This window comes from Aedes albopictus, chromosome 1, assembly GCF_035046485.1.
Source record: "Aedes albopictus strain Foshan chromosome 1, AalbF5, whole genome shotgun sequence".
Classification (NCBI taxonomy): Eukaryota; Metazoa; Arthropoda; class Insecta; order Diptera; family Culicidae; genus Aedes; species Aedes albopictus.
Window position 1 is genome coordinate 31,832,357 of NC_085136.1, and position 144,179 is coordinate 31,976,535.

General features: G+C 41.1%; 3 protein-coding genes and 1 long non-coding RNA gene across 13 annotated transcripts; 2 read left to right on the forward strand and 2 right to left on the reverse strand.

The window, feature by feature from the left end:
- Window positions 1-761: 761 nt before the first annotated feature.
- LOC109428473 (46 kDa FK506-binding nuclear protein) lies at window positions 762-29,950 on the forward strand. Of its 2 annotated transcripts, none has more exons than XM_062844316.1 (3): window positions 762-989; window positions 1,148-1,500; window positions 28,612-29,950. In XM_062844316.1, the coding sequence occupies exons 1-3, from the start codon at window positions 980-982 to the stop codon at window positions 29,407-29,409; spliced, it is 1,161 nt and encodes a 386-aa protein (XP_062700300.1). In that variant the 5' UTR covers window positions 762-979; the 3' UTR covers window positions 29,410-29,950. The 2 variants fall into 2 exon arrangements, with proteins under 2 accessions (XP_062700300.1, XP_062700301.1); XM_062844317.1 differs by having other exon boundaries at window positions 763-989; window positions 28,615-29,950.
- Window positions 29,951-37,977: 8,027 nt separating this feature from the next.
- On the forward strand, window positions 37,978-78,581 carry LOC109428474 (uncharacterized). Of its 6 annotated transcripts, XM_019704245.3 has the most exons (4): window positions 61,060-61,078; window positions 61,142-61,608; window positions 76,913-77,202; window positions 77,294-78,581. In XM_019704245.3, exons 3-4 carry the CDS (start codon window positions 76,989-76,991, stop codon window positions 77,713-77,715), a joined length of 636 nt encoding a protein of 211 aa, XP_019559790.3. In that variant the 5' UTR covers window positions 61,060-61,078; window positions 61,142-61,608; window positions 76,913-76,988; the 3' UTR covers window positions 77,716-78,581. The 6 variants fall into 6 exon arrangements, 5 of the variants coding, with proteins under 5 accessions (XP_062700303.1, XP_019559790.3, XP_062700302.1 ...); XM_062844319.1 differs by lacking the exon at window positions 61,142-61,608 and having other exon boundaries at window positions 61,014-61,110; XM_062844318.1 differs by having other exon boundaries at window positions 61,062-61,641.
- LOC134284867 (uncharacterized) lies at window positions 60,363-60,868 on the reverse strand. Its single transcript, XR_009995983.1, has 2 exons — window positions 60,741-60,868; window positions 60,363-60,645 (listed from the first exon to the last, which is right to left on the reverse strand). It is a non-coding gene; the product is annotated as an uncharacterized LOC134284867 (long non-coding RNA).
- Window positions 78,582-92,593: 14,012 nt separating the features above from the next.
- On the reverse strand, window positions 92,594-97,151 carry LOC109428475 (probable Dol-P-Man:Man(7)GlcNAc(2)-PP-Dol alpha-1,6-mannosyltransferase). Of its 4 annotated transcripts, none has more exons than XM_062844322.1 (8): window positions 97,116-97,151; window positions 96,770-96,873; window positions 96,526-96,700; window positions 96,328-96,460; window positions 95,545-96,244; window positions 95,344-95,484; window positions 95,180-95,284; window positions 92,594-93,814 (listed from the first exon to the last, which is right to left on the reverse strand). In XM_062844322.1, exons 3-8 carry the CDS (start codon window positions 96,649-96,651, stop codon window positions 92,719-92,721), a joined length of 2,301 nt encoding a protein of 766 aa, XP_062700306.1. In that variant the 5' UTR covers window positions 96,652-96,700; window positions 96,770-96,873; window positions 97,116-97,151; the 3' UTR covers window positions 92,594-92,718. The 4 variants fall into 4 exon arrangements, with proteins under 4 accessions (XP_062700306.1, XP_062700305.1, XP_062700307.1 ...); XM_062844321.1 differs by having other exon boundaries at window positions 97,041-97,122; XM_062844323.1 differs by lacking the exon at window positions 97,116-97,151 and adding an exon at window positions 97,046-97,094.
- Between the last annotated feature and the right edge of the window lie 47,028 nt (window positions 97,152-144,179).

Sequence of the window (144,179 nt, forward strand, 5' to 3'; positions counted from 1 at the left end):
AATTCTGAGTAACTCTTTTCACCAATGATCGACGAAATTTGTTGAAAAACACCCCTAAAACTGCAAGAAAGGCTAGATATCGGGCAATATTGTTTTGATTTTGCGATGAATCAGACAACACCCAAGCAAAAACGGGAGCAATCCGGAGGAATTCAGAGCAACTCTGTGAAGGAAAATGTACTCTCCAGCACAGTGTCTTGCCCCAAGCTCTTTACTCAGATCTCTGTGAAGTTTCACAGAGATTTGCTCCACGGCTTCACATTGATTTAGTAAAGAGCATTTACTCAACTTTATTCATACGGCCTAATACATTCTTATGTGGACGGAACTTCCTATTGTAAATCAATGGTTCCAACAGAAAATTCAATGGTTCATTTTTTTTCCGGGAATATACTCGGTAATATTATTATTATTAAAACGTGTCAAATAGTCCATTTTACGAGCCGATTTTATGAATGAATTTTGACAGGAGGTAGCGTCCAATAACCCGTGAAAACCAATATCATCATCAACATTGTTGTCACTTCATAAAATTTCTCATTAGCGGGGCTAGACGGTAAAATAGACAAGGAAAAACTTTTTTTCCGTGTTGCACAATTTTGGCGCGCATTCGGCCAAACTTAACGAAACAAAAAAAGTGTTTTCAAAAATTTTGGGGTCACTCACCAGCACTCACGTCCTTTGAGCAACCGTCAGTTTTGCCGCTTTCACGCACACACACTCACCGCACAGTTTTCGTCTTTCTTTTTCGAATTCGTTCGGCTGCTGCGGACTGGAAAACCTTCAAACAAAACGTAAAGTGTGGTCGCCGAGTCAAGATCGAAGAGGAAAAAACCCGCACGCAATTTTCGGATCGGAAGAAAACGCGTTTTTTAGTCGGCAAAACCAAAGTGACACAGCTTCCGGCACAAGTTTCGGTTCCTATTAAGTTTCGTTGTTTGTTTTTTGAATAGTTTATCAACCCGCGGAAAAAGTCAAAATGTTCTGGGGTAAGTTATCCGAGCACACGGGGAGCGAGCGTGTGAGAACGTGTTTGACGACATGAAAATGTGGTCGCCTCCCGGCTGCGGCGCGTCTCGCAAACAAGATGGCTATTACCATCGGACGGGAAAGTGCTAATGTGCTGGAATTTTCATTCTTCCCGCAGGACTCGTGTTGAAAGCGAACAAGAAGTACTCGCAGACGGTGCAGAAGGCGTTCCACCTGAGCCAGGCGGCGCTCGATCTGTCCAAGTGCGGAGATGGCGACGTACAGGTTATGTTAACCTCGGAAGACAGCACCTATCTGCTGTGTACGCTCGGCAAGAAAACGCCACAGGTCGCTCTGGATCTGAACTTCGACGAGGGTGACCAGATCAGCCTGAGCACCAAGGGCGAGGGGGTGGTCCACCTGACCGGCTATCTGGTCCCGAGCGAGGAGGACTTCTTCGGTGGCGACGACGACGAAGAGCTGGAAGAAGAGGAAGAGGTCGAAGATTCCCCGCAGAAGGGAAAGGGCAAGGTGAGTGTTGTTGGAGGGAGGGGAAAGTGAATAACAGGGCTGATACCGAATTGCTTTCTGTGAGGAATCCAAACGAAAAAAATACTTATATGGTAAAAAATATAATTTGGACATGTATGTAATTTGGACATGCACGGCGATGTTTGTCTTGTTCCAGAAAGCTAATAAAAGTAGATACTTCTCAATATCGATTATTGGATCAAACAGACCCTATTCTGATAACATACGTTGAAAATACGCTGAACAATTAAGAATTTACTTCAAAATTATCAAAAATGTAAATTATTTCACTAAAACCACTCTAATGCACAGGTATACACGACGACATACACTTCACAGTCACATACAATATTCACCTCAAAATCGTTGAATTAATAATTGTAAGAATTTTAAATAATAATAATAGTATTTTTCATTGAAAACGGTAGCCTGTTAGTATACATAACTTTTGATCAGGTCAAGGAAGCGCTATTGCAAGGAAGCCTTATTGCAATGAAAAATGTTCAATAAAGCAGCATTAGGCAGCCAATCTCTTAACATTCATCTTGAACGCTTAAAATAGGTGGTGTCCAAAATGCATTACAATTACATTACATTTTCTACTGTAAATATATTTTGGTCATCTGACGAACTACATGGGGATGCTGTGCGATTGCATACTAGGAGGCGTACACTGAACGGCGGCTTGCGGTGAAAATTACTATTCTGAGGGTCAATTTAAATGCACAACGCCACTAAATTTGTGCAGACTGAATTTCGTTTCAATTCAACAGAATTATGTTTTCAATTTTACCATGGACTCGATTTTCAATTAAAAAAAGCTTTTGTTGGCAACCGGATTCGAACCAAGAACCTTGACATCACCAGGCTCGTACGCTACCACTCGGCTATCGAACCGGTTGATGTGAGAAGAAACAAAACGCACACAAGAAGCGTTGGTGGGTCGATGATCATGTTTTGCCATGGTAAATTTAAAAACATGTTTATGCTTGTCATTACTGCAAGCCGCCTTTCAGTGTAGTCTGTGGGTCTGACGATATTTACTCGATTTTAACCCTTATGTGGCCGACATGGTACCCGGGTACCTAGCACCCATTTAAAATACACGGTGTAGAAAAAAGCAAAAAATTTGTCGGGCACATAACGGTTAACAAAAACTATAATAATTATCAAAATAGATTCCTGTTAAGCGGAGAAATTTGATTATTTGCAAGAAACTATTTGTTAATTCATGCTACTTCCATGATTTAGCAGTATTCATGGCTAAACATTGAGATAATTGCCCTTTCCAAATTATATATACCTGAGGGTGTCCAAAACATATAGGGGAATTGGGGGTAATATGAACACCCTAAGCGTTTGTGATCGTTTCCAATAGAATAATGACAAAATCTTTATTTTTCACCCCGTTATATCGTAGATGGCAATATATTCAAAGAGTTCTAGAAGAAAATATTATTTAAAAATACAGTTTTCTCACATTATTTTCGATTACAAAACATGCAAGAAAACAGAGTCATGAAAAATAGTGTGGGTAAAATGAACATTCGATGGGGGTAAAATGAACATGTCTTCAAAATCAAGTTTGAATGTACAATTGCGATATATTCAAGTGTAGGCCAAAAAATTTAATACAAACTTAATATGCTACACTTTTAAAACTTTTGATATATAATTCGGAATGTGCTGGAATAATTATTTGTAAAAAATGTACTAAAACAAGCGATTTTTCGGATAAAAATCTTATTTTATGAGCGCAAAATACTTTTTTCCTAACTTTTTGCTCTAGTTGTGTCAAAATATGTGCTATAGATTTCAATATACCGAGTTTGCACAAAATTTTATAAAAATGGGTAAAGTTTGAAACAGCTGTTCATTTTACCCCCAAGTCGTTCTGGTTTTAAAGTTGTTCTAAAAAATGTTTTGAAAGCGTAACCTTATTTTTTTTAACTGAATATTATCTTTTGGAAGTACATTATTGGAATATGGGTTCACATATGTCATAATTTGCGAAAAATATACGAATTGACCTTAATTCAGATAAGCTCAATTTTACATCAGAGCATATTTTTTGTGTGGTTTTTGATATTTTCGTCATAATCAAGTGGTTTATTCAATTTTTAAGTTCAAAATCAGCAGAAGTATAAAGTTTTAAGTTATCGCACAGAATCCAATCGTTAAAACATGCAGAAATACGCTAATTGCTGTAAAACAACACCCTGTTCATTTTACCCCCCCTGTTCATTTTACCCACAATTCCCCTATTCGGTGTCCAAAATGCAATTCTAACAAGCGATTGGAAATTGTGATTTTCTCAGCTTAAAATACAGGGGATACTCAAAATAACTGGGACAAGTAAAATTTTCACTTTTCAAAAAATGTTCAACTCGCTGTAACTTTTCGAAAAGGGCATCAAATATGCTCAAATTTTTACTGTAAGTTCATCAACTAGTTGTGTATCAGTGGTCAAAATTTGGAAAAGATCGAGCCATTCTACACGAAGTTATAAAAGTTCTAGAAAAAGGTATAATTATCCAATAGCCAACTTTGAGCTGTTATATCTCCGGATTCAATGAACCGAATGCAATGAAATTTTGATCATTAACAGGGTTGTTACGAGCAGCGCGGAAAAAAATCCGCGCCAAATCCGCGCGAACACAATTTGAATCCGCGCCAAATCCGTGCGATTGTGAAAATGAATTCGCGCCAAATCCGCGAGAGTGTGAAAGTAAAGTTTTATTTTTCTACATTACTTATATGCACTTTTAACTGAAATATACTATTTGAGTGCTGGATGGGAACTAAACGGTTGATACGTAAATTAACTCATTTCATCTTAAATATTATAAACTTTTTGCAATTTGCAGACGTTTGTCAGAACTTTATTTTATGTTTTAATTCAGCAATATTTCTTCAAAAAATTTTAGCAAAATCGCTGCAGCAGTTTACAGAGCGTTCTTGGAAAAATCTGTCTGAGCCCGTCATCCAGAAAAATATATTTAAAGACTCGTTGAGAAATTTCAAGGAAAGAAAACATTGAAAAATTAAAATAAAAACTAGCAAAAAATGTATGGAGGTATCCTTAAAAAACCCTTGAACGCTTGAACTAACATGAATTAGACGGGAGGAGTTGCTGAATCTTTTAAATACAGTATTAGATGCAAACTTTTTCGAAATGCTTAAAATAATGAACATGAATTCCATCTACGAGGGCCAACGTCGACTCCACAACATCGCTGGTAACATTGGAGAAGTCCTACGGGACGATCCGGATACCATCAAAACACTGTTCAAGTTTCTCCACGATTGTAACCTGTATGAATTAATTTAACAGCTCTCTCATTCGTTCATTAATTTAGTGTGTTGAACTAACATTAAGTTAAAAAACACAATAATAAAGAATAAAAAAAAAAAAAATGAACATGAATTAGTGGGTATTATGAAAGTAATTCGTAGAAATCAAATTTGAGAAATTTTTAGAAACTGAGAATCTAAGAAAGAAACTGAAAGACAATGTTGCAATTTTATAAAGATTTTCTTGCTAATTTAAAATTCCTTCAGGATTTTTTCTAGGATTTCTCGTTATTTATCCATGCATTCCTTCAAAGATTCTCCAGGGGTTTTCTTCTAAGTTTTCACCTTAAAATTCACACAGGGATTTATATGCATTTTTATAAATTTGCTTCATGATGCCTCGACAGATTTTCCCAAAATGAACTAACGATTTCTACTAGAAATGCCTCTAGAACAATGTGGTGGACCACTCTGAAAATTCCAACGTTAAATCTATTTTTTCGGGAACTCTTCTAGTGGCTTCTGATGGATGGATTACTCCAGCCATGGATTCCCAATAAATATTTGGAATGAAATTCCTAGAAAGAAATGTCTTTGTTTTTTATTTATTTATTTTTGAAAAACTTGTATTTAAAAGATAAATCGTACCACATCCCATGCACGTAACAACAGCGCATTTGTCCCGCTTGTTATGCACTACAGCCAGTGAGGAGAACGACTTTGTAGTTTGGGGCCTGAATACGTTGTCGTTACGCGTATTGATCATATCCGTCATGGAAATCTTGGAGCAAATCCATCTGGGACTTAGTGACGCACCTCCCTGCGACGTAAGAATTTGCGCCACAATGTCCGGGGCACTATGACGCATGATGACCAGGGGCCTACATCGTCGAAACCAAAACATGACGCTGAAAGCGAGCGCCCATCAGCATCGGACGGACGCCGACGACGGGAACATTCAAAACAACATGCATGCGCTTCGCTTCATCCGCCCTTCTTGTCACTTTCTTCGACGCAACGACGGGTGGCGGCTCATTTTCACACCGACTGGGATTCAATTGAAATTTTCAAATTGTCTAAAATGTATGTTGGCTTACCTAATATTTTTATGGGTAATAAACTATTTCAGTAAAATATGCATAGCATACATTAACATTACACAGATTTGACGGTTGTTACACTCATTAATTGAGTTATAACAGAGAAATTCATTCGATGTCGAACGAGCGTGCGTAAGCTTGTGAGTGCGAAACAAAGTGGCATCTGCGACGACGCGGCAGCGTCGGTTCATCGGTGACGATGACAGTCGGGCTGAGCGACTGTTCGGGAAGTTATGACGCATATATGATTTTGGACGTTATGTCACAAAAAATATGCGCCATAAGGTCCCGGACATTATGGCCTCGGATGTTACATCGCGGCGCCACATTTTTATGGGTCTAGTACGTTTGACATAAGGCCGTTTGGCATAAGGACGTTTGGCATAAAGAACACTTGGCATAAAGGACACTTGGCATAAAGAACATTTGGCATAAAGTACGTTTGGCATAAAATGATTTCAGTAAAAAGTGAACTGCATACTTAACGTAAAAGAAGTATACAAAAGAAGGATAATACATTATAATCAGTGCCTTGGATTATCGCAAAATAATCATGAACAATGAAAACGAATTTGTTCCAGTGTAAGCTAATGTTTATTTTTTCGATGTTCACGATACCCACTTCATTGACTACATTAGTGCAGCTGTTTCTCATACTCACAGCATTGGCGGATGAACTTTATTTATTATACGCATGAACACGATTTGAAATGGGAGTCAAAAATACAGCTGTCACAGCTGTTTTGAATTTCAAGGCTGGTTCGCATGAAATTCATTGGTGATTTGATTTTCTTCAGCAAACGTGACTATTTTCACCATAGCAGAAACAGCTTGCCGCGACGGAGCCTCCGGGACTTCCGCGGCAAAATAGTGACCTCACAATCCAGAGCGCAGTGCGAAATGTAGGGAACACAGCAGTGTATGGAATGCATAATGTTAAATATGAGAAAACATAAGAAAAATGACTGTTTACAGTAAGGTAGTATGCATAATCCTATTTATGTCCAGGGAGAAAAGTCGATTTTTTTTAAATTTTGGACTGCATTGAATATGATTATGGGTATTAACTATAATGCATATATGATCGGTCAATCGAATTAGTGGATAAGGCTTTGGTTCGCCAATCCGGAGGCGGGTTAGATTCCCGTACCGCTCAGGAACTTTTCTCAACTTTGAGTACACCTGAAGGATTTCAGTGACTTCTGCGCAATCAAAACCTGCGCTGCAGAGACTTTTCTGTGACATGTGTGTTTCTTGGAAGAATCCTTGCAGGACTTTTTGTAATCCCTGAGTAAACTCCTGACGATACTGCTGGGGGAATCCCTGGAAAGTTTTAAGCGACATTTCTGGACAAATACCAACACAAAATTCGGGCGTAGATTCCTGGTGAAATTCCTAAAGGATTCCTAGGATAAGTCCACAAACAATCGTTGGAGGAAACCCTTGAGGTATTCCGGAGGGAATTTTTGACAACATTTTGGTCGAATCCATGAAGGAATCTAAACGAACACTTTAAAACATCTCTGGAAAAACTCCCAGAGGAATCTTTGGAGATGCCAGTGCCGCGACTGATCAATTATCCAACTACCGAATATTTGAATCAACCGTTGAAAAGGTCGTCGATGGGAAGCGAGTAGAGTGTGACGTCTGTTTCTCTGTGGAAAAGTTGAAATATTTTAAGAGCGTTTCGACACAAAAATATTTCAAGAATTTGGGGAAAAAATATCGATTTATCCGATGCAATTGTAAAACTGTCTATGAAATGCGATCATAATACAAAAATGCCATAACGCGACCCTATTTCAACTGAGCTGCAAAATGAAAAGATGTTGGTATCCCACGTTTGTAAGTTTACGAGTTACATAGTTGTTTTTTCTTGGCTCGATAGTATGCGGCGCACCTGGAAATGATTCACGGCGCATAGTTTGGGAAGTAATGGCTTGGGGTCTCCCGTTGGCCTAGTGGTTAAGGCTATGGATCGCCAATCCAGAGACGGCGGGTTCGATTCCCGTTCCGGTCGGGAAAATTTCTCGACTCCCTGGGCATAGTGTATCATTGTACTTGCCTCACAATATACAAATTTATGCAATGGCAGGCATAGAAAGTCCTTCAATTAATAACTGTGGAAGTGCTCAAAGAACACTAAGTTGAAGCGAGGCAGGTCAAGTCCCAGTGGGGACGTAGAGCCACAAAGAAGAAGAAGGCTTTAGGTATTCGTCCGATTCAGCGATTTCTTCCAGAGTCCTTTAGGAATTATTCCTAAAATTATCTGTGCTAGAGACATTCTTAGGTGCATCCCTGGAAAAGATAATGAAAGGCTTTCTGAAATTTCTGAATAAATTTTTGAAGATACCCCGAGAGCATCTCTGAAGAATTCACTACAGAAATGTCTTGAGCAATCCCTGGAAGGATTCCTGGAAAAATTCCTGGAGCAATTTTCGGAGGAATTCCTAGGGGAATTTCTGATTTATATTTGGAGGAATTCCTGGCGTAATCCCTGGAGAAATTCCTGGTTGAATTTCTAGAGGAATTCTGGGAGAAATCCCTGTAACAGTTTCTGAAGAAATCTCTTGAGGATTCCCTGAAGCATTTTCTGGAGAAATCTCTGGAGGAAATCCTGGAGCAATATCTGGAGAAATCCCTCGATAAATTCCTGAAATAATCTCTGGATGAATTATTCCTGGAGAAATTCTTGGAGGTATCCCTGAAGCAATTCCTGGAGAAATCTCTGGAGTAAATCGTGAAGGAATACCTGTAGGAAACGATTCCCTGAAGGTAGTCCTTAGAGATTTTTTGTCCCTAGATAAATTGCTGAAGAAATCTGTTTGGAAATTCCTAGAAAAAAATCTGAAGGAATCCTTTAAAGAATTTTAAAGAATTCCTAAATTCCTCTGGAAGAATTGGTGTTTCTACAGTATTATTGGGAAGAAATCATGTATTATTAAAGGTACCTTTATTTTTTTGAAATTGTTGACCAAATCAACAAGTCTTTTGAAATTTTAACCCTTTCTTAGCCGCACTACTGCACAGAGAACAGACGTCCAAGCTCATATCGTGCAGTTGTGTAAAGCATTGCAACGGTTGTTTTGAAATAACTGGGAATGTGGCCATTACGCGGCGCTGTCAAATTTCGAATCGGGGTACAAATTTGCCGTTGTTTTACCTTTTGGCGCTAGTGTCACCAAGTATGCACCCTAGTATAGTTGCACCAAGAGAATGTGTTGGTTTCATTTGGAAAACATTAATTGAATTCTTGTTCAACTTGTTTGTTATTGAAAATAATGAAACTAATTATCAATGGGTTGCTCAAATTTTGTTGCTGGAGTAGTGGAATAATCATAAAAATCATGTTATTTAAGCAAATACAGCTCAGAATCTGAGTAGGAAAATTTAAAGGTGCGCTAGTGAAATATTTCTTAAGAAAGCACCATCATGGTGTCGAAACAAGTTTTTGAGTGGGAAAGTCACCGTCGATGTCGCTACTGAGCTTGTTTTTTTCTTTACACAAGATTTGCAAGCAATTTTGTTCGAGCATGTTCGTCTGTTTTTGAACCCTCTAAGTACAGGGGATAGACAAAATGATCGGGACAGGCAAAATTTTCACTTTTCAAAAAATGTTCAACTAGATGAAACTTTTCGAAAAGTGCATCAAATATTCTCAAATTTTTACTGTAAGTTCACCAACTAGTTGTGTATCAGTGGTCAAAATTTAGAAAAGATCGGGATATTCTTAATGATGTTATAAAGATTCTTGAAAAAGGTATAATTATCCGATAGCCAGCTTTGAGCTGGAATATCTCCGGATTCAATGAACCGAGTGCAATGAAATTTTGACCATTTATGACTCATATAATAAGCTATGAAAAACCTTTGACTTAACTTAAAATTCTTAACACGGAAGAAAATTATAACGATTAAAAAGGTAATGGGATGCATATTAAAAATAAACCAGTTTACTGAAAACTAGCAAAATAAATGAAAGCGCTATAACTTTTTCTATTGTTAAAAAATTTAAGTTAAGTCAAACGTTTTTTAGACTTCATTATAAGAGTCATAAATGGTCAAAATTTCATTGCCATCGGTTCATTGAATCTGGAGATATAACAGCTCAAAGTTGGCTATCGGACAATTATACCTTTTTCAAGAATCTTTATAACTTCGTGGAGAATAGTCCGATATTTTTCAAATTTGGACCACTTATAAACAACTTGTTTAAGAACTTACAGTGAAAATTTGAGAATATTTGATGCACTTTTCGAAAAATTACAGCTAGTTGAACATTTTTTGAAGAGTGAAAATTTTGCCTGTTCCGATCATTTTGTCTATTCCCTGTAGAATACCCTCTTCGAATGAATGTAATCAGTTTTATACCTCTTATTTTTGCCCTATTTTGCTTATCCTTTGACAGATACGCGTATTTCGACTACCACTTGTAATCTTCTTCAGTGTAAGTTAACCACTCCTGGAAAAATTAACAATATTTTGTTGTTGAGGCTACTACGCTTTCAGTCAAATCTACTACAATTCATTGTAACTTCAATATTATTTTAGTTAACTTCACAGGTTTTGATGTTTGAATCATAGTTACGGTTATTAATTTTACTATGGAATCGGTCTTGTACCGACTTTTCGAACCCTCTAAACAGAATACCCTCTCAGGAATCTGGAATCGGTAGTTTCCACAACAAAATTTAGTTCAGTGTAGTACAATATTTAATGTGTAAGATCAGCTTGAGAACATGAAAAATTAGTACTAATTACCAAAGTTATAAAACTTTCTGTAAAACGTGTTTCTTCGAACAGGTTTGCCGTGACTATGATTACAGTCTAACGGCTCAATTGAAAGCACAAATCCAACAGAAAACCGTTACTAGAGGACCTTGTGATATCCTTGAACGATCAGAATATTTAAAAAATGTTTTAGGTTTTCAAATGGGGATGATTTAAAAAAAATATTTTTCATTCAAAAAAAAAAATGAGTAAACAAATCATAACCCCTGCCCTTCAGTTCAGAGAGGGTTTGGGCAGCGTTCTGCCAACTCGGTCGAGGCAGGATTCTTGGGAGAACAAGTAAGGGGTCGTTGAAAGATTATGTAACAGTATTTATTGTATTTTGTGTGAAAAATTCTAAGCTTTCCCATACAAGTTACGTAATATTTGAAAAACCTCATCAACACTGATATTCTAAAGAGCTGGAATGATGGGTTGAGCTTGTAGTGATCCCTTGAAGATGGGATGCAAATCATTAACTCGCGATCGCGCATCTTTGGTACTTCAGGAAAGCAGTACACTACATAAACGAATGGATTTTAAAACACATCCGATACATTACAAAAATTTAATGATTTGCTATCCATGTCCGTGGAACCATTCTGAATAGCCACTTAGGAAATACACTGGATTTTATTTCTTTTTATTTATGACTATTCTCATTATTATTATAACTTTTGCCTTTCGCGAAACGCCCTCCCCCTGGATATTCGATCTTGACGCGATGGGAGGGCCTAACCCATTAGCACTTTAGCGCCAGTTCTTTCACCACCGCTTGGACTTTGAGCTAGATATATCTAGTTTACGAGTTGAGCGCAAGTGAAGGAATCGCCGTAAGTGCTAATGGGAACCAAAGGAGTATCCGTCGTGCATTTATCACAAGTCAAAAACAAATTATAATTCAGCTTGCATAGACCTAATCTTTGCATTCTTTGAATTTTCTCAAATTTAACAATAATTGTTAAATTTAACGTAACGCAAGAGTGGGTAGAGGAGGTCTCTGCGTTACACTCATCATTCGTTACTTGAATTCGTTAGTACACAGGACAGGGGACGCTAGGATAAGTTGACTTACAGCCTTACAGATTAGATTCATTACAATTAGAAGATTATGGACTGATTAGGTAAAGATAAAACTGTTGATTATAGGAGTTTGTATTTGTATTTCTTATTTTTATGGGTTTTGTGAATTTATAAAAGTTGACAAATAATCATTATCATTTTCATTTTTGACAAAAATCAGTTGACTGAACTTTTTTGTTTTTATATCTTAGACGGTATTATTTCACTGATAAAAAAAAGCAGCAATTTAGCTAGGACTTAGGACGGTTGACATTGTAAAGGGTTACGATGGATATAATATTACTTTGGACTGAGATGATCACAGATATGCAGAAGACGACTAGCGAAATTAGAAACACAATTTGTTACATTATTGACTATATTTTGACAAATAGGGTTTGACAAATTTCTTTACAATATCGAATGGAAGCTCAAAAAGTGTTATCTAACACTAATATGAGAGTTATTTGGAGATGATGCTGGTGCTGTCAATGACTAACATCGGTTATTGACACTATTGGTAATCAGCTTGAAATAATTTTCAGAATGTATTATAAAATAACTGAGGATATTATCTGATTATTGTTTGGGGAAGCTGTCAGAAAAACTAGTTGCCCATATCGGCTAAAAACGCTAGTTCTGGTAGCTGTCTTCGAATGATTTTCAGAAATATCAAATCTTTAAAAATTAGCTACGACACATTTTTTTTTTCTTTTCGCTCTTTGTATATTTCTTAAGAATAGTACTCTGAAGGCGTTAACATAGACATAGACACCCTTTTTTATCTCTGAATGTTGTCCAGTGACCTCGGAGATTTTCGATTATTGAAATATTGTTCAATTATCAAATCATCTTTGGAGCTTCCATTCGATCAAAACACTAGTGCGATGGGAAAAGTTAAAAACAGTATTTTAAAAAACTACTACGACCTAATGCTAATAACTACACACTTTGCTCAAGTTGACGACATCGTCTAGTCCATCGTGAGTATTAGTCCTAGTAGGGGGAAAGTTGGGAAAGGGTCCAGGCTTTGCTATCAGCTGTCCTGCAGCTCCACCTGGTCACTCTTCAAAAAAAAAAAAAAAAAAAAAAAAATGAGTAAACAAATCATAACACTGATATGATTTTTTTTGAAAAATGTTGATCGTTCAATAATAAGACACATGAATAGTGAAAACTAAAAAAAATATAGTTTTTGTAAAAAAAAAAAAACATAATTGCGAGATAATAGCGTTTAAAGTTTCAAGTTTGCACTGTGTGCCCGTAAGGAAGCGAGACGCTAAACGCTATATCTTTGCTTGTACTGCTTGGATCTATATGAAAATTTGATACAGCATTATTAAAAAACCATATTTCAGGATAAATAAATAAAAACAAAATCAATTTTGTGCTCGACCTCAACAAATATATGTAACCCCTTAAACATTATAATTTAGATATTTCCTTGGGTTTCTAGAAAAAAATATGTAACTGAAAATTTTTCACGATTTTCTTTTAAAAATTGAACCAGAACGACGATGGTTAATTTTGAAAATGTGTTGGTGCGCCGCGACATTTTTGAAAAAAAAAAACAGCAAAAGGCGCCGCGACAGCTAAAAGTTTGAGAGCCTCTGCCTTAAGCCATTTCTGGATGGATCCCTGGATAAATTCCTGGAGATATCCCCAAAGGAATTCTGGGAGGAATCCTTTGAATTTTTTTTTGCAGAGATCCTTCGATGAATTCTTGGAAGAACTCCTGGAATCTCTGGAGAAATTCCAGGAATCTGAGAAATCTCTTGAGGAATTCTTGAATGAATCCCAGATGGAATTTGTGACGATAACCCAGGAGGAACCTTTGAAGAAATCGCAGAAGGAATTCTTAGAGGAATTCTGAAAGAATCCTAAGAAGAGTCCGCGGGAGAACTCCTGAAGGAATGCACGTCTGCAGTAGTTTCTTGACGGAATATTGGAGGAATCCTTGGATGGACTCCTTAAGGATTTGTTTTGTACAAAATTTCAAGGAATATCTGGATAAATGTTTGAATAATCTATGATATAAATTTCTGAAAGAATTTCTGGAAGAAAGTCCTGCAAAAATACTTCGATTAATTCCAGATGGGTCTGCAGTTAGCCTAGTGGTTAAGGCAATGGATAGCCAATCCGGAGACGGCGGGTTCGATTCCCGTTCCGGTCGTGAAATTTTTCTCGAATCCTTGGGCATAGTGTATCATTGTGCTTGCCTCACAATATACAAATTCATGCAATGGCAGGCAAAGAAAGCCCTCCAATTAAGAATTGTGGAAGTGCTCAAAGAAAACTAAGTTGGAGAGAGGCAGGCCAAGTTCCAGTGGGAACGTAGAGCCATACAGAAGAGGAAGAATTGCAGATGGAACTATTGTAGCAATCTCTAGCCGAATTCTTGTGGGAATATATGGAGAAATCCTTGAAGAAATCTCTAAAAGAATACTTGCAGAGATACCTTAAACGATCTCTGGTGAAATACCTTTTGATGTCCCTTGAGAAATTTCTGAAGGTGTCCCTGGAGGAGTTCATAAATAAATCTCCGTTTTTTTTTTTTAGCTAATACATTCTATACCAGCATATGATTCTAGGAAGTCCTTCCTAGAAACCCTACCGGAATTGGTTCCATGAATAAAAATCACAAAATTTAGCCATTAAACCTTGCATTAAACCATTGTTATTTGGTAAAATTCTATAACAAGATTAAAGTGGTGCTCTTAGAGAAGTACTCAGTGTAATTTCTTGTGGTTTTCGAGTCAAAAAAACGGCACGCCCCTCCCCCTTTGGCTACGTCCATAGCACCCCATAGACTACCTTTATGTCATTGGAAGATAAATTAAAATAAGAATCAATTGAAACGCAGTGCAGCACTGGTTCAGATAAGACATGATAGGGCCCATATAGCCGAGGCGGTAAACGCACGGGTATTCAGCATGACCATGCTGAGGGTGACGGGTTCGATTCCCGGTCGGTCCAGGATCTTTTCGTAAAGGAAATTTCCTTGACTTCCTGGGGCATAGAGTATCTTCGTGCCTGCCACACGATATACACATGCAAAATGGTCATTGGCAGAGGAAGCTCTCAGTTAATAACTGTGGAAGTGCTCATAGAACACTAGGATGAGAAGCAGGCTTTGTCCCAGTGAGGACGTTACGCCAAGAAGAGGAGAGAGGAGATGATCAAAGTCCTTAACCTTCCGTAACTCGCGCGGTTGGCCACTACCGTTAGCACCACGCTAATGCTAAGTACGAAGGTTAACCAAAGGACAACGTGGTGAAGCGTTGATCCGGAGTCCGGAAAAGGCAATGTGGTATCAAGGACCTCAACAAGGAGCAACTTGCTGGCAACGTTCGGACTTCGGAGAAGGCACAAGAAATCAAAGCCTTGAACGGAGTTCAAATTCTGCGCAATCTTCCGAAAAACTTCCTGCTCCAGTGAAGGGGGGGGGGGGGGGGGGGCGGTGGGCTAACATACCCCCATTCTCCCCATAAAACAACGTTTCTCTAAAAATTTCTGTTTAAACTTTTCATTCCAATCTTCCGGGCTAAAGCACTGTTTTCAATCCGGGAAAGGATATCCATTACAAATGTTATTTAGATTCCTACTTCTGACTGCAGGGTTGATTCTTCACTTGTGACTCCGTATCAATGATTCCAGCGCTGGTTAGTGTTCATAAACCACCATAATGCTATGTAAAATACCAAAGTGTAAGTAGATGCACCCCATTAATAATTTTCCTAAATATCAAATAAATGCTAAGGAGAGCTAAGATCGACTGTCTTATTAACAGCACGCATCCATCCCTGTCGGATCTTCCGGTGTAGTGGAAATTATTCTAATCGTTTGAACAGTCGTACCTACGATTGATGCACCGAAACGTATCGGAATTCCACACAAACATTAACCAATCATTTCGCCAACTAAAACGAATCAAAATAATGAATTATGTACCCGATTTTATTGGTCACGTACCTGACGATTAGTTAGATCACCTCCAACATCCCAACATCCGTCCGTTCCGGCCAATTTATGGGTCGATTCGGTGGGGGAGGGAAAAACGAATGGGGTGCATCACCACGAATTTCCACTGATTTTAGAGCGGAATTTGGTAACTGGTGGTACATACCTTTTTAGAGTTATGGTGGATTTTACACGCCAGCCGCCAGCGCTGTTGTCATTGATGTTGGCCACTCTGCGAAAGCTGAACTATTTTAGTTTCCGGGAGAAGTAAAATCTAATAAACATCCATTGGCGTGAAGATTGCCGCCGCTCAAACCACACTCAAATGCTGCGATGGATGATCTTCACGGAACGAGAATGAAGTTCAATGTTTACATTATCGAAACTCATAATGAACATGACTTTGAGCTCAAAGATGAACATTGACATGGGTTGAAAATCAAAAGGGCACCTTCTCAAATTCATTGGTTGTCGTGTGCTGTCAGTTTTAGCTTCTTCAGCAATGCATGGTTTATCACTGTTGAGTAGGCCGAAAATCGTAATATTTGATCTTAATGAAAATGAATATTAACAAGACTGATTATAATGCACTAACTTTTATGGATATAATATGCAGACAAGGATGATTTGCTGGAAAAAAACATTACCGGAATCTAAATTGCTGTGAAGAACAGCCTATATACAAAAGAAGGAACATTCCCCATCCGAAAAAAAATCAAATTCATGAAAGCAAAAGGTTATTTCGAAAATAAGAGATCCAATATAATGCACCAACAACAAGTTTGCCTTTTTTTTCTCCAAAGGGAAAATATATTTCACATATTTTTCTCCAAAGGGAACATTCCACATTTTTTCTCCAAAGGGAAAATATATTTCACATATTCTTTACGCCAAACGTCCTTTATGCCAAACGTCCCTTATGCCAAATGTCCTTTATGCCAAACGTCCTTTATGACAAATGTCCTTTATGCCAAACGTCCTTATGCCAAATGTCCTTATGCCAAACGGCCTTATGCCAAACGTACCAGACCCCATTTTTATATGGGACCAAATTGTCTTTAAAATGACTTTCTTCGATATTTTGTTTGGAAAAATAGGAAAATAATCGAAAATATCAAAAAACCCAAGATGAAATATTTTAAACCGCACAGGTTCTGAAACTAGAGGTCCAAAGCTACGATCCTGGAATAACATTTCTAGCGTAACATTTGAAAAGGGCCTATCTGCAAAACGTAAACATTGAGAAAATCGCATGAGAAGAAGAAGATTACCTTCCAGATTAGTTAATCCTATTTGAAAACCAAAGACTTTTTAGGTGTTTTATTCCATCTATTGACCCGTATGGAAATCTGTTTCATGGCTCTGTGCATTATTTGCATCATACTGTAGCAAAAATCCTATAAATGATGAATTTTGAACATGGACGGCAGATAGGCCCTTTTACAATCTCAAAATCTGTCAGCCCCTAGCAGTTAGGGCCTTTTATCATCAGCAGTTTCAGTTAGGCCCTCTTATTTTTTTTCCTTATTTTTAGCTAATTTTAGTTATCCTGGATTATTATTATCGATAATTAAAGAAAAGTTAAACTGCCCCCACTCGCATAACTGTCCCATTTGACTTATCATCACTTTTGAGTTAACGTTATGAATAGTCATCATTTTTGATGTACTTCCAGAAACAACAATAAAAATTACGAATTTTTATGTTAATGTGTGAAAAAAATACCAAGTTATGAGCGTCCCATACAAAAAGTACCCGCATAACAGTCCCATCATAGATTTTTGTGTTACGTAACGCAAAATTGAACAACTTTGTAGTGATTGTAATATTCATGTGCAAAGCAATCTGTAAAAGTTTCGAAATGATCGAAACATTTTTCAAATTTTGGTGATTTTTCAAAGTTTTATAAGAAAACAAGTTTTTAAACTTCAAATGCCGTTTTCTCAATTCCTACTTTTTGCAAATGGGACTGTTATGCGAGTGGGAGCTACTCAAAATTATTGGAAAATATGAAAAATAATCAAAATTTGCATAAGGGCCTATCTGATTTGAAAGATAATTTTCAGTTAGGCCCTTTTGACTGCAGTTGGGCCCTAAAAGATTATTCAATTTCAGAAAGGCCCTTTTAAAATTTATTGCTGTGTCCGTTCAAGATGCAAACGGTGCCCAAATGCGTTCCAAACGCGGTAACACAGTGTTACCAAAGGAAACTTAGCAACCAAAGTCAATACCACCGCCAACCTAGGATTCAAAAGCTCCCACTCACTTCGGGTTAGGGGTAGGCGGGGCATAATGAGCAGCTTAAGCATTTTGACACCAAATCCAGTAAATTAAGTGCAAACAATGTGTAATTTTAACGTTCTATCCTCATTTGAATCTTAACTGACGAAAGCTAATCGTTGAAATTCCGAATAAAGCTATAAATGTTGTAAAATTTTATGTTTTTAAAAACGTATAAAATCGCGAGTTGCGTTTTGAGGGTGGGGCATAATGAGCACCCTAGGTGGGGCAGGATGATCAATACCAGTTTTGCACACAATCAAATGCTAATTGACTATTCTTGCTAATGATAAAGCATACCGTCAACAATCAATGAGAATTTGAAGGGATTACGGGATTTAATTTCCCGCATAAACGATAACCATAAGATGTGCTTAACCACCCATTCGGGATACAGTTCGAACAATATGCGGTATTGTTGAACTGTCTACATTACGGTCCGTGTATGGTGCTGGTTTATTAGGGTTGTAGGGAACTGTGGGGTTTCAAGGAGTCTTCTATTGAGGAATTTTTAAACGGTGATAATATACAGATACTGAAATTTTCAGGCTAATAAATTGAAAGTTACAGACAAAACCTTACTAGGGTATCGCGCCACTTGGGCGGTGATTCTATATTCGTCTGTTTTCCACTATAACTCAGTCAATTTTGAACCAATCGACTTGAAATGTTGTACACGGGTAGATACTATACCTATCTCACCACATTCCAAAAGTTGTGCCAATTGGTTCAAATTTGACTGAGTTATAGTGGAAAACAGACGAATATAGAATCACCGCCCAAGTAGCGCGATTCCCTATATGCATAAAAAAAGAGAAAACCACAATTAAAATTCGTTTGTTGAAGATGTTTACCATTTTCATTATTTTTTCACCAGTTGCTCATTTTGCCCCACCCTACTACCAACTCTTTGAAGCATATTTTTTCAACAAAATAATTATACAAATAGTTGAAAAGTGTTACAAATACATTTCATTGGCGTATGGAATATCAAGAAAATCGATAAATACCCAGTAAGATGTGATTTCGATTCCCAAAACCTTATTTTAGGTCACCTGATTCTTATAATATTAATTGATTACAGGGCTGATAGCAAGTCACTTTTTAGTGACTTAGTCACTTTTTTTGGGTCGGTCACTAAAAAGTCTCTTTTTTTCAAGGTCAGGTCACTAAAATCACTATTTTCACCTAAAAAGTCACTTTTTTCAACTTTTTTGGGAAATTGATAAAATACGGATTGAAAAATATTCAAAAATGGTAAACCATCAAATGATGCCACATTAAACAAGTCAAATTTTCCCTACACAAACCGTTCCATGCAAAAAAAAAATCGCTTCGCAACTACTATTATGTCTTTCTTTAGAATCCATGGGAGACATTGAAAGAAAATTGGCAACTACTTGCTCCTATCCTGCAATTTCAATCAAGTTGTCGCTTTTCTCGGTAGATCATTGCAGAATCTAAATCTGGTACTAGATTTCTTAGGGAAGCGTGTTTTTACGAATTGGAATCTATTTTGTAAACTGGAACAGCCATCTTCATATACAGATAAACGCCCAAAAGTAAGCAATGCCCTTGTAATTTCATAGTGTTGAAATTGTTGTGTTAAAATTGTGTATTTAAATGTTTATAACACCTCAAATAATGAGAGCGAACCATGCACGGCCTTGAGTAATCTTTAAAGACCATTACAGCGCTTTGCGGACCTCTAAATTCCTTCGCGGACATTATTACATTACGGACATTACGGACCTTCACAGACCTGCACAAGCACTGATTGTTTTGCGGACTGGACACAAAGGCTTATAGGGTAAATCGGGGTAGTTTGGCCACCCTAAGCAAAAGTCGTTTTAACATGCAGAAAACAACGATAAATCTCTCGTTCAGCGTATGATCATAATGATTCTGATAATACACGCAAGATGCATGAAAATATCAAAGTAAAATCGCGTTTATATGCCAAAAAAAGATTTTTGAAAAAAATATGATTTTTGCGTCGATTTTAAACCGTTGGGGTAATTTGAGCACCCTATTTTCAATGAAGATTTTTTTTTCGCCTAGTGTAACACAAACTTAATATGCACCTATAGACATTGAATTGTAGCGTGTCAACTTGATATATACAGAAAATAAACTTATTCTAAAGCTATCTAATGTATTTAAACAACAGGAGTCTTGTGTGGTGTTTTTATTGAGCCCTCTTCGGGGTAATTTGGCCAACGTTTTTCAATTTTATTTTTCTAATTTACTGTGGGCCTAAACTAATTCGCCCTAACGTTTCAATTACTTCCATATCAGACCAGCAGTAGAGCTGTAAGGTCGGTTTGTTAAAAATATTAGATTTTAGGTGGTTTTTATGAGGTGCTCAAATTGCCCCATTGGCCAAATTACCCCGACTACCCCTATTCCATGAAGATATTGTAAGATCTGTACCATGTAAACAGTTCAATATAATACTCCATTTACTTGTTAGAAGGGTCATTGGTCTGGGGCGTATAGAAGAGTCATTCGGATCTACAACTGCACCTACATTTCATGGAGTTTTGGGACGATCCAGATCATATGTAGAACTAAAAGTAGTAAAACTGTTATTGATATCTTCAAAACATATGCCTTAAAAAACAACATCAATGGAATCCAATCACTGTACGTATGTATAGAAACAACTTTTATATATATTGGAGGAATGAGTTCCAAAAAGTTTGGAGAGTTTTATAAACTAACGCAAACATATTTTGTATGGGGCCGCCCCATGGTGCGTCGGTGAGAGTGCAGGCCTAATATCATGTCGCTATTTAGTGGCTTGGTCATTATTTGAAGTCCCCAAATTAAATTAACAACTTCTCCCAGAATGCCTGTAACTACATATTATGAAAATCTAACCAGAAACTATGAGACAATTCAAATAAATTAGTAAATATGGGACATTTTGAAGAAATTAAGAGTTCTATTACATTTTCATAGGCTATTCAAAAAAAACCGTTGTTTTCTTCTTGTAATTCTTTTGAAAATTTCCAAGGGGGTACGTAGAGAAACATTTCAAGTATTTCATCAAAATTACTTAATTACTTTCTGTTATTCATTTTTTTTATTTTGGGAGAATTTTTGCAAAAATATTCAAGAAATCATATTTGAAAAATTCTTATTCAAATTCATTTGCACATTTTTAAGCATTTGTCTATCTAAGTTTCCATCAAGGTGAAATTCATGACAGAAAACATCCAACAAGTTCTCCAAGATTTTCTTAATTTATTTATATTTTCTTGACAGAATTTTCATGCCATGCTCATCTAGTTCTGCACAATATATTCTATAAAATTGTAGATACATGCAGCTTTGTACAATTTTAGGAATGGAAGATGAAAGTTTTTCTTGAACATTTTCATTATGCGGTACTCCAGGGATTTCTGAATCAAATTTGTTTCTACAATGTTTCCTCACTGCATATTTTTGTGCCAAAAGTCACTATTTAGCCACTTTTTTGCTATCTGAAAGTCACTATTTCAAAGATTTTGGTCACCAAAATAACTATTTTGACCATCAGTTGTTGCTACCAGCCCTGTGATTAATTTTTCAAGGTAAACAGATTTTTTGACTAATGTTTTGTCATCAACTCATTGGATTTCAGATAATTAGGCTACAATCAAGCAATTTGTTTTGTTAATTTGAAGATTTACAGTAAAAATACAAGGTGCTCATTATGCCCCGCCTACCCCTACTTGTTAGAAAATCTTACCGCATTTGGTGCTACCGCATTTGATATTTGCATTTCGAATGCACACAGCAATATTTAAAATATGGGTAAAATAGCTCTTTTCGTATTGATTAAGGTGTTCTGGGATAGCTTAGGTAGATATTGCTAGGAATGAGCATGAGATGACCGTACAATTCGTAGTTGCTACTCCGTTACTGATTAGAACAGTCAACATTGTACAGGGAACCAAATGGATGGGGCCTGGGTGTAGCTTTCCATCCTCAATGTGCAATTTTGAAGGTTCAACACTTTATATTGTCAGTACCGGCGCCGGCCACGTCCTTACGGTCATCGGGGAAGGGAAGGAATGTTGGTGTGACATCCGTTGCTACTAGAGACCGTGTGTACCTCCGCATCCCCACGGTTGTCACAGGAAGGAAGTTTGTTAGTGGGAAGGGAAGGGATAGAAAGTTGCATAGATCTGGATTCACATTGGTAAGTGGTGTGAGCTATGCAACCCTTTATATGATTTAGTCTTCCGCCAGCCGGCTGTCGGAAGAATACAATAATTTTATTGTATGTTTGTGTATTAAATTTAATTATATACCGGGTATGAATAATTTTTAAACCACGCTTATGTCGGATCAACTCGTAATAACACACGTTTTAAGCTTATCGTTTCTCAGTCAGAAAATAAACTATATGCAATTCCGTTTAGTGTTACTGCCAATGCTGAAAAACCGAAACCCGCGCCGTAGCTTTACGAGAAAACTGGACAACTAAACAACTAGAATCGTTGCTTTTGAGTTTCACCTATGTTCTTGTATTACTTTTTTTCGCGTTCCCGTGTTAATAAGATTGCGGATAATAAAACCGTTGTACATATTTATTATCCGCGAATGTTCGCAACGCGTAATATAAGTTGAAGGTGTGATGATCGTAAATGTTCGAAAAAGAAATCGAAATTATGGAACTCGGCACGAATAAATCGACGCGGTAAACGTGGTCTACTTGTCACTGTATCGTACGGTAATCTTGACCTTTCTAAAGAAAGAGATACTTCGCCGTTTTGATCGCTGATTGCCTGCTTGTAAATCTGAAATAGAAAAAAGTATTAAATTGTGATACGTTCTCCACTGTTATATTTTTGTAAATTGTTATTTATTTATAGGTTAAATTTACCTCCATCCCTCTGAAACGAACGGTATATTAGCAGTGAAAAATAAATAGAATAAAAAATAAATAAATAAATAGTGCAAAAAAGTACACCAAATCTTGATCCTGGAATGTTCCTGCATTTAAATAAACCAGGCTGGAAAAAAGCAAGATCAAAACTTGAAATGGTAGATCTTACACCGTAACGCACCATTCCAAGGTGATCTACCCACGTTACGGGTTAAGGTAGATATTGCTAGGAATAGTGAAAAATCGGGTTTGTTTACATTTTGCTGATAGGCCCTTTTCGAATGTTACGCTAGATTTGAGGTACCGTCAAGGCGCCAGTCACCGTGTGCCTTCGAATATGGCGAAAACACATAAAGTTATTCTAGGACGACCCTGAATGTCCCAAAGGTTTATAATAAACTCGTAGGCTTCAGATTGCTCCAGTAACTGCTGTTGATAATGCAACGTTACTCAGTATAACATATATGGCTACTGTTACGAGTGTAGACCTGAAGTTCTGAACTCCAGGATAGTTTGACTGACCTGGAATATCTCTGTAGTGTCTATAAATGATTCTGTAGATGTCGAGAGCTTCACGGACCCCCAGTAGGTTATGCAATGCTATTATTTGTGGCGAAAATACGTAAAATTATTCTTGTAGATTTGAAGGACTTCACTAGGAAACTTTGGAATACCTAGAGCATCCCAGAATATAAAACACCTTTTGATATTCTTTACGAAGGCTTAATGAATACATATAAACGTAACCCACATCCAAGTTCAGCTTTTAGAACAAGTGGTATGTCAATTATTTCGTTTTTCCAAATTTCATGGTGTTCAGGATGTTCTAGGCTATCAATGAATTCTCAAATACAAATATTTCCATTTTCCCTAGAGGATTCCAACAGGGCTGTTACAGATGGCGCGGATTTTGCGTTTTTCGCGGTTTTTGCGTTTCGCGCGGATTTCGCGCGTTTTTTGCTGATCTCGGCGCGATTTTTGCGGAAATGGTTTTCAAATTCACTTACATTCAATATTTAGACATGCACTGAAAAACAAAAAAACCCAAATTTGCGTATTTTTAAAAGCTCACTTTTGAGTTCTTTTTTGCATCCTCTTTCATTCGCTCTCTTTGTTGTTGTCAAAGAGTGAATAGCAAAACAACCCAACGGGAAGCCAAAATTAAGTAAGTGACATAGAACCGAAAGTTGAGTAAATTTAACTGACGGTTGAGTAAAAAAAACTTCTACTTTAGGTACCGTCAGTGTACCAGTAGCCGCTCATGACCCAATAGCCGCTCACTGTTGCAAAAATCAAGTTTTCACGCATAAATACCCCCTTTTCGTCGCTGATATTCTTGGACAATATAAATTAAATAAGAGCAAAGCCATTTTATGCAATATTTACCAAATAACATAAATTTTAAAAACAAAACAGTATAATTTTTTGAGCGGCTATTGGACCCAAAAAAACTGTAGGAAATTTTATGTGTTCCAATAACCGCTCACACAAAAAAATACGTTAAAATTGTAAAAACTGTCGATTTTAGTACACAGTGTATTCAATCACTATTATACACTCCCGCTGAACAGGAAAAAAATTGTAAAAACATAAGAGTTGCAAAAATAATTCACTTTTCCGCAAAAGTCTATTTAAAAGATGGCATACATTTGTCCGTGAGCGGAATTAGGACCACTTTGGTCTCAAACAAATTGTGATAAAATCATACTTTTATGAAAAGTTCTACATAAGTCTTGTTTTGTATCTGATTGTACTTAGATTAAACTAACTTAAAATGCAAAAAGATTACAAATTGACTTACCAGTCATTTAACAGATGATGTTTTTCTGCAAAACTGGCCTTAGATGAGCGGAATCTGGTACCCTGATGGTACTTTGGTCGAATACGCCTAAATGCAAACTACCCACCTCAACATCAACTCCATCAACTCAAAATTAGCTTCCCGCACGCAACCTCGAAGTTGGGTGGATTGAACTCACTTTTGGGTACTTTTGTTTCTCCGTGTGGAGCTCAACACGACTAGAAAAAATAAATTTGCATATTGGAATTATGAATGTTGTGATTGAGTAAAAATAATGTTAATAGTCCCTAGCTTGGAGTGCTAGATTAGTTGCACTGCACTAAACGCTCAATTTGTGAAAACAGAGAAGTTCCTCTTATTCCTGATTTTTTTAGTCAACCTCTTAGTCATTTTAAAATTAAAATTTTGAATAGTTTTTTTTATGGAACTTACATAATAATGTCTGAGGTTCGAAAAAAATACTGAATCATGGTAAGACTTCTTAAAAAAAATGTTTTTGTGGAATTGGCAAAAACGTCCCCAGAAATTTTTAAATAAGTATTTAGTTGAATTTTGTAGTTGAATGTTTTAGAATCTCGTAAAGAAAATCATTGGTCTTGTAGACTGTGTGTGTCGTGAGAAATTAATATGATTGGTTCTCTGACACAGTAGTCTTGGAATTTGAAAAAAGTACAAGTAAGACGTCCTCAAGAATTTTATGATTGCTTTCTTAGAGAATTCCATGAAAAACGCTTCTGGATAGAATATAAATCATAAGAAATTTCTAGCATTTTTCTAACATCCAGGATTTTCTTGGTTCATTGTGGATGAGTTTCATAATATCGAAATTGGCGAAATTCCTGAATCAGTTAATACTTGTAGAACTTCTGTCGAATCGATTTAGTTTTGATAAAAACGTTAGAATTATCCTAAAAATACATAAACTTCTGTTGATATGGTAAAATTTATCTTTGATTTCCAATCGGAGTACTCGTTGAGAGGGGGGTTGCGAACACAGTTAATAGAGGGTTTCTTGGTAGAATTTTTGGAGGATTTTTTTTGCAGACAATTTGAAAACTTGAAGCTTTTGCAATGCTACATTTGCTGACATTTTTACTGAATTTCCAAATTTGTGGTGGGGCCAGAAAATCTTAAAATAAATTTCTAATAAATTAATACTTTTCTACATACCTTCTGCTCAGGTGGGGCTGGCTCACCGACACTTCCGGTCCGCTTTAGTGCTTTATGCATCATTGTGGCCAGGTGTTGCTCTAGTTTTTCCAACTGTATTGTAAAGCATGAGCGGTGATCCTTGGCATTCTTGTGTGAATTAGGGTCGAAATGTTGATCGATCACCGATTATTGCTGGCAGATGCAGTGAAAAGTTTGTCTTAATACGTATCAATCGTCTCTGACAAACGAGAAAAACTGACCTCACTGATTACCTGTCTCTGAGCCAAATTTGGTATAGAGTCTTCAGTCTCCGATTATTCACTTCATGTTTGATGGAGGCTTTTAATCCAATGGGTTAAATAGCCGCTATCCGAATGAAGAGAGTAATGTTCCGCGTAATATATCACAAATCGAAAGAGGTACGGTACATTACGTGGAGCGGATATACTGAATTGGGTACCAGACCAAGTCCCTGCTGGGTGGCGCTAAATAGGTGAGCCATAGACAATAGAATCGTCAATGTCGTAGGGCATAGTATGTAACTATTGTCGAAACAACACTATTTTTGGTCATTGTCCAACCAAAATCGTAAGCGGCGTCCACTTACACTAAGCGCATAACTATGTTAGGGTCAAGATTAGGATGAAATCATTGGTAAAATATAATAACACTTTTTAGTTTGTGTAGTTAGTTGAACTAGTGTTAACTTTTTATTGGGACATTTTCTGTAGGTTTATTCTGGATTACAATGCATTAGCTGCCCTTTAACTGAATTATTTTATAACAGTAAACAACATTATTCCTTCTTGATAAAAGATGTATGGACATAGAATTGCCAAACTATACATCTGATCAGATATTTTTCCGGTATCACATTTGGGGCAGAGAGTTGAACACTTACGGATAATAGTTTTTCAATGTCAGACAAACATCACATAAACACAGCTACCAATGTACCAAACCTTCTCTACTGTCTTCTCATTTTGCCGCTTCCTATCCTCAATTGAACTTATCTGACACTAGTTAGGACTGTCTGTGGGAGATCCGGGTTTCTAATTCTGTGTAGGACTTGTTAAAATGGGATGCCTGATATGTACTGCGGGCTGGAAGTACTGAGCAATCACAATTACTGTCGTACTAATCATATTAAATGCTTTTCTACTTACATCCCGAACGTCGCCAACCGGCAAAGAGGATATGACGAAAAAACGCGAGATGGCCCTAACAAAAACTAGAAAGGAGATGAAAATTGTCACCGATGCAACGATATGGAAACAAAATAGATGAGAAATTATCGACCAAATCATAATCTATGAACATATCGCTAATGTTCTTTATCATTCTTCCTTTTTCTCGTTTCAGCAACAAAATCGAAACCTCTCTACTATCTCTTCATTTTCTGCCTCTTCCCATCCTATTCCCACATCTTCCTATATCCTCTACCCCATCTATTTAATGTATCTGACACTTGTTGGGACTGGTAACGCCAGCGCCCGCCTGTGGAAGATCCCGGTGTGCTAATTCGGTGTAGGACATGTTAACGGGGGAGGCTTAGTAGGTCCACATCTGCCTACAAGCAGATGGGCTGACAGTTGTCGGCCTGGGTGTGGACTGAGCAATTACAATTACAATTACAATTACTTTTCTACATACCTTCTGCTCAAAGTTTTTTTTTATTAAATGTTTCCTATTTAATAAATATCTCCCTTGGGAATAAAATGTATTGATGATTTACTTAATGTATACATTACGCTAGCACAAATCACTCCATTTGTATCTTCACAAAATAAGTTTCTGTAGAGAATTATCCATGAGTTTTCCAAAAAAACATGAAAATTTTATTGCAGTTTTCTCGAACGATCTTTTGTGACTTACTGCAAATTTTGTTTCAGGATTTGTACCATAATGTTATAATCAAAAGAATTGAAAAGAATGCTCCTTTTTTCGGAACTGTTTATTGGAACAGGAAATCTTATTCCCGTAAAATAGTAGTCACCTTGATTGACAAGCAACCAAAGAACTATTGATTTAAAACTGTTTATTACAATTTAAAAAACAAACTAGCCTGTTTGCAACATTATTAAATTTTTGATTGGTGTAGAAGTTGTATTTAAAAATCAGTTTTAACATTAGATATCTTCATCTGCAGTGCAACAAAAGTCATGAATAGTTGAAAAATTCTGGCTTTTTATGAGTTTGAGTCATCAAATCCATATGTTTTTGTACTGACGCGGATTTGATGCCCTCGGCGCGGATTTAAAATGGCTTGGCGCGGATTTTGCGGTTTCCAAATCGATACTTTTGTAACAGCCCTGAATTTGCAACAACTTTGCCGAAGACAGTATGCTGTTTTACCGAATGAGTGAATTCTTACAACCGTTTCTATGTTGGGGTCCTATATGACCCCTCCGGCTCCAAAGGGTTAAGACCCTACTTTATTCAGTTTGCAGACCAGTGTTTTGTTGCGATCCTGGAATTCTTGGCGCATCGTCATCGGGGAAGCCTTCGAAATCGCTCGAATAATCGTCCTCTGAAATGGTTGTCTGGTTAGTTTTCAAACCAGGAATACCAGCACTTTGTATGGAAAAATCTTTGAACTTGCCTGGCAGTACGTGCTCCGTCCACTACGCCTCAATATCTTTGACCGAGGTGGTTCAGAAGTTTGTCGTGAAGGGACCACAAGGTCAGTCAATGTTGCTGTAGAAGATGTATCGCTCTCATCAGTTGATGTGTAATCTATCATGTATATCAGTCCTGATTATTGTCCACGCCAGTTTTGAGTGACCCCAATTCTAACCGTAACTTTCCATCAGCAGGAACGCATCGCCAAGAAGGTCGCCCAGAAGGTAAACGCCAAGGAAGTCCAGCTGGAAGAGGATGCCGAAGAGGACGAACTAGACGAAACGTTCGAGCTGCCCAAGGGTGGTGCTAGCAAGAAGAAGGCCGCTGGTGCTGAGGATGAAGAGGAAGATTCCGACGATGACGACGACGAAGATGATGACGAAGACGACGAGGATGAGGACGAGGACATGGAAGATAGCAAACTCGATGGGGAAGCGGACAGTGACGACGACGATGAAGATGATGACGACGAGGACGACGATGAAGATGACGATGACGAGGAGGACGAATCCGAAGACGAACAACCGAAAGCCAAGGTTGCCAAAGTGGAAAAGAAGCCCTCCAAACAGAATGGCGTCGAAAATGGAAAAGCTTCCCCGAAGGAACTGCAAAAAGAAGGTCAAAAGCAGCAACAACAGCAGGAAGCCAAGACACGAACCCTGCAGGGTGGATTGGTCGTGGAAGACCTCAAAGTCGGAGGTGGTCCCGAGGCCAAGCCCGGCAAGAAGATCGCCGTCTACTACGAGGGTCGCCTGAAGAAGAACAACAAGGTCTTCGACTCGACCAACAAGGGACCCGGCTTCAAGTTCGCCCTAGGCCGTGGCGAAGTCATCAAGGGATGGGATCTGGGAGTGTCCGGAATGAAGGTCGGCGGCAAGCGGCGGCTGACGGTCCCACACCAGCTGGCCTACGGTACCCGAGGAAGCCCCCCAGTCATCCCCCCTAACAGCACCCTGGTCTTCGACGTGGAGCTGAAAAACGTCTTCTAAAAAAGAGCATTTAGAGCTAGCCTCATCCTAAATAATTAGCAACTAATTAAACAATGATAAGGTACAACTACTAATAACCACAACACAAAAAACACGATCAGTTCCGTTAAAAACTGACCGTCGATCGTATAATCTTAGCTCTTAAAAACAAGATTAAATGGTACGAACTGTAAACTAGGACATAGCAAAGCAACGAAGCATTCAACTAATAATAGGAACACACTACCACAGTAAGACAACGGTGTTATTCTGTACAGATGATCCACGCCTAGGTACTTGGGATACAGTTTTTTCCCCCATGCCCAATCACACACACACACACACACACACACACACACACATAAGCAAAGTTTGTTCAACGTCGTTCTGATCCATCTCAGGTTATTGCTTCTTTTTGTTGTAAAAAGGTTGCATTAACGTGTGTGTTTCCGTTTGCCAATCCTCTTCTTCGTTTTGGAGTGTTTTGATTGAAAAAAATGACTATCAAACGAGGAAAACATGCTGAAGAAAGTGAGTCAATAAAATTTGTGTAAAAAAGTAATTTCAATTATAGTTTTCGACTTTTAGTTGTGAGAGAAAAGCACTCTGTAGGGTAAATCGCCGATTGCTGCACACTCTATGATTTTCTTGTGCAACAATTTACGAGTTTGTACTGTACTGTCATAGTAGTTTGCTCCGCTACCTTAATCGCTGGTGTCCATGTTCTCCGTGACGTTCAGGTCAGGTGCTCATCGAAGTGCTTCTTCCATCTTTAATCATTTCACGTCTGTCCATCTAGAAGATCCCTGAAGGGCACCTCCTATAAGGCACTAGCTCAGGAGGTAGTGAGCGAAAAATTGCAGGTAAGAGCCCCAACGGCGTAGGCGACCCCAATGTAAAATCATGGACCGACGCAGAGGAGCTCGCAGCCGCACTCAAGCAGTAGTGCGAGGTAGATGTACCAAGTTCATCGATGCGTCTGCGGAAGGGCCGGCAGGCACGCAGATCGCCACGATCAAGCTCCCAGTAGAAGAAGAGCGAAACGAACGGCAGGTGGTGTTCGCCGCTGCAAAAGCCGCGCTCAAGACCGAGATAAGAGCAAGCAAAAAGGCCTGCTTTGGGGGTCTCTGTCAGATGATGATGATGATGATGATGATGATGGTTTCCATTCATTGTAGCACGGTACTAAGCCCGATAGCAGTGGGCTGTCCATCCAATGTGATTTGACCAAGCAAAACATTATAATTATACAACCAAGATCATACAATTATATATAGTGCAAGCACTTCACATTGGAGGATGCCCCAATGAATGTGAAAAAGAAGAAGCTGTCATTCTCCACATAAAAGTTATAAGGGAGCATCCATTAAGTACGTCACGCTAAAATTGGGAATTTTCGACCCCCCCTCCCCCCTTCGTACGGGTTTTTTCCTATACTTAATGTATTGCTTGTCACACTTTAGCAAACCCCCCCCTCCCCCCTAGGACCGTGACGTACTTAATGGATGACCCCTAATAAGAAGTTGGCATCTCCACTCTTCCCAACCATTATGTTTCGACTGACAGCTCTTATTTCCCTCCACTCCCAAAAAAATAGTTGTTTTATACCAAATGTTTTAAAATACCTTGAATTAAAATACAAAAATATAAAAAATGTTTATTAAGAAAATAATTGTATTTTCCCTATACAAAGTTTTACCCATACTTTCTGGGACACCCTATATTTCTGCTGTGAACAACTCTTATTCAAAAGGATTTAGAGCAACCCGGAACCCGAAAGAAACAATTTGGTTTGAACTCGAAAACTTCAAAACGCTCTCTTGTTCCACTCTAACATTTGCTCTACATCTCACCCTTGTTAAGACAATATTTCAGAACTTTGGCTACTTTCATACATAGGTATTTGGGATGTGAATTTGAATGGATATTAATGGACATTTTCCTGGTAAAAACGCAAATGGCAAGGAGATGGTCTATAGGGAACAAAAAACTTGTCTGATTTGCCTGACTACCAATTAGAAAATAAGGGTTTGTAGTCCGCTGTTATAAGATACAATAAAAAAGAACTCTCTCACCAAGTTTTCAGTAGTAAACTCCGTCCAATATCTTGGAAGAATGGGCTGCTAGTAAACCTCCATAGGTTCGTCAGTTCTCCTCAGTTCGCAGTCAGTTCACCTATGACACTTGTGACGAGCTTTTGAAACAGGCTACCAAATCCAAATAATCTTCAAGAAAACGTTCTTGCTCCCGAGGTACCACTTCACCTTCCTCCAAGCCTTCCTCTTCGTATTTTGTATTATTTTCAATTAATTTAAGAACTTCAGGAATTCACGGGGATTCAAGAAAAAATATTCAAGTTAAAAATGACAGGACTAGCGCAGCTTGAGAAAAATACGTCCGCTGGATGCAAAGCTTGCTTCGATCCCCTCTTGAACTCAGGGCATGGTTCTACACCAAAAATGATCATCAGCTTAACGAGCTCAAAAGTGCTGTAAACTAGTGTTACATATTGGAGATACAAGCTTTACATTATTTGTGCTCTTGAATATAACCTGTTTGTTGATTAAATGCGTCTTTGTTATTTTATTACAACCATGACCGGTTGAAGAATTCGTGTACTTGGGCTCACTGGTGACCGACGACAACGACACCAGCAGAGAAATACTGCTTTGGGGGTCTCTGTCAGAGTGCCAATACGAACCCGTGGGGTGACGCCTACAGGATCGTTATGGCCAAGACGAGAGGTGTGATGGCTCCTACAGAGCAATCTCCAGAGATGTTGGAGGGGATCATTGGAGGACGTTTTCCGCGTCATGATCCTAGTCCTTGGCCTCCTTTCGTAGGACAGCCGGGGACTGGGGCTGTCGATGAGGAAAGGGTCACCGATGTGGAACTTGCGGAGATAGCTAAGTCCCTTAGCGTAGGTAAGGCCCCAGGTCCGAACGGAGTTCCGAACCTGGCCCTAAAAGTAGCTATTGCAGAGGCTCCCGAGATGTTCAGGTCTGCTATGCAGAAATGCCTGGACGAGGGAGTTTTCCCAGAAGCTTGGAAGAGGCAGAGCCTGGTACTATTGCCAAAGGCGGGGAAACCACCCGGAGACCCGTCGGCATATAGACCAATATGCTTGATTGACACGGCGGGGAAGGTGCTCGAAAAGATCATCCTCAATAGAATGTTGAGGTTCACCGAGGGCGAAAATAGTCTTTCGAGCAACCAGTACGGCTTCCGGAAGGGGAGGTCCACCGTAGACGCTATCTTGTCGGTTACAAAAACCGCCGAGAAAGCACTCCAGCCTGAGAGATGGGCGATTCGCTACTGTGCAGTAGTGACCCTTAATGTAAGGAATGCATTTAATAGCGCCAGCTGGTCTGCTATTGCCAATGCGCTCTTGCGTTTGGGGATACCCGGGTACCTGTACAAGATTCTCGCAAGTTACTTTCAGAATCGAGTACTAGTTTACGACACAGAGGTGGGTCGGAAGTGCTCAGGAGTCCCGCAAGGTTCCATTCTGGGTCCGGTGTTATGGAATGTCATGTACGACGAGGTGTTGAGGTTTTAGAGTACCCAGTGGGAGTGGAGATTGTCGGATTTGCCGACGACATTACGCTCGAAGTCTACTGTGAAACGATCGAGGAGGTGCAGTTGACTACTGACCACTCGATCACGGTTGTGGAGGCGTGGATGCGGTCCAGGAAACTGGAGCTGGCTCATCACAAGACAGAGGTGACGGTTGTTAACAACATGAAGTCGGAGCAGCAGACGGAGATCAGTGTAGGAGAGTGCACTATCCTGTCAAAGCGCTCCGTCAAACACTTGGGCGTGATGATCGACGATAAGCTTACCTTCGGTAGCCACGTCGATTATGCCCGTAAAAGAGCCTCCACAGCTATTGCGGCACTGTCCCAGATGATGTCCAATAGCTCTGCGGTGTACGTCAGTAAGCTCAAAGTTCTGGCTAGTGTTGCTACGTCCATACTTAGGTATGGCGGCCCGGCGTGGGGCACCGCGCTAAGTACTGAATGCTACCGACGGAAGCTGGAAAGTACTTACAGGTTTATGTGCCAGAGGGTTGCGAGCGCGTACCGTACCGTGTCACACGACGCTCTCTGTGTCATTACTGGTATGGTGCCTATCGGCATTCTTATTTATCAGTGAGGACATGGAGTGCTTCGAAATGCGCGGCACAAGAGGCATACGCAGGACTGCCAGGATGGTCTCTATGGTCAAATGGCAGCGCGCGTGGGACAGTTCCACCAAAGGAAGGTGGACCCATAGGTTGATACCGAGGGTAGATAGTTGGATCAATAGGCGCCATGGGGAAGTTACATTCCACCTGACACAGGTCCTTACAGGTCATGGTTGCTTCCGACAGTATCTACACCGTTTCGGGCATGCGGATTCTCCCGAATGCCCAGTGTGCAATGGTTTAGAGGAAACAGCGGAACACGTTTTGTTCGTGTGCCCGCGTTTTCGCACAATGCGTGACCGCATGCTTGTCACATGCGGAGAGGACACAACACCGGACAACTTGGTCCAGAGGATGTGTAGGGATGAGTTCGGCTGGGACCCCGTTTCAACGGCTATTACCCATATCGTCTGGGAGCTACAGAGGAGGTGGCGCGTGGACTCGGAGAATGGCTAGTCCAGATGCAGTACAAGAGGTGGTCCAGGGGCTCGAAATCGGCTTCGTAGGTCATACCGGTGCCCTGCGGTCGAGATCGACCCTTACAGTGATTAAGTGGCCGCGGAGAGGAAGTCCCGGTAGCGGTGCTGTCGTGGCGTTTGATCCGAGCCCGCGGTTGGAAAGGAGTCCCCAGCAAGGGTCGGGGTAGGTGAGACCCTGCTGTCTGCAACCTTCGGGTGCATCTGATAGGGCCTGAAGGGTAGTGATACCCTTCCTTACGGGTCAGATCGGGTTGCACGTGGGCATCAGTTCTTGATGTCTGCCAAGCAGTTGGGCGCGGGCGGGGTTGACCCTGCCCGCCTTCCAAGGACAAAGGGAGTGGCGAGGACCACTCGGGAAACTGGCTAAGCGCCAGCATGTTACCGTGATGGACTCTCCAGAGCGAGTCATCGATGTTCGTTGCTGCTAGGCTACGCAGCTAACCTTGAGAGTGCGATGTGCACTAGCCCCTCTCTGAAGCAATACCTTCTTGGTGGTTCCGGAGAGACGAAGGGTTTGGCGACCATAGGAATGTGTTTTAGTGGGTCAAGGAGAAAAAAAATAACCAAAAAATTGTAATTATATATAAGGTTTAAAATTTGAATAAAAAGATGAGTTGTAGTTTTAACTATGAAAAAGTGAGTCGGCTTCTATGTCGGATGACAATTCCCGGTGACCGCCCGGTCAACGCGTGCACAGGGATCGATTGTTGAAGGATAAGGGGAAGGAGAGTGAGGATTTACGCTGAAGGGCGAGGAACTCATCCATTGACTGTGGGGACACTGTGCTCATGAAGAATCTTCTGCCCGGGAATAAGCTTCAAACAACATTTGGTCCGAAGGAGTTCAAAGTTATTGATCGTTGCGGACCACGAGTAACCATTGAGGATCCTGAAAATGGAAGGTCATATGACCGTAATGTTGCACATCTCAAGAGAGTCCCTGATGCTGCACACTCATCAACGGTGGAGCCACCAGTGACCCTGTCTCAAGAGGATGATGGACTACGAGCAGAGCTTCAAGTTGCAGATGGTGAAACGTCCGAGGAAGATTTCTACGGCTTCGACGATAGCGGAGCGGCCGACGGAGAGTTGCCACGTCAATCACCGGCCAGAGAGAAGCGGTCAACGAGGTTACCTTTTAAATTTAAGGATTATAAACTTTAAGCTTTTATTTTGTTGAAAGGGGAGATGTGGTGCCCAAGTACGGCACTGGTGAGTTACATCATAACGAGTACGGGGAGTACGGGCCTGGGGACGGCTGTCATTATCTGGATGTAGGAAAGTGAGGAGAATAATAAAAAAGGTTACGTTGTTGAAATACTGGAAAACAGACTGTAATATGATATTCTGATTTGGGAAATACCACTAGGAGAAGACTAGGGAATACCACAGATTTAAAAAATGGTTACCATAATGAGAGATGATGTACTGAACAACGAAACAAGGGTGGTTAAATTTGAGCTACGCGTCTTCTTCTTATAGTCTTGTAAAGTTGTCCGTTTTATAAATTGAACAGTCCTTAGATCAAGACGAATGATTGCCGTCCATTCCTCGTCCGGATGTAGAGATACACATCGGCTGATGACTGCGCAAATCCAGCTTGCTTGAAAACCATCGATCGTTTTGTTCCAGACCCGTGTCGCTTGTTTGAGTGCCGCTTGTTTGAGTCCTTAAGGCGACACACACCGGCGGGATAGCCGGCCTCGTTCCCAGGAGACTGCTTCATGAAGACCTCTTCGTTTAACTTACCATGTACAAGTAGGCAGTCCATGGACATCATGTGGACATCAAACATGCTTGACGAGTATCGTGAGGTCGCCATTCACCGTTCGTTTCATACGATTTATGTTCAAATTCCTCTCAGCCGCCACCGTTCACAGCGAACGTAAGATGACCTGCCTGGAAACCGGGCCGCTGATGCCACACGTGTTCCCCACGTTGTGATGATCCTTCGCAGCCATCGTCACTTCTTTCGTCGTTCTCACCTTGTAGAGTCCACCGACTTAGACCGTGACCGCTGCTAGTTGGCAATCGCCGAGAATCCAGTACCCCACTTCAACGAACGTCACTGTGGCGCCTCTCTCAACGAGCTTGGGTACATAGAGGAGGTTGCTCAAGTAACCAAAAGTTCCGCTTCCCATGACAAAATGCACTTTCAAGTACCACGAAGTTCAGATAAAGTTCCGAAAGAAACTTTATGGCTACTTAAGAGGCCAACGATGAGCCTTCCTGAAACTTCGTACACAAGTTCCGCTTGAAAGCTGCTTAAGATGCTACCCAGAACTTTATCGGAACTTTCAAGTTCATAGAAGTTTAGATCAGTAGCATTGTGTTTCAACGAAGATTAAATGTTGTTTTTTTTACAGAAAACAACTGCTTAAGCATTAATGAATTGATGATAAATTGGAATTTTTCAAATCTATGAATAATAATCTTAAACAAAAAAAAAGAAAAATGCTGCTCACCGGATTCGAACCAATAGCCGCTGCATGAGAGCCCTACGCTCTACCACAGTTCTATAATTATGATTGAGTGAACAGCGGGTGAAGTCTGACTTGAATCCATTTTTAGTCGGCAGGTAGTTTTGTACACTTGTACAGCAGTGAAGTAAGCTTGACTTTGTCAAGTGTCAAAATTACTTAAAAATGAAGCTTCCCACGACTTTGAACGACTATTTCTATGCCAAGTTTCCGAAAAAAGTGCTCGAAAAAAAGTTATTGCAAATTGGCCAAATTTTTCGCAATCAACGAAAAAAAAATAGTTGTAAATCAATAGGATTTTAATTGTTTATCAATAGTTCCACTATTGAAACAAGTAGTTGAGAGTTGGGTTTACCTAATGAGATTACAATCATATTCTAAAAACTATTGCATCATATTCATCTGATTCCGTTTGTCTCGAGTTCGTCGAAAATCGATGGTGCTCTAGAGCAACCATGGGAAGTAGAGGGTTAAAAGGCTTATGAGCAACCTCGAACAAGCTGCTTAGCTTATAAAGTGCCCTCTTATTTAAAATTTTGGTTACTTGGGTGATTTCCAAGCTTGGCACGTATACCACAGAGAACAGACGTTTAAGCTCGAATAAAAATACGTCGAAATCGTGTGTAAAGAATTTAAGTGTACCTCAACGCCACCAACGGAGACTGCCCCACATAAAAAGTTGATTTGACTCCACGATGGCAGTGTTCATCGTTAAAATGCACTAGCCCACAAAGCGACATGAGCGCCAAACGGCCAAAAACGGCGAGCACTGGAAACAAATATGACAACACAACAATGTAAAAGATGGGACGCTAGCGCCGCGCAACGGGAGCATAACCACATACTCCGATATAACCGTTACAAAGCTTTACACAAGGTAGAAAGCGAAGATAGACGTCTATTCTCTGTGCGTATACCACGTTGCCTTGGGTAACGGTAATTGTTTTTCCTTTGTCATGGTAACACAACAACCGCCCTCGACTCTATCCACCTTCGCAATTTTTCCATCTACCAGGCTGACAGATTTTACGGGGCTTTCGTTGAGATCCTCGAGAAATCCTCGCTTACCGCACATGTGCCGGGATGCCCCAACTCCACAATCCACTCACCTGAATTCGCTTGTCCTCCCGCCTTCAGGGCGAACGTAACCACATCTTCACTGCGTGCAGTCTTTGCTTTCGGCGAACGACCTTTCTCCGATTCCGTCTCCTTGGCGTACAACTTACACTCCTTCTGTTTGTGGCCAATTTTCTTGCAAAAAGGGCTCACAATTATCTTCTTCTTCCTCGAAAAATCCACACCGAGTACATAGTTGGAATTCACGATAGACACTTTGTTTCCTTCCATGGCGCTTCTGAAATTTTCCACGCTTCGTTTGCTTCGTGCCCACAACCCTTTGGGTATTCGGAGGTATAGAGAAGTTCGACTGTACTGATTGACGGTTTACTACATACTATTTTATTTCATGCTAATGACAAATTCATATAACTTCATAGATTGCTACGATTCGTAATATCTAACACTATGATTGACAGCGAGTAGCGTCAAAAGCGCCGCCTTCTTGTGACCATTCAAAAATAATGTATTGGGGTATTAGTATTAAATCTATGGTATTAGGGTCGCGAATCGCAAGTTTCATATAGATTGTTGCTATAACCGAGCTATAACCGTCACAGTTTTACAAGCCCTTGCCGTGGAAACTCAGGTTGTGAGTCGAAAAATTGAATTATACTTCATAATGCTACCGAAATGAGTTGTATTATGAACCATAAAGCAACTGTTTGCTATAAGTAGTGCGAAAAAGTAGGCCGTTGTGATACTGAAGTGGCAAGTGTATAATTAGTTTTATAGTGCTGAATTGCGAAAAAAATCTTCACTGTGGTTACCTCTAACAACACAACCCTGCTGCGTAAATACTGAAGCCTTGATATTGTATTTTCGTGTGGTTGTCGAAAGAATATCTGCCAAAGTTCGTAAGTTGAAATCGCATTTATCAAGAACAGGTTATAAGACGCAAACTGCCACGTGTAGCATAGTTGTCCCTTGTTGATAGGGATTCTCATAGATTCTCATTGGCAAAGGTAAGTCGGAATATCTGAAATGACTGACTGTTTTCCACCTGATGTGACGAGAATTAGCGCCTATGACGAAGTAATTTTTTACCCTAGTTAAATTGTTACTGTATTCTAGTCCTGTCACGGTCGCCATGTCATGTTTTGAAAATTTTTAGAAAAATCAAATATGGATTCAGTTTTGCGCTTTCTTGCCAAAAAAATATGTTTTTTTTTGGAGTAGTTTGACTTACTAGTAAAAATACCAATCCTTGAGTGTCCTTTGTTTGAGATAGTTGGCTTAGATTGTGAATAATCCAAGTTCTGGTGTGGATAGTAGTCACGAAATCTTCTCTGCCTTTCTATTTGGATTAAAATAAATAAACGAAAGCCAATTTTCTTGCAAGTGCTACCACGTGCTGCCCACAAGTATGCATCGCAGTTCATCGAGTCGATTGACAATGGCCCTAATCCTACGGGTGGTCTAATCCATCATCCAAGGCCACATAATGACACTCAAACAATCCCTTTGGCCAATCTTTTGAAGTTTAATGCGCGAAATTCCCCACCGCACTTCATCGCTGGCGGAAACCAGTCTTGGTCCGTGCCGTACCGTGCGCCGTAACCAACCGCTAATCCACTGGAAGTGCATTATCGTTCCGTTCGGCTGCTAGCTGTTCTGCGCGCAATAATTTTGCGAGCTTTTATACAGCTCATTTGCGAATACACTTTTGCTTGCTGTCCGTTTGCGTGCCGTACCGATGAAAACACCCATGACTAATTCGATTTCGTAACACAAAATCTACCAATGACATAAGTCGCGGGAAAAGAAGACAAGGTGAACAAAGTAGGCCTGCTGGAATGGTTAGCTCCCCATGGTTGGTGGCGATCCGCCGTGTGATCCTAGTTGGCGGTGGCGGCGGTCGGCGGCGTCATTCAGTAATCAGGTAAACAACCGCCTATTTTTGTTCATGCAACCACCTCTGACCGAACGGCCACACCGTCAGGGAGAGGGACTTAAGGCTACTTACGTGCTTACGTATGTACTATGGTACACCTTAGCTGGAGGAAGGTCTCTATTATGAATGACATTTCCCGTACACCCCCTTGGAAACCAAGCGTCGCAAGTGGAAAGTGGTTCTGCGCGAGCGCACTGCCTCCGTTGGGGTTGAGTAGTTATTCACTTTCACTGACCGATCCCGGTTCAGTCTGGCAGCGCCTGCCGAACGAAGTGGTCAACGGAAAAGTGAGAGGATTCCCCCGGAAAAGAAAGTATGGAAAACGAAGACAGTACCAATCAACCGCTGTACGCCCGGGATGCTGAAGCCGCCGGAGATGTGTACGAGAAGAAGAAGGGAACTCCCAAGTGCGTACGAGTGCTCGTAGTGTGTATCTATCTGTTCACGGTATCGTTTGCGGCGTTACTGCTGTCCGCGTACTACATCTTCTTCTGGAAGCCCACGATGGACGGTAACGGCCAGGACAGTCCCGAGCGGTTAACGGCTTGCGATAACAACGGTTAACGGCCGTTGGCGACCCATCATCATTGCCGCTAGTTCTAAGTGTTTCAGTAGATTTAAGGTGAGTTCGCAATGCAGAACAACGACGGTAGCAGCAGGCCATGCGTTCCCATGGAGGCGCATGGTGTGTTATTCTAGAATAGTTTCTTTGTGATTTACCTAATTTGATGCCTTCTTGTTATCGACGTCGATTGCAAAAACCTTGAGAAGGGATTGTTCATTCATTAGAGTTTGTTTTTTGTTCTGTTTTTCTGTGACAAGCGAAATTACGCCACTGACTGTGGTTGACAATAATCCTATTAAGTGGTGGAATTATTTCCCGCGTACGTTGCCCGTTGACTTCGGTCGCTATTGATGTCTAGTCCTAGAAGTTATCAGTCGATGGGAAAAGTGGCGTTCCCTCGGGGGAGTTATACAACAACGGCACTACATGTACCTATCCAATATTAATTTATAGGTATTGGATCCGCCACGGCGCATGATGCGATGGGAAATTGTGCATCATTTTCATACGGTCTGGTCAGCTGATTGGAGTTGATTGACGCTCGGGGCTTGCAATTTAGGCATCACGGTATGTCATGAAATTTTTAAACATATGATTTGTTTTGCGATCATAGTGTGTCATGGGCGTTTTTGCATACATCCTGATGTATGAATAGAAAGAATGCTTTCTTTATCTAGAATGTTTGATTTTCTATGGAGAGTTTCTATTTTTTTCTGGGTACCAATAGAAAATGGGCCGTCGGATCACATTGAAGCTCACTACAGAAATGTCTCTCCAAAATTTCCTTTATATTGCTTTTACGCTACCACCCTAATTAATCTAATCCAAACTTTTTTATTCAATAACATCGTGCTGTAAAGGATCTGAGTTAAATTATCGGTTGGCGAAGTATCATTTTGTCAGGAAGAATTCACAGCATTTTCCTGCCCTTTGTAGCATATGTATTTTCTCATAATTGATTCAAGGCTCCTTACGCTATCGAATAATACAAATCAAACCAGTATGCAGTATTCTCGTAGGAACTCCGTAAATACTACCAGAATCCAATATCAGGAAAAAATCTAGGAGAAATTCATAAAAGAATGCAGTAGGAATCCCAGCAGCAATCTGGGAAGAAATCTCTGGAGCAATCTATAAAAGAATCCTGCAATAATTCTTGAAAACATCTTAAGAGGAGTTTCTGAGAGCATCCTGGAGAAATCCCGGAAGGAATCCCAGAAGAATCCATAAAAAATCTTGAAAGAATTCCTGGAGAAATTATTTAAAAAAATCTCAGAAGAATTCCTTGAAAGAATCTCGGGACAAATCCATCAAGGTTCCAAAGCGAAATCTCTACAGGAAATATGTGAATAACAATCCGGGAGCTTCTTGACAGCTGCCGAACAACGTCAGCGTACCTAAAAATTTTGGTCCGGGTGGTACTGTCAGATTCAAAGCGGCAAGCGCTACTTTTGAAAAGGATGGAAACCGACAATAACAAACCGAACAAAATATATTAAAACATTCAACAGAAACCTTTATTTGTTGTTTCCGCTTTTTTGTGGTAGATAAATGTAAATTAAGTGCGGCATGATGAATTTGTTTACTATAAGCGAAAATTATATCTATAAAACAAGTAAAGGCAAAATAGTCGGCTTTCATAATATTAATAAGAAACTCATGTTTTCTTCTAGTGCGGTTATTAAGCACCAGCAAGTAATAAATTAGGTTACTTATGCTAACATTTTACAGCTACATGTCTGGTGGCCAAGCCAAAATAGAAGTTAAAAATAATCATTTGCAGATGTTATTTTTTTTCGCGTTTGATCTTCGGTTTGGTCTAGCATGCGCAGTCACCAATTAATATGGAAGACCATTTAAACATGTGCTTTTATTACATTTCTTACAACAACAAAAAGAAAAATCAAAATAATTTCAATTAAATGAACATTAGTTTTTGCGCTTCTGTTGAATACGTCCTTTTGATACGAAACGCTAGCCTCTTGTTGGCTTCCACTCACCACGAAACAAAAATGTGTTTTCGCATGGACAAAAATTGTTGCGTCAGTGAAGGATGGACCCGTTGTTTACGAACAGTAGCGACATCTGCGATTTGCAAGTAGGTACGCGAAACTGAGCTCATCTGTCAAGTAACGGGGGGGTTGGTGAATAATGAATGATGCAATCGTGGAAGAAATCTCTGATAGAATACCTAAATGAACATTGAAGGTATTCCTTAATACCTGAAACTATACCGGAACGAATCCCAGAAGAAATCAATGAAGGAATCCCTGGAAGAATCCTTGGAAGAATCACTTAAAAAAACACCGAGAGGTCTCAATGAAGGAATCTTTGAAAAAACTTCAGAATGAAATTGCGGTAGGAAACCATGAAAGAATCCCAGCAGAATTCACTGGAAGTATCCCTAAAAACTGAGTGTTTGCAAAAAGCATCTCAAAAGGAGTCCTTTACAATATCTTAGAGAAATTCTTGAAAGAATCCCGGGAGAGATTTCTGAAAGAATCCTGAAGAACCACTGAAAGAATGTCAGGAAAATCCGTGGCGGAACCTTTGCAGGAATCTCGGGAGGAATCCCAGACGGGCTTGGTGGTCTAGTGGCTACCGCTTCTGTTTCATATGCAGAATTTCTTGGGTCCAATCCCTGGTCCGACCCCTTACTTTGCATCTTTCTACTATAGTAGAAATAGCTATCTTTCTCTCTCTCTCTCCTTTCTACATACCCAAGTTCATATACATCGCTAGAACAGAAGGCCGTTTCCCTTTCTTCCAACTTTCACAGCACAGTGTTGATCTATCATACAACGCCTATAAGTTATGCAACCAAGCAAACTGTGCCGCTTCTCCTGTAGAGTAACCTACGCATAATCTATCACCTAATTATATCCCCTATCCATCGATCGCATCACCGACCAAACGTAACTCCCAGATCTGACATCCTACCCTACTAACAAAATACCCCATCCGTGCTGGTTGTGGGACGCAGAGTACTTTCGGTCTCCAGTAGCAACAACAATTCCCTCTCAATTGGCTGTAAGGACTTGGCCAGTGCCGATGTTGATCCAAAATGTTCAAGTTGCACTTTGAGAATAAGTGGAGTGTCCCAGCCATTATTCAGTTGGACGTCAGTGTAATTAACACCAGTCAGATCATTCACGGAGAAGTAACCATTGACATGTACCTACAGTCAGTTTAAGCTAAGCTAAGCTAAGAGGAATTTCGGAAGCGACCCCTGAAAGGATCCCTGATGTAATATTTGAAAGAATCTGAGAGGAATTTCGAAGAAATACTGGGATCAATTCCTAAAAGAAAGCCGGTGAAGATCAATGAAGGAATCACGGAAGAAATTTTGGAAGGATTCCCTGAAAAGATTCAGGATGAATCCCAAAATGGAATCCCAAGGTAAATTTTTGGAGAAATATCTGAAAGTATGCCAGAAGAAATCCCGCGAAAAATCAATAAAGAAAATGAAATCTGAACAAGAATCAGGAATTCCAGAACAAATCTTTGAAAGAATGCCTGAATGAATTTCGGGAGGGATTTCTATAGGAAACCTTGGAAATCAATGAAGAAATCCCGGAGATAATCAATTGGGAATGTCTGGGAGAAAACTCTGGAATAATCCGTAGAAAAAGTCCGGAAAAAATCCTTCAGCAATTCCGAGACGAATCAGTTAAGGAATCCCTGAGAGAATGTCGAAGAATTCCTTTAAGGAATCCCTAATGAAAACCAGAGTTGGATTGGATCAATCAATGAATCCCAGAAAAAATCCCGGGGGAAATCGATAAAGAAATTCAGGGAGGAAAAAGAAAAAAAATCTAACGAAATCCTGGATGAAATCAATGAATGAATGAAAGAAATCTCTGAAAATATCTAGGAGGAATTCCTAAATAAGTATCGGCTGGAATACCTAAAAAAATACGGAAGAGTCCTGGGAGAACCAATGGAGGAAGTTTCTCAGGAATTTCTGAAGGATCACATAACACATGATGAATCCTGGAGCAATCTCTGATTCAGTCTCGAGAATAATCTGTAATAATCTTAAAGGAATCTTTGATAATGCCAGAAAATATCACCGACGGAATACCACAACAAATCCCGCTAAAAATGCTGAAAAAAAAAATCAGAAAAAAATCTGGGAGAAATCAATGATAAAATGCCTGGATGAGCACTTCCAGCTCAACGCACAAATTCGCATAGACGAGACCTTTTTCAATAAAAATTTAGTTTTGCTTTTGTATGAGCTCATATTTGTTTTGCAATATTCTTTACCTAACTTTTGACAAAGGCGTATAAAAAAAAAACATGTAATAAACGCATGTAAACATGTAAACTAGCGCCTTCTGTTGCCGATATTGCACAACGCAGTGTTTCGTGAAACATTTCCACCAGGGGCGATGGATTTTCACGAAAACTGTTCAAGGTGTTACGTCTGTTCGTCTGTGGTGGATCTACAGGGGATAGACAAAATGATCGGGACAGGCAAAATTGTCAATTTTCAAAAAATGTCCAATTAGCTGTAACTTTTCGAAAAGTGCATCAAATATTCTCAAATTTTACTGTAAGTTGATCAACTAGTTGTATATCAGTGGACAAAATTTGGAAAAGATCGGACTGTTCTGCACGAAGTTCAGAAAAAGGTAGAATTATCCGATAGCTAACTTTGAGCTGTTATATCTCCGGATTCAATAAACCGAATGCAATGAATTTTTGTCCATTTATGACTTACATAATGAGCTCTGAAAAACGATTGATCCAACTTGAAATTATTAACAAGAGAAAAAGTTATAGCGATTTCATTATTTTCTGATTTTTTTGGTAAATTGGTCTATTTTTAATACGCATTACTTTTTCAATGAACTGCCGCCTAAGCTGTTATTTTCTTTCAAAACATATCTGCATTCAAAACAATCAGAGGGAACTTAAATGAACTATTATTAGCATCTTGAGTTTTGTGGAAATTTAAGAAAATTTGGTATTTTATTAGAAAAAAATAATCTAATCGTTATAATTTTCTTCCGTGTTAAGAATTTTAAATTATGTCAAAAGTTTTTCACAGCTCATTATATAAGTCATAAACGGTCAAAATTTCATTGAATTCGGTTCATTAAATCCGGAGATATAACAGCTCAAAGCTAGCTATCGGATAAATATACCTTTTTTAGAATTTTTATAACTTTGTGCAGAATAGTTCGATCTTTTCCAAATTTTGTCCACTGATACAAAAATAGTTGATCAACTTACAGTGAAAATTTGAGAATATTTGATGCACTTTTCGAAAAGTTACAGCTATTCGAAATTTTTTTGAGAGATACATATAAAGATGGCGTATAAAGATGGCGTCTTCAACAAAACCGTTGAAAAGTGTAAGAGCCATGTATCGAAAAGATGTTCAGTTACAAATTACCGCATCCAGCAGAATTGGGGTTTTAAATTTAGAAAAATTCAATGATTTTATAATTTTATACAAAAGAGCACTTTTTTTTGAGCCACTATGATTTTTTCAGATTTTTAGAACTTTGTTTTGTTACCTAAAATCAATTTCAAAGAGATTTTTTCAAATCACCTTTCGACAGCTGGGCAACTGTTTGACTGCTCTGCCCAGTACAAAATCCGACGAGGGGTGATTCATCAAATCGCTCCCATATAAACTTCAAATCGATTTTTAAATAGGTTCCCGGGCACCAAAATTCATTAAAATTTGGGTTTCGGCTCAGTTTGGCATGCAGATTCAGAATATGGAATTATCTCAACACCGCTAAAGAAGCCAATTGGAACGCAGTAGGCTACGCGCGCGGGTGGCTGCATGGTCCACTGCACGAATTTATTCTGGCCTGCTTACTCTCACAGAAAATTTGACGTTTGAGAGGTGTCGACACCGCTCAAACGTCAAATTTCGTGTGAGAGTAAGCAGGCCAGAATAAATTCGTGCAGTAATCCATTGTCTGCTTGCTGTCACGTTTTTTCTCGGTTCTTCGCGATTTTCAATTCGGACGGCTTAATCGGCTGGTGGTGCTGGCCTTTCAGCAAATATAGAAATGATTTTTTTGGAAATTATTGTGCTTGTGATTGTTTTACGCGCAATTGTAATTAGAAGTTAATTGGAAAACATGAAGTGGAATAAATAAGTACGAGCAAGTTCTAGTGTTCGACGCAGAGCATGGTTCGCCATCGGTTTCGTTCCGCTGTTGATACATAATTTGCATAATTTGATTAACGTGTTGGACTACCAGTTAGGTTTTTCGTGAAATTTTGAAATCTGGATGGATTAATTGTGAGAAAAAGTGTGAAATTTTACCGAGAAAATTCCAATAATTAATGCAGATGGGTAATTCTCGCTGAGACCGGCCCACTATTTACACCTTGTCTTCAAAAATGTTTAAGGTGCCGATTTTCTGAAAGCCCTCGCCTAAAAAGTAAGAAAAATGCATTTGGTTACTCAAATTGATGGACCCCCCGTTAGTTAGAGCCACAACAATTTTTGCAGACCCCTCGATTTTGGTCAAATGGTGGCCGACCCAACTTTTTATTATTGTAAATAATAGCTCTATCTTTCCTCTTTTCAACAACAATTCGTTTTGAGGTGGTTGTTGGAGAAACTTTCGAGTTATAACGGTTTATGTGAGCCACCATTTGACCAAAATCGAGGGGTCTGCAACAATTGTTGTGACTCTAACTAACGGGGGGTCCATCAATTTGAGTAACCAAATACATTTTTCTTACTTTTCAGGCGAGGGCTTTCAGAAAATCGGGACCTTAAACATTTTTGAAGACAAGGTGTAAATAGTGGGCCGGTCTCAGCGAGAATTACCCAGATATACTGAGTTACAGAGCGTTAATGATTAATCATAAATTGAATCATGATTAATGATTAATGATTATGATTAATCAAAATCATTAATCATAATCACAAAAAAATCTCATTTAATCATTAATCATTAATCTTAATCACACTGTTTTTGCAATCTAATCATTAATCAGTAATCATAATCATAAGAAGAAATATTAATCAATCATTAATCATTCATCACCAAAAATGATTCATCATATAAAATTTATGATCCAATTTAAATTGATTCAAATGCTGTTCTAAGTAATATAATTTATGATTCTTTTTTCAAAAATCTAGCGGACAGAGTTACCTTTTACTTTTGAAACTTCAAAAACACGTTTAACAATAAATATATTTTAATCATTTCCAGTTTTTTGTGATTGATTAATCATGATTAATCATGATTTTTAATCAATGAGCCATTTTTAATCATTAATCTAATCAATAATCACAGATAAAACCAAATTTAATCATTAATCATCATCTTTAATCATCCTAAAAAGCAAATTAATCATTAATCATAATCAATAATCACCAAAATTGGAATTTTAATCATCAATGATTAATCATGATTAAAATTTTTGTTAATCATGAACGTTCTCAAGTGTTACGCTGTTGAAAATGTGTGTCCACCTTGTGGCAGTGCGGATGAATTTGCTTGCCTTTTGTCATTCAAACTGTGCCACAGGACACGAGATACGCGAAATGCGATTCAGATGAAAAATTAGATTAAGGCTCAAGCATCCGTCTTCAAGTTATAATACGAATCAAACCACCAGTTATCAAGATTCAGCTACTGGGCGACACTGAAGCAGGGAAATCGCTTCTCAAGTGGATCTAACGATGGACCATTCAAATTTGGTTAGAATGTTTCATGCTTCTTCTTTTACTTGTTCTTTTTGTTAATACCCTTATTGCATATATATTGAAAATTCGCCATTTTCAACATCCGCTCATCTATTGGAAGTTGCTTCAGTTCTGGGCTCTTTCTAAGTTTATGACTGGACTTAATAAAATGCTTGCAAGGACTTGGCCAGGTGTGTGGAGTTGAGTGGGTCTATGACATTGTAGATAGTAGCGAAATCAGCAATGTCAATGGATATATTCAACTTTGCAACTCCATCCAAGATTTGTGCAAGTATTCATGCTATGCTATGCTATGCTAGTTACAAATTACCGCATCCAGCAATGATGTGAATTGTATCATAGATATCTTGATCTAAATATACAATACTTCCCGTATTTACCTATGAACATATCAACATGAATATCTATTTTGCAATTTATCTCGATAATTCGTCATTTTTATTGATTTTTCCCGTGTTCCCATTAAGGAATTTTCCTAAGATTCATTCAGGAATTCTGTTAAAGATTTATCTCGGGACACCTTCCGGCATTCTCTGGGGTATTCATCACGATTGATTTAGGATTCTTTTAGGGATTTTCCTGGATTTATCTGGGATAAATTTCTCTTCATAAATTTCTCCCGGGCTTTCTCCGGTGTTCCTTCCAGGATTCTTTCTCGGATTATTCCCGGGGTTACATCAGAAATTCCCCCAGGATTCCAAGGTTTTAAATATGCCGAAATTCTTTTAGGAATTTCTAACCGGATTTCCATCAGGGATTCCTTCCATTGATTGTCCACAGTTTTCCTTTAGAGATTTCTTCCGATATTCAGGAATATCTTCAAGTTTTGCTTTCGACATTCGTTTAGGAATTTCTTTCAGGATTTATTTCTGAATTTCTCCTGGGATTCCTTTCGGGATTCTTTTCGGGGTTCCTACATTAATTCCTCTTGGAATTCCTGTAGGATAGGGTTTCATCTCCAGGGATTCCTCCAGGATTATTTAGAACGTCTATTCTGGGATTCTTTCAGAGATTCCTCAAGGATATTGAATGGAACTCCTTCTGAGATTCATATAGGGATTTTTTTAGGATTACAATTGGGATTCCTTCGGATTTTTTCCTAAGTTTTTTCCTCGAGATTTTTCAGGAATTTCTCCCATGCATCTTTCATGGATATTTTAAGGGATTTCTTCAAGAATTCTTCCCAGGTTGAATCCACTTTGATTGATTCTTCTCGGATTTCTTTAACCATCCGTAACTCGCGCGGCTGACTACCTGCGTCAGCTCCACGCTAATGTTGAGTACAAAAAACGAGATTTTTCAACGTGTTGTACAAAATACAACAGCGCGATCGCTCGAAGGTTAAAGGTATTCTCCCGAGAATTTCCGTTCAGAGGATTTTCTATCAATCCTGGCAAAAATCTCTGATGGTATCCCAGGAGAATTCCCTACAGGAATTCTGGAACGAATATCAGGAAGAATTTCGGCTGGAAACTCGGTAGGAATCCCTGAAAGAATCACAGAAGAAATCTCGAGATAAATTTGTGTAGAAATCCCGGAAGCATCCCGAACGGAACACTTGAAATAATCCCGGGAAGAATCTTTCAAGGAATATCTGCAGGAATCCTGGCTCTTATACCGAAAAGAATTCCCAGTCCAACAGTGATCGTATAAGATGTCGAATAAGATGTTAAAGTGGAGACGAAATGCATACATTTTACATGAGCCTAAATGTAGCATGCACGTATATGGCCTCCACTTTATCATCTTATGCTACATCTTATACGATTACTGGTTGTCTGGGTTGCCATTGAATTCTCTGAACATATCTTGACAGCAATCTATGAAATAATACCAGAGGAATCCGTGAAGTAATCTCAGCAGGAATCCCTGCAGGATTGCCGGATAAAATTCCTGCAAGAATCCTTTCAGGATTTTCTAATACAATCCCGGCAGAAATCCCTGAAGTTGTTCCTGAAAGAATCCCGTAAAAACACCTTATGAAAACCACAGTGGAATCAGGCCAGTTATTTTGGCTGGAAGCTGAGCAGGAATCCCAAAAAGAATCGTAGAAGAAATACAGGAAAAAACTTTTGAAGAAACCCTAAAAATAAATCAGCAAGAATTTTTGAAAAAATCCCATCAGAAATTCTGGCACGTCTAACAAGTAAGTATTTATTTGTTAGCAGTAAGTCACCGTGACTTCTGTGCAACAAAAACCTGCGCCACCGTGATCTTCCGTGACAAGTGTGTTACTTGCGTGGGATTCTCCCAAGAGTGCTTTCGGGATCCCTCAAAAAAACTTCTCCAGGGGTTCCTCCAGAGCTTCTTTTCGGAATTTCTCCAAGGGGAGAGCTCTTCTAGGAGCTCAAGGATTTTTTCCAGGAACTTCTTCCGAAACTTCTCCAGGAATTCCTTCTGAGATTCTTCATGGAATGCGTCCCGCGATTCCACCGAGAATTCCTTCTAGAATTTCTTCAGGAAGTCCTTCCAGGTTTTCCCCCAGAAGTTCCTTCCGAGATTCACCCAGGAATTCTTCCTGTGATTGCCCCCGAAGTTCCAACTGTGACTCCTTAGGGATTAATTCAGAATTCCTTGAGAGGTTCTTTCTGAGATCCTTCATAAAGCTTCTTCGGAAAGTTCTTACCTAGGATTCCTTCAGGAACTCCTTCCGGGATTTCACCGGGAATTTCTTTTTGGATTCCTCCAGAAATTTGATCCAAGCTTCAGAAATTCCTTCTTAGATTATTCCTGAGGTTTGTGCAGGATTCCCATAGAAGTTGTCTCTGTGATTCTTTCAGGACTTAAAGGAATCTTATTAGATTCCTGAAAGGATTCCTTCTGCCATTTCTTAAGAAACGCCTTGCGTAATTCCGTCAGGAGTTTCGAGAATCCTCCTAGAATTGTTACTGAACTTCTTGCAGGATTTTTTCCGAGATTCGTCCAGGAGTCGTTTTGAAATTCTTCTAGAATTGTTTTCAGGAGTTCTATTAGAAGTTTTGCACGGAATTCCACAAGGAGTTGCTCCAGGAGCTCTTACTGATATTCTCCCAGAAGTTTCTTTTAGGATGTTTCCAGGACTTCCTTCTGGGATTCCTTCTAGCATTTTTTTGCTCAAGAAGTTTCTCCTGGGACTCCCCAAAGAGTTTATATTAATATTTATTAACTACAACTTAACTAAGACTAAACATGTAAGTTTCTAATACTAGTTTTAAATCTATCTCTGCTAACATTAAAATCGAAATCACTGACATTTAACAAATTAAAACACACTTCTAATGGATGATTCTGACTTCTGACCAAACACGTACATGCCTATTGAACAAGAACAAGGAACGGGAACGGGTACGACGCACAGGAACGAGGAAGCTGGCTTGTTGTGGTAACTCAGGGCAGTTGACTCAAGTTCCTTCTGGAAATCCTCCCTTTGAGGATTCCTTCTTCTGGGATTCCTCCAGAAGTTCCTTCTTGAACACCCCCAAGAGTTGTTCCACAAGAAACCATTCCTAGAGGAGGTATCCCGGAACTCTTGGTGGAATCTCGGAATCCCTTAGAAGAATCCCAGGCACATTTCGTTAGAATTCATGGAAAAATTGCTGCATAAGTCTCGGAAGGGATCCCCGAACGAAATCTGTGTGAAAGATCAGAACGAATTTCTGGAGCAATCTCGGAAGAAATGCCTTTAGGAATCTTCTTCGTCTTCTGTATTGTTTTTGGGTGGCTTTTCAGTCTAGCGTTAAATCAAGGCAAGTGCTACTTGTTTAATTCCGACGTTTCGGCCATTGGACTCGGCCTTCCTCAGGGGATCTGTTAATTTATTATTAAGTCATGACATTGTACATTTAAATTTGACGAAATATTGTTTGTATTCAAATAGTACTACATATCTACATTCCAACTGGAGCTTGGCCTGCCAATCTTCAACTTAGTGCTCCTTGAGCACTTCCACAGTTATTAATTGAAGGGCTTTGTTTGCCTGCCATTGCATGAATTTGTACATTGTGAGACAAGCGCAATGATATACTATACCCAGGGAGTCGGAAAACATTTCTCGATCGGAACGAGAATCGAACCCGCCGTCTCCAGGTTGGCGATCTATAGCCTTAACCACTAGGCTTCTGGAGATCTTTCAGAAATCTTGAGGGGAATTTAAGAAAGAATTTCAGTAGGAAACTAGGAACGAATTCCTGGAAAAACTTGAATGAATTCATGGAGGAATCCCGGAACAGATTCCTGTAGAGTTCCTGGAAGAAAGTCCTGGAGAAATCCTGCAACTCCCGGAAGAATTTCAGAAGGAAATCATGAAGACCTATAGGGAGAAATCTCTAGATAAATCGCTGAAATAGTTCTTGAAGGAATCCTTAATCTAACCATTCTAGGCATCGCAGAAGAAACTCATCTAAGAATGCTAGAAATAGCTCCCTGAGGAATCCCAGGAAGAATACTCTGTGTATTTACCACCGACGAACCGACGTGACAGTGGTGATTCAAAAGTGTCCCCCCCCCCCCCCCCAAATTTAACGGTCGACCAGCGAAGCGAGCGATCGCTTCTGTCAAATCAGCGCAGACGCGAACCGTTTCCTATATGAACACACGGGGGTTCGGTGTCGAGCTATCAAATCATCGCGAGCCGTTATAGAGTGTTTGACTATTTTTCATCATGGCGTCGCGGACAACAAATTTAAATTTATTTGTTCTAGCTGTCACGTCGGTTCGTCGGTGTATTTACTTTGTGTCCTGGACCTTATGCCGCTTTCTTACACACTTGCCTTGTGCGCTTTTTTCACACTCTCTAAATATTCTTGACTTCTAAACCATTCCACGAACAAGTAACAAGCTGAATCAAGATGCTTTCTTTTTAATTCTTCTTCCGATGGAAAACACTTCACAGAATACTGAAAACTTCACCGGATGGCGTAGTGCCACGAGTCGCACCACGACTCCGCCTGCCAAATCATTATCACTGCGTAGCTAAGAAAAACGGTGATAGCAATTTTAAAGCGCAACCGCTCGCGCGCACAGCTTGCTACGATAAGGAATAGTTATCGTTCAAGAAATGAGCAAGCATTTGATTTTTCTTGACCTCAGTACGGAGCTGAGAAGAAGCGTCAAATCAAATGGAGCTTGCTGTGTTAAATTTTGTTAACCATTCCGGTCAAGGAAAAACAATGCACTGAACGGAAATTACTTGAGTTATTTCGTTTGAGGTTCACACCTAGCATTAAGCTATGCATTGATCTCAAACGAAAAAGCTCAAGTAGGTGTGTCCAGAAAACGGACGTTCCATCTCAGCTCCGTACCTACTGCAAGCTGAACTGCAGTCAAGAAAAACGCAATACTTGCTCATTTATTGAGCGATTCCTTGTTTGAATTTCAAACTCATTCATTACCTGCTCTTCTTGTCTTGGCGTAGCATTCCAACTGGGACAAAGCCTGCTATTCAGTTTAGTGTTCTATGAGCATTTCCACAGTTGTGAACTCAGAGCTTCCTTTGCCAATGGCCATTCTGCACGTGCATATCGTGTGGCAGACACAAAGATACTGTATGCCAAAAGAAGCCAAAAAAAGTTCCTGTACGAGTAGTTCCTGGACCGACCGGGGTTCGAATCCGTCACCCTCAGCATGGTCTTGCTGAATACCCGTCCTGCGCTTCCCGCATCGGTTATAGGACATAAAACTTCTTGCGATCTGCGCACCTACCATAACATTTTCCAGCAAGTATTTTTCCAGTGAATGAAATATATTCCGGAAAACGATTATTAAAGTTAAACAAAAAAAAAAACAAATCTGCAGTCAAATTCATTTCACAAAACAGTTATGCGAGAATGAGAATACGCAACGCACGTGGTGAAGGAAACAGATTGATGGTTCAATCAACAAACAACCATGCGTCTCCACCGGTTTATACATACACTACCCGCCATAAATATGGAATCGCATCGCCTAGTATTGCAACACCCCAGTTGAATATTGCAGCACCCCCAGAAAGTTTGGCATCACCTGAAGACTTCATCACTTTCTGAACTGTATCTCAAAAACCGTATCACCTGCATAGTTTAGACCTTCAGCAAAGTTGATCAGAGGACCTATGGCTATCAAATGGTGGTAAGTTTAGTGCGTAATTCCACCGCTAGGTGGCGCCAGTGCGCGTTTAAAACGAAGTACTTTGACATGGGTTATCTCATGATTCTGACCACCTAGAATGTTCGTGTCTTCGGCAAAGTTGACCAGACGGTCTATGGCTATCAAATGGCGGCAAGTTTAGTGCATAATTCTGCCGCTAGGTGGCGCCAGTGTGCGTTTAAAACGAAGTACTTTGACATGGGTTATTTCATGATTCTGACCATCTAGAAAGTTCGTGTCTTCGGCAAAGTTGATCAAACGGTCTATGGCTATCAAATGGTGGTAAGTTTAGTGCGTAATTCCGCCGCTAGGTGGCGCCAGTGTGCGTTTAAAACGAAGTACTTTGACATGGGTTATCTCATGATTCTGACCACCTAGAAAGTTCGTGTCTTCGGCAAAGTTGATCAGAGGTCTATGGCTATCAAGTGGTGGTAAGTTTAGTGCGTAATTCCGCCGCTAGGTGGCGCCAGTGTGCGTTTAAAACGAAGTACTTTGACATGGTTTATCTCATGATTCTGACCACCTAGAAAGTTCGTGTCTTCGGCAAAGTTGACCAGACGGTCTATGGCTATCAAATGGCGGTAAGTTTAGTGCATAATTCCGCCGCTAGGTGGCGCCAGTGTGCGTTTAAAACGAAGTACTTTGACATGGATTATTTCATGATTCTGACCATCTAGAAAGTTCGTGTCTTCGGCAAAGTTGATCAAACGGTCTATGGCTATCAAGTGGTGGTAAGTTTAGTGCGTAATTCCGCCGCTAGGTGGCGCCAGTGTGCGTTTAAAACGAAGTACTTTGACATGGGTTATCTCATGATTCTGACCACCTAGAAAGTTCGTGTCTTCGGCAAAGTTGATCAGAGGTCTATGGCTATCAAGTGGTGGTAAGTTTAGTGCGTAATTCCGCCGCTAGGTGGCGCCAGTGTGCGTTTAAAACGAAGTACTTTGACATGGTTTATCCAAGGGGACGGCAACCTATTTTTTCACTATGGAGTTTGACAGGTTGGATTGTGCCTCCTTACGTGGAGCATAAATTTATGCTCCAGCCAAAATATTTACCAACACAGTCGTGAAATTTGAATGTTTACCTTTTTACGAGGGATATCGGTGCAAAACGCTTTCATCACATTAGATCTCATAAAAGTGTTGATCATGAAAAAGCGGCATTAATTGATAATTTTCAATTTCAGAGTGTCGATGTTTAGATAAAGTTCCTACAGAGAGTGGGAATTGCTTGTGAAATGACACAAAACACCTCCTTTCGCAAACTCTGTTCGCCAAAGTGCGTTTTTCCTTATTTTCTCCGGCTGCTGTATTGAATGAATGTTGGTATTAGTGAGCACTGGTTGCGCATGATAAGCGGCAACAAAATCAGATCACCTTAGCACCCCCGTGGGTTTATCTCATGATTCTGACCACCTAGAAAGTTCGTGTCTTCGGCAAAGTTGACCAGACGGTCTATGGCTATCAAATGGTGGTAAGTTTTGTGCGTAATTCCGCCGCTAGGTGGCGCCAGTGTGCGTTTAAAACGAAGTACTTCGACATGGGTTATCTCATAATTCTGACCATCTAGAAAGTTCGTGCAAAGTTGACCAGACGGTCTATGGCTATCAAATGGCGGTAAGTTTAGTGCGTAATTCCGCCGCTAGGTGGCGCCAGTGTGCGTTTAAAACGAAGTACTTTGACATGGTTTATCTCATGATTCTGACCACCTAGAAAGTTCGTGTCTTCGGCAAAGTTGACCAGACGGTCTATGGATATCAAATGGCGGTAAGTTTAGTGCGTAATTCCGCCGCTAGGTGGCGCCAGTGTGCGTTTAAAACGAAGTACTTCGACATGGGTTATCTCATAATTCTGACCACCTAGAAAGTTCGTGTCTTCGGCAAAGTTGACCAGACGGTCTATGGCTATCAAATGGCGGTAAGTTTAGTGCGTAATTCTGCCGCTAAGTGGCGCCAGTGTGCGTTTAAACGAAGTACTTTGACATGGGTTATCTCATGATTCTGACCATCTAGAAAGTTCGTGTCTTCGGCAAAGTTGATCAGACTGTCTATGGCTATCAAATGGTGGTAAGTTTTGTGCGTAATTCCGCCGCTAGGTGGCGCCAGTGTGCGTTTCAAACGAAGTACTTCGACATGGGTTATCTCATGATTCTGGCCACCTAGAAAGTTCGTGTCTTCGGCAAAGTTGATCAGACGGTCTATGGCTATCAAATGGTGATAAGTTTAGTGCGTAATTTCATCGCTATGAGGCGCCAGTATGCATTTACAACGAAGTATTTTGACAAGGTTTATCTCATGATTCTGACCACCTAGAATGTTCGTGTCTTCGGCTATGTTGATCAGACGGTCTATGGCTATCAAATGGTGGTAATTTTAGTGCGTAATTCCGTCGCTATGGAGCGCCAGTGTGCGTTTAAAACGAAGTACTTTGACATGGTTTGTCTCATGATTCTGATCACCTAGGCCATACGCCGCAGTTTGTTACGCCGCCGGTTTTTATTTTTCGCGCCGGTGATCAGTGCACAAACAAAATTAATGTTGCATTCCTTCAAGGATTCCTCTTGAAATTCTTTCGGGGATTTCTCCTGATACGCTGTCGTGGATTTCTTTTAAAATTCCTTCTGGGTTTCCTCCTGGAATTTCTTCGATGATTTCTTTTAGAATTCCCACGGAGATTCCTCCTTGATTTCCACCAGGGATTCCTCATAGAATTCCTCCAGGAGTCCTCCTGAAACTTCTTCGGGGATTTCTCCTAGTGTTTCTTCGGAGATTTATTCTGAAATTCCTATGGGGTTTCCTCTTCCCCCTGAGATTTCTCCTGTAATTTCTTCGGAGATTTCTCTTTAAATTTCTTCAGGATGTCCTCCTGGAATTCCGTCGAAGTATTCATTCTGGACTTCCTTCAGGGATTCCTTCGGAGATTTCTCGTTGAATTCTTAAGGAGATTTCTTTTGGAATGCGTTCGGGGTCTCCTCCTAGAGTTATTTTGGGGATTTCTCCTGGAATTATTTCGGGGTTTCCTCCTGACATTCCGTCGGGGATTCCCCCTGGAATTTCTACGGGAACTCCTCCAGCAGTTACTTCGGAGGTTTTTCCTGGATTTCCTTTGGAGTTTCCTCTTGGAATTTCTGTTGTGATTCCTCTTCGAATTTCTTCGGAGATTGCTCCAGAAATGTTCCATTGAATTCCTCCGGGGATTCCACCTAGAATTCCTTCGGGGTTTCCTACTGGAATTCCTTGGGGAATTTCTTATAGAATTCATTCGGAGATTCCTCTTGGAATTCCTTCGGTGATTCCTCTAGAATTCCCTCAAGGATTTCTCCTGGAACTCTTTCAGAGGATATTTTTCGTTGATCCGTTATTGAAATCCTTTGGAGATTCTCACCCGAATTCCCTTGGAAGTTCCCACTGGAGTCCTGCTGGAATTTCTTTGTGGATAATTGCTGGAATTCCTTTGGGAATCATGCAGGATTATTTTCGGAATTTGCTCTTGAAATTCTTGCGGAGATTCCTCCTGAAATGCCTTTGGGGATTCCCCCTAAAATTCCTTCGAAGATTCCTCTCAATTTTGTCCACGGGTTCCTCATGAAATTTCTTCGAGGATTCCTCTATTTTTTTTTTTCGATGGTTCCTCCTAGAAGTCTTTTGAGGATTCCTTCACGAATTACTTTGAAAAATTCTTTCTGGAATTTCTTTGGAGATTCCTCCTGGACATCCTTCATGGATTTCTCCTGAAATTCTTTCGGGGATTCCTTTTGATATTCCGTCGTGGATTTCACCGGGAATTCCTTCGGGGTATCCTCTTAGAGTTCCTTCGGGGATTTGCCTTGGAATTCCTTCGTGGATTCCTGCTGGACTTCCTTCAAAGTTTCCTCTTGATATTTCTTCGGGTATTCCTCCTGATATTCCGTCGGGGATTCCTCCTAAAATTAACACGGAAACTCCTCCTGGAATAACTTTGAAGTTTCCTCTTGGACTTTTTGTGGCGATTCATTTTTTTATTTTTTTCGGTGATTCCTCCTGGAATTCCTTAAATTCTTCATGGAATTTCTTCAGCGTTTCCTTCTTGAATTTATTCGGTGATTTCTCCAAGAATTCCTTCGGAAATTCTTTTTAGAATTCGTGGATTCTTCCTAGAGTTCCTTCAAGGATTTCTTCGGGGATTCCTTCTGACTTCCTATGGGAATTCCTCTTGGGGGTTTCCTCTTAAAAAACCTTTGAGGATTCCGCTCGCAATTCCTTCGAAGATTTCTTCCGAAGTTCTTTCGGTGGCTCCTCCTGAGATATCTGCATAAACTTCTCCTGCAATTTCTTGGGAGATTCCTTCGAAGATTCTAAAATTACCACCATTTGATAGCCATAGACCGTCTGATCAACATTGCCGAAGACACGAACATTCTAGGTGGTCAGAATCATGAGATAAACCTTGTCAAAATACTTCGTTGTAAATGCATACTGGCGCCTCATAGCGGTGGAATCACGCAGTATACTTACTACCATTTGATAGGCATACACCGGCTGATCAACTTTGCCGAAGACACGACTTTCTAGGTGGTCTGAATCATGAAATAACCCATGTCAAAGTACTTCGTTTTAAACGCACACTGGCGCCACATAGCGATGAAATTACGCACTAAACTTATCACCATTTGATAGCCATAGACAGTCTGATCAACTTTGCCGAAGACACGAACTTTTTAGGTGGCCAGAATCATGAGATAACCCATGTCGAAGTACTTCGTTTGAAACGCACACTGGCGCCACCTAGCGACGGAATTGCGCACAAAACTTACCACCATTTGATAGCCATAGACCGTCTGGTCAACTTTGCCGAAGACACGAACTTTCTAGGTGGTCAGAATCATGAGATAACCCATGTCAAAGTACTTCGTTGTAAATGCACACTAGCGCCACATAGCGGCGGAATTACGCACTAAACTTATCACCATTTGATAGCCATAACCCTTCTGATCATCATTGCTGAAGACACGAACATTCTAGGTGGTCAGAATCTTGAGATAAAGCATGTCAAAGTACTTCATTGTAAATGCACACTAGCGCCACATAGCGGCGGAAATACGCACTGAACCAACCACCATTTGATAGCCATAGACCTTCTGATCAACATTGCTGAGAACACGAACATTCTAGGTGGTCAGAATCATGAGATAAACCATATTAAAGTACTTCGTTGTAAATGCACACTAGCGCCACGTAGCGGTGGAATTACGCACTAAACTTATCACCATTTGATAGCCATAACCCTTCTGATCATCATTGCTGAAGACACGAACATTCTAGGTGGTCAGAATCTTGAGATAAAGCATGTCAAAGTACTTCATTGTAAATGCACACTAGCGCCACATAGCGGCGGAAACCCATGTCAAAGTACTTCGGAAATACGCACTGAACCAACCACCATTTGATAGCCATAGACCTTCTGATCAACATTGCTGAAGACACGAACTTTCTAGGTGGTCAGAATCTTGAGATAAACCATGTCAAAGTATTTCATTTTAAATGCACACTGGCGACACATAGCGGCGGAAATACGCACTAAAATTACCACCATTTGATAGACATAGACCTTGTGATCAACATTGCTGAAGACACGAACATTCTAAGTGGTCAGAATCATGAGATAAACCATGTCAAAGTACTTTATTGTAAATGCACACTAGCGCCACATAGCGGCGGAATTACGCACTAAAATTACCACCATTTGATAGCCATAACTCTTCTGATCATCATTGCTGAAGACACGAACTTTCTAGGTGGTCAGAATCTTGAGATAAACCATGTCAAAGTACTTCATTGTAAATGCACACTAGCGCCACATAGCGGCGGAAATACGCACTGAACCAACCACCATTTGATAGCCATAGACCTTCTGATCAACATTGCTGAAGACACGAACTTTCTAGGTGGTCAGAATCTTGAGATAAACCATGTCAAAGTATTTCATTTTAAATGCACACTGGCGACACATAGCGGCGGAAATACGCACTAAAATTACCACCATTTGATAGACATAGACCTTGTGATCAACATTGCAGAAGACACGAACTTTCTAGGTGGACAGAATCATGAGATAACCCATGTCAAAGTACTTCATTGTAAATGCACACTAGCGCCACATAGTGGCGGAATTACGTACCAAACATTTCACCATTTGAAGGTCATAAACCTGCTGAACAACTTTGCCGAAGGTCTAAACTTTGCAGAGGATACGGTTTTTGAGATATAGTTTAGTAAAAAATAAGGTTTTCAGGTGATGCCAAACTTTTTGGGGTGCTGCAATATTCAATTGGGGTGTTGCAATACTAGAAGATGCGATTCCATATTTATGGCGGGTAGTGTACATACTTAATCAAGAGAGCATCATAGCCCACAGATAAAGAACCAGGCGTTTCTAGGAAACCTACATGCTTCCTTTGATGCTTTTACACCGTCAGCAAGTTCATGCTCATCGTTTTAATCATCGGCGAAAGAAATGTAACACAAAGCATCGCATTCCATTGACACATTGCAATATTTTTGTTTGAAACAATCCAACTGGAAATCTCCAGTCAATGGCCCAAACCGGAACACACGGTAACCAAACCAGTTGAAGAAGACGCATGCGTCCAATCCAAATCCAAAGTCCGATGCTGGAAGGAGATGTTTTGTTTTGTTATCATCTCCACATGCAGTCTGCTTTGTTGTGTTTCGGAGAAGAGCGATCCAAGTAGGTTTCTCTCGCCTGAAAGATGTATTTATGATGATTTTATTCTGGCTGCTTCGATTCCAGAACCGGGGGGGATTTCAAGAAGAAATCCAATCCAAATAATGATTTACCTTGACTTCAAAGCAGGGGGCATTCGTAAAAATGATTCGAACTTGCTACTATCCAGATGCGCCTATACCTAATTCCAATTTCGATACACAAACAGAGAGCAAACCAGAACTGCGAGAGAGAGAGTATTCCACGTGTGGAGTCGTAGCCGAATGCAGGAAAAGCGAACCGAGCTGGAAACTCTATCGCGGCGCCCTGTATGCGGTGTGAATTTTCCGCACTTGTCCTGTCGTCATCGCGTGTCGTCACTTCTCGCAGTCAGTCAGTAGCAGGCTAGGCACAACCAGTTTCACTCAGTCAGTGAAAACTTTCGATTCGGTACGGAGTGCTACTACGATCGGTACGCGCGGGAGCTACTCGAACCGCATCAGGGTTTGCTTGGATTAAATTCTATTCTTTTTAGTACCGCAATGAGCCGCGAAACGCGCAAATGATTATTCGATGATGATCCGGATCGAGTTGAGTGGCTGGTGAAAGGAATTTTAAAAGCAATATTTTCGCATTTTACGCGCTCTGGCTGGGGGTATATGCTTAATCTCATCCGACACGCGAACGCACTTCAGGAAAAGAGTGTGGCTGACGGCCAGGTCTGTGGACTGGACGTGGAAAAGTGGATTTTGTCGGGAAGAAAAGATTGCAAAGATTTGCATATGGTAGTAAGGAGAAGACGCAGGGCGGAGAAGTGAGAAGATTTCCGTGGCGAGAAGTGTGTGCTTATACGCTTTGGATAAACACGAACCAGATTTGTTATTCTACCGTGCCTGAATACATCTACGACTACTAATCGAATGTTTGCTCACATAAACGAGAGAAGAATTACCATTGAAGGAGGAGGAAAAGCCGAGCCGTAGTTCGGGAGGTTGGCAGGAGGCGAGCTATAACATACTTATAAATTATTCATACGTCGGTCAAACGGACGAGCATCGAGTCCATTTGAGTAATGCATGTCTGCTCTCCAGAAGAGTGTTTTATTGGATCAATCAAAACAATTTTCCTGGCTCTGCTGCCTGCCAGCGAACTCGTAAAATATATTGATGGATTCTGGCGAAAACGTAGCATGCGTGGCAATAATTCATCTGTTTTACGACGACGTCGACGATGAGTTGCAATCTGTCAGGACAGGGCCGGGATTAGGGAGTGATAAATTGAGGAACCCTTCGCAGTAGGCCACCGACGACGATGTCCGACATACATAGTAGCCCAAGAGTGCGATTTTCCACCCATCCCATGGCTTACTTCGCCTTTCCTTTATCAGCGGTGACATTCCCAAAGAGAAGAACGAAAAAGATTTCATCCAGTCACGCTAGAAGATAAGAATCACTCAACGCCAACAATGGGAGAGATGTAAAACCATGATGGGCGGCGATGGCAGGTTCCCCTGTCCAGGATAAAATGTTAAAGGGTGTTCCTAGTATACTCGAGCACGCCGTTTTCCCAGCTGTGTGACTCATATTGTGTGTGTGTGTAGCTGTAGGTATGGGCTTGTGTGTGAGAATTTGTTGCCGCACGATTACTTGAGTGATGTGGACTAATTCGAGTTTTCTTTTGTTGTTTTCCTTTTGCCGCATGCTAGGGCCCACTGGAGGCCCACTTTAACATTGGCATCGTGCACGGATAACTACTACACTATGGAACAGAATTGAAAACTTTGCGATGAAACTATATATTATTAACTTTTCCAATTGTTGGCCTGTTTTATTTCATGTCACTTCCGTGACAAGATTGACAATTGTTTCAACAACTTTTAGCAAACAACTGCACAACTGGGACTGAGCTTATCATCACTGTTTTATTGTTCGGTGCTTTCAACAAACAGAATTAACAATGATGAAATTTCCTTCTCATTTTGTTCATTTGTCCATCTATTATGTATATCTGAGGATTCGAGAGTTACAAGAGCAGTGTCTTAGAAAAAAAGTTGTATGGTTTATCAATGGCTTAACGAGATTACGAAAAAACACTCTTTTCGTTATTTTTTTTTTGTTTTTCAATATTTTTCTACCAAATGTCGACACAAAAAAAGCGCATATCCTTCTAATTCAGGGAATTGATAGGGATTGTTGGAATGGCCACCTGGTTCCGGAGTTATTCCGGAATCAAAATGTGTGATTCCAATGACCCATTACCCATTTTGATTCCGGAATAACTCCGGAACCATAAGGGCCATATAGAAAAGAGTGAATTTACGATATGAGAATAGTTCAGTTTTCAGACTTAAGTAGGAGTTAATGGGGTCAAAAACATTTCCGGCACAACAGGTAAACAAAATTATGTATTACATACCTAAATTCACAAGGAAACGCCGGTTTTCGTCCACTTCTTTCATCAGAATCAGAGATATTGGATTGTGTGAACTTGTTGTAAATAGTGATTGTTGTGAAGATTTTCTGCCGGAAAGTTGATTTTAAACAAGTCTACTGCACCTTGTCCGGCGCCAATTCCCGGCACCAGTGCTGAACTTCCAGCAACATCAATTGGGAATGATTTTTCCTAGGGATGTTTTACAAAGATTTATTCAGGAATTTTTCCTGGGATTTTTTTCAGTGGTCTTCTACAAATTTGTCATGGGATTTCTTCAAGAACTTCTATTCTGCCCCTATTCGCATAACAGTCCCATATTTGCTGGGTTTCCTATTCACATGGGACTGTTGTGCGAATGAGGGCAGTATTGGTCTATGTCTATAAAATCGAATCGTGGATAGTGTGGGCTTCGTGGCCGAGCGGTTAGCGACGCGAGTGGTTTAGGTGCCTCGTGAGCCTCGGAGTGTGGGTTCGATTCCCGCTCCAGTCGGGGAAAAGTTTTCGTCAAACGAGGAAAATTCTCGACTGGGCCACTGGGTGTTATATGTGTTGTCCGTTGTCTAATGCTCGTAATGTTCAGTCTGTGCGGCCTCTGGCCACGATACTTCCATTGTCATCTCCAGAACTGCACGTCCTTCAAATCGGCCTTCTGGTTCGATGAATATCCTACACACCTAGAAAAAATCATGTAAATTTAGGTGTCCTGAACCTGACATATACGAGCGTCTTCTAAGCCTCAAATTTTGAGGTCAAAACGTATAAATTTACGTCTTCCAGGTCTTGTATTTTCTTAGCGTCTAGCAATCGCTAGAACAAATCTGATACATAAAACATAAAAGTAAAAGATTGACATGCCTGGATTCGAACTCAGGATCTGTTGATTGTGAGCCACATCTTTTACCTTTCGGCTATTTCACCAAGTCAGAAGGTGGCAGATGAGTATGATACTGATTCTACGTTTCTGGTGAAGTGGATTTGTAACGCAACCAATCAGGACTTCATGATGCGCGTAAAATTGTGTCCAATTTGTGATTCCGTCTTGAAAATGTTTACGTTCTTTGATGTTTCTGTCTCGTGCAAATTTCAGAATTTTTAAGAGTGTACACTAGCGTGGGTCATCGAAACCGTTTTCTCAGATCTAAGCTTTTTTGGTTCCGTTTCGGGTCCTGAGTATCTGTGCAAAATTTGAGCTCGATCGGTTGCGTCTACACTTTGCGCATTGCAATTGAAATTTGTATGGGATTTTGTATGGGAAAACATACTTTTTTGTATTTTTGTCATAAGTTGAAAATGTTTGTCTGAAACTTTTTAACCGATACTGTAAATTGATAGCCTAGGATGACCTGAAAAACTTTCATGAAGACCGCAAAGCGATCCGGTGCTTGTGAAAACAGTTATAACCAGCGAATCGCATGCATGTGTTTATGTTTTAACATGTAAAGGAATAACAATAGCAACAAAATCATACTGATTCGTCAAGTAATTCCAACGCTATAACTTTTTTTTTATAAGCTTCAGATCATTTCGCAGTCTTCGACAAAGTTTTTCAGGACACCCTAGGCTATGTTTTCACTTTATCGGTTACATGGTTTAAAAAAAAATCGAGCTTGTCATGAGAGAAATGCATGAAAGTGTGTTTTCCCATGTAAAATCCCATACAAACTTCAAACGCGATGCGCAAAACGTAGACATAACCGATCGTGCCCAAATTTTGCACACTTATTTGGCTTCTGAAATGGGACCAAAAAAGCTTTGATCTGATGGGATACCATTGAATTTTTCATTTTTCCATATAAACGATGACCCACTCTAGTGTACACACACGAGCTTCTCCGCTGCAGACTCTAGTTTCGTCCGGTTGATCCACACATATGCTGCGGTACTGAAAATTTGAAGGTGCTTCAAATCAGGCTGCTTTCCCCACCACATCTCATAAGGCGTTCGCTCAACATATCTTGACGGGAGGCGATTTTGTAGGTAGTTAGCGGTACACACAGCTTCCGCCCAGTATTTCAATGGTAATCCAGCGTCGAGAATAATACATCTTGCCATTTCCTTCAAAGACCGATTCATCCTTTCAGTAATCCCATTCTGCTGCGGTGTGTGGGGCGTCGTAAACTGCTGACGAATTCCTCCCTTCTTACAAAACGCGTCCAATGCTTTATTCTTGAATTCCCCACCATTGTCCGAACGAATTATCTTCGGTGGTCTTCCGAAAATCGTTTTCATTTCCGAGACGAACTCCTTCAATCGTAATTCCGCTTCTGACTTCTCGCGTAGGAAATAGACAGTGCAATAACGGGAGCAATCCTGTATAACCGTCAAAAAGTAACGGCAGCCGCCTGGCGTTGCCGTATTCGTTGGTCTACAAACGTCCACATGCACCAGGTCCAGCGTTTGTCCACAGGATGTCGTTGATTGCTTCGGAAATGGAACTCTTGTTGCCTTCGCTTCCAAACAGCACTCGCAAACCACACGCAATCCACAATCCGTGATTTGAATCCCCATGGCTAGCGTCTTCTTAATGATGTCTTGTACTGCGTCGGGGTCACGATGTCCCAGTTTCCGATACCATTGATGTAGACAGTCCTCACGATGGCCTTGTTCTACAGTTTTCATTGCTTCGTTAACTGTAATCAGTTCATACAAACCTCGCACCAGTACGGCGGTGGCCGCAATCCGCTGTTCCCTCATGATCGTGCATCCTGAATGTCGAACGAAACGTTTGCACCTGATGCAACCAGCTTCCTGCATCGAGATCAAGTTTGCTTCTAAATCTAAATCCGATACATACAGCGTGTCCGAGAGAGCGATGTTGTTCTTGTTGCCGTCCGGATCATAGCAAATCACGCAACAGATACCTCTGCCTTTCGCCGCTATTGTTTTCACGTGTGCTAGAGTGATGTATTCCGAGGCACATTCTTGCAGATCCACGAAGTAGCTCCTGTCTCCGCTCGAATCTACAATCCACTTTCCAGCTGGTTTCTCGGCTCCAAGCGTCATGAATGCGAAATCGTTGTTCTCACGAACAGTCTTGGGCTTCGCAAAATTCTTTCGTCTTCTTCGGTCACCTTTGGATTCGTCCGCTTCACGATCGTTCGCCATTTTCCGACATTCTCTTTGCTTGTGTCCTGGCTTCTGGCAATAATGGCATATCAACGTCATTTTGGCCGATCCTGCCTTGAGAACCGTTTCCTCGCTATTACTTCCTTGCTTCGTCGCTTCGTCAATCTACTTTGTCTTGACCAAATCCAAGGTAAGTTCTTCATCGGTCGTCCCTCAAGAGCCGTCGTTAAGGTGTTGAATGACTTTGGGAGACTGCTCAGGACTAATGCCACTTGCAACTTCTTGTCCAGCTCGAGTCCGGCCAGCGACAGACGTTCAAACGCTTCTTCCATTTCCGTTACGTGCCGCTCCATGTTTTCTCCTTCAGAGTACCGTTTCAAGATCAAATTTCTCAGGTACGATACTTTAGACGTTTGGGTAGGTTTTTCAAAATGGTTCTTCAAACTCTCCCAAGTTTCCTTGGCCGTGGTCGTTTGCTTAGTGAGTCAGTGTTGGGTACTCTCCATCAGCAACCCGATCGTCGCCCGCGCCCGTCGATCACCCTGGTTCCATACGGCAATATCCGCTTCCGTGGTTCTCGCTCCGCAAACAAACTTCCATAAATCTTCTTGGATGAGCAGTAGTTCCACACTGAACTTTCAGGAATTGTAGTTCGCTCAATTGAGTTTTTGAACTCCCAGTTTCTCCATCTTGCGTCGAGTTGGAAATTTTTTCTTCACTATTGACTCGTTGCTAGGGCACCACCTCTGGGCCCATAACCTCTTTAAGCAGAAATAAATGGTGACTAGACGAGTCAATATTTGCTCATGGCATACTTAAATACTAGTGGTCATACTTGCTTCAAGGCGTGCTTCTCGAACAGGAACTCCTACTGTGTTTCTTCCACCAACTTCTTTTAGAACTCTTCCAGAAGTTGTCACTGTGGTACCATCATGAATTGTACTAGGTATTCATTATAGATAGTAGAGTAAACATAGATCCGCGAACACTGCTACCTAAAATATTTCAAGCCTGTAAGTAGTAATTTTCAAAAGTGCGACGATTGAATATGACGTCATGCGCTCCATTCATTTTGTCCAAATTGTGACGTCATGCTCGTTTGGATACAGATTTTGACTGTTCGTTTGGATACAACGGATTCATCTCACGCTGATCTATGTTTACTCTATTATCTATAGTATTCATCTAGAGAGATTTCTTCAAGCATTCTAGCTGGGATTCTTACAGGCAATCTTCCTGGGATTTTTTCTAGGGATTTTTTACAAAGATTTATTCAGGAATTTTTCCTGAGATTTTATTCAGTGGTCTTCCACAAACTCGTCATGGGATTTCTTCAAGAACTCCTATTGGTCTATGTCTATAAAATCCAGCTGGGATTCCTCAAGTGACACTTATTCCTCCAGAAATTCTAACTGTGGTATTTCCAGGAGTACTTCTAGGGATTACCCTTACCAACTCTTCCAAGATGAACAGGAGGTATTCCTTCAGGTATTTTTTCAAGGAACTTCTCTTAGAATTCCACTGGCATGCTTGATAGTTTCTGTAGAGATTCCTGCAGCGATATCTCTAGAAATTCCTCCATTCAAGACAATCTTCCATTGTGGAGCCTCGTAGCCGTGCGGTTAGGGTCACCAAGCTTCTAATCGCACCATGCTATGGGGTGAGGGTTCGATTCCCGCTCCGGGCGATGAAACTTTTTGTGAGAATAGTTTCTTCTCCGTATCCACTGGTGCATGCTCCGTGTGTCCCTTGTCTAGTGTTTAGTTTCATTCAGTCTGTACAGCCTCTGGCTGAAGACGGTGTCCGCGTCTTTTTTTTTTTAAGACAATCTTACATGGATTATTCTGGCAGTTCCTCTAGTGCAGGGGTTTTCAGCCCTTTTGGCTCGTGGTGCACTTTTGGAAAATGAATTGCTACGCGGTGCACCTGTTCATTATAGTCAAAGAATCCGATTTTAGGGTTTCTTAAAAACGCTGTCATATTTTCCAAAGTGTCTTCCTGGTGCAATGCTATACGTTGAAATATTTTTCCCATTGGTATAATAACCGTCAACCCACACTGTTTTAACGACTCCCCAAAAAAAACCAACCAGTTTATAATTTGAACTGCTAGTAACACTAAGGGCGGTTTGCTGTTTTGTTTTAATCCTGCGTTCTGTTTCACTCCATTTCATATTGTGCTCATGACGTTTGAATCATTTTCAGTTTGAACGATGTGCAGTTTAGCGGGGGTCAAATTAAAAAGTGTTCAGATTAAATGCGGTCAAACTAACGGGGGTAGACGGTATAACATTGGTTAGCTTTTTTTGTAACTTGTTGGAGCTTACTACGAGTAAAACTGTTGATGAACCAAAAACATTTTTTTCTGTTGTTGACGGTATTCTTGAAAATTTTCGGACAACAATAATCGCCGGTGGATTCTTAACAAGTTTACAAGAACCTCGACGAATTCCTGCGTTTACCCTTGAATCATTTTAAGGATTTTTCAACTATAACTAGATTCCCGGAGGATTCTTGGCAAATTTGCAATAATTGACAAGATTTTCGGTAAATTTCATTCTTGCTTTCTAACCGATTCATAAGGAAATCTGAAGGTAATACAGAAACAATCGAAATTCAAAAATATCAAATACGAAAAGCAATGAAAAATTGAGAGAACTTCTTGGAAGCTGCTTGCGAGACCCTTTCCCAGGTCACACGAGAATTCGTAGCAATACAGGTTGAATTTCTTCTGAGATATGCAGCGAAGTTATTGAAGATGCACTGCAGATTCCTTGTAAAATAATTGAAGGCCGGATTTATTAAAAAATGAATCTCACATTTCTCACGAGATTTTTGGTAAATCAAAGGTAATCAAAACTCTCCCTCAGCAAGAAAATTTATATAGTGGTCGTTCGGAACTTCGTTTAGCAAAGGATCACAAGGTATTTTCGAAAATTGTTCGTTAAAGTGATGACAGGACTATTTACATATATATGTCTTGCGGTGCACTTGTCGAGACTTTGCGGTGCACCAAGTGCACCGCGGTGCATGATCTGAAAACCGCTGCTCTAGTGATACTTCCAAAAACATCTTCTAAGATCGCTCAAACAATTGCAATTGTTTGTGGGATTTCGGTCACCGTTGAGTTTTATGTTTTAGAGTTGCACAATTGCAATTGTGGTTTTACTAGTGATTCCTCCTAGGACTCCTGTAGTAATTCTCACTGTAATACATTCAGGAGTTCTCCTAGGGATTTATCTGAAGAAATCTCGTGGGATTTCTTGAGGAATTTTTGCTGGGATTACTCATGGAAATATTTCGGACATTGTTCCAGAAGTTCCTCCTCTAGGAATTGATTCAGAGATTATATCCAAATATTCTTCTAGTAGCTTTTATTGGGATTCCTTCAAAAGCTCCTCGAGAGCTTCTTCCAGAAATTATAGCTGGGATTCATCAAGCAAACCTTTCTGCGGTTCTTCCAGATATTTTTTCTAGGACTCCTCCAGAAATTCTTACTGAGATACTTCACAAATTCTTGGGGTTCTTCTAGAGCTTTCTCCTGGCTTCTTTGCTACGCTCCTTCCAGGAAATGTTCCTGGAATTCTTGCAGAAATTCCTTCGGTTATTGTAACTAATAGCGGTTGCCATAGCTACCGTTGGCTGAGGAGAGGGTCACAGAAGGTGACCCTTCTCAGCGGCTAACGAGACTCTGTATTTACCCTCAATCCCAGGGTCGGCACGCTTATCCTACTATTTCGCGGATTCAGGAAAACACTTGAGTTAGCTTTTCACACTCTATATTTCGTTCTGTACACTTCTATCTTTCCCTAGCGCTCTACCTTCACTCTACTTTCACCGACTTTCTTAATACTAATCTGACCTTCTTTTTCCTTCTTCGTGTCCCCTTTCTCCTGCTGTCCTCATTCACCGATTGCTTCCTTCCTCGTCCTTCTTCTTCCCATTCGATGCGACCTTTATCGCCCGATCGAATCTGGGTATCTGCGACCACTGGAGAAAAGCTCTTAGGGTGGTCCTCGGCCTGGTGTAACGAATGGCCGAATCATCATCTGCCTATGCCTTCGCCGGATGTAGCCACGGCGGTTGGTGACCCATTTTGGGGTTAGGGTTCACCACGGTATAACTATGGTTTATAGTAAAACCTCGGGGTTCTGTGTGAGGGGGGGGGGGGGGTATTCCAGGTATTATATGATGCATGGAATTATCTAGGTTCTAGATTACCTGTGTACTTGGAATCCACCACACACACAATAGGAACACATTAGACACTATAAGTACAGCGGACTTCACGAGTGTCGATCGGGCAAATGGCCGATCTTATCTTCCCGATCAATCCAGGATCTACTCAAACATGGCCTCCATTCGCTACCAATGGCAACGTCCATGATTCAGGCAAGGCAGAGGCATCTGGTGGCTAATGTTGCAGGATGATGGTAGCTGCTATCTATGGCTGCGTCCTTTTCGGTTGACTAGCAAACATAAAGAGTGGAAACAAACAACACAAACACTTTCCTGAATTTTAAATAAACAAACAGACGAAAACTACACTAGACCGCGAAAAACTTATAATAACCTGCTGAGGGGGTACTACGGACCGTTACATTATTCTTCAAGGAATTCCACTAGAGATTTCATCCAAAGAATCCTCCAGAAGCTCCTCTTGGCCTTCCTCCAAGGATTCCCCAAACAACTGCTCCTGCTGTTCTTCCAACAATTCCTCATCCAGAAATTCTATCTATGGTACCTCCAGGATTTTTTCTAGTGATTCTAATATGAGTTTATCCTGGCATTATTGCTGAAATTCTTCCTGAGGTTCTTTCAGAAATTCATCCAGCGATTCCTTAAGGGTCTTCTTTATGGATTCCTCCTGAATACCTCTACCGGTTCTTCCAGAGGCTTCTCTAAGTATTCTTCTAGGTAATTCTTCAAGGAATTTCTTTTTGAATATCTCTACGCATTCCTGATGGGGTTTCTCCAGAAATTCCTGTATAGTGAAATTCTCCAGAAATTCCTGTATAGTTTCCTTCAGAAATTCTGCTGAAATTCCAGCGATGATGCATCCCAAATTCCTTCCAAAAAATTCCCCAGAAAAATTTTCCAGAGATTCTTCCGGCGATTCCTCCAGATTTTTTTTTCACGAGATTTAATCTACCATAAATTTCTCATTGGATTCCTGCAGGAACTGCTTTTGACCTTTCTCCAGGGTTTCCATCTGGATTCCTCAAGCAATTCCTGCTGTGGTTCTTCCAGCAATTTCTTGCTGCAATACCTCCCGAAATTCTTCTAAGTATTTTTTCTGAGATTCCTTCGAAAACTCTTGCTGGAATGATGGCTGACAATCTTTCTAGGATTCTTCCAAAAGTTCCTTCGGTGTTTCCTCCAGTAATTCCTCTAGAAATTTATCCTGGGATTTCTCCAAAAATTACCCATGGGATTCCTCCAGGAAGTCTTCTTGACCTTCTTTCAGGAGCTTCAGCTGAGATTACACAAGTGCTTAATGCTGTGATTATTTCAGGACTGCCTCCGATGACTCGTCTAGAAATTCTTACAGTGATACCAGCAGGAATTCCTCTAGGGAATTCTCCTGGCATTCTTGCTGGGATTCTTCCGGGCAGTCTTCCTAGGACACTTCCAGAAATGTCTTTGGTGTTTCTTCTAGGGATTTGCTAAAGACTCATCCGGAAATTCTTCCAGAGATTTTATCCATGGGTTACTCTAGAACTTTCTCATAAAATCGCAGCAAAAATGCCAGGAGGTATCCCTAGAAGATTTCATGGAAGTACACCAGCTAAATTGCTGGAGGAGTCCTAGGAGGTATTGCTTGGAGAATTCCAGCTGAAATTCGTAGAAAAATTCCGAGAGGTATCATAGTAGGAATTTTTGAAACGTTCGGGGAGCGCCTGGAAACGCTCCAGGAAACCTCCCGAAACAGTTTACCAGTGGTGGGCACGCTTGCCGTTAACCGTTAACGCAGGTTGGGCGAACATTTGATTTTATTTTCCACAAAAGGCCGCTAACCCGTTTGCGCAGATATACGAACCCATGCTTGAAACGTCCTCATACTTCCTGTATACCACCTGAGACTCTCATGAAAATCTACCCCCCCAAACGCCCATGTATCCCTGAAACTTCCTTAAGCTCTCCTGAAACTGTCTTGAAACTCCTGTAACGGTCCTGAAACGTTCTTCAATCCTCTTGGAACTCGCTAGAACGCCCCTGAAATCCTCTGAAACACTCTCGAAATCACACAAAAATCTCTGATGCGTCATTAAAACCCCTTGAATATCCTGAAACCGCCTTGTATATCTCTTGAGAACCAAGACTCCTAAAACGCCTGTCAAACCCCTTTGGATCGCATCTAAAACCTCTTTGAAATGCCTTGTAACGTAACTTACACTCCTTGATACGCCCATGGAACCCCATGAATGGTCTGAAAAGGGAAATTAAATGTCCCTGATACTCACTGAAACTCCTCTAAAACTCCTTGCAACCCACCCCTTTCTCCTCTCCACACGTGCCTGAAACGTAATGGAAACCCCTCTGAAACCTTTCTGGAGTCACTTGCTACGTGTAACTTCTGAAGAACTAAAAGTGCTAAGAAGAAGTGCAACTGTTCATCATATTCTGTGTCTCAAGTAATAGATACTATCAACAATATAGCAGTGAAATTGTAGCAATGGCGCTGAGCTTTGTTTAATCTGAAACACTTCTCATTTTCTTCAACACGTCGGTTTTTGCCAGTTTTGCGTAGCCCTTTTACCAACCACATTCGAGAACCACTTAGTTTCCCCAGATTTAGATTTGCATGAATGACTTTAAACATTCTTCGGCAAAGTTGTAGATCTAGTTATTTTGAGTTGCCCAAGAAACACCTGTAGAGCATTTTAAAACGCGCCGTTTCGAGTGCGGAGACGGTCCCCAACTAACAAGCCATAAACAAGCATGCATGCTGAATTGGCGCTTTATAATAGTAATGATAGCTGAGCTAAAATTATGCTGTATACATTACTGTACAAATGCTTTTACAGTTGAAAAAGTAGCCTTTCATATCTGTATTAACAATGGTAATTTGTTACATTTGTCAAGCGTTTAATAAGATTTCTATTCGACTTTCAGTAATTCCTGTACAGAATAGTTTAACAAGACCTTTATCTGCTTCTTGTTAATTTATGTACAAATTAGCACATGTATCTGTATAAAGTTTTTTTTTCACAAGGGAACGTCCATAAATTACGTCACGCTTTGAGGGGGGAGGGGGTGTTCAGCAAAGTGTGACAACCCATATAAAAATTTCAGAGGTCTCATACAAAAAGTGTGACATAGGGGGGAGGGGGGTTGAAAATTGTCAATTTTAACGTGACGTAATTTATGGACGTTCCCCAAGTCGAATTTAGCGCTTTCGTTTCATCATACTTCGGCTCAGAGACAGGATGAAAACACGTGTTTTTTACTGAAAAGCAGGTGAATTAATGTGTTGTTCAGTTGTTAACCATAATGTTCTGTGCTAATTCACTACTGCTGAATAGGAGTCGAAGTGTGATCATTATTTGACCACGGGAAGTTTATGTTTTGATTTGAGCATCATCTCTAGGATGGCGCAGATAGGACGCAAGTGGATGGCAATCGTGGAGTCCATGAGTCTCGAGTTTAAATCTTGATTTACGTAAATTTATGTGTAGTAATTATACTATAGCCCTGTTCAATGAAGTAGGTTGACCATGGTCGAAGTTGCTGCATCCTGCTCTGACCTATTCGTCAACAAATGGATAAGATCAGGATGCAGGAACTTCGACAATGTTCAAGCTACTTCATTGAACAGGACTACTATTATTTCATAATAGGGAAACGTCCATAAATGACGTAGCTTTTTAGGGGGGAGGGGGAGTCTGGGATTGTGTGACGTGCCATGTATTAGGTATGGGAAAATATGCTACGAGTGAGGAGCGGAGTAAAAAATCGGCCATAAAATGCTACGTCATTTTTTGGACGCTCCCTAGTTGTTCACAACATAAGTGCCAATCACAAACTCTCGTGTATTTTTTTTGCATTTTATCTATTTTTAATCATTTTTAATAAAGCTGTATAACAGCTTTACCACAGACAACCAGACGTCTCACTCTACTCACTTCTCATCGTTACCCTTTTTAACGGTTAGTTCAAATATTTTGTAGTTCGCAAATCGCTCGGTCACGGCGCTCGCATCGTTTTTGCTCCTGTTTGACGTTTGCTCACTACCGCCACCTACTGAGTGGTTTGCGTAACACAGCATGGTTACCATTGAGCGGTTATGTTTTCGTGACGATGACTTTTATCGCAATTTGTTCCAAGTGATACGTCTGTTTGTCTGTGGCTTTACTATATAGTTGTAAAACGATTTAACAACAAACAGTTCAGTTTGTACACAACACTTTGCATTATAATTTCTCCAAATGTGTGTGAACAAAACCCGAACAAAGGTTGTGCCTGAAAATTATCCAAATGTTATTCAGCATCATGCTGAATTAATTCGTCATAAAGGTGCTTGTAAAATGAGTGATTGTTAGTTAAAAAAAACCCTAATTAAGCGCCCCTAGCGGTGATGACACCTTTCTCGTGTCTTCCAAAACCCATTTCAACAAAAGTCAAGGGGTATGTTGATGAATATTAATCCATTTCATGGCACCAAAAGTCATATCGTTTATCTGGCTTTTGATGATGATGCCCTAAACTCTTTTTTTGGTTTTTATTAACGTGTATTTAATCCTAAATTTAAAACTCTTAAAAAAAGACGCAATGTAGAATTTTGAACCGCCATTATGGATTTAAGTCTGCCATCTTGAAAAATTTTGATCGCCATTTTTTACTCCAGACTTCTTCCCCATACTGGTAACCAATATTGAACAGGTTTCGAGCTTAAAACACCATTAAACAGCCGCCATCTATTTTTGGACTTCAAAAATCCTCCCTATACCAAATATATCCATCCATATTGAATGATTTAGTAGCCTAAAACACCCAAGAAAACACCACTTAACAGCCGCCCTCTTGAATTTTGGAACGCCATCTTAAGTTTTGGATCGCCATCTTGGATATTCTGGCCCCCAGTTTTGGGCTCTGGACATATTCTTCATACTATATAGACCCATATTGCATGGCTTTAGAGTCTAAAACTCCATTAAACTAAGCCGCCATCTTAAATTTTGAGCCGCGATCTTGGATTTTAGAACGCCATCTTGGATATCCTGGTCGCTATTTTGAGACTCCGGACATCTTCCCCATACCAAATATACCCGACATTACATGGTTTTAGAGCCTTAAATGCTATTAACAACCGCCATCTTGAATTTTTAACCGCCATATTGAATATTAGACTGCCATCTTGAATTTTGGACCGACCTCGTGGAATTTCTGGTCCCCAGTTTTGATTTCCGCACAAAATTCATCAACCATGCTAGATGTAACAAAAATCGTCACAGTTTGATGGATGATAAGGCTTGGTTCAGTTCTACCGGTGCTGGTCCGGATCACTGAAATGGTCATAACTCCGGAACGCCTTGACCGATCCGGACAATTTTCAATAGCAAACAATACGGTGAAATTCCGGTTCGGTTCGAGCTATTATCCGAAAAATTGGCCAGTAGAAAGCGCCTTAAAAGTGTGTGAACTTATTTTGAGCACAGACATACATACATACACACATACAGACATTATCTCAATTCGTCGAACTGAGTTGATTGGTGTGTGACTTGACCCTCCGAGCCTTCTATCGAAAATTCGTTTTTTAATTGAACACACAAATAGCCTTTCAGTACACTTTGGCGTACGAGAAAGGCAAAACATTAATGTACCTAAAGTGCCCCGCACAATGCATACGTTTGCGTGTGCGTGACAGTAGTTTGACACATTTCCCATGGGAAAACTGTCAAAAAAAACGCAAACCTCGACGGAACGGACGCTATGTGCTCCAGGCTTAACGCAAACAGATGCAGCAGATTTTGGAGATGGATTGAGATGCATCGTGCACGGAAAAAAGATGGTTGACGATAGTTGTGCTTTTTACGAGATTTTCAGATTTATACTAATCCGAAGCTGAATCCGCTTTTTCATGCCATGCTACGCGCTCAATGCCTACTAGGATGGGGACCGCATCGCCCAAACAAAATCATGACGACGCCGTAGCAGGCCTACTCGGTTGCCTACTGAGCCAAAGTTACTACACACCTGCTACAATCGCCTACTACGACCACGACTATACTGCCACAGTTACTTCCTGATAGCGTGTAGGGCAAAAATATAACGAGACCACACCGGTTCATTCGTTCTCCACCTCCTATAGATGATTCCGGGTGCCGGAAGGGGCACGGAAAATCGATAATGATTTATCAAATAATGTGATCTACCAACCGGTGAGCTAGACGAGCCCGCCGGAATGGTACTCATGCGTTCTATTAATAATAATAACAGCAATATATGGTTAAATATAAATGTTGGATCACAGACAAACAGGCGTATTATTCTTGAGAGTGTTGTATCTCTCCACCAGGGGCACTAGTATTCCATCGCTTTGATGTTTAATATCCTGTTATACCCATTTCCACTAAGAGTTGCCGTCAGTTTGTCTATGATGGGGTATTTGTTAACTTTTGTTCATGTAATGGACTAAGAATTTTGTATTGAATCGGGATAGTGAAAAAGATGATTTTTCAGGGCTACGTTAAAATGTTTGAAAAAATCCTAGCATTATTCAGCATGCATTTCTCAAATGGTCAGCGCCTACTTCGCATGGCATGAAGTAAACTCCATTCTTACGTAAATGTCTTTTCAATCAGATTTTCCAATGTTAGTGTAAAAAGAACCAGTTTCGACCAATAACAAACGCACAAACAGCTCAAAAACTGTCCCGCAATGAGTTACATGGCGGAGGAAAAGATCAAACTTGCCGGCGAGGACTCCAAAGACCGGCTGTACGAAGCAAAACAAAACCAGAAGGCAATCCGGATACTGACGGTGGCCGCCTACGTCCTGTGCGTCTCGCTGGTGGCCATAATGCTTTCCCTGTACTACATCTTCCTGTGGGATCCGAGCACGAATCAAATAAACGCCAAAACGCAAACAGTTGGTTCGTTTCTATGCGTGACACGCGCCCGCCAGTCGATCTGAGTTCGATTCCCACTGATGGAAACTTTTTTTCTCGTTTGTTTGTTTTGCAGATAACATTGTCATACCGGACAACCTGGCCATTCAGCTAGCGAACCGGAGCGAAGTACCGGCGGAACTGTTCTACACCAACCTCTACAGGCACCTGATCCACAGCAAGACGATCAAGGCCCGCAAATCGGCCGCCGTTCGGGAGTCATCGAACCTTACCCGGCTGATCCAGCTTTACCAGCAGCAACGAGCCAATGAGAATCCGGATCAGCTTCAGGATGATCTAGAACCGTTGCTGGAAACAGCCGCTGGATCGTCATCGTCCCTATCGGCCGAAAGCACGCAGCCGCCATCTTCCTCTTCGGACGTCATGATGGCCGACGAGGACGACGGTGGCGACGACTACGAGCAAAGCGGCAACTACGGGCTCTACTCGAACCACACGACGATACAGCTGGATCCGGACGACGCACTGCAGCAGTGATTTGATTCGATAGCGGAACGGTCGCTAGCAACCGTGAAGGATACTATTTTTCTATGAAAACGACGGCGAGGCGTAGTCGGTCTTACTTACACAACCAGACTTTTTCACGATGCGATTTTTGCGGCTGGAGTTACGACAACACATTCAATCTTTCCGTGGATTATTTTTTCTTTCATTGAAGTAGGCTGTGATTTTTCACTAGCGCTTCTAGTGTTTGTGAAAAATACTAGTTTGAAAACAGCCGACATCGGAGTAGGCGTTGCACGAAATAGTATTTACGCGACAGTGCGTGAAAATTGGTAATCCGTTACACACTGAAAAAATGTGGCCTAAGATTGGAGAAATGTTTTCCCAAGACCAGATTAGAAAACCCTTAGAAACTATGGATACAAAATTGCTTTAACTAAGATTAACTTCCCCATTTTAATCGAAACAAAAAAAAAAGTATTATGACTTATACACTGTTACCTACATTTACTGACGTCTTTTCTCACTAGCGCAAAGCAAACACTCGATTACATCCATTTCCCACGACTTTCTTTGACATCTTTACAAGCTTAACAAGTGACGTTAGTAAAATGGAAGAGCAGCAAATGGCAGCACCAAAAAACAAAAATCGTTCGACTCTATTTACTCCGTGCACTTCAAATTCTGCAGAAATAGTGTAACAAAGCATTAATCAAGTTTTAACCATTTCCGATGATACAATAATGTTTAGTGTGTAGGAAAAGGAAAGTGCAATACGATCGAAATGATCTATGAGAATCGAAATGCAAGTTTGCTATTATAGTTGAAGGAGGTTATTAGTCGTTAAGTTTAAATTAGGTAAGGAAAATAAAGGAAAGTTTTAAATTACGCAAAGTTCACTTGATTCCGCTTCCTTATTATTGTCGTTAGCCTTTATTTTCCTGTTTATTCATCTTGTATGTTTGATTTCGGCTTCTGGCAAGGATCAATCATTATGACATTTGGCCGGTGTATTATTTGACAGCTAATCGACAATAGCGATAATCAATCTTATCGGTATGCTGTCAAAGCACACACGTCCAACGTCATACCAGTTGATTCCTACCAGAAACCTAGCTGGAATGTGGCAATCGGCAACCGTATCATAACTAAGGACCCAAACCTTCATCCAAGTATGTACACCGGAACCGCAGAGAAAAGACATCCAAGTCCAGTTTCAAAACTGTATAATTTGAAGTGATAACAAAAGGAGTAACATCGTAACAGTGCTGATATAGCAAAGTTCCCATGCATTCCAGGAGGTCTCAAGGAAGTTTGAAACTTGTTTTAGATGGCTTAAAGCCCTTTCAGAGACGTTTCAAGGTGTTTAACCCTCTAGTAGTCGCGTCTTGTACCACCTTTATCATAATGCATGTACTCAGTACACGACACGCTCGCATGATAAGGGGCGTTTCCCTTTGGAAACCTCTCTGACCCTCTGAAACTCCTCTAAATTAAGCATCCCAAAAACCTTCGGAAATGGTTCTAAAACATCCTGAGATTGCCGGAAACACTTATCAGGCCCCCTAAATGCTTTCGAAACCTTCTGAAACAGCTCACAATCCTCCTGAAACCACTGAATCTGAAACTCCCTGAATTCTCATGGGACCGCATGACAACGCCCTGAAATTCCACAGAAACCCTCTAAGATGCCTTCTCCTGAAGCCCTCTGATCTCTCTAAAAAAATCCTTAAGTCTTTTGAATCCTAATGTGACTTCCTGGAGCTTCCTGAAACACCCTGAATTATCCTAAGATCCCCTTAAACGCCCCTGACACCGCCTAAAGCCTGCCTCTAACGATATCCAGTTAGCCTTCAAACTTGCATGCAAGATTCTATCACAGAGAACAGACGTCTATCTTTGCTTTTTGCCTTGTGTAAAACTTTGTAACGGTCATATCAGAGTATGTCGTTGTTCTCCCGTTGCGTAGCGCCAGCGTCCCATCACTTACATTGTTGTGTTGTCATTTTTGTTTCCAGTGCTCACCGTTTTTATTGATTAATTTTATTTATTTATTTATTTCAACGATGAACACTGCCATCGTCAAATTGACTTTATATGTGGGTCAGTCTCCATTGGTGGCGTTGAGGTACACTTAAATCCTTTACACACGATTTCGACGTATTTTTGTTCGAGCTTAAACGTCTGTTCTCTGTGATTCTGTGGAATTTGTATTTCATCTGGAAATAGCGATTTTTAAAGGAAATTCAAAGTTTTCATATGTTTTTCAATTGGAAATGTGTAGTCTTCCGAATGATGTACTTGGTTTTACCCCATAACACCCCATGCCTCCGTCGCAAAGCTTTGTTGTTAATCTTCAAAGAACCTTACAAAAACAAAATAAAATATATTGAAGGCGTAATGGAGGCATAACGATATATCGCTCCTGAAACCCTTCTGAATTCTCTTGATACACCCAGAAATGTCTCCGGGAAACCCCGGAACCCTCTGAATCTTCCTGAGACCCCTGAAACTTTCTTGAGATCTCCTGTGACGCCCTTGAGACCCACTGAAACTACTTATATCTTCCAAAGACCCTTCCCCCCCCCGCATCGTCATGAAATTCTGTAAAAGGCTCCCGTGATCCTCTGAATGCTCCTGAAACCCAATTGAAACTCACCCGAAATTTTCTGAAAAAAGTTTATACAGCCATTATGACACACACTGAAACGCTCTTAAAACCCTATGGGGTCATATATCATACATAAGACCCCTGAAACTTCATAAGCCTCTCGTCATTTCTAATGTCTGGAAATCTGTTGTGAAGGACTAGCATAACACTAAAAGTCACAATAATAAAAAGATAAAACAAATCCTGCAACGCTTCCTAAAATCTCTTGAATCCCACTAATATCCCGTTGATATCCCCTGATACCCCCATGAATCTCATGAGATTTCTCAAACCTTTCGGGAAATCCCCGAGTTCCCCTGAATCTTCCTAAGCTTCCTGAAAGAGCAAAACATCTTCAAAGAACCCAAAAATCTTTAAAATCTTCCTGGAACTCCCTGAGACGTCTTTGAGACCTTTTGAAACCTCTCTAAATCCTCCAGAGATCCCTCTTAAATAGTCCCCATGAAAGAGGGAGGTCAAATCCTCTTAATACCTCATATAAAGTCCCCAAGACCCCCTGAAGCCCTGTTGAAACCCTGAGGTCTCCAGAATGATTCCAGGTTTAAGCCTTTAGAAACCAAGGGGGAGTCGCTGAGCACATCTTTACTTGTGCCAATTATTTTCAGTGTGCCACCAGGTGTTGAATTGTGCCTCAGTGTGCCCCGAAGTGCCACTGCTTGATGATTCAGATTTTGCTTGGCAACTACCAAGACAACCAACTGTTTGTTTTCATTTTGCAGGCCAAATGTACATGGTTGCCTAGTTTTTTCACCCAAACTCAAGTGTCAAAATTGTGCCTCAGAGTGCCTCGGTGTGCCACACAGCGTATAAGACGGTGTGCTTGGCACCTCTTGGCACAATGTTCCAAGCGACTAGCCCCTTGTTAGAAACCCTTCTGAAACGCCTCTGAAAACCTTGGAAAACTTCAGAATGTTCTGAGACCCCTGAAACCCTCCGAAACGCCCTTAAAACCCCCTGAATGCTCACGAGGTCTTATGGAACGCCCCAGAAAATTCCCTGAATTTTAGGTTGAAACCCTCTGACATATCCCTGGAACATTCCTAAAACCTTCTTAAATACCCTAATCTTCCACGAAGGATCTCTGCATCTCCCTGAAATGTCTTGAAAATACCTGAAATATCCCCGGAATCCATGAAAAATCCTTTTCGTGATACTTAACAACCCCTAGATCGCCCATTCAACCATCCTCCATGACATCTATTTTAGGGATTTCAAATTCTTGAGGGGGTGTCAGGGGTATTCCAGCGGCTTTCAGAACCGAAACAGACGTCACACTCTACTCGCTTCCCATCGATTACCTTCTTAACCCTCGAGCGATCGCGCTGTTGTATTTTATATTGCGAATCTTTTCTGAAATCCGCATACTGGCCAACAACTTGTGCGCCGACAGCCCATGCGCCGGGTTGTGCGCCATACAAAATGTAAATAAACAAGTGTCAAAATGGTTCGCGCCAAGAGCTCTATTTCTCTTAGGGTTCGGATCCATTTTTTGTCTGAAACATTGAACTTCCTAATGTCTGGAAATAAGGTACAACAAAGATATTATTGGTGGTAACAACGCTTTTACCTCATTAAACCACTGATTAATAGTGATTTGGCTAGTGAATAACTTGGCGCAAAGGCAATCGGCGCGCAAATTGTGCGCTGGTGTGCGGATTTGAGTTAATCGTCGCAAAGTGACCAAAACACATTAGGGGCTGTCCATTAATTACGTAAGGGAATTTTTGAGATTTTCTGACACCCCCTCCCCCCTTTGTAAGATTTTTTGTATGAGAACTCAAAAAATTTTGTATGGCGCGTAAGATTTCTTAAACCCCCCCTCTCCCCATAAACCCTTACGTAATTAATGGACAGCCCCTTATACCCTGGCGCACAACCTAGAGGTCGAAGAGAAACTTGTCGAAATGCTAAAAATTCTCGAGAAGCTCAATACAACACGTTGAAAAAATCTCGCTTTTTGTAAATACTCAGCATCACGCTGACGCAGGTAGCCAACCACGCGAGTTACGGAAGGTTAACGGTTGATTCAAATTTTCGGTAATTGGTCAATTGACCAGTCGTGGCGCTGGCATCGTTTTTGCTCCTGTTTGACGTTTGTTCACTACCGCCAACTAGGGGTGGCTTGTCTAAACATGGCATGATTAGCATGGGGCGGTTACGATTTCGTGACGATGATTTTCAATATAATTTGTTCTAAGTGTTACGTCTGTTTCTCTGTGTTTCAGTTTTCAGGGAGATTTACGGCGTTATATGATATTTCAAGAGATTCCTGGATTTCCAGCAGGCTCCGGGATTATTACTATTTATTAACGACACTTTACCATTATTGTGGCATTCGTGTCATAAGAGGCTCCGGGAGTTTCAGAAGACTTGAGGGGGCTTTCATGGGGGGTTTCAAGGTCTCACCTAAACCCTCCTAAAGCACCCCTAAAAAAACAAACAAACCCCTTGAAAACCCTTAATACCACCCCAACTTCCCTGAGACCAAGCGAAACCAGACCTCTTAAAATACCCCTAAGAATTCACTAAAACGCTCATGATGCCCCATAAAACCCCCTGAAACTCCCTCGAATCTTCCGGAGTCCCCATGAAATACTCCTGAAACCCCCCTAAACCTCTTGAGACCTTCTTCAACAAAACTGTGACCTACTAAAGCCGTCGTTCAATAAAAACCGCTTGGATCTACTGAAGCGTTCCAGAGTCCTTCTGTGACTCCTTAAATCATGTCTGAAACCGCCTGATTCACTCCTAAAACTCGCTTAAATCCCGTGAAATCCTTTTGAGTTTTTTTTTGTGCCCTCTAGAAGTTCCCTCGGAAAAGCTCTGAATTCTCCTTAATCTTTCTGAGATACACCAAAACATTCCTCTGAGCAATTGAGACCCAACCACCTTGAATACTTATGATGTCCGTCATAACGCCTCAAGACTCTCTGACCCCCTTTTAAATTTTGGACTCCCGCACCGAACCGAAGTTGAGTTGTTTTGCTCTTCACTCTCTGTCAACAACAATGAGAGTGGATGAGAGCGGAGATACAAAAAAAAGGTCTACTTGAAGTGAGTTGAAAAATATGTAATTCAAGTACTTGAGTTTCTCCGTATCCATATCTTCCTGTAGATTCGAGATTTGCTTCGACGAAAGCACAAACGTTCAAAAGTCGGGGCACTTCGAAGAAGCATCTTTGCGACAAATACAACGCAGTAGGCCTGGCCGCTTTGACGCTTGTGATATCCCAAGTAACCAAAAGTTGCGCTTCCCATAACAAAATGCATTTTCAAGTTCCACGAAGTTCTTATAAAATTCCGAATGGAACTTTCTGGCTGCTTAAAGGGCTAACAATGAGACTTGCTGAGACTTCGCCGCACATAAGTACTTCTTCTTCTTCTTTATGGCTCTATGTCCCCACTGGGACTTGGCCTGCTTCGCTTCAACTTACCCAAGTAACACAGAAAACATCTTTGAGAATAAACTTCAAAAAAGATGTTGTAGTATAGTCCTATAATCGTATTTGTACACATATTATGTTGAAATCATGTTATAACTGTGTTTGGCAATAACAAGTTACTGAAAAATGTTATCATCCTCGTTACAAGTTGAAATAACGTAAATTTAACGTTGTTTACACAAGATATTTGTGTCATCGTTTTGCTTCAATTGAAGATGATATGTATAACATCAGTAGTACATAGTTATAACCTTTGAGCTCAAACATGTTATTAAAACGTTGTTTTCACGTACTAAATACGTTAATGTACAACATTACCAGTTTGATAGCTCTTCTCACTGACTTGATCACTATTTAAGAAACATCTCTTTCACTTAAAAATTCAAGGCAATCGAAATACGATAGCAACTTTTATTTTATGCTTTGCGGTTTGATCCCGCTAGAAGTATGCTAAACGGGGTTACAGATGGGTATGTTAATAGCCTCTAGAAAACTTGGCGCAGACCACCAAGCAGACCACAGTCACCATGGCTCGAAAGATGGGCGCCACCGTTCAAATTTATTTGCATGGCAGGCCTCTCGTCACCTAAAAATCACTGGGGGTACTTACGTGGCGGCTAAATCTCACTTACCAGCACAGTTTTTACACTACTTTTGATCGCGCGAAACATACTAAAACAATTAATTGGTATTCGTTCTAGGAAACGCACTCAAACTTTGTTATTGTTATACCTATGTTCAAAACAGGTCATCCAAAACCAAAAATGACAACGTCGTATGCTATTGAGAAGTAGACGTTCAAAATACGTTGCTATGATGTTTTTTCAATGTATTTCATTCGATTCTAGTGGTAATCGACAAACATGTTATTTAGATGTATAATAGTCGTAATTTGAACGTATTTCTAGAACTTTGAGTTTTTCCGTATAACAGGCCAGACCAATTACAGTGCCTGCTCAAAAGTTTTTCACACTCATATTTATATATATCGCCGTTTGTTCATCTACTGATATTTCTGCCAATAATTATCCATCTGGAACATTTTAAATATGTAATGAAATAATATAATTTCCTTATTGATAACGAAGACAAGTTCTACAGTCTAAAAGAACATCATTTATACATCATAATTGATAATAACATCCCAAAACATTCTGACGGTACTTTGACAAGAAGCCACCATGTTGCATGTCTGAAAATGTGTTTGAAAATTTCTTACAAACCACAGAGATGTCAAAAAACTTTCTTCTTATTTCCAATCCGATGGAAAGCGAATGAATTTATGACGAGGAAAAGTGCTTATTTCACCACAAATTTTGAACGGCACATGAAATTAAGTCATAGTGCCCAAACATCGAGATGGCAAATTACAAACGAAATGTAAGGCCCGATAATTATTTTGAACCATCACTAAATACTGCATTTATAATAGATGCCATATTTATTTGCTGTGCGTGGCCAATAAATATTAATTTCGTGCCAGCAATAAGTAAGTTGTTATGATGTTGCTGAGAACATAATCGATACATAATTTTATGTTATAATAATGTATTGAAAAACATCTTCAGTAACATCAAAGATGTTTTATAAGCCGCCATTTTTTGCGCTTTTTCGGTTATATAAGTGTATGAAAATACGTTTCCCATATTTGAAACAAAACATGGACGTTTGTATGAAACATGTATTATATACAGAATTATAACAAATTGTGTTACTTGGGAGTGTTCTTTTTGAGCATTTCCACAGTTATTACAGTCGACTCTCCACATGTCGATGTTTTACATCTCGATATCTCTCCCTATCTCGATGGTTTGATCGGTCCCTTCAACCTGCATCCATTTTACCTCTCTGTATGTCGATATCTCTTTATCTCGATATCTCCCTATCTCGATGCGATCTCGTTCGTTTTTGTTCTAGATTTTCTCTCCATATGTCGATATGCCCATATTCGCAGGTTGCTCATTTCATCTCATTTCGTGGGTGCAAACATTCTGAAAAAGCAAAGTGACATCTGTTTGTTGACTAGTGACTAGTGTGCATTACAAATTTGTTCTGCATTTCAATCTCTCCCTATCTCGATGGTCCCTTCAATATCGAGATGTAGAGAGTCGACTGTAATTGAAGGGCTTCCTTTGCCTGCCATTGAATGAATTTGTATATTGTGAGGCAAGTACAATGATACACTATGCCCAGGGAGTCGAGAAAAATTTCCCGACTGGAAAGGGGATTGAACCCGCCGTCTCCGGATTGGCGTTCTATAGCCTTAACCACTAGGCTATCTGGAGACATAAGTACTAAATTAATTAATTGAAGTGCAGATGAAACAATATGCCGCCTACCGCATTCTAACCAATGCTCGACTAGGGCTAAAAAAGCTCCATCGTAAGCTGCTAAGAAGACTGTAGTAGATATAGTGAAGTACAAAATAATTATCAAGCCTTTAATCGAAAATTGAAGTATAAAATTATTCAGTTTGAAATTGCAAATTTCTTTTAGTGCATTTGCCAACACTGACAGTCGACATAACGGATCTGTGAAATGACAGATGCGACGAGCATGAAGAAAACCGACGAAGAAAGCGAACCTTTAGACCTCCTCGGTTTTTCGCTCACTCGTGCTTCTTTTGGCGGATTTTGAGACGGACGGACGTGTTCGTGCTGCGCTCCGTACCCGCGGAGATTTAGCAGTGTTTGGATTCGGTTTACGACAATGGCGTAGCCGGTAGAACGTGGTACTCCCTGGATTATGTAAGTATAGTGGACAGCTGGACTCTCAAGAACGGAACAAATCTGCAAAATGAGGAAGAACATGCAGGAAAAATGTGTTTCAGTCAGTGCTCTTGGACTTGCGACAGAATGCCGAAAAGATAAAGATTGTGTTAGCCGGTGCGAGAGGACGCCGTGCTAAATGTGATTGTTTTGCAAGTGCGAGAGGTCACTTTAGCAAAAAAAAAGTATTCGCCGGTGCGAGAGGACGCCGTGCAGAAAAAGAAGTTGTTTCGCAGGTGCGAGAGGACACCTAGCGAAAAAAAAAATGTATTAGCTGGTGCATATGGGCAAATCTGACGGAAGCTAACGATCCCTCCGCATCAGGTGGCAGGAATGAGAACCCTACGAAAAACGTGATTCCGCCAAAAAGTGCCACGGCGCAGCATAAGAGAGGTGCACTTTTTCCACTTTTTCGTATAGAGTTCCGCATCGTAGAGAAACAAACGACCACTTGGAAAGAAAATATAATTCTCTTTCAGATGAAATTTGTTAGCTGGCCTATCCGGTATTTGTCGGCGTGGGCATCAAGAATGATGATAATGGAAGCCATTGCAAATGGAAAATAGCAACTTCTTGAGTAAAATTTGACGATAAAAAATCGACCTTTTTATGTAAACAAACATGTATCTCATCAAGCGCCTCTACAATTGGGGGTCATCTACATTAGCCTATAGACGCTATGTAAAATGTAAGAAGGACACCTAGCGAAAAGAATAATAGTTGCCGGCGCGAGTGGACGCTTTGCAGGAAGAAACCGTTTCGCAAATGCAAAAAGAAGCCCGGAAAGCATTTCGGAAAAAATCGAACAAAAAAAGTTTAAGAAAAGTGAAAAGAACATTAAAAAATGTTGGTCTACATTTGAACTGAAGTTGGAACATTGGTTGGAATTTAATCACTCAAAGCAGTTTGAAATTAAACAGGATTGAATTTGAATGAGATTTGGAATGGGTTTGAGTTTTACTTGGTGTTGGATTTAGATTGGATATGAATCGGAGTTGGATTAAACTTTTACTAGATACAGGTTGGATTTGATTTATACTATGATGGACTAGATATGGAATGGGTTTGAGTTCGCTGGGAATGGGATGGATTTGGATTGGATTTACATTGTTCATAAATTGGATTGAGTTAAATGGTATTGGCTTCGATTTGAATTTGAATTGGATTTGGATTAGAGTTGTATTTGAAATTGATAAGATTTGGATTTGATATGGATTGACTTTAAATTGGATTTAGTTTTAATTTGCATTACATATCGATTGGATTTAGACTGCATTATGATAAGATTCAAATTTAATCGGATTTGGATTTGAAATAAGTTTTACTGGTTTCTTGTTGCCAACCGATTTAGGTTGAATTTGAAATGGATTTTGTTTGGATTTGGATTGGCTTTGAATTTAATTTCGATTGGGTTGAGTTTGGATTTGAGTTGGTTTTATGTTGATTAAAAGTTTGAATTTGATTTGGATTGGATCGAGTTTAACTTGGATTAGAAAAATTGGATTTGAACTTGGATTCGATTTGGATTAAATTTGAATTAGATAGAATTTTGATTAGTTTTGGATTGTATTTTAATTGGGGTTGGATTGAATTTCGATTATATTCTGAGTGGATTTGATTTGGACTAGACTCGGGACTAGATATGGAATTGGTTTGAATTGGTTGTGGATAACATTTGGCTTGAATTTAAATTGGATTCATATTTGAATAGAAATTATATTGAATTTTAATTGGTTTTGGACTGTATTTGTATTTGAATTTGATTTTGATTGGACTTATATTGAATATGAACCTTGATATGTACGTATATGAAATAGATTAAATTTGGACTCGGAGATGGATCATAAATGTATAAAATTATAAATGGAATTAGAATTGGATTTGAACTGCATATGTTGGAGCGGGGAGGGTTTCAATCGCGACACTGTTTTTACAGCAGATCGAAAAGTCGTGGTTTCGTTGATCAGCTTAAACTAAAGGGTTTTATTTAATTTCAATTCACTTATAATTATTACACTTTTACTCACAATTTCTCAGTGTTTCCTTCCGCTAGGTTTCAAACCATTCCTCCAACTACAGTTTCAATTTAATATTCTAATTCTACCACTTCGTTAACTATTAACAATCTTTCTCTTCCATTTCTATACTCTCAACTGATCCTCTACTTGGCTTTAGCTGGGTGTAGGGTTACCAGTATTCACCGCCGCGCCTACAGCATATGAATTGAATCTAGATTGGATTAGTATAGAACTTGAGTAAGATTTGGTTTTGATTTTCAATTAATTTTGATTGGAGTTGGGTTGGATTCATGTTGAACGCAAATTTCATTGGAGTTGGACTTGATTTGGATTGCATTTTAATTGGGTTCAGATTCCAAATCAATTTTGGTTGTTTTAACATAAGATTTTGATTTGATCTAGATTGGCTTTGGATGGAATTTGAATTAGATTTAGGTAGGATTCATGATGGATATACAAATGATAACATTTGGATTGATTTCGGATCTGATTCGAATTTGGATTGAACTCGAATTGGGTTCAGAATGAAGATGGATTGGATACGATAGTGACTTAGATTACATTGGGATTGGATTAAAATTTGATTATGATTGAATTGAACTTGGATTAGATTTGGATTGCAGTTTTTGGGTTTGAATTGAATTAGTGGATTCCGATTTCAATGGAATTGGGTTGGATTTGGATTGACATTCGATCTTAACTAAATTTATTTAGTTCAAATTTTGATTTGATTTGAATTGAATTTGGAATAAACTTGTATTACATTTAACTTGGATTTGAATTAGATTTGACTTGGATCCGACTTCCTTATGTGAACTTTCAAATTCCGACCATATATCTCCCAGACTCCCTATAACGATCATGAGACCCTCTGAGCCCACCTGAAGCAGCACAGTTTCCTGAAATTCTATAAAGCTTCTATAAACTTTTCGTTCTAAAACTCCCCTGAGAGACCTTGAAGCGCTTACAGCCCTCCTGGAACTCTCCGAGAATGTCTGAAACGCCCATGAAACCCCCTTGAATCTTCTTGATCTCCCTTGACCTCTGGAACCCCCTAAAACCTCTCTGAAATCCCGATATTCTCCGGAAAGGCTTTAATATAATCCATTTTGATAGACTTTGAAACGTCCCTGAAAACCCCTTGAAACATTCTATGACCCCTGAAATTTCCTGAAACCCTCAAATATCCCCGACATCCCATGGAACCTCTCGAAATACTCCTGAAACCCCCCTGTATGCCCACTAAACCCTCTGAAACGCTTCTGATAAACGCTCATCACATCTCTAGAACACCCCTGGAACCAACTGAAACCTGCTTAGGCACCCTGACATTCCATCAAGCGCCACTGAATCCTCCCGAAATTTCTGGAAACATCTGAAATATCCTCGAAACCCATGTAAAATCCTCTCTTAAACAATAACGACCTAAAAGAACGTCATATTGCCCTCCATTTTAAAACATCCTTTTGCCCTGCCCTTAAATCATCCCCGGCCACCGTTGCCGTAGTTACGGTCATTATTACATTTTCTCATGTACAATGTTGGCACTGAATGCCTCTCTCTTTTCTTATGCATGGCATGAAAGAGAGGCATAAATTGCTTACAGAAAACAGAGGTTTTAGAGTACCTAATAGGGCACTGCATGAAATTCTCTCCTCCTCTTTCACTCTTACAGATACTTTGTAAACAACAAGGCCAAGAAACGTCAGAATCCCATACAAAATCAAAACAATGCAGTGCCCTATAGGTAGGTGTTACCGATAGCAACGAGGTCATGATGATGACCATGAAACGGACATAGGTGGCCATGTGAAGAAAAAAAATCTGTCATTAATTCAAAAACTTTCAAGCGAATGCAATAAAAAAAAACCCAAACCACCAAAACTGAAAAACTCAAACCTCCTGTCCCGAAATTCGTCCTCCCAAGTCAAGACTTCCGAACTGAACCTGACCCCTGAAATCCGCAATAGAAATACCGCAGCGACATAATCTGGTTGTTGGCATCCGATACGGTCCGTCTCCCGGAAAGAAGTCCCCGATCGCTGGCATCTGGTACGATCCGCCTCTCGGAAGGAAGTCCCTGGTTGCCGATACCGGATACGGTCTCCCGGAAGCTACGTCCCAAGATCCGACCGAGCCCTGAAGTGTCCCCTGTTGCTGACAGTAGGGGTAGACAATTTGGGTTGTTTAGTGAATAAAATATTGCTATTTTCAATATCCTAATCGAAAGAACTCGTTTTTCTGAGTATAACGTGATTTTATTGGATCCCAATACCTTTGTTTTGATTGGTAAATTAACAAAACAGTTTCAATTTTCGTGGATAGAATGACAGTTGAATTGATAAAATGACAGTTCGACCCGAACAAAAAAATTTACCCATATAAACTTTAAATGCATTTTAAAAATAGTTCCCGGAGTCCAAAAAATATGAAATTTTGGATTTCGACTAATGTTGAGGCGGAGAATCCAATTATGCAATAATCCGGATACCCCTAAAGAATCCAATTGGAAGTCTGACTTAAATCTTCTTATTTTTTTGAATTCCGGGGGTTTTATATGGTTGCAGGCGGTTTGAGGTTTGATTTTACGGGTACTTGAGAGAGGCTTCAGAAGGGTTTTAAAGCGAGCTCTACCTACATTGGCACAATACCTTTTAGCATAACGGCCATTTGGCATATTCCCATTTGGCATAAAACGAAGAGCAGCCTTCTTTGTAAGCATTATGCAAAATGGCCGCTTTGCCAAATTTTTCCTTTATGTCAAATGACATTGTGCTTAATAGGGTAGAGCCACAAAGCCGTAATGAGATTTTCAGGGGGTTCCATGAAGCGAAAGGAAAGATTCAGGCATGTTTCATGGGAGTTTCAAGGCTTTTTTGCGGGCGTCAGGGAAAGTCCATAGGATTTCAAGGATCCCAGTAGGAAGTTTTGAGACAATTCAGGGAGGTTTCAAAACATTTCAACGGATTTTCAGGGATGTTTCAGAGAGATTTCAAGGCGTTCTAGGACATATCAGGAAGCTCCATGTTGTTTCAGGGCTTTTCAGAGGACTCCGGGAGTTTCAGGATACTTAAAAAGAAAGACATTAACACCGTTTCAGCCAAAAGCTGCACAAACTGAACATTACTAACACGAGACAACGGACAACACACATAATACCCAGTGGCCCAGTGAAGAGTTTTCCGTTTGACGAAAAGTTTTCCCCGACTGGAGCAGGAATCGAACCCACACTCCAAGGCTTTCGAAACGTCTAGACGACTGACGCCGCTAACCGCACAGCCGTGAAGCATTTCATGAGGTTTAAGGATGTTACAGGAATGCCAAGCAGATTTATGGAATTGTATGGTCTTCTAGAGAGATTTCAGTGGCCTTAGGGAGGTTTCGGAGGGCTTTCAAGGCGCTTCAGTGAGCCTCAAGAGGGTATCAGGTGGTTTATTAGTGGTTTAACGGTACTCAGGATGATGATATGGTTTTGAGAGGGGAGGGGGAGGCCTGGGATTGTGGAGTTCTAGAAGGATTCAAGGAGTATTAAAAAACTTGTAATTGGAAGGCACGAAATGTTGCTAATTGACAAACTGAGAGATGAAATTTGTGAAAAACCTCGCGTTCTGGTAGGATTCGAACCCACGACTCCGTATTCGCTAGACCGGCGCTTTAATCAACTAAGCCACAGAACAGGTAATGGTTCTGCGGAATAGAAAGCCAAACTGACTCTGAAGCTGCACCGTGAACACTTCACAAACTCATCTCTCTTTTCGGCTTAGATGCCATGTATGTGTGAGTATAAACCCTTGTTATTCCCAAGCACAAATTACAATTCCAATCAGTTTTAGGAAGGTTTTAATAATCACAGGAAAGACAAAACAATTTTATTATGATTTCAAGATCCTCCTCGAATCCAATCGACATGGAAATGTTATTTGGAAAATGCCGCACAAGGTCCTGATTAGCAGAAAAAAAAACCCTACCCCTGGCCGTGATTTCTCACTGAATCAAATAACTTCCAAAACATTAGTTTTCTACCAAGAGTTTTGTTTTAAAATCGTCATATTGGTATCACCTTGTCTAATAGTCTCTCATGTCGTTGTCTTTAAAGCTACATTCGGTGGATCTAGCCATTTTCCTACTTACGCCTCTCATTCGTCACCCTCTCCTTCATCCTCATCGCCATCGCCGTACTGTTCGTCGATGATTTGCCGCAAACACTCCCGCGTCGACATTCGATCCAGGTTGCACAGCCCGCTGAAGTCCAATTTGCTCAGCTCACTAGCCATCTGTTTCAGTTTTTCCTCCCGCAGCGTCTTCTGCGATGGTTTGATCTGCGTCGATGAGGACGCCTTCGCCAGATAGGAAGCCATCTTGGCTCGTTTCTGTTCACGCGTTTCGCCCACGTCGTCATCCTTCAGGAGGTGAGCGTTTTCCTCGAGAATCTCCTTGATTTTCATCCTGCTTTTGGAGGTGGATTTCCTCACCGGTTGCAAAGGTTTAAGGGTTGATTCCTTGTTGCGGCGATTTCTGTTTGACTTTGGATATCGCTGCGGTACTTCTTTTTCATCTTCTGGGTTCAGATCTTCCAGTTCTGCTTCTTCTGCAGCTGTTTCCTCTCCTCCGCGTTCCTTGCCTCGACGATTTCCATTCGATTTTGAATAACGTCGAGGTTCTTCTTTTTCCTCAACTTCATCCAGCTCCTCAAGTTCTTCTTTCGTTGCAACTTCTTCGTCTTCTTGCGCCGTGACGCGGCCATTTCGTTTCAGTTTCGTATACTGTTGAGGTTCTTGTTCCTCCTCTCCCTCGTCTGGCTCTTCCAATTCTTCCTCTGCTGCCGTTTCCTCATCTTCTTCTGGTTCCTCGTCTTTTTCAGGTTCCTCATCTTCTCCTTCTTCCTCTCTTCCATCGACTTCGAACGGTGGGAACTCCGGATCGCTCAACGATCCGCTCCCGCCGAGATTGCTCGTCTCCAGAATGTCATCGAAGTTCAACCGGATGCGGCGGGGGTCCACCCCCGCCCGACGCTTCATGATGAAAATGCACGGTTTCGTTTTGATTTTGACCGGTAGCAGCGACCGATACTGCAGCCCGATACTGTTGAAGCACTCGACAAACTCGAGGATCTCGTGCGTTTGGCCCAGGAGCCGCATTTCGTCCGAGTATTTGTCCCGTGCTTCCGTCAGAAGGTAGTCGAACCGGTGCAGCCGCTGCTCTCCCGGTAGCAGGTTCTCCTCTTTGCTGTAACTGCGAAAGAAAGGGGAAATGAGAGATTAATACATATGTAAGTGGCACAGATGCCACTAGGAAAACGGATAAAGCTAAGACAATGGAAGCCCCTAGGCCAACGGGTGCCACTAGGACAACAGATGGCACTAGGACAACAAATGCCACTAGAACAACAGATGCCACAAGGACAATGGATACAACTAGGACAACGGATGCCATTAGGGTAACGGATGCCACAAGGACAACGAATGCCGCTAGGATAACGTATGCCACTAGGACAAAGGATGTCAGTATGATAACGGATGCCACTAGGACAACGGATGCTACTAGGACAACGGATGCCACTAGGACACCGGATGCCACTAGCACAATGGATGCAACTAAGACAACGGATGTTACTAGGACAATGGATGCCACTAGGACAATGGATGCCACTAGGACAACGGACGCCACTAGGGCAACGGATGTCACTAGGACAACGAATGCCGCTAGGATAACGTATGCCACTAGGATAAAGGATGCCTTTAGGGCAACGGATGCCACTAGGACAACGGATGTCACTAGGACAACGGATGCCACTAGGACAATGGATGCCACTAGGACAACGAATGCCGCTACGATAACGTATGCCACTAGGACAACGGATGCCACTAGGACAACGGATGCCAGTAGGGCAACGAATGTCACTAGAACAACGGATGTCACTAGGACAATGGATGCCACTAGGGCAACGAATGTCACCAGAACAACGGATGCCACTAGGGCAACGAATGTCACTTGAACAACGGATGTCACTAGGGCAACAGATGCCACTAGGCCAACGAATGCCACTAGGACAACGGATGCGACTAGGACAACAGGTGCCACTAGGACAACGGATGCCAGTAGGACAACGGATGCCACTAGGACAACGGATGCCACTAGGACAACGGATGCCACTAGGACAATGGATGCACTAGGACAACGGATGCCACAAGGACAACGGGTGCCACAAGGACAACGGATGCCACAAGGACAACGGATGCCACAAGGACAACGGATGCCACAAGGACAACGGATGCCACTAGGACGACGGATGCCACTAGGACAACGGATGCCACTAGGACAACTGATGCCACTAGGACCACGGATGTCACTAGGACAACGGAAGCCACTAGGACAATGGTTGCCACTAGGACAATGGATGCCACAAGGACAATGGATGCCACAAGGACAACGGATGCCACTAGGACAACGGATGCCACTAGGACAACGGATGCCACTAGGACAACGGATACCACTAGGACAACGGATGCCACTAGAACAATTGATGTCACTAGGACCACGGATTCCACTAGGAAAACGGATGCCACGTGATATAAAGCCAACGACCTAAATACTTACATCCAATCCGGGTTGATCTGGGAGAACCTGGAAACGCCACTTTGCGCCGCCAGATTGTCTATGTGGACAGTGACGCTTGTTTCTCCGGCTGCCAGCCGATGGAACCTGAAACCATCGAATATTTGCACTGATTGTTACGCTTTTATAGATTTATAAATACTCACCTAGATATAGCGACTCCTCCGGGATAATTGGTCCCGGCAACTAAAAGCAAAAACATCGTCAGGAACGCATTGCCAAACAGATGTCCGATGGCCACAAACGACAGGAACTTGTTGAAGATTGTCTTTTTTCGATTAATCCATCTAAAACCCGAAAATTTTGATCAGTGTACTTTGAAAGAAAATTTGCGCAGCTACTCTTACATCCTATTGCAAGCGCAAGCAGCGGCCACGTTCAGCAGCGGAAACACGTAGATGATGAAGCGTAGCTCCTTGTGTGGCAGCATCGAGAACAGCAGTACAAACACCACCGCGGGAATGACTAACGATCGGATCCGGGTCTCCAGGACCAGTCCGAAAGGGACAAACAGCAACGATAGCCCCATGGCACGTGGTAGCGCCGAATAGATGTACCACAGAAACGGTGAGGTACCCCATTCGGAGCTTTTATTGAGGATGGTGTTGAACCAGAAAACTTCCGCTTCGGGCCACAGTAGGCGGCGCCAGAAGAACGTGTCCACCGTCACCGTCAAAACGATGAGTAGAACGCCTGCTATGATTACAGTTTTCAGCACAACATCCAAGTGCACTCGTTTGTAGTACAAGTCATAGAGTAGATACAATCCCAGCAGCATGGCCAACTCCGCTCGGAAAATGATGATGGCGGCTCCGGAGCAGACAATGAATAGTTTGACATTTCGTGTCAACCAGTAGTTCACCGCCAGTAGAACCAGCGGTAGGGCCATGATGTTTGGCAGTGGACGGCTCATGTAGAACATAAAGTGAAACTGCGTGATTGTGATGAGAATGTACCACAACGAGACGGAAACGCCGAGTCGCTTGTGGATTGTGATGCGAAGCTTGTTCCACGCGAAGACCACCGTCGCTGCCAGAGCGAAGCGAACTGCAATTTTTCGCGAAAAGTGAGTAAATGTCAACTAATCAAACTGTTGTCGACAGCGTGAAAAGTTCACCGTTTATATTTACCGACATATTGCATCCAGAATTTGTTGACTTCGAAGAAATCGAGCGCTGTGGCGACCGGCGTCACCAGAAAGGTGACAAACAGCGGTCCCAGGAAGGACCTGGGGACCACCCCGGGAAATTCGAGATGATCATACTGCAAAAAAGAAATTCAATTCCGGTGACGTTCGTTACCATTGACAACATCAACGCAACGCCTACTTGGGACACGTTCAGCCGATGGTAAAGCAAGTCATGAATCGCCTGCAGATTGAAGCTCTCCTCCACTTTGGTAAACGGCGTGTAGACACAGTGGGCAGCTGCAATCAAGAATACCAACAAGGCCATCGGTGCGTTATTTTTGGCTTCCGGGTTCCGCTGACGCCAAACGAAAGATCTTCAATGAAAATTCGCAGGAAATTATGAATTTATACCTCGATAGTTCAGTCGATCCATCACTGGTTACCTGCACTATTGGTTTATCCTATTTTTGCAAACTATTTTCGGAGGCTGTCCCGATATGTCACCGGATTATGCCATTAGGGCCAAACCATGCCCGATCAACGAACTCTATTTGAAAACCGTAAACAAAAGAACAGAAACATAGGAAAACCACATAAATAATATGCTACCTTGCCCTAACAAAGAAACAAACAATAAACCGAATAACCGACCGACCAACAGTCGGATAAAAATAACCAAAAATGAACGAAAATATCAGACGATCCCGCTACTACCATACACGTAGTAGATTTTCCTAGCGCTATGATACTGATTGACTGACTGACCGACCGGCAGATAGAGAGACGTACCGTCGTCGACGGTGGCGCAGGCAAAACAAAAATAAACACGCGTGACGCATCGCGGGATGACGTTTCGAGATAAAAACGGGAGTAGTAAAAAAGAGTCGAAAGTGCATCTTCTGGTGCTGATCGAAGTGTGCCATGTGGAAAAGAGCGGAAAACATTCTTTGAAATCTTGCACGGAAGCTTGTGTGCAATATTGCTTCGAAGTTCGTTTGGTTTGACAGTTGAGATTGTTTATTTTTGGTGTATGTGTTGCTTTTAAAACATTATTTTTTTTTACATAAAATTTGTTGGGTGTGAACCAAGGTTAGTGACATTCCCCTTGTCTGTCGTTCCCCTTGGACGGAGTAAGTCGCTCTCATCGTTAGGTCCCGTGTTGTGCCAAGTGATTCTACAGTAATTTACTGAGATGGCTAAGAACGGATGGATCCGATCTACCTAATTTATCTGGAATGTAGACCGTAGATCTCCAGCGTAACATCATTAATTAACCCTTTGGAGCCGGCGGGGTCATATATGACCCCAACATAGAAACGGCTGTATAAATTCACCCATTCAGCAAAACAGAATACTGTCTTCGGCAAAGTTGTTGCAAATTGAGTCCTCTATTAAGGAAAAATGGAAATATTTGTATTTGAAACTTCATTGACAACCTAGAACATCCTGAACACCATAAAATTTGAAAAAAAAAAACGAAATAATTGACGTACCAGTTGTTCTAAAAGCTGAACTTGGATATGGTTTACGTTTATATGTATTTATTAACCCTTGGTCAAGAATATCAAGCGATGTTTTATATTCTGGGATGTTCTAGGTGTTCCAAATTGTCCTAGAGTGAAGTCCTTCAAATCTACAAGGATAATTTTATGTATTTTCGCCACAAATAATAGCATTGCATAACCTACTGTGATCCGTGAAGCTCTTGACATCTACAATGTCATTTGCAGACACTATAGGGATATTCCAGGTTAGCCAAACTACTTTGGAGTTCAGAACTTCCGGTCTACACTCGTGACAATAGCCATATCTGGTATACTGAATAACGCTGCATAATCAACCGCGGTTACTGAAGCAGTCTGAAGTCTACTTTTTTTTTATTATAACCCATTGGGACATTCAGGGTCGTCCAAACTGTTCTATAATGAAGTCTTTCGAATCTACAAGAATAATTCTATGTGTTTTCGCCATAAATATAATAATCTGGTGGGATCCGTGAAGCTCTTTAAATCTCATTCATGTTCAAATGTCATTAAGAGACACTAAAGGGATATTCCAGGTTAGCCAAACTAGCTTGGAGTTCAGAACTAATGGTCTACACTCGTAACATCAGCTATATCCGACATATTGAGTGAAGTTTCATAATCCATCACGGTGATTTTGTTTTAGATAGTAACGTTATACTACCAAATAGGATCTATAAACCTCTAAACGCTCAAGGGTTACTTCATGATAATTTTTGTGATAATTCCACATTCCACATCAGCCAATTTGGACAAGTTCATGGTTCGGTGCTCGGTCAATAAATTGGAGTTCAGTGCTTCAAGTCTACAATTATGGTAAATGAATTTTTCAATGGGTTGAAAAACGTTCAATAATCAACAATGTACACTGAACCATTTTGTCAGGTAAAATCGAAAATCCTTTTGTTACAGGTTATATGCTGTAACATTTTTTAACTGTGTACGCTACCCGGCCATGAATAAAAAAAATCAAGTCAATAGGTAATATGCTATGAGATTGACTAAATTTTAGCAGAAAGTTCCCAAAATACGACTTCGTGCCCAAATGGTTCCATGCTCTATCTTTATTGCATATATCCTCTGTTGGTCAACAGACATGATTCTCAGCTCATGATTCTATCGAGCTTCTAAGAGATATTACGGTAAAGGCTGCCAATACGACTTAGACGTCTTGTAAAGCCCTTCAGCCTTCTCCCATGCAACTCCGATTCCTATCTCCGCGTGGCACCGGCCGGGTTACGAGCAACTTTAGAACATGGTCTGGCCACACGTAGCACCTACATTCAGCACAATCTCCCTTATCGTTACAATTGGTGATCACAACAGCACACGGACTTCTGCGACATTATCGACGTCAGGACCTATCGTGGCGCTCACATCGACTCTGACCGCTACCTGGTGACGATAAAAATGCGTCAAAAACTCTGTGATTAACGACGTACGGTACCTACAGCCGTCTCAGTATAACCTGGAGCAACTGAAGCAACTGGATTATAATTTTTAAATTAATTCTTGTTGTCGCTTATTAAATAAATTAAACACAATCATAACGGTTGGTAATGTTGTGTAACTCGAAACAGTAAAAATAAGGTTTTATTACCCCGACCAGAAGCTCCTAACAAGATTATAACAAAATTATTACAACCGTTGTTAGAAATAACACAATTTGATATAATTTTGTTGTACGGATTCGTATATGTGAATAACCATAACAAAATTGAAACAAAATTTGTTATTATTTTAATTACAAAACTTGTATTATTTATTCAAACAGATATATAACAGCATTTGTTACATTATGCATATTAAAATACTTGCCTATAACAAAATTTCGTAACTCATTTATTGTAGTTTTTGCTACATTTTTAGTCACAAAATAATTTCAAAATTTGTTGGGTTTTCTGTATTGACGCGATATTTTTTGTAAAATTGTTCACTCGAACCAAAAGCCATTAAACAAAACTTATAGCATTCATTTGGAACGAAACGCTTAAATCGTCATGTTAAAACCCCCCTCCTCTTCCGTTACGCTTTTTTGTATGAAAGTCCTAGAATTTTTGTATGAACCGTAACGCTTTCTTCTCTCCCTTGAGCGACGCGTAATTTGGGAACGGCGTCATATTTGTTAAAAAAATGAAACAGAACAACATTTAGTTATAATCTACCAAATTATTCCCAAACCAGCAGTGCTTTGAAGCTACTATCGTTATGCGATGTCATTACAGCTGGAAGGTGCAATAAAAAAAAACTGTTGGGATACCATACCTTGTCGGATGTAAACATTATTATCAATACTAACTGTAAACTGGAATATAGCTGGAAATCAAATACTTCACAGCTATCTTTTTTTCTATTTTTTTGGGGTTCTTTTATTGCACTCTAATCCAAAACCGGAATAGTTCCCGGTAATGTGCCAATCGAATAAGAATCCTCACCAACAAAACAGCTGCTTTCATAGAGTACGTTTGGTACGTTTTGATACTGTTGCAGCGCTTTGTCGCGTTTTAAAGAACATTCTTTCTGCTGGAAGCTGTGGCGAAGAACCTGTTGACGCAACAGCACAGTATTTTCTAGATGATGTTGGGTTAGTTTTGTGGCACAGTTGTAATGTCTTGTCTGGTGTGAAACACAACAAGTAAACATTGACAAACTTCCCCTTCATCAGACCATTAGCTTTTCTTTCTTCTCTGTTAACCTTAGTTTTGTTTTCTTACGCGATAGATAGGGTAAACGTACCAATAGTGGTGCTATTAGTAGGTCCGTGTGGTAAAATAATTGATTAAAATTGATAATACCCCAAAATAAAAAGTTTGAAAACGTTAATCGGTAGTTTTTCGTTTAAATTTGCTAGAAAAAATGTAAAAACCATCGTTTATTTCAGTTTTGTCTAATAAATCACTTGCACCAACTATAGGTACACGGTTCCTATTATGGTGGTAAAATTTAACATTGGTTCCTATAGTGGCGCATCCCATTGAATTCTTATGGGACCCACCACTATAGGAACACTACCACCACTATAGGTGCAAAGGAGCAAACAATTTAAGGAAATGTTTATAATCAAGTTTATAATAGGTTTTCGGGCAATTCCTGAACACAAAACTGAATTAATGTCATTAATTGAGTATAATGCATCTGTTAAAGATGTAATTTGCGAGCTTTTTGATCGAAATAGTGCTAAATTGCCACTACCACCACCCACTATTGGTACTACCTCCATTAAGGGAGCGTTTACCCAAGTCGGGTAAACAACATGAAAAAGGTTTGCAACTTTTTATCAGACCGTTTTGGTAGGATGTCAAAGATACAGTAGACGTCCGATAACTGCAACATGTTAACGTTTCACTTAGCGAACAAAAATCCGATAACTGGAACGCCTGACAGTATAAACAAACCATCAACTGACGTTAAGTGAACGTCTGTTCATTGTGGCTAACATGGCGCACCATTTTGACATTTGGCGGTGCGATAACTACAAATTTGTTGCACTTACCAGACTTGCATTTAAAAAGCATTACAGTTAAACCGCTTGCCCTGACCGAACGTCTACTGTAATAGCGTGTCTGAAAGTAACCGTTTTCAAGATATTCGGAATTTAACTTTATGAGTCTCTCAATATGTAAGAAAATGTGTTATTTTCATAAGTTATTCGATACTCAATCAACAACATTATGTTATTTCCAACACATTTGTATATCCCAAAAACTGCAAACAGTTTGAAAGTTATAGGAAGATTGTGAACTTCATTTTGTAGAAACAAATGAAGTTTCTAACGTGAAATGATGATAATGGGTTGTTTTTTTCGATAAACTCTAAATTAGAACAAAGAAATACTACTTTGAAATAAGTAAATTCTCAGTTTGTAAATCAATCATGCGTTTTATTGTTTTGAAAAGCGTCATTTCTGCGTGACAATCCGTATCAACCAGATTCGGATTTCCTTTCTAAGGCTTTATCTGAGGATAACGATCGCCATCGATTCAATACAAATCGATATCGATTGATATCGAAAATCTCTCACTGGTTGACCGGGATGTTTCAGGCAATTTGGCTGATAAAACCCTCAAGACGAAGAGAACAAACCTGTCGATAATACCCAAAGTTTTCCTCAACGACGCATATTGCATGCGTGCAATTTGCGACCGGACGAGCAATGTTTCCGATACATGGAACTACGTTTTCTTTGCCTTGCAATACTTTTGAGTTGAACTTTGCACAAACGACGTATCTCTACACGCGATCGTTTTAGATCGATTACAATAAATACCAAAACAGTACTGCTGTTCTAATTCCGCCAAAAAGTATAGCAAGTAATGAATGTAAATGTTAACATGGAGAAAGCAAAACTGGACCTAAATAATTATAAAATGGAATTTGTTTATTCTACTATTTTGCTTCAACCTTAGGGAACATCTATTAAGTACGTCACGCTAAAATTGGACATTTTCAACCCTCCCTACCTCCTCCAAACATGACGATAAACTTAATGGGTGTGATAGATTCAATTTCATTGCTTAAAATTAAAAAAAGTGGAATATAACTAAATTATATCTACAGCTGTTATCATATCTGCTTATGATATAATTGTGATAGATTAAAACAAAATCACTAACCACAAATCAAGTCTATTATACGTCAACGAGCTCAATGTGACGTCATACTACCCCGCTCGTGTGCGTCTGACAAACAAGGACTTGAATGAGGAAACTGGCAATACGTAGAACCAGTAGAGCTTCTATCACCGCCCTCTTCAAGTGTTGTGATGGCCTCATTGGCAGAGGCGTCAGATTGCTACCGATGGTGGGTGTCTTGGTTCAAATCCCGTTCGGCTATGAAAATTTTATAACGTACTGGAAACTTTTTTTTATGTTACCTACTGTTTCTAAAAATAGAATAACACACTTAAAAAAATATACCCAAAAAATGAGTATACAAATTAGTTTTTACCCTAAAAGGTTGCCAAGGAATTATAACACAATTTGTTATAATTTTGTTAAATTCTACCATATTTCATGGAACAGATTTTGTAATATTTTTGTTATGTTCATAACAAAAGTTATTACATTTTTGTTCTTTTCATATGGGAGCTTTGTTAGAATTTTTGTTATTTTAACTACTAACGGTACATGTTTTATAACAACCCTTGTTATGAAAATTTATTGTAACAAAATAACACAGCTTGTTATAATTTTGTTATGTCCATCTAGTCGGGACGTGGACTTCATGTAATATATTGCAGGACAGTGTGTACGACTCTGATTATCCCGAAGTACTACTATGTCATAGTCTGTGGTTGTATTCTGTGAGCTCCAGTAAGTATAATAGATTATACAACATAACTCTTTATAGCCAAAATAGAAGCATCAATTGTTGTAGATGCTAGATAATAAACACCAATATAGTTCGGATGGCCCCAGCTGATCTAATGATGTCTATTGAGCTTTCAGAAGACTTACTGGACATGATAGATTACAAATCGAAGCTTTGTATAATGAAAGAAGTTACCGTTACACCCGTATACTATAGGATCTAAGCTCAAGAACAGTTTGGATGACCTAGGATATCTCGACTGATCTGATATTCTCTATCTCTATTGAACTTTCAGAAGACTGGCTGGACATGATAGATTATAAATCGTAGCTTTGTATAATGAATGAAGCTACCGTTACACCCGTAGACTTTAGGATCCAAACTCAAGAACAGTTTGGATGACCTAGGATATCCCGACTGAGCTGATACTGTCTATTGAACTTCCAGAAGACTTATTGGACATGATAGATTACAAACCAAAGCTTTGTATAATCAAAGAAGCTACCGTTACACTCGTAGACTATAGGATCTAAACTCAAGAACAGTTTGGATGACCTAGGATATCCCGACTGATGTAATACTCTCCATTGAACTTTCAGAAGACTGCTGGACATGATAGATCACAAGTCGTAGCTTTATATAATGAAAGAAGTTACCGTTACACCTGTAGACTTTCGGATTTAAACTCAAGATCAGTTTGGAAAACCTAGGATAACTCGACTGATCTTATACTCTCAATTGAACTTTCAGAAGACTTACTGGACATGATAGATTACAAATGAAAACTTTATATAATGACAGAAGTTACCGTTACACCCGTAGACTTTAGGGTCTAAACTCAAGAACAGTTTGGATGACCTAGAATAACCCGACTGACCTTATACTCTCTATTGAACTTTATGAAGACTTACTGGACATGATAGCAGAGCGTTCATGATTAACAAATATTTTAATCATGATTAATCATTGGTGATTAAAATTCAAATTTCGGTGATTATTGATTATGATTAATGATTAATTTGATTTTTGGGATGATTAATGATTATGATTAATGATTAAAATTGATTTTATCTGTGATTATTGATTATGATTAATGATTAAAATGGTTCATTGATTAAAAACCATGATTAATCATGATTAATCAATCACAAAAAACAGGAAATGATTAAAATATAATTATTGTTTAAAATAGTTTTGAAGTTCCAAAAGTAAAAGGTAACTCTGTCTGGGAGATTATTGAAAAAATAATCAAGAAGAACAGCATTTGAAACAATTCAAATTGGATCATATATTTTATATGGTGAAAAATTTTTGGTGATGAATGATTAATGATTGATTAATTTTTTTTTCTTATGATTATGATTACTGATTAATGATTAAATTGCGAAATCAGTGTGATTAAGATTAATGATTAATGATTAAATGAGAAATTTGGGTGATTATGATTACTGATTTTTGATTAATCTTAATCATTAATCATTAATCATGATTAAATTTATGATTAATCATTAACGCTCTGCATGATAGATTACAAATTGAAGCTTTGTATACTGAAAGAAGTTACCGTTACACCCGTAGACTTTAGGATCTAAACTCAAGAAGAGTTTGGATGACCTAGGATGTCCGGAAAAAAATATTCTGCATAATATTCCACCTTTTTTATACTATTGGGCACCAGAACTACAGAAATACGTAAACAAAACTCCATAATAACGCTTGGAAAAATTCCGGCTTCAAAGGGTTAAGCCGATGATGACCATGATCGCTGGCAACGTCAACCTCAACACCTCGTCGTACCTTGGTACACGTGGAATGCAACCTGGCACTACATTCGGGAAGCTTACCTCCGAAGGATAAAGAACGACACACAAGAGTGAAAAGATGAGGAAAATGATCGAAATCAGAACGTTCTCACTCGGCTGAGAATCGCAAATTTGAAGCATGTCTAGTCTAGCCCATGCGAAATCGAAGGTAGGTCATAAGGGGGTGGGGTGTTTGGTTAACCCCCCCCCCCCCCATGCACACGACCTTGATTGAGTGCGTAACTCGGCGTAGATAGTTCAATACGGGAAGTACAGGCAAACGACCGTTACGCCGAAAGGCAGTTTTGAAGCCTAGTAGGGCGGGGCTTTATAACGCTATCTAGCGGATTAGAGTTCCGATGCTCTATGTAGCTATAAGTAGATGGATTGAGTTTTTGAGGGGTCGCTAGCTATGATACGCGAGATATCGTACTATGATATAGTACTAGGTAAAGCCGTACCAAGACTTAGAGGCATTGAAATTGAACCTGAAAGAAATTACATCATGAAGCAGTGCTTCATGGGGATTCCCATGGCCTCTGGGGCGCTTCAAGGGGTCTGCTGGGTTTTCAGGGGAGTTCTAGAGGGTCTCAGGAACTTTTCAGGAGTATTTCAGGGGATTTCAAGGAGTACCAGGAGATCTCAGGGGCAGTTCGAGGGACCCTAGGGTGATTCAGAAGTACGAGGAGGTCTAAGAGGCGTATAAAATGATCTCACCCAAGTAACACGCTTGTCACAAAAGAGTCACAGCAGCGCAGGTTTTTGTTGCGCAGAAGTTACTGCGACTTATATCTAACAAATAAATAATGTGCTGAATTGGTACGACTGTTATATATTGATTCGGTAAAGCTGGCTTTCTCAGTCTTGGGTAAATCAAAACGGCTGGTCTTGCTTTTTCCTACGTTTCGGCTTTTTGATTAAGCGTTTTTCATGGAGTTAGCTGTCAACGGTTCCTCGTTACATAAGGTTTTTGAAAGGGAGCTTCTTGTATAAAATTTTGTACTTAAATTCTACAATAATGGGACACTGGAACACTATGGTAATTATCAACGACATCCACTACACTAGATGATAGACTGAGAAAGCCAGCATTCCGGATCAAATAAACACATATTTACTAGAAGTAAGTCACAGTGATTTCTGCGTAACAAAAATCTGCGGTGCCGTGACTTTTGTGTGACAAGTGTGTTACCTGGGTGAGACCATCTTATATGCCTCTGAGACCTCCTCGTAAACCTGAAATCCCCTAGGACCCCTGCTTGGGCAGGGTCGAATCAGAGGGTCTCAGGGGGTTCCTGGGGAATCCTGGGGGTGTCAGGGACGCTATAGGGTGGCAAGGGGATCAGGAGGATTCTAGCGAACCTCAGGAACACTTCGGGTTTCAGGGGATTTCAGGGATTCTTGAGGGCGTTTCCAGGGGTTCTTGGCGTGTTTCAGGGATACCAAGTGGTCTCAGGGGTGTTCAAGAGGGTCTCAGGCAGCATCGAAAAGGCCTTTGTAACGCCTCTAAAATGCACCTAAACGCATCCTCTGATACTTCCTGAAATGCCTCTGAATTCCGTGGAGGTCACCTCATGTATTGCACTTGAGACCCTCTGAAGCTCCCGAAAACGCCTCTGAAACACGCCCAAAATTCTCTGGGACTACCTACAATGCCATTGAAAACGCCCCTAAAACCTACTTCGAAAATCAATGTTCTCACATTGTCACACTTCCGGTTGTCGAGTTACCCGCATGACTATTTTGCGGTTCTCGGAACCACAGGAACTCAAGGCCTACATTGGTACATGAGACCTCAAGGTACCCTCGTGAATGCGTCTAAACACCTTGCAACATCCCTGAGATCCCCTGGAAACCCTTTGATACCTTCTCAAACGCCCCGAATACCTCCTGGTACCTCCTAGAATGCCCCTGAGGCCCGCTAGAACTTCCCTGGAACCCCATGAGGCATCTTGGATCTTCCCCTGAGACTCTCTGAAACGCCCCTGAGACCACCTGAAGCACTCCTGCATTCTCCTGGTGGTACTCCTTTGGGACCCCTGGAACCACCCTTAGTTCGCCCCCTGGCCACCGTTACCATAGTTTTTATGCACAATATTGGTTCTGAGCTCTAGCTGACCGTCCTATTATGCAGGGCATAAAAAAGGTGCATCAATTGGCAGTGCATATAAATAACCTGCATAAAAAGAGGTTTTAGTAGTTGGAATAGCATTTAAAATAATTCAAATAGGATCATATATTTTATATGATGAGTCATTTTTATAATGAATGATTAATTATTGATTAAATTATTTTTCATATGATTGATTATTAAATTTCAAAAGCAGTGTGATTATTGATTAAACGACAAATTTTTGTGATTATGATTAATGATTTTTGATTAATCTTAATCATTAATCATGATTAAATTTGTGACTAATCAGTAACGCTCTGATCTCAGGGTCGTCTCAAGGGGTATTTCGATGGGTCTCAGAGGCATTTCAGGGTGTTTCAGGGGATATCAGAAGATCTCAAGGGCGTTTCAAGGGGGACCCAAGGGGTTTCAGGGGCATAACAGGAGATCTCAGCGGCAATTCAAGAGGGTCTCAGGAGGTGTCAGGATCAATTGATACCCCTTAAAACGTCCATAAGATCCTCTGGAACTTCCCTGGGCCCGCTGATATCTTTGAAGCTTCACATACCCCCCTGCCTCCCAGAACCCCCCTAAGATACTGTCGAGGGGAGGGGTGCGAAGGAAAAGCGTTCCGTTTTGATAGCGAACTATGTGTATGGGGTCATCCATTAAGTACGTCACGGTCCTAGGGGGGAGGGGGTTTGTGAAAGTGTGACAAGCAATGTAGTAAGTATAGGGAAAACTCGTACGAAGGGGGGATTCCCAATTTTAGCGTGACGTACTTAATGGATGCTCCCTATTGTGGAAGCTTCAACTGTAATGCATACAAAACTGGTAAGTACAATTCGTCCCAAAATTAATAGATTTACACTTACAATTCGGTGGGCTTTAGCTCAGTCATCCCTGATCGCTTCCAAGCGCTGATTACTGAAGCACCAAAGTGTTATTTCTTTAAGCAATTGATTAACTTTGACTCAACAATAATTCTTACTTTTCTTTTCAGGTTTCATTTTTTTTTTCAGATACGCGGACAACTACCCTAAGATGTGAGCTACGGATTTTATTGGTTACCTAAGCTAACCTCAACTTCTGGAGGATTACCGAGGACTTCAAACTCGGTTTGTTTCTGGCAATCTTGCCTTAAGTACACTGCAAATTCACAAATATTAGAATATTACCGTATAATTTCACTATTTCACCGAAACACTTAACACTATACCTCAAGCAAATCAAAGAGAACTGTTTAATTCAATAATTGGTTTATAGCTAAATTCAGTTCAGAAGGTTCTTCACGAGTAGACAACGTGTTGGCGTAGAAAAACTCAAATGACAGCTGTAAATGAGGCGATTGACATCGTTGCCGTTTTCAGCACCATTGCCGGTGTTCAGGGTTGCCAGTTCGCCTTTTCCTGCGTCCACAGATACAATTAAACGCATCTGAGAACCCCTTAAGCTCCCCTGAGATTTCTTGAACCTACCAAAACTTTCTGAGACCCCCCTGAAACGACCGCTGGGACCCCCTTATATCACCTGAAACTCCCGGAGACCCCCTTAAAGGCCTCTGAGTTCTCATGAGACCTCAGATCCTCTGGAACTTCCTTGGAACCGCCTGAGAGGCGTCTCGGGGGGCCATTCGAAGCCCTTGAAATGCTACTGAGAATCCCAGAAGCGCTCTTGGGACCCCTTGTAGCCTCCTTGAAATGCCGCTGAGATCTCCTGGTATCCCCTGAAACCCCCATAAACGCCTATTCGACCTATAGAAACGCCTCTGAGACCCATCGAAGAATTCCTGAGGCCTCCTAGAATCCCTTGAGACCACTTGAAAGTGCCTCTGAAGCCCTGTGGAACCCCTCTGACATCTGCAGAAACGCCCCTAATACCCCGTTGGACTCCCTTAGAGGCCCCCTGACATCCCCTCAAACGTCCCCGGTACCCCCTTAAACCCTTTGTGCTCCTCTTGAATCTCAAAGGAGATATCTTGATGCCTCATAGAACGCCCCAGGATGGACCCCTAAGGTACTCCCGCCGTGATCTTGTAGCTCCTCTCGCCTTCCACGGTGTCACAGATTAGCACCCTATTCCGGAAGTAGCTCTCCAGTATCCGGCATAGACTATCCAGGACTTGTTGACGCCGTTGAACGCATTCTTTACGTCCAGAGTGATAGCGGATTTCCGTTTACTTCTCTTGGAGCACTATCTCGATTTGGTTACAGCCCCAATAGCGTGCACTGTCGACTGACCCCTCCGGAAGCTGAACTAGTTATCCGAGAGGCCAGTCATCCGGTTTCTCGGTATGGACTTCAGCATTCCAAAAGTTTTCCGGCGATGTCCAGAAGGCAGCTAGGTCCGATAGGTCATATGGGACGAGACCCAAGGTCTTGTATCGTGGCGCGTTTCCCATGGGCGTAGCCAGAGGGGGGAAGGGCGGGGGCGTGCCCCCCCTGGCCGCCAATTTATTTTTAAAATTATCTATAATTCAGAGCTCCAGAAAAAATATCTCAAAAAATAAACTATTCTTATAATTAAGGTTACTGTCCTCTATTATCAAACCTTTTTTACTCGAGAGCCACAGGAAATTTCGCCAAGTATTTCTCCAAGAGAACCACTTGAATCTTATCATAGAATTTTACCAAATAAAAAGCTTGGTAGTATGGCTAAATATTGTGATGTTTATTCATGGAATACAAATATACCGGAACCGGTTCCGGTACGAATTTGTAGAACCATATGCTGCTATATTTAGAGTGCAGTTATGTGCTACTGCAACACGAATTTTCACTAGTTTCAATCAAGTATTCAATTCAAACAAAAGCCATGCTACTAGCAAAATACCTGGGATTTCTTTTGAAACTCTTTCAAGGACACCTTCAGAAATTCATCTAGTCATTTATTCAGGAATTTCTCAGGGATTCTTTCAGAAATTGCAAAAGGGACTTCTCCAGAAGTTTCTCTTTCGTGAATTCTTCCATGGGCATCTTGAAAGGTTCCGGTAGTGATGGTTTCAGGGTTTGTTTCAAGAAATGCTACAAGAATTCACCCCGCGATTCCTTCAAGTAGCAAAACTTGCCGTTTTGATTTACCCAAGGCTGAGAAAGCCGGCATTTTTACAGATACTTCTGCAAGGATGCATCAACGAATTCCACCAGGAATTTTTCCATAGCTTCCTTCAGTGATTCCATCATCGATTGCTCCAGAGAATTTTTCAAGAATTCCTCTATGGGTTTCATCAGACATTCTTCCGGGAGTTTCTCCTGGGATATCTATAGAGGTTCCTCCTGTTGTTGTTCCAGTGCATTTTTCGATAATATCTCTAGGAATTTCTCCAGGGATTTGTGATTCTTTCTATTTTGAAAATTCCTCCAAAGATTCTCCCAGAAACTCTTCCTAGGATTCCTTCAGGAGTTCCTCCTTGTATTCTTTAAGGAACTCCTCCAGAAACTGTTTAGAGATTCCCTAAGGAATTTCTCTTGAAATTGCTTCCGATATTTCTTCTGGAGTTTCTTTAGGAACTCTTCTAAGGATTCCTCCAGAATTTCTCCAAGAATTTCATCTGCGTTTTTTTCAGGAGTTATTCCTGGTATTCCTTTACGTTTTCCTCACTAGATTCACAGAATTCCTCCAGTTTTTTCTTTCAGAGATTCCTCTTGAAATTCCTGCAATGATTTCTCTAAAAATTGCTCCAGGAATTCATCTAGAGATTCCTCCATAAATTCCGCCAGGAATTCCTTTAGCGATTTCTCCAGGAGTTCCTGTGGAGATTCTGTCAGGAATTCCTACAGGAATTTCTCTAGGATATCCTTCAGGGATCCCTTCAGGAATTCCTACAAGATTTTTTCAGAGCTTCCTCCAAAAAATCCTCCGCGTTTTCCTCAATGCATTCCGTCAGGACTTCCTCCATGCATTCCTCCAGAGATTCCTCCAGTAATTGCTTTCGGGATTCTTCCAAGAATTCTACAAGGAATTCTTTCAGAAATTTATCCAGGAAATCTACAAGAGATTCCTCCAAGGATTTTTTTTTTCAGAGACTCCTACATGAATTTCTCCAAATATTTTTCCAGCGATTACTTCAGAGAATCCTCCAAGGATTCCACCAGGAATTCTCCTAGGCATTCTACCAGGAAATTTTTCAGGAGTTCTTTCAGAGATTCCTCCTTGGATTCTTGCAGAGATTTCTCCAGGATTTTTTTTTCAGCGATTCTTTCAGGAATTCCACAAGATATTCCTCCAGGAATTGCTTCAAGCACTCCTCCAGAAATTCCTCCAAATTCTTCCAGAAGTTTCAACCGAGATTGCTTCAGGATTCCTTCAGAAATCTATGCAGGCATTCCTTCTGGAATTCATTCAGGAATGTCTTCAGGGTCTCATCGAGGAATTCCTCCAAAAATTTCACTGGGAAGTAATCAAGGAATTCCGTCATTAATTATGTCAGCAATTTATCCAAGAATTTCTCCGGGAAATCCTTCAGGGATTCCTTCAGAAATTCATCCAGAATTTTCTGTTGGAAAACCTTCTAGCATTTTTTCAGGAATTCATCCAAGAATTCTTCCAGATTCCTTTAGAAATTCCGCTAATAATTCAGGGATTTCTCCACGCATTTCTCCAAGGATTCCCTCAGCAATTCCTTCAGAAATTCCTTCAAGGATTTTTCCAGGAATACCTCCAGAAATTTCTCTAGAATTCAAGGGATGTTTTCAGAAATTTCTCCTAGGGTTCCTCTATTATCCCAGCAATTCATCCAGTAATTGTTGCAAGAATTCCTCCAAAGATTCCTCCAGGAATTCTCAAAGGAAAGCCTCCAGGAATTTCTCCAGGTATTCCTCCAGCATTTTACACAGTAATTTCCTCAAGCATTTCTTCAGGAATTCCTCCAGCAATCCCTCTAGGAATTGATCCAGCAATTGCTCCTTGACATCCTTCACAAATTATGCCAGCAATTTCTCAAGGATTTTTTTCAGAAAATCTTCTGGGGATTTTTTTAGAAATCCTTCCAGGAAATTTTCCAGGAATACCCTCAGGAATTTTCAGGGATTGCTCCTGGCGTTTCTCCAGGAATTTCTCCTGAGATTCCTAAATGAATTGCTTCAGGGATTCTTCCAGAGATTTCTCCACGAATTTCTCCAGCGATTTTTCCAGGGATTCCTCCAGGAAAGCCTTTGATGATTCCTCCAGTGAATCCTCCAGCAGTTCCTCTAAGGGGCTGTCCATAAACCACATAGTCATTTTTTTGGGATTTCTCAACCCCCCCCCCCCCCCCCCGCGTGGTCATTAGTCCATACAAAAAAATTTTTTCGTCCATACAAAATGGTCATTGGCCGAACCCCCCCCCCCTCATGACCACGTGGTTTATGGACAGCCCCTAAGGGTTCTTCCAGCGAATCCTCTAGGGATTTCTTCAGAATCTTTTCCAGGATATTCACCAGGAATACCTTCAGGAAATTATTGAGGATTCCTCCAGGTATTCTTCCAGGAATTCCTCTAGAGATTCCTCCTGGGGTTTCTTAACAAATTTCTTCAAGAATTCCTCTAGGGATTCCTTCGACGATTTCTTTAGGAATACCTTCAAAAATTCCGCAAGAAATTCCTGCAGGATTTTCTCAAGGGATTTTTTTCAGAAATATTAAAAAAAATTATAAATTTCCCAGAATGCCTCAGGAGATTCCTCTAGAAACTTATTCCAGAATTCCTCTAGAGATTCCTCCAGGACTTTCATCATAGATTCCTACAGCAATTCCCACAGGAATATCTTCAGGAATTCCTCCACGTTTTTATCCAGGAATTTCTTCAGGAACTCCTCCAGGAATTCCTCTAGGAATTACCCCAGAATTTTCTTCAGGAATTCCTCCAAAAATTTCTTCAGGAATTTCTTCCAAGATTCCATTCGGAATTGTTCCAGGAATTCCTTCAGAAATTTGTTCACGAATTTCTCTAGAGATTTTCTCATGGAGAATCCTCCAGGAAATTCTTCGAACATTTATCCAGGATATCCTCCAAAAGTTCCTCCAAGGATTCTTCCAGGAAATTCTCTAGGATTTTTTTTTCAGGAATTGTTCCAGGAAGTTCTTCTGGAATTTTGCATGGGCACCCCCAGGTCTTCCTCCAGGATTTTATCCAGGAATTTATCCAGGAATTTCTCCAGGACATACTCCAGGAATTTCTTCAGGAATTCCTCCTGGGGTTTCTCCAAGAATTGCTCCTGGACATGCTTCAGAAATTATGTCAGGAATTTCTCCAGGAATTTCTTCAGGAATTTCTCCAGGAATTTCTTCAGGAAATCTTTTAAGGAATCCTTCAGAGATTCTTCCAGGAAATTCTCCTGGAGTACTTGCAGGAATTTTTCAGGGTTTCCTTCAGACATTCCTCCAGAAATTCCTCCAGAAACTCTTCCAGAGATTCGTCCAGGATTTGTTTCAGGGATTCCTCCAGAGACTTCTCCACGAACTTCTCTAGGAATATTCCCATAGATTCGACCAGGGAATCCTCCAGAAATTCCTCCAAGGGTTCTTCCAGGAATTCCTCCTGGAATTTCTCAAGGGATTTTTTTTTTCAGAAATTTCTCCAGTAATTCCTCGCAGAATTCCTTTGAAGATTTCTTCAGGACTTTTTCCAGGGATTGCTCCAAGAATTCATCCAAGAAATTTCTCCAGGAATTCCTGCTGGATCTCATCCAAGAATTCTTCCAGGAATTACGCCAGGAATTTGTTCAGAAGTTTCTCCAGGCATTCCTGTAGGATTCTCTTTACAGATTTTCTCAGGAATTACTTAAAGAATCTTCCAGAAATTCCTTCAGGGATTCCATCAAGAACTCCTCCAAGGATTCCTCTGAAATTTCCCTAAGATTTCCTCTAGGAATTCCCCAAAAGATTCCTTCTGAAAATTTTCTGGAAATACCTCCCAGAATTCCTCCAGGAATTTCTCCAGAATTTCCTCCAAGGAATCCTCCAGAAATTTATCTTGGATTTCTTCTAGGATTTCCTCATGAGCTCTCTTCATATATTTCTCTAGGTATTTCTCCAATAATTTATACAGGAATTCCTCCAGGAATACTTTCAGAAGTTCTTCCAGGGATTCCTCCGGGAATTCCTTCGGGAATACATCCAGGGATTCTACAGGACTTCTTCCAGGCATTCCTGTAGGAATTGCTCCAGGGATTCAATCAGGACTAGGTTTCTTCGGGGATTTATCTAGGAAGTCTTCTAAGGATTTCTTCAGAAATTCCTCTCAGGTTTGATTCAAAAATTTATTCAGAAGTTCCTTCGGAAATTTCAGGAATACTTCAATCATCTTTTCAGGGATGTAGCAAAGAACTTCTCCAGGATTACCTGATGATTTTTTTTTAAATTATTTCAAGAATTTCTGGGAGAATTCCTTAAGTGAATAAAATGGAAGATAATTTAAAAAAGACTCATTCAGAACCCAGGAAATTGTGGGTTAGTCCTTAAAAGAGTTCGTAATTTAAAGAGAGTTCAGCTATAATTTTTCATGAATGTTTTGTAGACATTAACAAAAAAATCTGACCAATCTAAGCTTTTAGAATATAATGTTATTATATTCAATTTCATCGTATTGCGTATCTGCTAAGGGTACTTGACACCCCTCCCCCCCCGGACCGAAAAGCTGGCTACGCCTTTGGCGTTTCCACAATCTTCTGCAGCATCGCGGGGGGGTGGGGTGGGGCCTGACGCGCCCTTCGTTTTGGCATCACCCCAAGGGGTTGTGTTGGTTGCCTGGCAGAGATTTTCGAAGCACGCTCGCTTCTGGTGTCCTCTTTGTTCAGTGCTAGTTTAGTCACCCTGTAGGTCACTTTCAATGAGAGTATATTACAGGTGGGGATGAAGAAGAGATGGCTATGTATTAGTAAGAAAAGAAAAATGTAAACACAAATAGTGACGTCACTATTTGACACGCGTTCTTATGGGAGCTCGCTTTGCTTGTAGTAGTGACATGGTTTGTACACACCAAAATTTTTGAAATGCTTCCAGCACGCCAAAAATCAGCAAAAGAAATTGCTGAATTTCAGCAACATTCTTGCTGAATTTCAGCACAACTTTGCTGATCAACTGTCAAAATTGCTGGATGGTTCAGCAAGTTGAAAAATAATTGCTGATACTCAGTAATTTGTATTGCTGAATGCAATCAGCACGCCAAAAATCAGCAAAGTTTGCTGATTAGCAGCAAAAATATTTTACAGTGTACACACCAAACGCTTTCAGCAATATTTTGCTGAATTTTACCGAGCTGAAGGGTCCAGCAATTTTTTTTGCTGAACTTTCAGCAAAGTTTGCTGAATTTCAGCAAAACGTTACTGGTGATCAGCAGAGTTTACTTAACAAATCAGCAAAATTTTGCTGAATTTAAGCAAAAATTTTGCTGAAACCATCAGCTCGTCAAAACTCAGCAAAATTTTGCTGAAACCCTCAATCGATTTTTGGTGTGTACCAAACACGGATCTCACGCACACGAAGTGTCTCTTCCACACCTTCATTAGACTCTCATTGGGTCACTTTGCCTTAATTGGTAGCTCATAGCTCTTAGGCAGGATGCGCGTAGTTCTTTGGCGCATAAATGCTTGCGAATACCCTTCCGTTTACCGCTTCGACATATAACAGAAGTACCATACTCCATCGTATTACAATGGCAACAGTTTCTGCGTTTACATGCATATATGGCATGTATAGGAATTGCTAGAGCTATTGCTTCTTATGTCGATTCATGTTTGATAAGTGCGATAAGTGTTCCACCAGATCTCTTCGATTAAAAGGCGTGGCATACTTCGATTGGGAACAGCACTTAAAGCTCATTCCATTATCGGAGACGATGGCCCCAGCCATTCGGCAAACATCACGCTCCGATGAGTGACCAGATTGATCAATAGTGCAGTGTGGTGCCTCCCAAATGTTTACCCAATCCGAAAAGAATGCCGAGGCATCCCTTCGATCTTCGTTGACCACGAGCACAGTGCTTCAGGCCAGACGCAAAATGGCACATAACGCCGCGCCGCAGTTTGGTCAGAGACACGATAAATAGCCGTCATCAGTTGGCGAGCCGCGCCAAGTGTTTGTGTTGTCATCGAGCACGCCTTAGCCGGTACCTCCGCTGGAGGAGACCGCCGCGCCGTCGCTGGCAGTGCTACAGCAGGCCATCATCCGTGACTTTCGGAGTGCGATCACCGCGCAGAGAACCAGGCTACGTGACAGCAAACACATGCACTAAGCCTACTACTAGGTACATGCTGCCGAGGCTCGCGGTGCATCTTGTTGGCCAACTTGGATCGGGTCAAAATGTGGGTACGCGCAGTTTAGGTAAACAACTTGACCAACTCCAGCCCGGTGCGCTGACAGAACCAACAACATCGCGACATAAGAGGGCGCCTTTTTCCCTTTCGGATGTTTGCCCATTGTCGTCGTCGTCGTCTTCGACGGAATTGTCGTCTTGCGGTTGCGGTCGAGATTTGCGCTGCTTGCTAACAAGCTACCGGGCTTACGAGCAAACCGTTCTCAATCATCGCATAAAAAGCAGAAAATAAAACAATAACTAGCATCGAAAGTTTGCGCAGGGTACGCACATGTGGCACCCGGTTTCCGTCGAATGCTTCAAAGGAAATCTTCCGACGCAGAACAACTGTGACGAAAAACGGGGAACAGTGGACAAAAACTAGACCAAACTCGGAAACATGTGTTCCGATCCAAGTCAGCAGCGACAGGCACACTACACCCGAGCTTGACCCGAGGAAAAGTTGAACGATTTTAAAATCTCCGTAGCTCTAGGAAATCGTTGTGTTTCCATTAGGATCACAGTAGTCAGGAAATTACACACCCAAATAAAATCTTGTAATTTTTGGTTTCCTGAACCTGATATGTACGAGCACTGCTAAGGATGCGTTTTCACGTTTTTTTTTAACCTAATATCATTTTAAAATAAACTAAACTTGATATTACATTAATCTTGTGATTAGTTTTCCTCTGATTTTATGAATCACGGCCTCTTCCACAAACCCGCAAGCATTTCTTCTCGGGCTCCCATCAACCCATCCTAATAGTTGAGAATCCATTTTATGAGCACTTATAAATCATTATTAGTGCCACCGTGGTGCCCTTTTATGGACCTCGGAATATTACGGTTATTGTATACGCGCCTCCTCACATCATTGGTTGACGACATGAGTGAGTGAGGTTGAGGATGAGTATGCCACCCAGAATGAACTCCGCCGAGCGCCCATCGGAAGTCATCAACGAACATCGTCGGATGAGCAGCGTTCTCTCTGTTGGTCGTAAAACTTATATGTATGGTTAATTGTAAAGTGGTGCTTGTATCGAATTGGATCACTTGTTAAAGGGGCAATACCGAATGTTGACAATTAGTGGTAAACAAGTGGATTGGTGGAACGATCGTTATGATGAGGAGGTTTGTTAATGTGATACAGATTCAAACTGCTGGTAGTAGGATGCTAATAGGTAATGTATGGTAAACTGTATATTTTTAGAAAAAAAAAATAGAAATAAAATCAGTAGAGGGGCTAGGCGCTAGGGTCAAAATGGACACTGTTCATAAAATTGGACCATTCTAATCAAACCTTATTTCCACAGCAGCATTTTGGTTGTGACAGCTTGAAACATGATTCAATGATAGCAAAATACTATACAGATATTTAGTTAATAATAATTTCTTTTCAAGCTTATTCTTAATCACTTACATTTCATGGTTTTTATTTTATTTCTACTTCCAGGTAAGGTGGTTTTCTAGCGCGAGGTTAGGTCCAGTTGGATCATACAAAAGGACATTATACCACAGAGAATAGCCGTCTATCTTTGCTCTCTGCCTTGTGTAAACTTTGTTACGGTAATATCAGAGTATGTCATTATGCTCTCGTTGCGTGGCGCTAGCGTTCCATCACTTACATTGTTGTGCTGTCATTTTTGTTTCCAGGGCTCGCCATTTTTGGCCGTTTGGCGCTCGTGTCGCTTTGTGGGCTAGTGTGGTTAAAGGATGAACACTACCATCATGGGGTCAAATTGACTTTATATGTGGGCAGTCTCCGTAGGTGGCGATGAGGTAAATAAATCCTTTGCACACGATTTCGACGTATTTTTGAAACGTCTGTTTTCTGTGATTATACAATGCTAATAATAAATCCCACAAAACTAATTAGTTTAGCTGACCTTGATTATTCAGAAAACCTCAACGAACTGTCACTAATCACTGCTACAACCATCAGTTCGATATACAACACTTTACTTTTAAACCAAGTTTGAAACATTAAATTCGCTTGAAAATAATCTTCTTCCAGTGCGCCTTTTAGTAACTACAAACCAATTTGTTTATTTTTCCGCTAGTCTTTTAATGTTTTTATTTACCCTACACGCTTAGATCAGTTTACCTTTTTTCCAAAAAGTGCACAACCGCAAATATGCGTAAATGATACTCAAATATAGGTTAACACAACTCAAATATGGGTAATGTGGACACACATATGAGTAATTGTAACCCAAATATGGGTTAATATTACCTATAAATGAGGTTGTGCACTTTTCCAAAATATGAGTTTTATTTACCCATATTTGCGTAAAGTTTACGCAAATTTGAATAAAATTTACCCATATTTTAGAAAAATAGGTAAACTGATCTTAGCGTGTACTCGCTTTCTCATTTTTTTTCACCTAAACATACCTGCTGACCAGGGATGCCAGCGTGATGACATCCCAACTAACAATGGTCTAGCATTGATTTATTACGAAACGACAACAGTGTTGATATTGATATTAACACTCACGGGCTTGGGCGCAACCTCCTGTCAAATTTTCATTCATGAAATGAGCGATCGGCTGATCCGAAACGTCTCGTAAAATGGCTCATTGAAAGTCACAAACAAGCAAGCTTGCTGAATTGTTGCTTAATAATGGTAATGATAGCTGAACTAAAATTATGCTCTACACATTACTGTTTAAATGATTTTTCAATTGAGAAAATAGTCAATGTTCGACTTTCCTCATCGGTATCAACAATGATAAATTAAAACACTTTTCAAAAGTTTAGCAAGAAATTTATTCGACAAGCATTGATTCCTTAACAAAAAAGTTTAACACAAATGTTTTGCATCTTATTAAGCTGATGAATGGATAAGCATATGCTCCTGAACAATGTGCTTTTCACTTGTTAAAAAAACGCCTTCAGCCCGTCATAGTTTGACTCGGAACTTTGTTCGGATTATGGGATAAATCATGGCTAAAACTGTTTAGACAACCAAGTCATTAAAGAACCAAAATTTTAAACGAAACACATACAATAAAACAGAATGGAATTATGTAGTTTAACCTTGAGTGCCAAGAGACGTAACCAACGTAAAAATGAGGCATTTATTTATTATTATTAGTCTTGTAGTGCAAAACGAGCCAATTCTACATACGCGACGAACGTGCTATCGTTCGTATCCCAACGCTTACGTTTGCAAATTAATTACAACAATGTATCGCTCGCCAAATCGATATGAGCATACGACGGTTCGATCGAGACGACGACGACGCGTCGTCCGCTGACCTAAGCATAAATCACTCCAGGAAACTTCCATAAGGTTCTATGTAAACACATTGTATGATATACTTTTGGCAGTCTGGCTGGCCCTATAAAAGGGGTCTTCCCAGGCCGAATAAATCAGTTCAATTTGGTCTTCGGACCTCAACGCATAACGTCGTTTTTAATCGATATCACCGCCGAGTGTTGTAAAATCAGACGCAGCGTTACAGTCTGTAACAAGATATCTTGTACCTTGATTATTATATATTTTCATCTTCCGCAGCAGTTCGATTGTACGAGACGCTTGGATCGATGCATTTGACATTTCAGTTCTGTCGTGTTTACTGAATATTGTTCCCATAGCCACCTAGATAACCAAACAGCATGCAGAAATTGACACATTTCAAGTATCCCTAATCATCCTTATGCACTATTTATTGAACATAATATCGAGATTCCATGGCAAAAGCATAAATAAAAAAAAAATGTTTAACAGGTCTTCGACTGAGCATGAGTAGATTACCTGAACAGATGCTGTGAATGCACCATGTCCAAGACCATACCGCACCACATATTGTTATACATTTTTGAAGACCGATATCTATCTATATATATAAAAATGGAATGGTGTTTGTATGTCACGAATAGGCTCGGGAACGGATCAACGGATCTAAACCATTCTTCCAGTGTTTCGTTCGTGCAGAGCTCCGACGTGTTCGTAAGGAAAAATAGTTACGAAAATCGACCAGGAACGTACCGAAAACGATAAAGTTTGAAATTCTATTTTGCGGGGCATTTGTCTACAGAGCTGCATGTCAAAAAACACAGTAGGCAGGCAGAACGACGTTTGCCGGGACAGCTATTGTCGCGCTTATCTTAGATTCTCAGCAAGCTGCGTTCGAAACGCGCAGCCTCAGATCGCGCCAGACCGCGCACGTAAGATTTGTACACGGTGTGCACCTTGGCTAAAACTGTTTTGCAGCCGCCGGGTGGAGCTGTCAGCCGCCGTATACAAATCAAACGGGCGCAATCTTATGGCGGCTGACTCAGATCAGCAGGATCTGAGTGATTAAGCTAGGATGCACAATAAAAACATAAAAACATATTCATATCGCAATTAGTTCGTCTGGAAACAATATCTTCAATAAGGACCAACACTTTTTGGCCGCATTCGATACAAGTAAAGATAGTAGAGTAAACATAGATCAGCTAAGATGAATCCGTTGTATCCAAACGAACTGTCAAAATCTGTATCCAAACGAGCATGACGTCACGATTTGGACAACATCATGACGTCATATTCAACCGTCGCACTTTTGAAAATTACTACTTACACGCTTGAAACATTTTAGTCAGCGGTGTCGGATCTATGTTTACTCTACTATCTATAGATACAAGTTTTCTCACCGTGCGACAAAAATACGGACAGCGAAATCAGAATGGAAAACACGTGTTTTGGGCTGAACAGCTGTTGAAGTATAAGGCGTTGTTCAGTTGATTACCACGTGATGTGCTAATTCACCACTGCTGAACACAAGTTCAGGAGCGATCATTAATTGAGTCATGGGTAGATTATGTTTTGCTGTATCTCACCATCTCTAGGATGGCGCAGATAGGAAGGCATGCGGCTGGCAATCGACAGGTCTCGAGTTCTAATCCGGATTTAGGTAATTTTATATGTAATTCTTATTTCATAATAGGTGTTTCCAACATGAGAGCAAATAATTACTCTCGTGAGAGTTCAACATTTTTGCATTTTATTAATTTTCAGTCATTTTTGCCAAAGCCTAATATCAACTTTCTTGTACATTTGTAAAACGCTTTGAACAACAAAAAATTAAGTTGTTGCACAACATGATGCTTTATAACTTCTCCAAATTTGTGTGAACAAAACCCGAACATAGGTTGTACGTGACAATAATTCTAATGTTATTCAACATTATGCTGAATTAATTCGTCATAATGGTGCCTGTTAAATGAGTGATTGTTAGTTGGGATCCTATATCAAGAAAGCCGTTCAAACCTTGGTTCAAACTACGCCGACATGCTATAGCTTACCGTTTATGTTGATGAACTAAAAAGAAACACTAACGTTGCGCGTAAACTTATAGAAACTGTTTATTTATGTCGATATGTATATTTTTTATCAGATTCGTCAAGAAACTGTGTGGGGATTTCAGAGATATTCTGGTTTTAGGATAATTTTGAATGAAATCCTTAAACATTTTAATATTATCTTCATTCCTTCACAAGGAACTCCTGAAAGAGTTACAAAAGTAACTGTAATTCTGGCAGGAGTTGCTTTTCGGATTCATCTAGGACTTTCTTTTGTAATTTCTCCAGGAGTCTGTAATCCCTTCAAAGGTTTCTTCTGGTATTCCTCCAGATTTTTTGTGATTCCTCATGTAGCTTCCCGAAAATTTACTCAGTTCACTGGGGAGTCCTGAAGTTTACCAAGAATTAGCTGTTAGTGTTGTTGAGACATTCCTTCAGAAGTACCCCAGGAATTGCTCCATAAGTTTCCCGGTAAATTCCTCCGGTAGTCTCCGAAAATTTCTCCAGGGGTTTTCTGGGAATCCCTCCATGGTTTATCCACGAATACCGTGAAAAATCCTTAAGAAGGTTCCGAAGAATTCCTGCAGCATTTGTGGTAGAATTCCTCCAGGATTAGCCAGAGAATTTCTCTATAATTTGACTGGGAATATCTACATAAATTACCAGAAAATTCCCTCCAGAACTTCCATGAAATTTACTTCAGGAGTTTTCCGAAGAAGTCCTCCAGCTAAAATGCATGGTTCTGTCAGGATTTCCTTCGAATATTTCCCAGTTTTTTCCCGAAATTCCTCAAGAAGTTCCTCGGATTTATTTGCAAGAGTTCCTCAAAACAAATCCAGGAATTCCTCCAGAAGATACTCGGCAATTCATCCTGGAGTTCCTTGGGAATTACTCCAAGAGTTCCTCGGAAATTCCTCCAGAAGTTAATCGGGAATTCCTACAGGAGGTTCTTGGAAATTCTTTCAGGAGCTCCCCGGGAATTCTTCTAGGAGCTTCTTGGGAATTCTTCCAGTAGTTCCTCGGGAATTCTTCGAGAATTCCACCAGGAGTTTCTCTAACATTCCTCCATGAGTTCCTCGGGAATTTCTCCATCAGTTGTTAAGAAATTTCTGCAGGAGATTCCAGGAAATTTCTACAGAAGTCCCCGACAGTGTAATCTTGGAGCTCTCAGAAAATTTCTTTAGGAGCTTCATGATTTTTTTTTTAATGTAACTACATAAATTATCCGGAAATTTCATCCAGAATTTCCACGAAATTTACTGCAAAAGGTTACCAAGAACTCCTTCAGCAAGAATGCATGGTTCATCAGATTTATTTCCAAGAGTTTTGTAAAAAAAATCCGGGAATTCTTCCAGAAGATACTCGGAAATTTATTATGGAGTTCCTACGAAATTCTTCCAAGAGTTCCTCGGGAATTCCTTCAAAAGTTAGTCAGGAATTCCTCAGAAGTTTCTCTGGGAGTCCTTCGGGAATTCTCCCAGAAGTATCTCGAGAATTTTCCAGGAGATCTTCGGGAATTCTTCCAGGAGTTCTTTGGCAGTTATTCCAGGAGTTTTACGGGAACTTTTCCAGAAGTATCTTGAGAATGCCTCCTAGAGAACCTCCAGCTGTTCCTCAGGAATTCCTGTAGTACTTTCTCAGGAATTCCTCCAGGAGTTCCTAGGAAATTCCTCAAGAAGTTCTTCAAAAATTTCTCAGGAAATCTTTGAGAATTCCTCCATGAGGTCTTCGAGAACTCCTCCAGGAGATTCAAGTGATTTCCTCCTGGAGATGCTCCAGAATTCCTCTCGGTGATCCTTGAGTACACTAAGAGATCCTCGGAAATTGCTACATCAGTTCCCAGGCATTCCTGCAGGAGTTTCCAGGTGAAATGTTCAACATTTTAAAAAGGTATTTTCTTCAGGTACGAATATATAGGACCGAGATCGTCAGTAGTCAAGTAACAACTCATTCTATTTTATTGAATATGCATCTCATGTGTAATAGGAACTCTGAGAGCCCCACAGTGGGTTTTACTATTTGATCAAGTGGACATAACACCAGGCAATTTCTACACAAGTCCCCGAGAGTTTATCTTGGAGCTTCTAGAAAACTCCACGAGGTTTTTCATAGAAATTTCTTCATGGGTCCCTCTCCACGAGAATTTCTCTAGGAATTTCCCGGGAAATATCATCCAGAATTTCCATAAAATTTACTTCAGAACTTCACCAAGAACTCCTCCTGGTTGCAATACACATTACTCTTATTACTATGTTTTTACTAGTATTTTTCATGATTTTTCTTGATAATTTCTAAAGGAATTTCTCGTATTTATTGCCACGAGTTCCACAAAGAATTCTGCGGATATTCCTCCAGGAGGTCCTCGGCAATTTCCCCAAAAGATCCTCGGGTAATGCTCCAGAAGATCCTCGGGAATTCCTCCTGATGATCGTCGGGAATTCCACTAGCAATTTCTCCATAAGTTTCCCAAAAATTCCTCCAGGAGTTCCTCAGGAATTTCTTCAGCATTTCCTAGAGGTATCCCTAGTAACATCCAGTTGCACTTCTAAAAAAAACTCCTGAAAGATTTCTTGAGAATCTCCTGGAAGTATTTCCGAGAAAATTTTAGAGGGATTCTCGAGGATCTCCTGGAGAAATTCCCAAAATGCTCTTAGAGAAACTCCCAAGAAACTCCTTTAGGAATTTCCGAGGAACTCCTGGAGGTATACCCGCGAATCTCCTGAAGAGATTCCCGAGGAACACTTAGGAGAAATCTCGAGGAACTCTTGGATACATTCTCGTGAAACTCGTAGCAATATTTCCGTGGAACTCCTGAAGGAAATCTCGAGTAACCCGTAAAAGAAGTTCAGAGGAACTCGTGAAGAAATTCCCGGGTTGCAAAACGGTAAGTCGATAAGGAGAGCGTCCAACATAGCTCTGGTCTTCACAAGTTCCTACCTCATGCATGCACGGGCCAAACGATGACAGAGATCGCCAGCTAACAGTTGTGTGCTTAGCTGGTAGTGCAGCCTGGGAACTGTTGTCCTTCCGACTTCAGCTAGATGGAGGAGGTACGTCCCGAGCATCTGTTCAACAAGGAGGTGCGGCTCAAACAGCGTCTGTTCTGGCATCCAGCGGCTGAATATGAATCGCTTTATTGCATCAGCTATACCTAAGGTGGCAGCTTCACCTCGGTGGATGGGGGACCTTCGACCAAAAACCCAAACCGTTACAGAAACTGAAAATGCTCGAAGAACATCTGAAGAAATTCTCGGATGAATTTCCAAGGAACTCCTGTAGGAGTTCTCGGGGAAGTCCTGGATGAATTCCGAGAAACTCCTACAGGAATTTTCTTGGAGCTTGTAGAGGAATTCCCGAGGATCTTCTAGAGAAATTTCCATGGAACTCCCGAAGGAATTCCCGAAGATCTCCTGAAGAAATACTCGGCAAGCTCCTGTCGGAATTGGTGAGGAGCTTCTACAAAAATTTCCGACGAACACCTGGAAGAATTCCCGAGAAACTCTTGTATGAATATCTAGAGAAATTCCTGAAGAAATCCTGACGGAATTCCCGTGGAACTTCTGGAGAAATCTTTCTGGAGAAACAGGCTTTCATGGACAAAACTTCAGAAAAATCTGCGAGAAATTCTGGATGTAGCTCAGTTTGAAATTCTAACGAAGTTCTGGTGAGAATTTCCGAAGAAAAAAACATCGTAATACTTTTAGAAACAAGCTCCGTTTTTAGAGATTTTTTGAAAAACTAGAGGAGAATATCCAGATGAATTCCTGGAGTAAACTCAAAACAAATTCTAAAAATAACGTCTTTCAGAATCTTTGATGGCATTAAAACAAGTTCATGGATAAAATTAAAAATAATACAGTAGACATTCGCACGATGCGAACGCTTTAACTGCAATGCTTTCTATTTGCATGTCCACTAAGTGCAACAATTTTGCAGTAATCACATCGCTATCCGTCAAAATGAAATGTCAACAACGATGCGATGTTTCTTGCATGAACTTTTGTTGCATTGTGCATCAACTGACAGTTATGTGACGTCTGTCAGTTGTTGCAGTTATCGAATTTCATTCGGTAAGTGAAACGTAAACATGTTGCACTAATCAAACGTCTACTGTATTAACAAATATTTGGATATTCTGGAAGATATCTTGAAGTATTCATGGAATGTGTTAGTTGTTTCTTGAAAATGTTGCTTTTTAAATAATTGCTGATCTAAAATTAATTCTATAAATCAGCATTTATCCTTAAATTCCCCACTGTACATTTTTATCAAACAAAATTGAAACGCATTCCATCTGAAATTGTTCCAAGATTTAAAAGTCTTCTCATAACTTGAAATGTCTTTAATATGTCTTCACAAAAATAAATGTCTTCGCAAAAGTTCAATTGGCTTCAAATTGAAAACATGTCTTCACATCTGGCATCCCTGCTGTTGACAGCTATGTTCAGCTTACGGTTCGTCTGATTCCGTTGTCGAAAGATGGTACGAAGCTTTGCTAACATACCCCCTCCCGTAACGCTGCTGGAGCTCCTTGGCTGCACCGGATTTACCCTCCTGCGCTTCGAGCGCAGCTAGTCTGGTCACTGGCCTGCTAAACTTACTCTTCACCATGGCCGTGATGTCCATTACGATGGCCCGGATTCAGCTCTTCCACACGGCGTCATCGGTGAAGTTCACCAGGTCGCCAAGCCGCTAGCGGCGAAAGCCGCTTCGTTCGGTTGATTAATGGCGGATGCTCGGATACCCACCTAGCTAACAGCATGTCCGTCAGTCGCTTTGACCGTTTGTAGCGGCCTCATAGTGCTTCAGTCTCGCTCGTCGGTGGAACTGCTAAACGTACCTCGATGACTGCGCCAACGTCACGAATAAAGAGCTTCAGCATCAAGACTTCCTTCCAGGCGAGATCCAGGTCAACGTATGTTAGCAGTTTGCAGTCCACAGTAGTCCACGTGGTATGGCTGAACTATGGCAGAAGCGGTGTTGTGCTGATGCTGTTGTGGGTACGGCTGCTACTGGTTCTTCTTTAAGGTGAATGAAGACTTCCTCCACGATGTAATCGGCCTGGGCCGACCTCCAAAAATACTTCTCCGCTTTTAGGTACTCTTCATGCTCCAACAGCACCAACTTCTTTCACACACATTTCTTCACAATACGATTTATTCTTGTATTGGCTGGTACGGCCTCGATCTTCAGCCCATCTAGCGACCTTCTGCAAATCGATGCTAACCAGAAGACACACCCCATCACTGAAATCTTCCATTTTGAAAACCGTAGCAGGACTACCATCGACTCAGTAACTGCTCAGTACGAATCTATGGGCGATTACGTGATCCTCCCAAGGGACCGAAGTGCCGGAAATGTGCAAAGTACGGCCATGTAGCGAAGGACTGCCGCAGCTCGAAGAAGGACAACGCATTCTGTGCCGTGCTGTCAACGTTCGGATCGATGCCAGAAGAAGACTGATAGTTCGACTCCGGAGCAAGCGTGCATATGATGCATAACAGCAGTCTACTGGAGAACATCAAACCATCAAGTGGTACCGTGGTAGCAGCATACGGAGGAAGTATGAAGATTACTGCGACGGGCTCGTCTGTACTGCAACCTTCCTGCAATTGCGGATGCAATGCGATGAGATTCCTGTCCATGATGTGCAGCTACTGCTGGATCTGTCTGCGAATCTACTATTGGTCAACCAGATCGTGAAGAAGGGCCACACCGTCATCTTCAACAACGATGGGTGCAAGGTGATTGACCGAGACGGCGATGTCATCGCTACTGGAAGCCACCGAAACGATCTGTTAAAACTCGAGCAACGGAGGCAAGGTAAATCAACCACTCTAGCATGTTCATCAGCCGGTAGCTTGGAGGTCTGGCACCGCCGGATGGGATACCTGAACGTCAACGGCGTGCGCAGCCTGGCCAATGGACTAGTGGCTGGTGTCAGCATCGTTGGATGTAGCATGGCTGATTGCAAGGTATGCCCAATGGGCAAACATAGTCGACATCCGTTTTCCAAACAAGGATCTCGCGCGGAAGGAGTACTCGACGTGATCCATTCTAACATTTGCGGGCCGATGGAGACCAAATTGCTTGGGTGAAGCCGCTATTATATAGTTTTCGTGGACGACAAGTCCGCAGGATGTGGACGTATTTTTTGAAATCGAAGTCGGAAGCTGAGGTCATGAAAACTTTCCAGGATTTCCAAGCAATGGCGGAATGACAATCTGGACGAAAGCTGAAGATACTCCGGACAGACAACGGAAGAGAATACGTCAACGCGGGTTTCAAGAATTACTTGAAACGCAAGAAATGGGACGCAAAATCCGAAGAATGCGTTCTGACGGGCTACGACGAGGAAACCAAGGGGCACAGGCTGTACAACCTGAAGTCGAAGACGATTACCATCAGTCGGGAGGTGAACTTCATCAATGAAGGTGAGATTATCCCAGTTCAAGCATCGTCAAGTCAGACCAGGAAAATCATTCTCATGGAGCATGAAGAGGTGGTATCCCAATCACCGAAATCCAGGAGGAAGTACGAAGCGAAGACGAGGACGAGGAATTCTTCACCGATGTCAACGATGAAACCTTCGATGATAACGACGCGACCCTGAGTTAAGTTGAGGATGCTGACAACACCGTGATCAATTATGTATATCCACCTAGGTCAGAGGTGTCGAGGCGCAGCGGTCGGGTTCACATACTTCCAGGCAAGTACAAAGATTTTGTAGTTCCAACGAAAGGTCTTCCCAGTTCCCTTCCTTCTCAGAAACGAAATATCATACTCCCGGGACGCAGAAACCAGCGTGAGTCCAACGAGGGTACCACATCCCGAAGCGAGGTTCCTTTTCCACGTGACGACACTGATGCCACCGGACCCGAGAGCCAGGGTCAGTTCAGCGGGATCGCAAAGTCTACTTCCGAGGCCAGGATTTCAGCAGCGCCATCAGGATGCCCTGGCGCGTGACGACTCCAAACGGTGGAAGACAGCAATGCGCGATGAATACCAACCGCTCATGAACAACAACACGTGGACTCTCACAACCCTCCCGGAAGAAAGAAAGGCTATCAAGTGCAAGTGGATATTCAACACCAAGCACGACGCTGCCGGGAACATCGACCGTTACAAGGCACGACTAGTCATCAAGGGCTACTCTCAGCTAAAGGGGGTGGACTACGACGAAACCTACTCGCCAGTGTTTCGTCACAGTTCTCTTCGGTACCTTTTTGCGCTTGCTGGCAAACACAACCTTCTCGTCGATCAGATGGACGCCGTCACCGCTTTTCTCCAAGGCGACCTGGACGAGGAAATTTATATGCAGCAACTCCCGTGCTTTGAGGAACCTAGAAAGCGTCCAATGGTATGCCGTTTAAACAAAGCCCTGTATGGACTGAAGCAGTCAAGTCGTGTATGGAACGCGAAATTAGATGCAGCCCTCAAGCAGCTTGGACTGAAGCCTTCGAGGTACGACCCGTGCTTGTACTACAAGTTCAGTGGCGGCAAGATCTTGTTTGTCGCAATCTACGTGGACGACCTGATGCTGTTTTCCAACGACGAAGACATGAAGGACGAAATCAAGGCCAAGCTGAGCAACATGTTTCGCATGAAGAACCTCGGACCAGCAAAGAGTTGCCTGGGGATCCGAATTACGCGTACGGAGGATGGCATAACGCTCGATCAAGAAGCCTACATTGAATCGATTTTGACCCGTTTCAAGATGCAAGAATCGAAACCCACATAAACACCGATGAACACCGCAGTCAAACTGACGAAGGAAATGTCACCGCAAACCGAAGAAGAAGCCGAACAAATGGCTACGGTATTTTATCAGGAAGCGGTATGATGCCTTATGTATCTTGCTCAGTGCACCAGATCCGATATCCTGTTTGCCGTCAACCAACTAAGTAGGTACAACACCAATCCCGGACCAAGTCACTGGCAGGGCGTCAAGCACCTAATGCGGTACCTGAGAGGAACGTCAACGATGAAGTTGTAGTACTCAACATCTGGTAACGAGAAGATACGTGGATATTCCGACGCTGATTGGGCCGCTGACTTGGATGACCGGAAGTCAACCAGTGGATGCATGATCCTGTTGCAAGGCGGAGCATTGTTCACCTGTGAGGCCGAGTACATGGCGTTATCTGCTGCAGTACAAGAGGCTTCATGGTGGCATGGACTGGTGTCGCAGTTTGGTATAAAGCAATCGATAGACCTCTACTGTGACAACCAGAGCACCATATGCATTGCCAAGAACGGCGGTTACACTCCAATTACGAAGCACATCGACATTCGTCACCACTACATCCGAGACACACTGAATCGAAGGATAATAAACATCAACTATGTTAACACCGTAGACCAAGTAGCTGACGGATTAACAAAACCGCTTCAACGAATCAAGCTGGAGCGAAATCGAGAAGCCATGGGAATCGCATAACTTGATTAAGGAGAAGTCTATCGTAGTAACCTATGGTTATGCTAGTTACGAATTTTGTCAAATAAATTTTAACTTCTGTTCCAACCTTAGTACGAGCAAGTCGTCATTATTGCGTACTCTAATAGTTAATGCTACACTTCGTCGGCACCAATCTCCATTCGGCAAGCCTCATAAAGCTGCGGATCTCGCCAATCCAGAACGCTTCAATCTGCGGTGGTCGGAGTGGATCCGCGAGAGAACGATCCTCGAGTTGGACCACGTGACACGGAATTGTCTTGACGACAGAGTTCGCCAGTCTCGTTCCTAACTATGCACCTTGCAGCTCCAGCCATACTATGGACATGTACTGTAACGGTGAAAGTTTCGACCTCGCCCTCACGACCGAACATACACTGTTCGTGTTAACATGACTTGAGTCAATGGAAACGTGCAGTTGTGTGCCACGGAAATAGTAGCGGGGAACGCGGACATATCCCTCTTCCGGAAACTTCTGGATACAGTTGCTCCACTTCTCCTCGCTCTGATTGCTTACGATGCTCAGCGAAACGTGTCACACCTTGCTGCACTCCAACGCTAGCTGCTGCGACGCCGTCGCTTCTTGTGCGTCGTCTTGGACGACATTGGCAGCGCTCATGGAACGAACTTTGGCATAGACTTCAGGATCTTTCCTGATGCGCTTCTCCAACATAAACTTCTACCCCGCCATCAAAGGGCAGCTGTCAGGAATTTCGGCGTCGAGCAGGCCCGCCACGAAACGATCGCTGATCCTCCTAGTCAGCTTCTCCAAAATCGCCTTCGCTTTTCTGTCTTCTTCCGGCTTCGGAAGCAAGGCGATGGAACGGCCGAACTCTTCCAGCGTGTAGTGGCTCTTCAGGGTATCGTGCAATCCGCTGACCACGTTTCCTGGTGCCGTCTGCCCGTACACGGTCCAACCTAGCTTCGACCTTACTGCCTAAAGGTGTGTCCTTCAACCCGATCAAAATTTGTGGAGCGGTATGCTGAACGTCGGTGATCGCTAGGCCTTGGAGATGTGCGTATTCCCTCACCACTTCCGAAATAGCTACCGTGTGCTGCGTAAGCTTCAAGCTCTCCACTGTGTGAGCGCTCTCGATTTGGAAGTGTTGCGTGGATCCTCTCGTCGAGATGAACAGACTCACGCACTGCGAATCTTTCTCCGTTCTGGTAACTGCGGTCTTGACTTGCGCCGCGCAGCGGCTGTGTTACGCCCCGAACTCCTAGTCGATTCACCGGTGATTTTTCGACCAGCGTATACGGACGATCCTTCGTCCAGAAACGCGATAGTGTTCTCGGAATATTTCCCGCAGTGCAGAGTAACGGGCATCATCCGGAAGATCGCGGTTGGCTTTTTGAGCGTTGCAGTTTAGTCCTGCGGTTGACCTGACGAAATTGAGCAGCGGGTTGTGGCGCTCCTCTATAATAAGGATTTCAGTTTTATCGAGCTGAACTGGGCCCTCAGCTATGGTACTGGAAAGGCTGCGGGTCCTGGCAAAATTGGGCACCCTATTCTTGAAATATGGCCAACTATACCTCATGAGTGGAAATTAAGAATAGTTATTCCTATTCCTAAAGAGGGGATGGACCAGACAACGCTGGCAGGGAAGTTATGGACCCATAATCTTACTCAATTACAGACTCCCTGATGCTGGTAACCTTCAAGACACTGAGCTGCTGTATTCTGAACGCAGAAGTTACTTCCATCCTGAGGTTGCTCGGGACTGGCATCCTACAAGGGTGTGTAGTCTCCATCACACTGTTTCTTATTCTAATACGATGAACTAGTATTAGAGCACAAGTTCTTTGAAGTACACCTCATTGTGTACGCTGATGATTTGACCCTAGTATTCTTTGGCAAATATGTTAGGCGAGTTAGGATTAAAATGCAACAAGCGGCTGAATGTGTAGTAGTAGTACTAGAAATTCTAGAAACCCAGCATAATGGGGCCTTTAGAATCTACTCAGGCGTTTCCATTACTTCACCAGTAGCTTCACAGCTGGTGGAGTGTAAAAGGCTACCACTAACTGGTACCGCTGCTGGTACCAGAGAACCTGGAAGGCTTCGTGAGCCCTGGAAAGAGACCACCTATTTGGTGAAATACCGATAGTCTAGCGCGCCTTAAGTCCTGCTTATGACGATTTTACGTCAGCGAATTTCTCATTGCTAGCCACTCGGCCAAGCACTCGGCCTTGCTTACGATAACTGGCGCACACTGGGGCAGGATTGAAAATACACGGAAAAAACCTCTAGCTCGTCGAGATGTCGAGATACGTACTTGGTGTCTTCAGAGAAAATATTTCTATGAACAAGGTCGATATTCTGAACGGTAGCATATTTTTCTTACGTTATTCGCATAAAAGTCCTATAAGTCATTTTGGCCATCTTTCATTTTAGCGGTATGGTGTCTTCGGCAAAGTTGTTCGGCTATTTATGCTAAAAAAGTTTGCCGAAGACGTCAAATTTCCAAAGCCTACTGTTCTTGAGATATTAGTCGCTTTATAAAATACCTACCTAAAATCGAGTTTTTTCATTAAATTACGTTTGTAAACAAATTTAATGTCCGTTTTCGAGTTATAATAATGAAAAATACTAAAATAAAACATATGTAAAATAAATTAGTTGGAAAAAACAAAATATGCATTGATTTTTCATAGAATGTTCCTGAAAATCACGCAAAATGTATATAGGACGTTCTTGCAATCGGGCAAGTTCGGGCAAGTTTTTTCATCGGCGATCACCTAAAAAATACATAAGCTTTCATGTAAATTTTTTTCACCGACATGATATTTGATGATTTTTTTTAAAAAGCGTTCAAAGTTTACTGTTTTGTGTGAATTAGTACAACATTTTTGCACATATTTTACCATGTTGTATGTTGCCAAGTGAACCATGAGAAGTATAAATACAATCTAGTTACAGGTTTAGTCATATTTAAGCTCCAAACAAATTGTAAAACACAAAAATGTCCTAAACACGCCATTTAGCCTTGGTTTTTATCATTATCTTATATAATTTTCCTTAATAGAAATATTTTTTGTGTGTTCAATGATCTAAAAACTCACTTTTATTGGCGTTTCGGACTTTTTTGTGTTTTACAATTTGTTTGGAGCTTAAACATGACTAAACCTGTAACTAGATTGCATTGATACTTCTCATGGTTCACTTGGCAACATACAACATGGTAAAATATGTGCAAAAATGTTGTACTAATTCACACAAAACAGTAAACTTTGAACGCTATTTAAAAAAAATCATCAAATATCATGTCGGTGAAAAAAAATTACATGAAAGCTTATGTATTTTTTAGGTGATCGCCGATGAAAAAACTTGCCCGAACTTGCCCGACTGCAAGAACGTCCTATATACATTTTGCGTGATTTTCAGGAACTTTCTATGAAAAATCAATGCATATTTTGTTTTTTCCAACTAATTTATTTTACATATGTTTTATTTTAGTATTTTTCATTATTATAACTCGAAAACGGACATTAAATTTGTTTACAAACGTAATTTAATGAAAAAACTCGATTTTAGGTAGGTATTTTATAAAGCGACTAATATCTCAAGAACAGTAGGCTTTGGAAATTTGACGTCTTCGGCAAACTTTTTTAGCATAAATAGCCGAACAACTTTGCCGAAGACACCATACCGCTAAAATGAAAGATGGCCAGAATAACTTATAGGACTTTTATGCGAATAACGTAAGAAAAATATGCTACCGTTCAGAATATCGACCTTGTTCATAGAAATATTTTCTCTGAAGACACCAAGTGCGTATCTCGACATCTCGACGAGCTAGAGGTTTTTTCCGTGTATTTTCAATCCTGCCCCAGTGTGTGGCGTGGGATGCGGACCTTTATCAACCCTCGGATGGCATCCCTGCTTGCATAGATAACCACCAGGATCATTGGCAACTACTACTTTGGCAGTGAAGAATAGCGACTGTAAACAAGGGATCCAACAGAAATGACGACTACTAAATCCTTGAACAACAACAATATGATCGAGAGTGGAGAGGCAGACGGAATGGCGTTGAACCCGTTCGCGCGAGGAGGACTGGTGAGATCGCAACTACGAGAGGTTGGTCGCTGGTAGCAAGCGACTGGAGGATCAACAGTTGGAGTACGAGGTGGCGCAGCGCCGGCCGAGGAAGCGCAGATGACTGGCGCGGACCTTACGCGGACGCTGAGCCGCAACAGAAGCGGGCTACCAAAGATGTTGCTAGTCGCCGAACACTTGGACGAGCAGATCGGCTACACGAGCGGGTGGACCTGCGTCAGCAACAGAGCCTGCAGAAGCTCCAAAAATCGCTGGCTTTGGCCGCGAAGAAGTACGGTGTCCTGGTCGAAGAGCGGAGTGCGACTGACGCAAGCAGGGAAGAGTATAGACTAGGGTGCCAATGGAATGTATGGGAAAAATTTGACCATCGAATTTCAAAAACGGGTAGTGCTCAAAAGTTTCGTCTACTCAAAAAAAGTCCCCATGCAAAATTTCAGCTCAATCGGACTTCGCTAAGGGGTGGCCCAAAGCGGTCAAAGTTTGGCTGTTTTGAAACACGAAAAATATCCCAAGGTAGGGATACATGAAAATTACGAAATCGAAAAATTTTTTTTGATGCGAAATGCCTTAAAAGTGCATGAAACGTCGAGATCTGGTGTTATCGCAAAAAATTTTTTTTGGAAAAAAATTGACTTTTTGGACTTAGAAAATTTTTGAGTTGGGGGAGTGAAATGAATTTGAAATGGAGGATTTGAATTTAGTTGCTGAAATATTCATAGCAATAGTACTGGAAAATGTCTTATATCATCGTTGGCAACTGCTAGCATATTATATATCATATATCGTTAGGGTGGTTCACTTATTTTGCATTAGGGTGGTCCTTTTTGTAGCAAAATTTTAAAAATAAGATAATAGTATTAAAAATCTCTTATATAACTGTAAGTCATTTTCAATATTGAATATATATAATATTTCATTAGGGTGGTTCATTTTTTTTTAATTAGGGTGGTTCTTTGAGATGTGAATTAAGAACAAAAAAATATTTCCAGAAAATTTATCTGTCGTATTTTTGTATAGTTTAATACTATGATCCTTTATTGGCATGCAACACTTTGTTAAGATATTCCTAGACCAACATGTGGAAAGGGCGTAACATCCATTGCGAATTTCTGCTTCTTATGTCCCTGGATTCTTTTACCAGTAACAGATAGAGCTGACTCTCCTCTATCTGTTAATGGGAAAAGTTTGCATAAAATATTAGGATACGCCCAGGAGGGACGAGAAAAGTATGCGTTTGCAATGGTTGTTCCGAAACACAAATGTTGGTCCAGATCTTTATTATGGTTTAAAATGAGGAATAATAAACTGATTTTAAACGTAAGGTATACCGGAGCAAGTTCAAACGGGTGGGGCAAGATGAAACACGAAGTTTTGAAATAGATTTCAATACAATTTGGAAATTTATACTTCGCTAAAAGATTGCTGAGGGAGGATGCTACAATTTTAGTTCAATGGAAGAACTTTTGCCGTAAATCAATGATGTGATTATTATTGAAGATTTTATGATAATTTGCATGCCAATGATGTCAAATTTGATATAGAAATATCGATTTTTCCGGATATGTAATATAGCTTGATGAAAGATTGCCTTTCAAAATATTGCCTCCCATCAACATCTTGTACATGGGATGGCTTGCAAAACTCTTTTAATCAATTATTTTAGCTATCTTGAACTTAGATATGCGTAAAAATTGGGGTTAGCAATTCATATTTTTTTGCGAAAATCTAACGATTTTCAAAAAAAAAATTGCCTACCTTTAGGCGTTTGACGCGGGTCATTTTGTAATTAATTGAACTTCATTTTATTATTTACATACAAAATACACCAGATGTAAGAATTTCAATACTTTTTTTTCAGATTCAGCATCATCAAATTTAGATTGTTTAATAATTTCACAATCTTAGAATTCAATATCATTGGTTGATCAACTTCACCCCGGATTCAAAGTTCTGTAATTTGGCCTTTCGATTATTTTTTACAAAATGTTGTAATTTCTTGTAAGAATTTTGTTAACGGAGCTTGATGGAGGTCTCTTCAGTACATGTTTTAAAAATATTTGCTTGGTAACATGCGCTACGTAACTGATTTCATAGAAAATAATAGACAAAATTGATCAACTTCCCCCAGATTACGATACCAAGAACCTAACAGCATGAATTTAGTAAATATCACAAAACCGTTCCCACTCTTTCGTTACGTCCCTTTTACTACGCCACCGAAATCGTCGTATTTATGAAATCTTCCAAACTTAACTGATAGGAGGATGTTGCAATAATTTAAATGTCTTTTTGAACTGTCAGAAAACCGCACCGCAGTACCACACTGAGCACACGGAGAGAATTTCACTCGGGTGAATTTTAACGCTCCGTGCGGAACTGCGTTGAGGTTTTTTGACAGTTCGAAAAGACATTTAAATTATTTCAACATCCTTCTATCAGTTAAGATAGGAAGATTGCATGAATACGATAAATTTGTTGGTGTAAATCAAAAGAGCACACATTTCATCCGCTCAGTACGGACATGCTTGGCCATTACCATTGCAAAAGTTAATTATATCTGCAAATACCGCATTAATGAAAAACTTCCCCATCTTAGGGGTTCAACAAACTCTTCAAACTAAACTCTTCTTCCTCATAGAAACAGCTGAATAAATATTTACTTGAATTTTTAAATTTAGTCTCACAAAACTTTTCAAAATCTTACAATGAGATGAACCTCTCTAGTAAATAAATCTCTTTGGTAGTCCGTACCACAATATTTAACTCTGTAGATAGAAATCGGTTTTAATCACTATATTGATGCCGTGATTATTGAAATAGAGAATATCTCATTATAGATAAGTCACCGAAAGATTTGTAGGAAATCATGGCTTGAAGCTATACGAAAAATATTACCTGGTTGAATTTTCTGGAAGAATTTTTTGAACTTAATTTCCAAAAAAAAAAACAACCCTAACGGAAAATACAATACAAATGCAAATATTATTATCGTTTTTTTTAATTTATTTTTCTACAAAAAGGACCACTTTTATGCAAAATAAGTGAAGCACCCAAAAAAAAAAAGATTCAAAATTTAAAAATGAAAATAAAAGATTTCATCAATAATTGGTGATACGCCCGGGAGGGACAGGAGAAGTATAAATTCGCAATGGTTGTTACGCCCTTTCCACATGTGGGTCTAGGAATATTTTAACAAAGTGTTACATGCCAATAAAGGATCATGGTTTTAAACTATACAAAAATATGACTGGCAAATTTTCTGGAAATATTTTTTTGTTCTTAATTTACATCTCAAAGAACCACCCTAATTTAAAATAAATGAGCCACCCTAATGAAATATTATATATATTCAATATTGAAAATGACTTACAGTTATATAAGAGATTTTTAATACTATCATCTTATTTTTTAAATTCTTCTACAAAAAGGGCCACCCTAACGCAAAATAAGTGAATCACCCTAACGATATATGATATATAATATGGTAGCAGTTGCCAACGATGATATAAGACATTTTCCAGTACTATTGCTATGAATATTTCAGCAACTAAATTCAAATCCTCCATTTCAAATTCATTTCACTCTCCCAACTCAAAAATTTTCTAAGTCCAAAAAGTCAATTTTTTTCCAAAAAAATTTTTTTGAGATAACACCAGATCTCGACGTTTCATGCACTTTTAAGGCATTTGGCATCAAAAAAAAATTTTCGATTTCGTAATTTTCATGTACCCCTACCTTGGGATATTTTTCGTGTTTCAAAACAGCCAAACTTTGACCGCTTGGGCCACCCCTTAGCGAAGTCCGATTGAGCTGAAATTTTGCATGGGGACTTTTTTTGAGTAGACGAAACTTTTGAGCACCACCCGTTTTTGAAATTCGAAAATTCGATTTTCATTGGCACCCTAGTATAGACACTATAGATTCCATAGACTCGCGAAGGCGAAGACAACTGTAGCCAAACGAACTGTCAGTTCGTGTAGCCAAACGAGCATGACGTCACGATTTCAATAGCGACAATGGATTGCGTGACGTCATATTCGCTCGGTACACTCTAAATTCATGGAAAAACACACTAAAATCGTATTGCTCAACCATGTCTCCGCGAGTCTATGGAATCTATAGTGTCTATAGGGAAGAGCGGTCCGCCAAAACGGACAGCTTCTTCTCTGCTGGCAACACGAGGAAGGTTCATGAGACCATGCTGCTCGCCGGAGCCGTAGCGGAGAAACCTGCCAAGGTGACGCTGTACGAGGAAAGCAAGAAGCGTCCGGCGGAGGCGGGCAGAAAGACGAAAAGGAAGTAAGGGACGACCAGCGTGAGCAACTTTAGAAATGACCGGCTGCACTAATCCCACCCAACAAGATCACATCATCGAAACCTCCATGGACCGCAACGGCCAATTTCACACCTTCAACAGTTAATTTCCGCAGGATCTGCCCGAATCAATTCTCCTCAATGGTCTTTCGGATTCATCATGGGGACGGGACTCAGAACACCGTTTCTGGTGAGCCCAGTCAGAGCGGAGGATGAGGAACCACCATCATTTGCACATTTTGCCGAATGTAAAATTAAATTGTCATCCAGGAAATTTTCCTGGTCCCGGCTGGCCAACAACCGGTCGCCGATTTCCTTCCATTATACGGGGTCCTCTGGACTTGCAGTGGCGCGGCGGCAACGCGGCAGCCAGTGAGGACGACGGTCTCTAGTCGCCAGTTGAAGCGTTACCGTTCGCTGTACGGTTCGTTACCCGTGGTGCACATAACCTCACAACGCGCAGCACACAGAAGGAGAACGCATGCAACCGCGAAAACGCATTTGACTGACTTACCTACGACGGCGACGGTGAGTTTTGCGTACCGGTCGTAGTAGGCGCGGCGGCGGGCCGCAATGTGATGACAGTTGATGCGCTTCTGTCAACTTGTTGCAAAAGATAAATATAATTTGGCCCATTAGAGGTGCAGTTCGACCGCCTCTTTGATTAGCTGAAACTGTGGAAGGTCGTCGGACGACGTGTGTGAGGGAGGGGGCACTCTATTTTGGGGCGGAGAGTACTCGCCTGCGGCAAAATGAACAGCACGAGCGGTTTGTTCACGGTGGGTCCACACTTGGCCAACCATGCGCAAAATGTCGTAATGGAGGAGACGGTTGTCGCTCGTATCGCCATGCCTCGAGACACACACGACGTTGAGGGAGGTTCGGTTGCTGCCATCACCGCCGCCGGTTCTAGGCCCAGACTGCTGCGTCGGTTGCTAGGCGAGTGGGTGCGGATGGCAGTGCGATCGCAGTCGGCGCTGAGCTCTGCGGCCGTCGAATTGGGGCTACTGGTTGTTGCTAGAAATTAACTACTGGTTGCACTAATAATTGAGATTTCTGCTGCTAGATTGAGCTGAATAATTAATTTAAGTGCATCACGGTGCATGATAATGCCTTGCAAACGTGCAGGCAATTTTTCCTCCTACCCGAATCGCGGGCAGCCGACGATGGGCACACTTGTCCTCCACTAGTAGACCGACCGAGGCTTATCTCCATCGGACCCGAATGGTAAATGGGAAAGTTTTGAACGGGGCATAATAAACGATGTCATTATTAGTTAAATTGTCTATTCATTCTCTGGTTGTTTCGCCATCACAGACCTTTCAACATGTACTTGTTCGCTCCTCTCTGGCCTGCCCGGCCCACCAGCAACGGAACGCGTCTTCAAAAGCAGAATTAATGGTATTTTTGAAAAATTTCACGCTTCCTTACATAATTTAGCATAAAATACTGCTTTTTATCCTTCGCATTCGAACCGAGCCGAAGTAGTAGGCTTTGAGTTTTCACGCACCCCACACATAGGTAACCAGAGCTTGCTGTGTATGATGTGCGGTCTCCTCCCCGTCCGCTCTTAGAGGTTGTGACGAAAAGGAACTGTGCTGTGCATATGATGTTGATGATGGAAAAAAGGATCATAGTAAGCCGGCGACAACCGGAATCCGGAATCCCTTTTCCTAACACGCCGAGCGAGGACCAAAGAACGCGCAATTTCGATGACACAGAGACAGAACGCACACGTGTCAGTGTCAAACGAAATGTACGCACCAGTGCATCCAGCGGAACCGTCATTCATATTTTTTATGTCACCAGCCGACGACGACGACAACACCGGAATGGGACACGAGAAAGGATACTTAGTAGGCCGAGTAGGCGGAAGGAGGAAGATTAAATTCTGCTTCTTCGTTCGGTTTGGAGGAGTCGGGTCGGTAGCTTGGATGAGTGTGGAAAGGATGTAACCTACTCTGCACAGGACGCGGTTCAGTTGACAAACGTTTGCAATTATCCGAACGCGGTAGTGGTGGAAAGTGTTGCGTTCGATTGATGAACAGTGCTGCCAGTAGTTTCGGCAGCTACACAGAACAGACATCCATGTCTATAGACAATTTCCGGAGGAATTCCTGGAGGAATTTCCGGAGGAATTCCTGGAGAAATTTCCGGAGGAATTCCTGGAGGAATTTCCGGAGGAATTCCTGGAGGAATTTCAGGAAGAATTCCTGGAGAAATTTCCGGATGAATTTCTGGAGGAATTTCCAGAGGAATTTTTGGAGGAATTTCCGGGGGAATTCATGGAAATTACTCGGGTCATCGGGTTTACCAACGTAGTTGGTTGTTCCTAAGAGCTTTATGACTAAGGTTCATACTCACACAGCCTCAGGTAGCTATGGTCTATCAAGTGGTGGATTCTATGATTGTATAGGAGTATCCGTGAACTCCCTGGAGTTTAGGCCATTTGATCTACAAGGGTTATCAGTGGATTATTGGAGTAAGTATTATGAATGAAATTCATTCATGCATTGCATAGCCTTATGCAACCATGTGCTGTCAAGTAGAGAGCTCCATATCGGTTTGAGAAACTCCTAGTAACCTCCTTTTTATTGAATGAGAAGATCTACTAATCAGATACCCAAGAGGTGGTTCATCTGGTTATGTGGGTTTCGACTTACTAAAACTCATTCTATCTCTTCCTTCGCGGTACGCCCGTTAGGGATGAATTCAAGAAGGATGGGACCGTACATGAGTACTCTCTATTGGATAACGTTCCATCAGCTACCGCCTTAGGTAAACTCCCGAAACGCATTGAAATGCATTGAAACGCTTTGAAACGCCTCTAAAACCCACATGAAACCTTCGTGGAATGCACCGGAGTGCCTCTGAAACCTCTCAAAACCCCTCTGAAACCTCCTGAAAAGCCCTGAAACCCATTGAAACTTCTTGAAATGCCTCTGGAACCAGCCTCTGGGCGTTCACTTGAGAGTCTATGAAGTCCCCTAAAAGCCCTCTGAAACCTCCTGCAGCGCCCATAAACACCTCTAATCGCCCTCTATGAAACTCCCGTGGCCCTCCTCCTTTACATCTGAAAGCCTTGATCTCTCTCTCCTTTGTATCTGCTAGCCACTTGTCCATCTCAAACTTTTTTTTGCGTTCTTTCTGCCGGGGCGTTCTTTCTGCCTCCAGGAATTCCTCCGGAAATTCCTCCAAGAATTCCTCCTGGAATTCCTCCGGAAATTCCTCCAGGAATTCCTCCGGAAATTCCTCCAGGAATTCCTCCGGAAATTCCTCCAGGAATTCCTCCGGAAATTCCTCCTGGAATTCCTCCGGAAATTCCTCCAGGAATTCCTCCGGAAATTCCTCCAGGAATTCCTTCGGAAATTCCTCCAGGAATTCCTTCGGAAATTCCTCCAGGAATTCCTTAGGAAATTCCTCCAGGAATTCCTTAGGAAATTCCTCCAGGAATTCCTGCGGAAATTCCTCCAGGAATTCCTTCGGAAATTCCTCCAGGAGTTCCTCCTGGAATTCCTCCTGGAGTTCCTCCTGGAATTCCTCCTGGAGTTCCTCCTGGAATTCCTCCTGGAGTTCCTCCTGGAATTCCTCCTGGAGTTCCTCCTGGAATTCCTCCTGGAGTTCCTCCTGGAATTCCTCCTGGAGTTCCTCCTGGAATTCCTCCTGGAGTTCCTCCTGGAATTTCTCCAGGAGTTCCTCCTGGAATTTCTCCAGGAGTTCCTCCTGGAATTCCTCCAGGAGTTCCTCCAGGAATTCCTCCAGGAGTTCCTCCTGGAATTCCTCTAGGAGTTCCTCCTGGAATTCCTCCAGGAGTTCCTCCTGGAATTCCTCCAGGAGTTCCTCCTGGAATTCCTCCAGGAGTTCCTCCTGGAATTCCTCCAGGAGTTCCTCCTGGAATTTCTTGAAATTCCTCCAGGAATTCCTTCGGAAATTCCTCCAGGAATTCCTTCGGAAATTCCTCCAGGAATTCCTTCGGAAATTCCTCCAGGAATTCCTTCGGAAATTCCTCCAGGAATTCCTTCGGAAATTCCTCCAGGAATTCCTTCGGAAATTCCTCCAGGAATTCCTTCGGAAATTCCTCCAGGAATTCCTTCGGAAATTCCTCCAGGAATTCCTTCGGAAATTCCTCCAGGAATTCCTTCGGAAATTCCTCCAGGAATTCCTTCGGAAATTCCTCCAGGAATTCCTTCGGAAATTCCTCCAGGAATTCCTTCGGAAATTCCTCCAGGAATTCCTTCGGAAATTCCTCCAGGAATTCCTTCGGAAATTCCTCCAGGAATTCCTTCGGAAATTCCTCCAGGAATTCCTTCGGAAATTCCTCCAGGAATTCCTTCGGAAATTCCTCCAGGAATTCCTTCGGAAATTCCTCCAGGAATTCCTCCGGAAATTCCTCCAGGAATTCCTCCGGAAATTCCTCCAGGAATTCCTCCGGAAATTCCTCCAGGAATTCATTCGGAAATTCCTCCAGGAATTCCTCCGGAAATTCCTCCAGAAATTCCTCCGGAAATTCCTCCAGGAATTCCTCCGGAAATTCCTCCAGGAATTCCTCCGGAAATTCCTCCAGGAATTCCTTCGGAAATTCCTCCAGGAATTCCTTCGGAAATTCCTCCAGGAATTCCTCCAGGAATTCCTCCGGAAATTCCTCCAGGAATGCCTCCGGAAATTCCTCCAGGAATTCCTCCGGAAATTCCTCCAGGAATTCCTTCGGAAATTCCTCCAGGAATTCCTTCGGAAATTCCTCCAGGAATTCCTTCGGAAATTCCTCCAGGAATTCCTTCGGAAATTCCTCCAGGAATTCCTTCGGAAATTCCTCCAGGAATTCCTTCGGAAATTCCTCCAGGAATTCCTTCGGAAATTCCTCCAGGAATTCCTTCGGAAATTCCTCCAGGAATTCCTTCGGAAATTCCTCCAGGAATTCCTTCGGAAATTCCTCCAGGAATTCCTTCGGAAATTCCTCCAGGAATTCCTTCGGAAATTCCTCCAGGAATTCCTTCGGAAATTCCTCCAGGAATTCCTTCGGAAATTCCTCCAGGAATTCCTTCGGAAATTCCTCCAGGAATTCCTTCGGAAATTCCTCCAGGAATTCCTTCGGAAATTCCTCCAGGAATTCCTTCGGAAATTCCTCCAGGAATTCCTTCGGAAATTCCTCCAGGAATTCCTTCGGAAATTCCTCCAGGAATTCCTTCGGAAATTCCTCCAGGAATTCCTTCGGAAATTCCTCCAGGAATTCCTTCGGAAATTCCTCCAGGAATTCCTTCGGAAATTTCTCCAGGAATTCCTCCGGAAATTCCTCCAGGAATTCCTCCGGAAATTCCTCCAGGAATTCCTCCGGAAATTCCTCCAGGAATTCCTCCGGAAATTCCTCCAGGAATTCCTCCGGAAATTCCTCCAGGAATTCCTCCGGAAATTCCTCCAGGAATTCCTCCGGAAATTCCTCCAGGAATTCCTCCGGAAATTCCTCCAGGAATTCCTCCGGAAATTCCTCCAGGAATTCCACCGGAAATTCCTCCAGGAATTCCTCCGGAAATTCCTCCAGGAATTCCTCCGGAAATTCCTCCAGGAATTCCTCCGGAAATTCCTCCAGGAATTCCTCCGGAAATTCCTCCAGGAATTCCTCCGGAAATTCCTCCAGGAATTCCTCCGGAAATTCCTCCAGGAATTCCTCCGGAAGTTCCTCCACGAATTCCTCCGGAAATTCCTCCAGGAATTCCTCC

Coding starts and splice junctions, on each gene's coding strand:
- LOC109428473 (XM_062844316.1), top strand. Junction 1,501..28,611: donor CGCAGAAGGGAAAGGGCAAG/GTGAGTGTTGTT, acceptor ACTTTCCATCAG/CAGGAACGCATCGCCAAGAA.
- LOC109428474 (XM_062844319.1), top strand. CDS start 76,989: ATGAGTTACATGGCGGAGGAAAAGATCAAACTTGCCGGCGAGGACTCC. Junction 77,203..77,293: donor CGCCAAAACGCAAACAGTTG/GTTCGTTTCTAT, acceptor TTTGTTTTGCAG/ATAACATTGTCATACCGGAC.
- LOC109428475 (XM_062844322.1), bottom strand. CDS start 96,651: ATGGCCTTGTTGGTATTCTTGATTGCAGCTGCCCACTGTGTCTACACG. Junction 95,485..95,544: donor GCTTGCGCTTGCAATAGGAT/GTAAGAGTAGCT, acceptor TTCGGGTTTTAG/ATGGATTAATCGAAAAAAGA. Junction 95,285..95,343: donor GGAGGAGTCGCTATATCTAG/GTGAGTATTTAT, acceptor CGATGGTTTCAG/GTTCCATCGGCTGGCAGCCG.